Here is a 132170-nt window from a genome sequence, read left to right on the forward strand (position 1 = left end):
CACGGGATCAAGTTACCAAATCAGCGGTTTTTTGCAAAGGTCAGGTGTGGGAGAAAGTGCGGGCGGGCGGGGTGGCTGAGGGGGGGCTGGTTAGGACAGAGTATGGAATGAGACCCTGGATGAGGGACCATGGGAGGTGGAAGGAGGTGGCAGCAGGGAGTAATAGGATGGTCCAGACTCCATCAGGCCCTGGAAAGTGGGATGCCATCACTCCCTCATGGCTGTCCCCAGGTCCCACCAGGGTATGTGGAGGACTGTGGGCCTGGGTTCTACACCCATGCAGGGGCGGGGGGGGGGGGGCGCTTCTGGAGACATAATGAGGGCTAAGGTTATGGGACACCCTGCCCAGCAGACAGACCAGGGCAAGTGGACTCGATTTTTGGCGACTGATACCGGGAGCGTGGAGGCCAGTGTCCACTTCTTTAAATCATGTCCCCACCCCTTCTCCTTCCCAATCTATCCCTTCCCATGTATTCGAGGCACAAAATTCCTGAAAGCTCCTCATTCCCACCTCTGTCATCCTCAGCGCCCCATCCGAACTCTCACTCCCCCATTCCCCAAGGCCCTAGAACTGGGGACCTTTCCCTTCCTGACTTCTAGGATCTTCTTCCTCCGCACCACTCCTGTCAGTTCCAAATTCAGGAAAGAGTGTCTCGCGGACACTAAAGCTCAAAATGTGGGAATTCTGCTCACTATCTCGGTCCCCCGAGGCTCTCCAAACACCTTGGCCCCCAAAGATCGTTAGTGAGGGGGGAAGCTCTCCACTGTAATCTTTGAGTCCCCATCTCCTGAGTCCCCCGCCCCCACAACTGGGATTTAGGCTGTCTTTCCGCTGCGGTCCCCTGACACTTCTACCCCTACCCTGTACTCACCCCTAGTCGAAGCGGGGCGGGGATGGGGAAAATCCCGGGCTGGCGAAGGGGGGAGGGGTGGCCCAGCTCTGGGCAGCAAAAGGCTGCGGAAGGGGGAGTGACATCATCGCCGGAGGAGGGGCAGCACCGCTCCCCCCAACCCGGGGGCTTCAAGCCCCGCCTTTATGACGGACCCAAGTGTCCCGGACCCGAGAAGAGAATGGAGGGACAGGAGATGAGGTCTGCGGGGATGATATCACCTCCCGTTAGAACGAGAATTGGAAAACCCTTTACGATTTCAGCCAACCGCCACTGCCACCTGTCGCTGCTGTCGCGACCTGTCGCCTCCCACCTTGGGTCTGTGCCCGCCACCAGCCTGCCGTGAACACGACGTGGACTACAATGTCCGTGATGCTCCGCGGGCCGGGTGCCTTTGACGAGAGGCAGTGCGGAGTAGGGCTTCATGGGATTCGTAGTATAGGACACCCACACCAGTGTGAGCCCTGAAGGAGAGATACCATTATCCTTTTCCTTAACTACAGAGATCCGGACACTAGTTTTTCTCTCCAAAAACAACCCATGTAAAAAGAAAAGAGAATCTACTCAGGTAGGTTCAATGGAAATCGCGAATTTTTACTGAGTAGCGGGGCCTCGACTATCATCCGGTGCGCATGCGTCTAACCACGGCTTCAAACGGAGAACTGCGTCTGCGCGGATCCACCCGTCGCTGTCCGACAGCAGGAGGACGAGCGCGCGCCAGACCCACTCGGGCACCTTCTTTCAGGTTCCCGCGGTCGAAGACCGCCACATAGTTCCGCAGGAAGACATCGCCGAGGATCCAGAAGGGCCCTTCAGGCGGAGGTATATCCAGACCCTCGAAGCCAGACAAGCAGAAGCGGACGCCACCCAGAGTCATCTGCAAGGTGACAAGCCGGGCCACTGGGTGTCACGCCCACGAAGTTCGCTTCTTCCCTGGAGCCAAAGCTTCGCCCAGCCCACAACCCCGGGCACAAAAATTGTTTCTGTGGCCTCTGCTCGGTCCTTGTGAGTCTGAGTTCTCACTCCCAGCCCCACTTACCGCGCCACTCTGACGTCTTTATGAGAGCTGCTTACCTGGACGACGTAGTCCTGGGCCGTGAGGTTAAACCACACCCCCCCAAGGTTAAAGAAGATGGGAGGGAGCGTTGAGATTTTCGAGCACGGGATCCAGTGCTGAGGGAGAAGAGAAAGGAGTGGACGTGAGGGACTCCCGCTCTGCTCCAATTCTTTGTGCGGCTCCCCAGTGCCATACCTCACCGGGTAGCTAGTGGTCAGAGCCTTGTGTGTCTGGCCCTGCTGCCCTCTCTAGCCCTCACATCTCGCCTTTCACCCTGTATAATTGTCGCCACTTCCCTTTGGCTCCCATTTGATCAGACCATTTCCTCTAATTGTAGATCAAAAACTGGTGGCTCGTTTTGGGGAGTATAATTTGTCTCACACTGAGTCTAAAGTTTTTAAAATTCATTACCAGCTATGTGCCATGGTGGTATAGGTTGTATCCTGTGGCGTCTGCTGCTGTGCAGCCTTATACGAGTTACTTAACCTCTCTCTGCCTCAGTTTCCTGTCTGAAAAAGTAGATGATAATACTTCATAGGGATGTTGTGTGAGAAAGAAATGTGTTAGCGTGGGGAAAGGGCTGACACATAGTAGGTGCTGTTATTATTTACAGACAAATGGCTTTCAAATAATCTTTTCAGTTTCATCCAACACACCAGAAGATCTGCCTGTCTGCACAAGAAGCTATAGTTGCCTGGAGCTGAGTAGCTGAAAGCTGCCTTTTAAGACTGATGGGGTGTGTGCTCTCCAGGTTACCTCAATCCCCACCACTCCCAAGGTCCTAGCGATACAGTGGAAGGCCGCTATTAATAACCCAGGAAGTTTATCTTCCTGAAAACCAATAGTCATGACCTTGTTGGGAAGGCAAGGAGTGGTGAGAACAGGGTTGCGTTAGAGAGTGTACAACACTCTGGACAGGGAAGGTGGTAACGGCATCAAAGCATCGTTGAAGCACCTTAAATGGATAATGGCTGCAACCCTCACAACCCACCTAAGAGGCGAGTATTAGTAACCCTGTTTTAGAGATTAGGAAACTGAGGCCAAGGAATGTTAAGTGCCTTGTCCGACATAGCCAGCCAGTAAATGGCAGAGCTGGATTCCAACCTGGCAACCCACGGCCATAACCACTGATCTGCCTGGTTCCTGTGGCTCATTACAGGCCTACTTACATACGTCTTGGGCATTTGACTTAGAAGCCCAGGAACGGAGTTTACTCCACTTTCTGAGGGGCGCTAAAGAGCACAGCAATGGAGTCACAGAAATTCAGACCCGGAAGGACCCTGCGTCGTCATCTCCTCCCATCCACTGTGTCACTCAGTGTAGACACTTGGGGGGTGTCCTTGCTTCCTCCCACTTCCCCGAGCTGCTCACAAGGTCCAGTGCCTTCTGCCCTAGAATACCTCCTGGCCACCCAGTTCCCACCCTCGGACCCCAGCATCCTGCCCAGGTTCTGCCATTAAATCCCCATCAGCCTCCGCAGCGTATCCCCACCAGACACGGTCCTCACCTCCCCTGCCAATAAGGGAAATCCCCCGACGGCTTTATGCAGGGCCCGGATCTCCTCGGTGGGTCCCGTGATGAGAGATGTGCCTGTGTCCAGAATGGCAGCACAGCCCTGGGCACAGAGAGTCAGTCCTGTGCCCACCTTCACACTGATTTAGAAGGGAGCAGTCGTTAGAAGCAGTGTCCTAGGAGTCCAGGTCCCCAGCCCCTCCTCCCTGAGACCCAGGAGCTTAGGCCCCCAGTGCCCTTCCGGCCAGGACACTGGACATAAGTCTCCGGCCCACTCCTGCCGACCTAGGCGTCCAGGTCCCTCACCGCTCCATGTGGATCTGCCAATAGGCAGGGACCGTGACTGGCACGTAGGTGAGGGGCGGGATGTAGTGTGCTGGGTCCGAGCCACCCAGGACGAGCTCTCCTCCATCAACCACGGCAGGGTCCCTGCAGAGATAGAATGCTGTCAGTGTCACCAGAGTTTGTCCTCTCAGCTCTGGGAGTGGCCAAGGAAGAGGCTTCCTACCCATGGGTCGGTTTCTCGATGGGGCAGTGAGATGCAGGCAGGGCCTAGGTGTTGGGACTGGAAGCGAGGCAAGAAGCGCAAAGAAATGCAGCTTTTCTTGGTGGAGATTAGGGTTTTATGGTTTGGGGGGCTTGTGGGAGTGGGACTTCCTCGTTTGGCTGTGGAAGGTAGGACTTTGGTGGGTAAATTTTTAAAGAGTTCACTTGAGCCAAAACTGATGAGTAGGCCAGAGAGCAAGATCTCAGATGTTCCTTCTGGGGAGAAGTTTAGGTGGAGCACTGGGGTTTCTGACTTGGCTCTGGAAGGTGTGATTGTGTAGGAGTGGGGGCGGCCTCCCAGTGGATGGGGAGACTTTTTGAAGTGCATGTCTTGCAGTTCAGAGGCCACAGGCTTCGTGGCTTCGCTGAGAGTGGTGGGAATAGGGGGGATCTACTATGAGGTGGGTGGGGCTTCCTGAGTAGGCTGGACACCAGAAGAACTGAATGGGCACTGACTTCCTGCCTGTGGGGCATGGGCCTCAGGAGGGGTGGCGGTGGGACTTGCCGAACCTAAAGCTGAGCTTCCTAAAAGGTGAGTGGATCTTGGATTAAAATGGGCAACTCCCGACTTCTGGTGTTTTCTCAAGTGGAACTTGGGCTTTCTTTATAGCAAAGAGGGATTCTTGATGAGCATTTGATGGGGTACAGCATGGAATTCCCTGATCTGAGTTGGAAACAGAATTTTTAAACTGATGGTGGTGAGCTTCTTTAGTATACCCGAAGGTGTTGTTTAGTGAGAGGGACTTATAATAGGGTTCAGGTGTTTCTTATATTGGGTAGGTGAACTTCCTGTGTTGGGTGGGTGATTTCCTAAATAGAGAGGCGCTTGATGACTTCCTGAATGGAGGGTGGGACTTCCTGAAGGCTGGCAGAGCTTCCTCCTTGGGGCTAGGAGTCAGGGGAAGGCAGACCATCCCCCACTACCTGTTGAGGTAGAAGGAGAAGACAGGCTTATCCAGTAGACCTTGGTCCACCAGAGCATCCAGTGGGGGCCGAACTCCATCCACCGCCAGAATGGGGAAGCCGAGGCCCAGTATCCCATCAGGGACGGCAAACGTGAAGACCAGGCTGGGCTCCCACAAAGCCTCCCCAAAAATCACTGATGCGCCCTTGATTCCTCCAATCTATGGGAAGATTCAAACGGGGTCAGTTACTTCTGGTAGGACAGTTCCTACATGTCATTGAGAGGTCCCCAACCAAGGCCTGAATCCCAGGACTGGAGACATCTGGAAACAGCTCCCACTGCCTAGGAAGCGTCCCCTCTCCATTAGGGATGCCAGCCCCCTTCCCCAGGAAACCCGCCTCCACGCATGGGAAGCTCTGCCCATTGGCCCAGGGCGCTCAGCCTCCTCAAGCCCCTTCCTAAGCCAGATCATTTGAGACATTGGGGTTCTCCCAGGGGTTAGCCTTCCTGGGTCAGAGGTCACCCACAGTCAGCTTGTCCTCGCTCAGGATGCCGCTGAGCCGCCCAGTTCCATATTGAATGGCAAACCTCGTCCCATTGGGCTTGAAGGTGCTGGAGGCTTTGGAGTCGAAGCGATGGTGGAACCCTAGGTCAGAAGGTCAGGGAGCTGTCACTGGGGGAGCAGAGTCTCCCTTGGGCACCTCAGAGTCGCTTGGGAAGCTAAGGTCTAGCCACCCTCCCCCTTCAGCCCCTCACGGCCTTACTGTCCCCATGAAAGCTCACAGCAGGGCGGACTGAAGAAGAGGCATCTCTTGGACGGGACCCAGAGATTGGAGGAGCCAGTGTCAAAGACGACAGAGAAGTTTTGAGGGGGTGTCCCCAGCCCAATTGTCCCATAATACTGGGCCTGATATCAAAAAAAGGAGAGAGTGAATGAAGAGCTTAATTTAAGGGCCAGAGGACGGGGGCTTTGTGGGGCTGTCACTCACGTTCATGAAGTTGGAGATAGGCACAAAGGTGGAATTGCCCCCAGGGGATGGGGTCCCCAACCTGAGCGGCTCTTTTGGGTTCCCCCATCTCCTCAGTGGGTTCAGGGTCCTGCTTCCCGTGTAGACCTCTCGGCGAAGCGGGATCCTGTGGAGAAGAGAATACTGACAGCTCAGGGCCACCTTCCTCTGGACCCTCTATCACAGTCTTTCCCAAAGAGAACATCATGACAAAGCAAACATCCTCGTGGCCCTACATGCAGGACCAGTCGTTACGAGAAGCCTTAAATGACGGCCTTCCAGGAAGCCCCACAAACACCTACCAGACCATGGTGACAAATTTCCCCAAGACTCTACAGGAGCAAACCAACTGAGACAGACCTTCCCCGAAAGCTTTCAGGAAGAGACCTTCCAAATAGCCCAGGGAACGGGTACTTGCAGTTTTCCAAAGACCCTCACATAAAGGTAGCCTTTGCAAAAAGCTTTAGTTCGTGAAGTTGGAGACTATATTCCCCATCATGGGGATGAAATAGAATCACCAAGTCCTAATTTCATACACTAAAATACAGTCCAGATATATCAGAGACTAATGGGAAATGTAAAATTGTCAGAGCACTGGAAGGACGGAAGATGTTGAACTAACCCTGGGAAGAGGACGGCTTTCCTAAGCGCGATACCGAGGTCAGAAACGTTGGGAATATTGATGAGTGTAACTCAGATTGTAAACCTCTGTGCTCCTTCCCCCCAACACAGAACACTGTCAATAAGGGTAAAGGACAAAAAAAAAAAAAAATCTAGGGGAAATAATAACAAGCTATATGTCAAAGAGTTAATATCTTATATGAGAAGAGCTGCTACAAAGCAATAAGACAATCCGGTGTTGGGAGGCAGTCTCCCATTTTTGCAGAGGCAAGGACTGCCTTTGCGCAGACTGGCTTGTCTCGGTTTTTGTTCAGTGAAGAGGCTTGAAGGAGAGAGTCCTCCCCACCCCTCAGCACCCTGTCCAAAGGGGAGGTAGGTTTATGATCCATTATAAAAAATTCATTACCCTGGCTGGTGTGGCTCAGTGGGTTGCATGCCAGACTGCAAACCAAAAGGTCGCTTGTTCGATTCCTAGTCAGGGCCCATGTCTGCATTGTGGACCATGTCCCCAGTTGGAGGTGTGCAAGAGACAACCAATCAATGTTTCTCGCCCTGTCTTTCTCCATCCCTACCCCTCTGTCTAGAAATGAATAAATAAAATTTAAAAAGAAAAGCTCCCTAATCCTAGGGTTCCTCTCCTGTAATGCATATGCAGCTATCACTTGGCTCTCTTCACTTCACCCTGTGGATACTGGGGCTCAAAAATCTGGCACAAACACTGATGTTCTGGGTACTGCTGCTATTGGGAGTAACGAACTGTCTTTTGTCTATGACTTGGGAGTCTTCTGTCTTCTACAGGCAGCCATGAAGCTATAACAAGCTCCCTTCACAGTTCTTGACATTCAGTAGGGAAACAGGCAAAGGCCATAAGCAGGTAATTTGCAAAAGAAGTATAAACAGCTTGTAATACACAGAAAGCTGTTCAACCCCAATAGTCATTAACCCCCCCCCTCCAAAAAAAGGACAAGCATGAGAAACCCCTTCTCTCTATGCAGATCGGCAAAGAACTACAAATATTCACTGTTGGCTAAGGGGTGTAGATGGATACAAACTTTCTGGAGTGTGGCTTGGTAACACATCATGGTCCTTAAAGTTAACACACCTTGTATTCCAACTCAATTTCAGTTCTAGAGATTTCATCTACACGAGATCATGGGACAAGTATGCAAAGACGTCCTATGAGGATGTGTCTAATTTTGAGAACTGGAAACCACCACTGAGTACAGCTCTGCCCTGCTAGGGAGCATGTATAAAATGGAAGCCAAGCAAACGCTAAAAAGGAGAAAGCTCTACGTCAGTGGTTCTGAAACGGGGGCGTAAAGTGGAATCACTCAGAGCAGGGGTTGGGGGATGGCAGGCTGATTTCTAAAGGCTTCCCAGGCCGGCTGCCTCTGTTGCTGCCCCTCAATCCTGTCAGCAGAGCATGAAAGCAGCCCTAGAAAACATGTCCAAGAATTGCAAAAACAGGTGCCAGGCTGGCCCTGGCCAGGTAGGTCAGTGCGTTAGAGCGTCCTGCCAATACACCAAGGTTGTGGGTTCAATCCCTAGTCAGGGCACATAGCAGAATCAACTAATGAATGCATAAATAAGTAGAATAACAAATCGCTCTCATTTCCTCTCTGAAAATCAATAAATTTTAAAAATTAGATAAGAAGAAAAACAGGTGGCAGGCTGGATTTAGCTTAGTTTCTGATGGATAGATCTGAGGCCTGAGAATTTGCCTTTCTTTTTGTTTTTAAGATTTTACTTTTAGAAAGAGGGGAGGAAGGGAGAAAGAGAGGGAGAGAAACATTGACTACCTCTTGCCCGCAACCCAGCCATGTGCTCTGACAGGAAATGGAACCAGTGACCTTTAGGTTTGTAGGCTGCCACTCAATCCACTGAGCCACACCAGCCAGGGCAAATTTGCACTTCGAAGGAGTTCCTGGGGCCCTGCATTGCTGTAACTCCTGAGGGGCTTTTTGCAGACCTGGGAAATAACCGCCACGGTATTTTAGGTTACGCACGCAGGTCAGCAAACCTCATGTGCAGCGATAGTTTTTAACCTGTCTGCAGTCACTCTTTGGAGCCCTGACTCCCACTCTCAGCTCTGCCCCCTCCCCTCCACCACTCGTCTTTGAGAGGCTCAGGAATGTGAAGTGGGGACGACCATTCCTGGAAGACTGTGCCCCCTTCCCCCATCTTCAGAGTTCCAGCCCATCCAGAGAGGAGAGGACAGGAAGGCAGAGGTTGGGGGAGGCACGGGCCAGGTGAGGGGAGCGGCCCTGGGGTGCGTCCCCAAAGCTGGGCTGACTGAGACCTAAACAGTTTGGAAGATGCGCATCTGGGGGAGCCTCAGTTTATATGTCACAGACCTGAGTCTCCAAGATCTGTTGGAATGTCCCATGTCTGGAGACCCCAGTACCAGATCATCAGAGCTCAGGCGGGGGCCCCCTGGGTCCTCCCAATCATATAGGGAGAGGAGGGGGAGTGGTCCCCAATCAAGGGTTTGGGGGCTGGAGGATCTTCGACTAAAAGGGCTGCGGTCTAGAAGTTAGCAGGGTGACCTCAGGGCTGAGGACCCAGTTTGGAGTCCCCAAAGCGAAGAGATAGCAGCCATGGGTCCTGGGGCGCCAGGGTGGACAGTCAATGAGCTGGGAGCCCCGGACTGGAAGGGCAAGAAGGGGAGAGTGGGTCCCAGACTAGGGGGGTGGGGGTCCCCAGTACCGGATCAGCGTGGCCCCGGCGGTCTGCACGGTCAACAGCAGCGGCGGCGGCAGCAGCAGCAGCAGCAGCAGAGGTGGCGGAGACATCTCTAGGCACCCGGGTGAGGACCCAGGCGTCCTGCAGCTCCGTTTTCTATCCGCCCCCCGCCCCCACCCCTGCCCGCCCCCCGAGGCGCCGCCCTGTTCACCGCCTACCTCCGTGTCTCTAAGGGGACCGCGACCTGAACTCTTTTGGTGTGTGACACTGGCGGAAGCGAGTGGTATTTTTGAGCGGATGCGCGGAGTATTTTAGAGCGTTGCAGAAGTATTACCCCGTGTCACTGTCGCGCTCCACTCCCAACCTCAGCGCTGGCGATGGCGGGGGTCTCCTGCGCCCCAAGCCCCCATGTTTCAGCCTGTGTCGCTTTTACTTATAACTTCCACTTCCTTTTTTCTCGGACTCATTAACCACAAGAGTTTCTTGAGTGAAGGGATGGGCGGGTTGGTGCAAGGGCTGCGGGGAGGGAGAGCGCGCCAGGCTACACGCCCTCCTTCCGGTATTAAGTGGCACCTGGAGAATGTCAGGGCCCCCACTCCGTGTTTTTTTTTTTTTTTTGGGAAAACACTGAACCGCAAATAAAAATCGCCCATAGCCCCACCACCACGGAAATAGCACAGCTCTGGGTGGGGAGCTCAGTTGGCTAGATAATCGGCTCCATGAGCCAAGGTTGCAGGTTTGATCCCCTGTCAGGGCACATACAAAAATCAACCGATGATGCATAAATAAGTGGAACAACAAATCCATCTCTCTCCCCTCCCCTTCCTGTAAAATTGATAAATAAAAATTTAAAATAAAGAAAAAGCATAAAAATAATCCTCCGTGATTCTGTTGCCAAGCCTGCTCCCTTTATTCCCCGAGGAAGCTTCTCAAAAATTAACGGGCATCAGAAAACCTGGTTAAAATGCAGATTCCTGGGCACGACTCTCAGAGATTCTGATTCCAAAGGCCTGAGATCAAGCCCAAGAATCTGCATTCTTCAACAAACCCGCTGATCCAGGGTCCACAAGCATTTGTGAGAAAATTTGTTCAATCCTTTTGGTTTTCTGGCTTAGATTTTCATATCAATATCAGCAGGCACTTTTATTTAAGACAAGACATTGATCAGCAGCTTTTTTTTTTTTTCATTTAACCATATACCTTGGGCTTCTAAAAAAAATAACACATAACTTCCATGTAGTAAAATGTGTAAGTCTTAAGTGCACAACAGTGTGGTTTCATACTTTTCTCAAGCGTATAACAAAGTTGGAAGAATTCTACCCTGAACCCCATTACTCACCACCTAGACTCTGCAATTAACACATTGTGCTGGATTTTCTTCATTACACATCTGTTCGGTTGTCTGTCCCTCCATCCATCAAGCAACCCATCTGTTTTCATTACATATATTTCAAGTAAGTTGCTAACATCACATTCTTCACTCGTTAACACCTGAGCATTCATATGATCAGCTTAATGGATTTGTATGTGTATACATTAGTAACCACCGTCCAGAATAGATATAAAACATTTCCAGCTCCCCAGAAGGTTCTCTGTCACTGTCTCCCAGTGTCCCCCAAAGGTGACTAACACTCTGATGTCTATGGCCACAGGTTAGTTTTGCTTGTTCTTGAATGTCACATAAAATGAATCACATGAATTCTTTGGTGTCCAGTTTATTGTATGTCATAAGTCTAAGATGTTTTGTGGGGTTTTTTGTTTTGTTTTGTTTTATGGTATTTTGTTATAGCAGCCCAAACAGAGTAAAACACTGTCTGATTCCATTCATTGTAAGTTCAAGAGCAAACAAAACGGATCTATAGTTGTAGAATCTGGAACAGTAGTGGTCCTTCAGGAAGGGTATCGACTAGGAAGGGGCACAAGGGAGTCTTCAGAGTCACTCTGAGTCATGGTTCCATGGGTGCATACATTGTAAAAATTCATCGAGCTGTACATTTAAGATTTCACATTTTACTTTATGTAAGCCTTACTTCAGGAAAAGATTTTAAAATAACCATAGAGATGACTGCCAGAAAAACAATCAAGTGCTTACGTTATTTCAGCTCTGTAAATGCTACTCCCATTTACAAGAATTGGAAAGGCCTAGAGAAAAGTAGACTTGGGAGGATGTACTAGTCAGCTAATGCTGAGTAACAAATCACCCCAAAACCAAGGCGTGTAAGACAGGAATAATCATTTATTATCTTTTGTGAGCTCTGAGTTAGAAATTTGGAAACACCTTGGCCACAGGGTTGCAGACAGATATCATGAGGTTGTCATCATCGGAGGGTGTCGCTAAGGCTGGAGGGTCTGCTTCCAAGATGGTTGGGGCCCCAACTCTTGAACTTGGGTTTTTGTTCAGGATGATGTAGCAGGTAAGTCTCTTAGGTGGGCCCTGGAGGAAAGGGATCTTCAAGGATGGAGTTCCAAGGGCAGGGGGAGTCCCAGGCAGAAGGGTAGGTCTAAGATCCCCAAGTTTTAGGAGGTTTCCTCAGCAGTACCACGGGGAAGGGTGGATATTCGGGGAAGTCCTAAAGGAACAGAGGCCCAAGGGTTGCACAAACAATGGTGCAAGAGAGGGAGGAAATATTGCACGATGGGAAGTTTTGAGTAGGGAGAGGAGAAGGGAGTCCACGCCTGACTGGAGGGGTTGGCCTCTGATGGCTTGTCCAGGCATGGCCTTGGGAGGGGCAGCAGTGCCTGGGTCCCTCTGCAGATGGGCCGGAGTGTCCCTGGGGTAAGCACAGACGAGCTTCCTTCTGATAGTTTCTGTTTCTTTCAGCAAAAGAAGAAGTGAGAGTGAAAAGGGGAAGGCATGCTAGAGGTTCAGAGAGAGAAAGTGAAAAAACAACTGTTTAAAAATTTATTTTATTTTAGTCTTTATTTTTTCAGTGTTTTTTTAAGTTCAATCTTCATTGTATTTTTTCCACGGCCATTTAGTGCCCTCACACACCGTCTCCAGCAGTCACCTCACTGTTGTCCGTGTCCCTGGGTCCTTTTCCGCTTGTGCTAAATCCCTCCGCCCCCTGGCCCGCCCCCAGCTGTCATCTGCTCTCCATCTATGAGTCTGTCTCTGTTTTGCTTGTTTTGAGTTTGTTCATTAGATTCCACATATAAAAAATGATTCTTAGAGCCCTAATCAGTGTGTCTCAGTGGTTTGGGAGTTGTCCCAGAACCGAAAGATCACCAGTTCCCTTCCCAGTCAGGGCACATGCCTGGGTTGCGGGTTCAGTCCCGGGGGCACGTTCGAGAGGCAGCCGATTGATGTATCTCTTGCACTTCGATGTCTCTCTCCCTCTTTTTCTCCCTCCCTTACCCTCTCTCTGAAAATAAATAAATAAATACAATTTATTTAAAAAATGATTTCTGAGAGACTGGAGAAGAAAACTGTGGATTGGTTCCGAGTGTCCACTTGATTTTCGCAGTCCCACATCGGAAGTGCTTCCCCTCACAAGCTCTGCTGGGTGAGAACAGGCACAGCGAAGGCAGAGGTTCATTTTCACCAGCGACCGAGGGAGAAAGAGCAAGGGAGTTAACGTTATGTGCAGAAGGACAGGGTTACGGTGGTCGACCACAGAATCTATGCTTCTGAAGAAGGAAGAGAGGCCCTGGCTCGTGTGGCTCAGTGAATTGAGTGCCGGCCTGCGAACCAAAGGGTCACCTGCCTCTTCAGATTCCCAGTCGGGGCACAGGCCTGGGTTGCAGGCCAGGTCCCTAGGAGTGGGTGTGTGAGAGGCAACCACACAGTGATGTTTCTCTCCCTCTCTCTCTCCCCTCCCTTCCCCTCTCTGAAAATAAGAAAATAAAATCTTTATAAAAAAAGAAAGAAAAAGAAGAAGTAAGAGAGGACATGAGAGAAGGTGAAGAAAAGAGAAAAAATGAATTGGATCAAAAGATAAGAGGTGCCAATGGCATTACAGAATTGAAAGGCCTGCCCTGGCCGGCGTAGCTCAGTTGGTTAGAGCATGGTCCCCAAATGCCAAGGCTATGGGTTCCTTCCCCAGTCAGGGCACATACAAGGATCATCCAATGAATACATAAATAAGTGGAACAACAAATCTTTCTCCCTCTCTCCCTCCCTCTCCCTCCCTCCCTCTCCCTCTCAACATCTCTCTCTCTCAATCCCTTCTTCCCTCTCAAATCACTAAGTAAATAAAAACTTAATTTAAAAAAAGAACTGAAAGCCCTCACGTGATTTGGTCCCACGCCCTCTCTGTTGTCACCTCTTCCCTCTCGGCCTGGCTCACTCCGATTTAGCCACGTCGGACTCGTTGCTAGTCCTCAGCCGCCCAGACAGGCCCCTGCCTCGGACCTTCGCACAGGTTGTCCTGCTTAAGTGCTTTCCCTCCTGAATATTTCCGCTCTCCTTTACTCTGGTCTACTTTTTAAAGGATTTATTTATTTATTTATTTATTTCGGTACTAATAGGGAGAGGGGAAAGGGAGGGAGAAAGAGTAGGAGAAGCATCGTTGGTTGCTTCTTGCAGGCCCCCAGCTGGGGACCTGGCTTGCAACCCAGGCATGTGTCCTGTCCTGAATTGAACCGAAGACCTTTCTTTCGGGTTGCAGGACGACATCCAACCCACTGAGCCACACCAGTCAGGGTTACCCTGGTCTATTTTTCTTGTTGTTGTTGTTGTTTAAAGCTATTTTTTCATAGACTCAAGGCTTTCTAACGTTTTATTGACTCTACGTTGTCGTCGATTGTAAGCCATGGGCATGTTAGAGTCCGTGGTAGCGCCTACACTGGTACTTTACTTACTACCTTTGCTGCCTGTTCCCCATTAGAATCTAATCCCCACCGGGGCAGAGATCTTGGTCGGCTCCACGTGCCCGTGTTCCCAGCGCCTAGGACGGTGCCTGGCGTCTAATAAGTGCTGGACAAATACTTGTAACAACCCACTCTGAGCACCAGCGGGGGCCTTCCCTGACCCAGCCGGCACCGAGCCGGTTTCCCTGGCGGGCCTTTCACCACATCTTCCCCTCCTCTGTCTCAACATTTGTAATACTCCCATCTTTTTTTTAACTTACTGATTTGAGAAACATTGATTTATGTTTATTTACGCGTTCCACTTATTTACGTATTCATTGGCCGCTTCTTGTACGTGTTCTAATTAGAGACCGAACGCGCAACCTTGGCTCTCAGGCCAGCGCTCTAATCAACTGAAGTACCGCACCTGGGCGAAGCACTCACCTGGATCTTTCAGAATCCACCCGCCCAGCCTGCAGGTTCCCAAATGGCCACATGGTGGTGCTGTGGGCCTATTTTCCAGCCAAGATTAGTTCTTAGGGAGCAGATCCCTCCACCCTTGTCTTTGTTCTTTTTTTTTCTTTTGAGTCCTAGTTTATGACTTATTCAAACTTTATTGAACCATATTCCTTACAGCTAGAAATGTGAAGATTTGTGATTATTCTCTATTGAGTACAGGGAAAATATTTTCCAATAGCTTATTTTACATGAATTCTGATAATACAGTTACATTAGCTTTTCACGTAAATTTCAACAAAAATTTTCTTAAAATCTTTTAAAAATCAGTATAGTCGCTATAAAACTGCTTGACTCTACACTTAAAATTTTTATATTTGCAATAATGTTTGACAAGCTTTCTTATAACAAAGAACCAGTCTCTTAATTCAACATAATTTCCTGCCATTCAACAAGTGTTTTTCTTTCTTTCTTTGAAATATTTTATTTATTCATTTCTAGAGACGGGGGGAAAAAGGGAGAAAGAGGTGGAGAGAAACATTGATCAGCTGCCTCTCGTACACACCTGGATGAGGGACCAAACCCATGCCCTATGGCATGTGGCCTGACCAAAAATCTTGTGGGTGCCCTGACCAAGAATATTCATGTGGCTCAATCCACTGAGCCACACCAACCAGGGCACTAGATTTTTTTCAATCCACTATTTTATTTAAGAGAGGGATTATTGTTCATATTTTATGGGGAAAGAACTATCATGCAGTGGCGTGGGGTGAGGTGCGACAGCCCTCTTAAACTTGGTGGGGATTTGAGTTCAGGTCTTGAGCTCCAGACAAATCGGAGGAGTCTGCCCAGATGCCTTGCTTTCCCTGAAGCAGCCTATTACTCTTGTTCCCAATTCCATTGGCCAGAACTCCATCACGTGGTCTCACTTAGCTACAAGGGAGTCTGGGAAGTGTAGTCCACTTGCAGTCACCAAGGACAAGGGGTGGTTTTTTTGTGAATGCTCAGCCAGTGTTGGATATGTCTGGCCCAGAGGGCCTCCTGACACAATCTCCATCCCTCTAGGATCTTATTGCCTACCCTTCTCTCCACCTCACTCAGCTGTAGGCACCCTGGCCTCCTTGTTGCTTTTTAAACATGCCAAAATTATTCATATCTAGTGTCATTGATAACCTGACTAAAACTTGGCCACAGTTTTGGAAAAATCAGAGCACCTACAGCGCTGCCTGAGGCATGTTTGTTGATGATACAACACTTCTGTGTCAGACTGCACTGTGCTTTCAAAGTCACAGTAATTCTAGATTTTAAAGTAAGATCTGACTGCCATATTGTATCTCTTGTGTACCTATGTTGAAGTGCCTATCATTTTCTTACACATTTCATTTATTTCTCCTTTGTATTGCAGTTGGTAAAGTAAAATGATATTTTGTTGTCGGGGACATAGTTAAGCTCTATTATCCCTGGATTTCACTTCAGAATAGTAAAAGTAGTATTATGCATTACAAATTATTTGTGATAGAAAAGAGGTAGAATTGGCTATCAGGGATGTGCATATTATAACCACAATGAGCCCTGGCTGGTATGGCTCAGCTGATAGAGTGCTGGCTTGTGAACCAAAAGGTTGCCAGTTCGATTCCCAGTCAGGACTCATGCCTGGGTTAGGGGCCAGGTCTCCAGTTGGGGGCGTTAGAGAGGCAACCACGCATTGATGTTTCTCCCCCTCTCTTTCTCTGTCCCTTTCTCTAAAAATAAATTTTTTAAAAGAAAAGAACCCCCCACCCAAATCACACACAATGAGGTATCATTTCACACCCACCAGCATGGCTATAATAAAAAAGACAGATAATAACAAGGTTGGTAAGGGCTTAGAGAGGTTGAAATCCTCATATATTGCTGGTAGGAATATAAAATCATGTATGCAGTCTGGCAATCCTCAAAGTTAAAAATGGAGCCACCATATAAATGACCCAGCAGTTCCACTCCTAGGTATATGCCCAAGAGAAATGGAAACACATATCTGCACAGAAACTTGTCTTCGTTCATAGCAGTACTGTATGCAGAAATAGAAACAACTCAAATGTCCATTAACTGATGAATGGATAAATACAATGTGGCCTATCCAGACAGTGGAGTTAGTATTCAGACCCAACAAAAATGAAGGACTAACATATGTACAATATAAACGAACCTTGAAAACACAATGCTACGTGAAAGAAGGCAGATACTGAAGGACATATAGTATAGTCTAAGATTCCATTTGTAGGAAGTGGAATTTGCCAGGATAAAAAATCCTTAGAGGCGGAAAGTAGATTAATGGTCACCTAGAGCTCAGGATGGGGTAACTGAGGGTGACAGTGGGTATGGGGTTTCTTTTTGGGTGGCGACCAAAATGTTATAAATTATGGTGGTGATTGCAACAATTCCATCAAATTAGGTTCGGATAACGAAACTGACTGGATGCTTAGATACGCCAGGCACTGCCCTTCCTGGATCTCCACTCCCTTCCTCACACCAGGAAGGGCCAGGGCCCGCCTGGAGCGTGTGGGCTGCTGGCTTTGTGCAGGGAAGACCTCGTGACACGAGCCCAGGCGATTTTGGGGGTGCACTTATTAAAGCTGGGAACGGCGAAACAAGCAAGGGGCCTAGGAGAGAAGGCGCGGCAGGAGAGAAGCATTATGGGAAAGTGAGCCAAGGTGGGGCTGCTGTCAGCTCACTGGAGAGTCAGAGAAAAAGGGGCCCTGGGGCCAGGTCCAGGGCTTAGCCTGGGACGAGCTGCCGCTGCCCATTGCTTCCCTGGTTGCAGTCTCATGGGGGGTCCCTTGGATTTTAGGAAATATACACCTGTGGGGGGAAGAATGATGGGGAAGGGAAAGGTGAGGGCACACTCCCAGGAGGCAGAGAGGGAGCTGGGTCCTCCATCTTGAAGGTTTTAAATGCTGGGAGTTCAGGGGAGGTCTTAGGAAAGGATCTCAATAGAATGTTCAGCAGGTTCTCCAGGTGTATCCTTTCAGGGTCCTGGTCTTCACTGATTGGTCGACATCAGGGCGGAGGTTCATTAGCCATGGCAGTAGGTCTCTGTGTTGCCTACTGGGTTTTGCTGCTTTTCTGGGCCCAGAGCTGAAAGACAACTGAGGCCCAGGGAGGGTCTTTCCTCTAGGGAGGAAAGATCGAGGCAGGGAGGTCTAAACGGCCTGACCAGAGATGTGCCAGGGAGGAAAGGCCCCCGGTGGCTGAGGTCGGCCTCTAGCTTTGCCTGTTGCTAGGCACCCAGGGCTTTCAGCTCTGGCGACCGTCTCCATCTGGCGGGAAATTGTTTTCCCAGTTTGTTCATCCCTCTGTCTCAGGTTCCCCACTCCACTTGCCAAGGAATTTTCCTAGCTTCCTACTATCCTGCCTCAATAAGGATTACAAATAATTTCCCCCATTTTACCAATAAATCATCTGAGACTGAGAGTGAGGCAACTTGCCCCAAAACTGCTGCGGGTTGCCTTCAGTCTATTTCAGCCCTTGGTAGTGAACAGTGAAAAACAACTTTAACATCTGCAAGAATACACATAGCTCCCACATACGGGGCTCCGTATTTGAGCCTGGCCCCGTTCATACTTTTTACTTCGTTTGATCATAATGACAGTGCCACACACTCTCGTTCCCAATTTATAGATGAAAAAAACTGAGGCACAAGGAGGGCAAATAACTTGGCTTAACATTGCACATCGCGAAAGTGGCGAACACCAGTTCGGCCACCCCCCAATGTCCACCTTAACCCCTCGTTTTAATGGTAACATCCTCAGATGAAAAATTCCATACCTTCAAGACCATGTTCCATACCTTCCATACCTTCAAGCTACAAAACTCATGGGTCATTCCCATGATTTTCCATACAAAATTCCATACCTTCAAGCTACAAAAATCATGGGTCATCATTCCCATTTTTGAAGAATGAACATATGATCAATATATTCATTTAGCCAAAAGTGTTTATTTTTTTCTATAAAAGACACATTTTTTCATTTTCCCCAATAACTTTAATATTGATTTGGGTATTTTGGGTATGTTGGCAAACCCCCCCTCCGTGGTATAACGTTGATTGTTCTCAATTAATGTCTCGATTTGATCTCTATCAAATTCAACTGGTCTACCCAACCATGGAGCCTCTTCCAGTGAGAAATCTTCAGCACGAAACTTCACAAACTGCTTTTGATGCATTTGGTCAGTCACAGCACCTTCTTCACGCACAGCACAAATCTTTTTTTTTTTTTTTTTGCATTTCTGTCGCGTTTTTACCTTTCTTGAAATAATGAAGTATACTATGCCAAAAAATTTTGCGTATTTTTCATCAATATTAAAATAACTACACAAAAATTCACCAATTTTGATAACTTTTTTAAGTGCACGCTGACATGACAGTTGTCACAATTCAAACAAAATTGTTTTGAATGAAGTTAAACACAAAGTGCTACTACAGCTCTATTACGGGGGGAAAACCAAGGGAACTTTTTGCCAGCCCAACAGATCTGATCATCAACTTCCGTCTTTTTCCCATTCAAATATTGTGAGTTTCCCTTAAAAGCTATTAGTTGTATCTTTTTGGTAGGGGAAGGCTACACTCTTTTCTTTAATTCTTCCTATCACCAAGTTACTTTTTAAATGTTTTTATTCTGGGTCTAGGTTTGTAATTAACTTATTTAAAACCAATAAGCAGCGCATCTACGAAACCAGAAAACAACCAAGAAGGGACAAACGTGCTTTAAGTCCGCCCTGTGCGAGAAGGAGCTATAGCTGGGAAGACTTATGCCAAGCAAATCTTTTGCCGGGAGCCCAGAGAAGCACGAGCGCCAGGAGGGAAGGTTTGGCACTGGCCACGTTGGACTGGACAGGTCCGGAACTCTTTTTGCTTGCCTCCGGCTAAGCTAACTGGGAGGGTCTACGACTTCCCGGCGGGGCAACCCATTCGGCTGGTCCTACGCGGACCGGAAGTCCGTCACCCCTGACTCCCCTCCCCTTTCTGGAAGTGACGCGCAGTGGGGTTGCCGGAAGAAGTGGCGAAGTTACTTTTGAGAGGACCGGAGCGGCATCGGCGTCCCAGGGTACCCAGAGGAGGAGAACGAGAAGCAGAGTAAGGGGACGGACGCCAGGTGCATCCGAGTGTGGGGAGACGCGGGAGGAGCCCCAAGCCCGGGGCTTCACGGAGTTCCCCGCGCACTTCTGCTCAGCCCCGTCTCTCCTCCCTCTTTTCCGCAGCTCGCGTCGCCCCCGGCTGTTTCCAGGGCAACGGGAGTAGGGGACCCCGCGAGAGACCGCCCACGAGACCCTCGCGCGCAGCCATGAGCCCCGCCCCCCACCGGAGTTCGGAGAGGGGCGGGACCTGGAGCGAGGTGTGGGGGCGGAGCATGATGGGAGGAGATGGGGCGGGATCTGGGGGGAAGGGTATAGATGGAGCGGGGCAAAGTGGTCGGAAGGCGCGTTAAGGGAGGAGTGAGGGGTGAGGGTGGAACCTGGATGGGACTGGGAGGGACGTAGGTGGAAAAATAGGGGCGGAGCATAATAGGAGGAGGCGGGGACAGCATCAGAGATGGGTTTGCTTCTTGAGTAGCGAGGGGATGGAGGGGGAGTAGGCGGGGTGAAACTTTGTGGGAAGGAGAAAGTGAGTGGGGAGCTGGATTGAAGTAGCAAGGGTAGCACCTGGAAAGAGGTGGGCGGAGCCTACGGAGTAGGGAATCGAGAGGAGAGTTTGGCTTGAAGCCTAGAGAAGGCTGTTGTGGAGTGAGGGTGCGAGTCCTTTTAAAATTGGAGCGGAGGCTTTGAATAGACTGGCAAGGGCTGGGGTTGGGTCTGTATGCTGGTGGGAGGAGTCTGGGAGCGATAGAAGAAAGGTGTTCCCCTCAAGACCTGTGGCTGACTCAACCTGAATCTCTGGCCTCACAAGCCTCTCAGTCCCCCTGTATTTTGCAGGCTGCTCCGTGACCCCACCATGTCCACCCCTTCCTCTAGTTCCCAGAATACCCCCTTGCCTGGTGAGTGACCCCCTCCCTTCCCAGCTCAGCCCAGCCCACTGCCCCATCACACACGTGTCAGGAGAAACTCACTGTATCTCCCTCTCCCAGGAAATGACCCCCCTCAGCCCAGCGCCCCCTCTTCCAAACCCCTTGTAAAGGAGGAGCGTCCTGAGCCGTGGCCTGGGGGTCCGGACCCCGATGTCCCAGGCACTGATGGGGCCGGCTCAGCCAGCAGCGTGGGTGAGATGGGGCCCAGAGACAGGGGCTGGGAGTTGGTATGGGAGGCTGAGGGAGGGATCTAAGAAGGGAGAAAGGTGAGAAATGAGCATAGGAGACTCTGATTTGTCGTTGATTTTTTTTCTTCTGTTCCTCAATACTAATTTTGATTCATTCTTTGGAGCTCGCTGATATACACATCTTCCCCTCTGAATCGCGATCTCCCCGGGTCACCCTCTGTATTCCGGCTCTTTGCCTGCGATTTCTCACGGGCATGTCTCGGGCTCGTTTCTCCCTCTGGCTCTCTCACGGCTTCTCTCCACCTACCCCAGTCATCCCAGACCCAGCAGAGGAGCCAGAGCGCAAGCGAAAGAAGGGCCCGGCTCCGAAAATGCTGGGCCACGAGCTGTGCCGTGTGTGCGGGGACAAGGCCTCTGGCTTCCACTACAATGTACTCAGCTGTGAAGGCTGCAAGGGCTTCTTCCGGCGCAGCGTGGTCCGAGGCGGGGCCGGGCGCTATGCCTGCCGGGGCGGTGGAACCTGCCAGATGGATGCCTTCATGCGACGCAAGTGCCAGCAATGCCGGCTACGCAAGTGCAAGGAGGCCGGGATGAGGGAGCAGTGTGAGTGCCGGGGAGGGCGCATTCCAGCCTGGCCACTGCCCAGCCCTGGGGCCTCTGCTGAGGCCTGCGTCTCCCCAACAGGCGTCCTCTCAGAAGAACAGATCCGGAAAAAGAAGATTCGGAAGCAGCAGCAGCAGCAGCAGCAGCAGCAGTCGCCCGTAGGGCCAGGAGTCAGCAGCAGCTCAGCCTCTGGGCCTGGGGCCTCCCCTGGAGGGTCCGACGGGGGTGGCCAGGCCTCTGGGGAAGGCGAGGGTGTCCAGTTAACAGCTGCTCAGGAACTAATGATCCAGCAGTTGGTGGCGGCCCAGCTGCAGTGCAACAAACGCTCCTTCTCTGACCAGCCCAAAGTCACGGTACTGTCCCTTTTGCAGCCTTGAGGGGGCAGAGGGCCTGGCATGGAAAGGGAGCGGCTCCAGAGGGCAGGGGCTCGGAGCGGGGGGGCCTCCCAGGGTGCAGGCTTTGCCTCCGGGTGCCCCCGTGGCCTTGGGTTCTTGGGAGGAGTCCTAAGAATAGCTGCTGCCCCCCCCCCCCCGCCCTGTGTCCCAGCCCTGGCCTCTGGGCGCAGACCCGCAGTCCCGCGATGCCCGCCAGCAGCGTTTTGCCCACTTCACGGAGCTGGCCATCATCTCAGTCCAGGAGATTGTGGACTTTGCCAAGCAGGTGCCCGGCTTCCTGCAGCTGGGCCGCGAGGACCAGATCGCCCTCCTGAAAGCGTCTACCATTGAGGTAACAACCAGCCTGCCTGTCTTCAGCACGACCCTTCCCCCGCCTTCCAGGAACCCAAGAGAGAAGCCCTAAGACGGATGCTAAGAGACGCAGTGGCAGTGACGAGCGAGACCCCTTGGCCCTCACCTTTGTGGGAATGATACTCTATGGGAGAATGTCAAAGTACTCAACAAATAATCAGAAGTTCCCATGGGCCAAAGAGAGAAAGAAAACTGGCCGAGGCTGAGAATAATTGAGGATTGGGCTGCAGGGACACACTTGTAGAGAATGTGCCGAAAAGGCTATTCAGAGGTTGACTCTTGAACCAAAACGATGGTAACAAATAAGGACCAAGTCCCTAGTGTGCGCTAGGCTCCATTCCAAGTGCGGGGCGTATGACAATGAACAAAACAGATGGAAATCCCTTCCCCTGTGCCTCCAAACAACCCGGGGAGAGTGTTCTGAGTGGAAGGCGCTGTGCGTGCTGAAACTGGAGGAGGGGGAAGAGAGCGCAGAGTGTCCAGCGTGCAGACCGCAGGCTGCTGTAGCTGAGGGAACTAGGGAGTGAGGGGAGCAGAGGGAACACGAGTGATCCGGTGAGATCAGTCCCCCATTCAGGCCAGGAGAGGAGGGACCCCTCACACCCCTGCCCACCCCTCTCCCCACTGCCCTCAGATCATGCTGCTGGAGACGGCCAGACGCTACAATCATGAGACAGAGTGCATCACGTTCCTGAAGGACTTCACCTACAGCAAGGACGACTTCCACCGCGCAGGTACAGCCGGGAGCGGGCGGAGGGCGGGGCGGGGGGCGGGGCCCTACTCCCTGGGAGACGGTGGGCTGCTTCAAGGGTGCCCGAGTCTCCATTCACCTCTAACGTGGGGCGAGGGTTGAGCCGCCCTTGCAGTAAGCTCAGAGCATATTTATTGGGTGCTGACTCTGCACAGTAGGGCGCCATGCGACATGGGACAGAGGGGTCTCGGTGGGAATTAAGAAACTCCGTTCTCCCACACCTGGTCTCCCCTGAGGGAAGCTAGATCTCAATCCATTGCGAAGTGCGCGACCTACCCAGCTGTGCAGGGCCACCCTAACCCCTGCCCCGCAGGAGCACTTCACTGGGGGTGTGACGCAGGTGGGGGCTGCCGAAGGAAGTGCAGGTGAGCCGAGGCCCGAGGTGCTCGGGGCTCAGGGCAGCGCCTAGGCAAAGGGAGGTGGGGAGTAGCGCGGCCCCCCCAGGCCTGCGTGCTCAGCCCTCGCTTGGCCTCTGCTGTCTCAGTGCGTCCTGCTCTCTCCCTCGGGCACCTTTCTGCACTCCCCGATGCCTCCTTCCAGCTCCCTCTTCCCTTCCTCCAACCCCTGGCCCTCCCCAACACCCAGGACTGTCCCCATAACCCTTTCAGTGCAAGCTCATCAGGGGAGCACAGGGGCGGGGGAGAGTGTTCCTGGGCCGGGGGGTGGGGGGGCGTGCGGTGTGTGCAGAGGCCCGAGATGGAGAAGAGCTGGACGGTTTTAAGGAACTACAAGGAAGCCCAGGCGGCAGGCGCGCAGAGATAAGGCTGGAGAAAAGGCTGGGGTCCCATTACATGCCCCCCCGTCCTCTGCCACTGCCACGGGCCAGGCCCCAGTTGTCTCCCCAGAACACTGCAGGGGGCCCTCACCGATCTCCCACCTCCCCCCTGCGCGGTGTGTCTGCTCACATAGCAGGATCCTGTGAACACCCCAGTCGGCTCACCTCCCCGTGCTCAGAGCCCTCCGTGGCTCCCAGCTCCCCGGGAGAAGAGTACCAGGGACCCTCGCTCACCCTGCTCCAGCCACACCGGGCCCCTCCCTCTTATCTGAGACCACCGAATGTGCTCCGGCCTCAAAGTTTTTGTACTTGCTGGTCCCTTCACCTGAACTAGGGTGACCGGCTCATCCTGGCTTGCCTGGTTCCTTCCCTGTTTTGTTTTTTTAAGATCTTATTTGTTTTTAGAGAAAGGAAAGGAGGGAGAAAGAGAGGGAGAAAAACCTCAGTATGTGGTTGCCTTTCACACCCCCGCCCACTGGGGACGTGGCCAGCAACCCAGGCCTGTGCCCTGACTGGGAATTGAACCGGTGACCCTTTGGTTCGCAGGCCGGTGCTCAATCCCCTGAGCCACACCAGCCAGGGCGTCCTTCCCAGTTTTAACATGGACTGTCTCGTGGCCCGGAAGGCTACCCAGGCCTGGGCAGAACAGATAGTAGTACCCTACCTGGGACACGGACATCCTCATGCCTCACTCCCTCCCCTCCTTCAGTCCTTGCTCAGAGGTCACCCTACAGCGAGGCCTTCCTACAGTGTCACCCTCCAGTGACCACCTCATCTAAGGTGCTGACGTGGTTCTCAGCAGTCCCTATTTCTCTTCCCCGTGTTCCCTTCATCTACAAACCTCACCATTATCTCACAAGCTGCACAGGTTATGTATTTTTTCTATTACCTGTTCCCTCACCCCCAAATGTAAGTTCCACAGAGCACAGACTTTGTCTTGTAAGTGGTTCAACCTGAGGCCTGGCACGTGGTGGTACCCAGTGAAGTTTGATGAATGAAGGAATGAGTCACTGCTAAGAATGAGTTTGGGTTCTATCCTGAGAGCAATGGAAGCAGCCACAGGGGGTGACACAATGTGACTTAGGTGTAAAAATCTTTCCTTTTCCTGAGCAGAGGTACCGAGAAGCCAGGAAGAAGCGAAGGTGGTGATAGGGTAGAAAATACTGAATAAATGGTCGCTATCATTACTCATTCCCTCGCTCAGGCAAGATTTATGGCGCACCCACCCCGTGCCAGGCACTTGTATCAAAGGCAGTGGGGACACAGAGGGGAGCAGAAGTGACCGGAACACTACAACGGCGGCTGTTTTCCCCACCCCACTGGGCAGTATCAGGGTCCGGGCGTGGGGGCCCGTTTCGGGTGGGCGTGTTTATGAGGTGGGCCCCCGACCCTGCAGGCCTGCAGGTGGAGTTCATCAACCCCATCTTCGAGTTCTCACGGGCCATGCGGCGGCTGGGCCTGGACGACGCCGAGTACGCCCTGCTCATCGCCATCAACATCTTCTCTGCCGATCGGCCCAACGTGCAGGAGCCGAGCCGCGTGGAGGCCCTGCAGCAGCCCTACGTGGAGGCGCTGCTCTCCTACACACGCATCAAGAGGCCGCAGGTACCAGAGCGTGGCCCCCGCTGGCAGAACAGACACATCCCTGCCGTCCTGGGGTGGGGGGGACAGAAAGTCCAGGCCCACGTGGCGTCAGCCTGGGGCTGGGGTTGTGCATCCTTGTCCAACCCTGGCTTGTCTGACCCCCGGCCCCCCTGGTGGCACTCTGAGCTCTGGCCGGTGTCCTCTTCACGGAGCCTGTCCTCGGGGTCACGTGCCCTCACCACGGAGCTGTCGCTAGCCTCTGCCCACACTGACTCCCCTGGCTCATCCTGGGGAGGGGGGCCCCCAGTAGTCCTGGCGGGCTGCCCAGAGCCTCACAGAGCAGGGCCTGGCCAGCGCCCACCTCTCCCCCCCGCCGCCCCCCGCAGGACCAGCTGCGGTTCCCTCGCATGCTGATGAAGCTTGTGAGCCTGCGCACACTGAGCTCCGTGCACTCGGAGCAGGTCTTCGCCCTGCGGCTCCAGGACAAGAAGCTTCCGCCTCTGCTGTCTGAGATCTGGGATGTCCACGAGTGAAGGGCCTGGCCACCCTGCCCCACAGCCCTGCACTCTCCAGCAAATGGACATGGTCACCCCTTCCTCCTCCTGGGGTGGGAAGGAGCGGGGCCTGGGGTCCCACCTTCCGGCTTGGCGCACAGGCCCGGGCCCTGCCAGCCCTTCGCCCTCAGGAGAAGCCCTGGTCAGGGTCCAGGAAGCTTCGTCCCTGCCCACTGAGTCTTCCTGGGAGGTGTGGATGGGTCACAGGTCCTGACCTCTGACCTCTCCAAGCACTCCCAGCTGCCCTCCCCGCCCAGCTTACACCTCAAGCCCACTGCGCAATGCACCTTGTACAGAAGGAGAGGAGGGCCCATGGCTCTCTTCCCACAGCCTGAAGAGACCACAGGCCCCCCCCCCCTCTGCTCCTTTTATTTAATAAAAACTAAAAAAAACCACACACACAAAAACAGGAAAATAAAATATGAATAGAAACCTGCCCTAAGCCAGAGTGAATCCGAGTTGGACAGGAAATGGACCGCCAGGGTGTCCGTCTACACTGGCCCCCGGAGCAGGTGCTAGGCGAGTGGGGGGTGGGGGTGGGGGGATTCACAGTGACCAGGCACCGGAGTTTGGGGTCCCAGAGAGGCCCCTGATGGTCTCAGGGTCACCTCCCTGTACAAGGCAACTTGGAGTCAGCTCATAAAAGACAAGGAGAATTTAAGTGATCAAGAGACTGGAGCCTTCACTCAGTCAACAAATACTTGCTGAAGCCACTTGTGGCTGTTCTAGGAACCCACATGTCATATGACAAGTATGTGTGGAGCACTTACTATATGTTAAATACAATTTTAGGCACTGGAAACGTCAGTGAATAAGACAAAGTCCCTCCTCAGAGGTGGTTGTAAGTCAGGGCTGACAGTCTGGGGGACATACGGGGACAGCTAGAATGTAAGGGCATAGGGGCTTTAATGGGAGCAGCAAGTAGAAGGGTGGGCGCTGGAGGGGAGGTCAGGCAAGGCTTCAGAAAGATCATGTCCTAGCTGAGACCTAAACTGTGAGAAGAGGAACCTGCGCCTCCAAGTTAAAGGGCACGTGAGGGATGTGGAAGGCGAGAGGCCCCGGTTAGCTCAAATGAGGAGGACCATGGAGTTCTCTTAATTCCTCCTTCCGGTTTGCCAGGCCCCCAGGGGACAGGGAAGTGAGGAGGATGGACGTCCTGGCCGCAGGTGAAGGGGGTTTTGCTTGGAGAGATGGGCTGGGTACTGAAAGGTGTGTTTTTATAGAACGGAGAAGGGGAGGGCAGAAATTACAGTAGTTACAAAGAGCAGGGCGCCGCACAGGTGTGCCCACCCCGCTCTAAGTCTAGTTTACAGATGGGGAAACTGAGGCCGTGAGACGAGAGAACAGACCAGGCTGGGACTTGCGCGCGTATAGCCCAGCCTTTGCACGAAGGGCAGACGTCAGGCTGCCGGTGGTAGGATGGACACGATGTTCAAGTGGCCCTCTGGCAGTGGCCTCAGGCAGCAGGCGGCTGCCGGGGGCGGGGTGGGGGGGCGGTACGGAGAATGCGCGCGCAGCGCCGGAGGGCTGCGGGGTGGGGAGTGTGTCCCAGGGCGGCTGCGCGAGCGGCCTACGCGAAGCTTAGCGGCGACCGCAAGTAGGGGCGTAACTTTGGGTGGTATTAAGTCAACAGGGGCCGGGTTTGCCCACGAGGGGACGCGGCCACATCCCAAATTGGAAAGAGGGGCGTGGTCTGCCCCCTATTTAGAAGGATGGGGTGTGGCTCAGGGCCGTGTTGGGCGTGGCTTCGCCCTACTTGGGCCGGAGGGGCGTGGCCCAGCTTGGCGCGCCGCGGCTCTGGGCCTGCGCGCGCGGGAGTCAGGGGTCACGGCGGCGTAGTCTGTGGCGGGAAGCGCTGTTTGAAGCGGGTAAGTAAAGGAAGAAGGGGAATTGCAAGGGACTCCACCTGGCAGGGAAGCAGGATTTGAGGAGCCGAGAGCGTAGGCCTGAGAGAGGGTTGTGAGGGGTCGTTTGGGCGTGGCGGCGGGAGGGACCGCTCTAGGCTCAGAGGTGCGCGGAAGTGAGGCTGGGGCCAGGGCGGGGGACCGAGGGGATGTGACCGGGGGCGGGAATCCCGTGGCCTGTTGCTGGAAGCCCATCGCTGGCCGCCTGGCTCCGGGGCGAGGTGAGGGACGCATTCTAGAGGGTCTTTGGGGCCACCGAATCCCGGTGGCATTAGGGGACTGAATTATATACGTGGGGGCATGGTGTCATACTTTATTTACCAAATACTGAGTACTCTGTGCCAGGCACTGCTATAGAAGTAAGGGCTACAGCACGAACTAGTCACAGAAGGTTCCTGCCTCAGGCCAAAACAGGCAGTGGACAAGTAATAAGTAATTATGATAAAGCAGCGCTTGATGCGTTATCCGAAGTGAAGTACAGCAGGGTGTCCTGCTTCTTTGGCTGGAGTGGTCAGGAATCGCCTCTCTGAGGGGGTGACGTTGGAGAGAGGTCAGCCGTGTAAAGAAAAACCCGGGCCGAGGGACCACAAAGCGCAAAGGCTCTGAGTTAGGAAGGAGCTTCGTGTGTTTGTAAACGGAACGGAGAGCAGGTGACGATGGAAATGAGATGGGCAACCAGATCCTGTAGGGCCTTGTAAACCTTGCTGTGGGCTTTGGCTTTTATTCTGGGTTAAGCAGGGAGCCGTGGGAGTTTTTGAGCATTGGGCCAACATGACCTGCCCTGCGTTTTGAGAAACTCACCTGCTGAGTGAAGATGGAAGGGTAACAAGGGGCAAGAGTGGGAAGGAGGGAGACACACCAGTTAGGAGGCAAGTAGGCGGCTCCTCCTGCAATGCAGGTGGAAAGAATCTGTCAGGTTGCCTTTGGGGTTTGAGCTGGCGGGACAGGTAGGGAAGAGGAGCCCAGGGTGACAGGGGTTTGTGGTTTGAGCGACAGGCTGGATGGAGAAGGCTGAGGGAGAGCAGGTTTGGCAGTGCCGCTTTGTGGGTGGAGCTTAGTTGGAGTGAGTGGGCGGGGTTTAAGGGGGCGATGTCAGAGTCCTAACTTTGTAGTCCACCTGTGCCAGGAACCTGTTGTTGCCTTGTCTCTCCCCTTCCTTCCCATATCTCCCCACCCAGGCCTCTCCTGCTCCTTAGAGAGGTTCCTGACCCACTCAGGGCCTTTGCCACGCCCTTCCCTCCTGGGCGCTCTTCCGGCGTTGGTGACGCTGGAGAGCAGTCTGAACAGACACAACTTGAAGTGGCCAGCGTGCCAGCTCTGCTGGGGACCTCAACTTCAGTGAGCCCCTGACCCTGTTTCGGGGGCGCTCACAGCCTGAAGCCGTCCCGGCTGGGGGTGCCCACGCGCAGCTGTGGAAGCAGGACGAGGCGCTGTGGGAGCCGCGGGGGCGGGCAGCGGATCGGCTGGGAGGCGTGGCGCCAGAGCTGAGTCTCTGAGGATGCAGAGGAGTTAGGTGCCCGAGAAAACGGAGGATTTCGTTCGGCAGACACTTCGCCAGGCCGTGTCCTGTGCTGGGTGATCTCGGGACTCAGAGAAGTGCCAGGCCCTGCCCTGCGCTCGAGGGGTCCCTGTTTGGTGAGGGAGTCAGACAGACTCCAGATTGTCCTCAGCTGTGACAAGGGCAGCAGGAACGCTGGAGGCCCAATGGGTCGGCCCCGCTGGGCAGAGGGCAGTTCGCCTGTGTCCCTCCCCTGCCCACCCCGAGACCAGGTCCTGGGGTGCTGGTCGACAGTAGGCTCTACTGTCCAGCCTGCCTGGGACTGAACCCCGGCTTCGCCCCGTGATCTGCCTGTGCCCCCTTGGGCAGGTAGCTTCGCCTCGCTGGGCCTCGGTTCTAGCGACTGTGTGTATTGGAAGGTCATTAGCAGCACCTACCTCAGAAGTCTGCAACAATTCCATGAGTTCCCTTCTTCATTTTTTCAGAAAATGTTTATTGAGCACGTTCTCTCTCTCAGGCACTCTTCTGGGCACATGAGACATAGCAGGAAACAAAAGACAAAAATCCCTGCTCTCTCAGCACCCATTCTCCCTGTAGGGACAGAGAACACACAAGGTAATGGGCTGTGGCTTGCAGACCTGAGTGCAGGGTGCTGGGTGCCCCCCCAGCCCAAGCGCCGGATTCCCTGGGTCTGGGCAGGGCCTGACAACTGACATCCAACAAGCTCCCACCCAGAACTGAAGCTGCGGACCCGGGGACCACACTTTGAGAGCTCCGAGGGCTGACACAGGGCCCCAGACAGCGATCCGTGTCATCAAGAAAAACGAAGCAGGGAACGGTGTTAGAGAGCGGCAGGAGGGGGCAGCAGGGCTGCACTTTTAAAGATTTTATTTGTTTTTAGAGAGGGAAAGGAAGAGAGAAAGAGAGGGAAATAAACAGTGTGTGGTTGCCTCTCACACGCCCCAGCTGGGGACCTGGCCCGCAGCCCAGGCCTGTGCCCTGACTGGGAATCCAACTGGTGCCACTTCAGTCCGCAGGAAGGTGCTCAATCCACTGAGCCACACCAGCCAGGGCTGGGGTCGCACTTCTAAACAGTCCTTCCGGAAAAGATGACGTTTGAAGAAAGGCCTGCAGGAGGGGCCGGAGGAAACCGTAGGGCCACCTGGGGAAGAACATTTGGCAGGATAGAGGGAATAGCGTGTGCAAAGGTCCTGAGGTAGGACCACGCCTGGGGTGCTGAAGGAACAAGAGAGGAGGCGGGTAGCTGGAGCCTAGTGGACAATGGGGAGAGTGGGGACATGGTGTCCAAACGGGGGCGATCGTGCAGGGCCTTGAGGGTCACGATGAGGTCTTGACTTTAGCTCAGGCTGAGACGGGCCCCAGGGACTGGCTCTGAGCAGAGCAGGGATGGGCTGGCCTGCCGCGTGTGTGCTGGACCCTTCCGACTGCCGTGTGGAGAGCACCCCGAGGGGCGGGGTGGGATGAGGGAGGCCCGGGAGAGGCTCTTCCTTCCTTCGGCAGGTGTTCCCCGAGCACCCTCCCCGTCTCAGTCATTGCTGTAGACTCTGATCCTCCCTCAGTAAACGAAACCGAGGGTCCTGGCCCTCACCAAGCTCGCCTTCCAGCAGGGGGAGTCAGACAGACAGCAGTGCTCAAAATTCAGCCGCGAAGGCCTTAGAGAGCTGAGGGACCAGGCAGGGGGCCGGGCCGGGCCGGGGCTTCTCAGGCCGTGGCAGAGCTAATGGGATTTGCAGATGGAGCAAGGGTGCAGTCTGAGGGGAAGAGCGGGGAGGAGGGAGCTGGGGTGACTCCATTGTTGGCCTGAGGAGAGCTCCTGTTTGTTGAACTGGGGGAGACCGTGGGGGCGAGGGGCGGGTGTGGGGGAAGGTCAGGAGCTGGCTTTGGAGTCTGAGGAGCCTGAAGAGGCATCCTCACAGTGCGGGCAGCGGGGGCTGCCGTCGGCCTGGAGCCTGGGGAGAGGTCTGGGCTGAGAAATCAGACGCAAAGGCAGGTGTGCTGGGCGCACGATGGTGTTTACAGCCCTGAGATTGGGTGAAACGGTGAGAACGCGGAGGGAGTGCGGGTCCTGGGGAGACCGGCACCCAGGGCGGGGACCCCGCGTGTTACTGGTGCGGTGCTGGTCAGGATCGGCTGCTGAAGGGGTGAGAAGGGAGAGAGCACAGCTTTCGCCAAGCACCTGCAGCCGGAGGGCACCCGGGCCACCTCCCTCTAATGCTGTCTTGCCTGGCGGCGTTAAGGCGGTGCCCGGGATAGGGAACTAGCAAAGGAGCTTGATTTTGCCGCTGGCGACCCCTTCCCTCCCACCGCCCCTGCTGGGCCACAGCCCGCTGACCCAGGGCAGCCTGGCGGCCCCCTCGTGCCCCACCCCTGCCAGGCCAGGCCTGGCCGCTCCTCTGGGTTCCTGTAAGAAGCCCCTCAGCCTCCTGTGCCCTGCATTTTTAAAAAATTTATGTAGTTGTTTTGTTTAGAGGGGAAGGGAGGGAGAAAGAAAGGGAGAGACGTGTCAGTGTGAGAGAGAAACATCAATTGGTTGCCTCGCCTGCGTGTCCGGACGGGGGACCAGACCCAGCCTGGGCACGTGCCTGGACCCGAATCAGACCCGCAGGCTTTTGCTTTTGGGGTGGTGCCCGGTCAGCAGAGCCACACCCATCAGGGCTGCCCCTTGATTTCTAAAACCGTTTTTTTTTTGTTTGTTTGTTTGTTTTGTAATACAAAAGATAACACTCTTGGTCCACTGTACTGCACCTTGCTTTCTCTCCCTAACAATGTGTCTTTCAGAGCCCTCCATATCAGTACACAGAGCACTTCCTCATTCCTTTATCCAGCTGCATAATATTCCATAGGGTGGAATTAATGTGATTTATTCAAACAATGCCCCCGCCAGGGGAGAACATTTAGGTGGTTTCCAGTCTTTTGCGATTGCAAACAGTGCTGCCGGAAATAACCTCATAAATGCAGTTTTTTTATCGTGTGATGGTATATTTGTAGCCTAAACCCCTGGATGTGGAATCGTGGCCTCCCTACTTTTACGTTCTTCACTGAGGCCTAATTTACAGTGACATGTACGGTGTCAGGCATACGGCTGCTGTACAGTGTGTTTCCATCCCCCGAGAAGATTCCCCCTGCCCCCCCTCGGTCTCTCCCACCCCAGAAGCAGCCACTAGTCTGGTTTCTAGCACCAGAGACAGTCGATTCTAAAAGTCTGTACACATCATACAATATATATTCTTTTTAAAGATGAGGTAAAATGAACCATTTTAAAGTGTAAGGTCAGCATTTAGTATGTTCACCATCCCATGCAGCCGCCAGACCCTCTCTAGTTCCAGAGCATTTCCATCAACCCCAAAAGGAGACCCCATAGCCCTTTGCAGTCACTCCCCGTTCCCCCAGCGTGTACTCCTGTGTCCGGCTTCTTCCGCACGTGTTTGAGGCCATCCATCCTCTGTGTGTCTCAGTAGCTGCCTCCTTTTTAATGCTGAGAAATATGCCACTGGGGGCCGACATTTGCTGTGACTCATCCCAGTCAGTTCAGGAGTTTTCCGTGCTGTCAAGGTCTAGGCAAAGCTGCTATAACAGAGGCTCCAAGGCACAGGGATCCAGGCAAGACACAAATCTGTTTCTCCAGGAGCCATCCGACGGTAGGCAGGTGTGCAAAACGGGCAGGCAGCTCTGCTCCAGAAGGTTGAGGGCCCAGATTCCTTCCATCTTGTAGCTCTGCATTCCCTGCAGTGTTGGCCTGGTCCTGGCAGTCAAGGTTGGCTCCCTGCCACCATGTTCATGCTGCCGCCATCCATCGGAAGGGAGAAGAGGCTGGAGGGCGGCCTTCCAGTCAGCCTGGGTCCCTGAGCTAGAACTTAGTCATGTGACCGTTGCCCAGTAGTGCATCCTGGGAAATGTAGTTTCAAACTGGGCTGCCTGTGGCAGCTCCAAGGCGAGGGACCAAAGGGAGACGGACTCGGGGGGGTGGTTAAGGGATCCAGAGGTATTTCCTTGAGCTCGGGCAGCTGACCTGTCCCTAATCCCCTTCTCCCTTCTAGCTGGGTCTCAGCCCGATGCTAAGGCGTGTACTGTTTTAAAACTTTTTCTTTTTTAATAATTTCAAATGTACAGGAAGGTTGAAAGAATAAAAAAGAACAAGTGAACCCAGATTCACCTCTTTTCACAGTTCACCTTTTTTGTTATGATTTGCACTGCGCACTTAAAGAATATTTTCAGAGTAGCTTGCACACATGGCCACTTGCCTCTGAATGCTTGCGTGTGTTTTCTTAGTTTTCTCTTTCACCAAACCGCAGCGAAGCTACCAGCTCGGAGAGGCTTAACCTGAGTACAGTCTTTGGTCTAACCTACCAGAGGATTAGACCTTTATCAATACATCTTGCACCTTTGTATCAATACATCTTGCCAAAATAGACCCCAGAACAATTCCTCACAGGGTACAAGTAAGAAAACATAAATGTGTGTAACTAATGGTCTGATGCGGGCCTCTCACCTGTGCCGGCAGAGACGGCACGGGCAGAGGTGGCAGCACATCGGCTCTTGGGGAGTCCAGGGGACGGGAGAGTTCAGAGTAAAGGGGGCCCTTGTTTTTGCATGTGAATGGGGCGGGAAGCCTCAGAGAGTGTTTGGCCGGGAAGGGACCTGATCAGACGAGTGCCCCAGGCCCTCCCTGGCAGCCAGCACAGCGCTGGCCGGGAGGAGGCACGCACCTCCCAGTGGCGTGTTGCGCGAAGGCCTGGGCTGACGGCGTGACAGGTGGGCGAGGGCATCGAGAACAGGGGTTTATGGGAAAGGGAGGGGTGTCAGGACCAAGGCTGTGACTGAGGTGGGGACAGGGTGTGCGCGGCCCATGACAAGGGGTCTGCAAGGGGCAAGTAAACGGATGTGCAGGGCTCCGACCTGGGAGGCCAGGGTTAGACTGCGGCGGAGAGCGCGCGGTTGGGTAATGATTACGGAGCATCTGGAACGTGCCTGCGAGCCGCGGGCCCGCAGGCTCGCAGGCCCTTTGAGGCCCCCGGGGCACACCAGGGCTCGCCGTCACGGTGGGCGCAGGGGAGGCCCTGGAGGAGACAGCCTCACCCAGCCCCGACTTGCCCAGCAGGATGCATGAGAAGAGGCGGCCGGGCCCTGGGCCCGGGGTGCCCCCGAAGCGGGCCCGCGGGGGCCTCTGGGACGAAGATGAGGAGCCCCGGCCATCCCAGTTTGAGGAGGAGCTGGCGCTGATGGAGGAGATGGAAGCAGAGCGCCGGCTGCAGGAACAGGAGGAGGAGGAGCTGCAGCCGGCCCTGGAGGGGGCCGCAGACCGTGAGACCCGGAGTGGGGACTCCCTGCACCCCCACCCACCCCGCCCCCAAACTGAGAGTCAGCTGCAGGGCTCACCTGTAACCTCTGGCCTCTGACCTACTTTGGGAGCCACAAAGGGTTGACCTTTGATCCCGTGCTAGTGTGCCGCCTCTGTTGCCTGCCGCTTCTGGTCTGACCTTGACCCTTGATCTGGCAGTCTCTCCTCTTTCCTGCCTGAGCCAGACCACCACGTCCACTTGGCTTTCCTTTCCCGGGCTGGGCTGGGAGGGCAGTAACTTACGCCTGAGGGAGGACCACAGCTCCACGTAGCCCCGCGCTCCCCCCGCAGGGCAGTTCCCTACGGCGGCGGTAGATGCCCGCTGGCTTCGGCCCACCCCGCCCTCCCTGAACCCCGAGACGGACCCCCTCATCTTCCAGCAGTTGGAGATCGACCACTACGTGGGTGAGCTTTGGGGACAGGACCAGTGGGTGGCAGGTGGCGCCTTCCTGGCGTGGGGCCCGGGCCAGGTTAGCCCCTCTGGCTCTGTGTGGGGATTATCCCAGGCAGCCTGACCTGGGTGGGCAGCGAGGGGGTCAGAGCGCAGGTGCGGGGCCCGGGGCGGGGCGGGTGCGACTGCACAGGGGCAGCTCGAGGGAGCTGTTCGGGGTGACAGAACTGTCTTGTACCCCGGCTTTGGTGGTGGGTGCGTGAGCTGTACACGGGTTGAAGTTCATAACACCACACCTACACCAAGGCGATTTTACTTAAAAAAAAATTTTATTTTTTTTGCAAAAGCAGGCTGGGGTTCCTTCTAGCTGGGGGGTGGAGAGTGGACCTATAGGGAACAGGATGGAAATGGAAGGGCTTAGACACGGGGGTGTGGCCGATGCAGGAGGCTGACGCGGGCTGAAGCACCTCAGGCGACAGAAATGGGGGGCCGTGTCCCCAGCACAGGAGTGGGGGCGGCAAGCCTTGGAGGAGCCTGGGGGCAATCCTGCCTTCCCCCGTCACACCCGCAGGCCCAGCGCGTCCCCTGCCTGGGGCGCCTCCCCCGTCCCACAGCTCTGTGCCTGTGCTCCGCGCCTTTGGGGTCACTGATGAGGGTGTCTCCGTCTGCTGCCACATCCATGGCTTTGCGCCCTATTTCTACACCCCCGCGCCCCCTGGTGAGTAGCCCCAGCCCAGAAGACCTGCCTCACCGCTGACCACCTGGTGGCCCCTGCCCTTCTGACCAGCCCTCCCACCCCCAGGCTTCGGGCCCGAGCACCTGGACGACCTGCAGCGGGAGCTGAACGGGGCCATCAGCCGGGACCAGCGTGCAGGGAAGGAGCTCAAGGGGCCGGCCGTGCTGGCCGTGGAGCTGTGCTCCCGGGAGAGTGAGTGCCGCGGGGGCCGGGGGCCGGGGGGGGCGTCGTCGCTCCAGCCGGTGCCAGCTCCTCTGTCCTCCGCAGGCATGTTCGGGTACCATGGACACGGCCCCTCCCCGTTCCTGTGCATCACCCTGGCCCTGCCCCGCCTCATGGCCCCCGCGCGCCGCCTCCTGGAGCAGGGTATCCGTGTGGCAGGCCTGGGCACCCCCAGCTTTGCGCCCTATGAGGCCAACGTTGACTTCGAGATCCGGTACGAGCCCCCACCTCACTTCCCCGCCCTCCGCCCCGCTGCCCTTGGCCAGCCTCTGACCTCATCCCCCTGCAGGTTCATGGTGGACGCCGAAATCGTGGGCTGCAACTGGCTGGAGCTGCCTGCTGGGAAATACGTCCTGAGGCCAGAGGGGAAGGTGCAGGACCCTGCCAGGGGTGGGGGACATGGAGCTGGGTCCCCGCAGCCATTGACACTCCCTACCCCGCAGACCACACTGTGTCAGCTGGAGGCGGACGTGCTGTGGTCGCATGTGGTCAGTCACCCGCCAGAAGGGGAGTGGCAGCGAATCGCACCCCTGCGTGTGCTCAGCTTTGACATCGAGTGCGCTGGCCGCAAAGGTCTGTCCCCAGGGCGGGGTCCGTGGGCAGTGGGGATGGAGAGGAGTGGACAGGCAGGGGGAGAGCGGGCACTGCAGCCACCCTGGTGTGTCGTGAGGGGTGGGGGCAGGCCAGGCCCCGACACCCCCCACCCCTCCCTGCGCAGGCATCTTCCCGGAGCCCGAGCGGGACCCTGTGATCCAGATCTGCTCGCTGGGCCTGCGCTGGGGTGAGCCCGAGCCGTTCCTGCGCCTGGCGCTCACCCTGCGGCCCTGCGCCCCCATCCTGGGTGCCAAGGTGCAGAGCTACGAGCGGGAGGAAGAGCTGCTGCAGGTGACTCATTCCACGCCCCCCTCTTCCTTAGCCGCCCCACCCCAACCTTTATGCCGCGGGCTTAGGGCATCTTCCGAGCCCTCCTGGCTCTGGGCCTCGTGTCCATGAGTTCAGACCCCTTCGCACTGAGGGGTGAGCATTTTCCTTCCGGGTTCTGCATTATTTCCAGAAGCAACTGCATGATCTTTCTATGACAGGAGGGATCCAGGCCTGCTCTTGGGGGCTTCCAGAACATTCCAGGGGAGGGGAGGGTTCGTGGCAGGGGGAGGACCAGGATGACAAGCAGAGTGTGTGCCCACGCCCCCCCGGCAGGCCTGGTCGTCCTTCATCCACACCATGGACCCCGACGTGATCACCGGCTACAACATCCAGAACTTTGACCTTCCTTACCTCATCTCCCGGGCCCAGCACCTCAAGGTAGGGTGGGCAGAGGAGGGGGCTTGACTTCAGCCCTGGCGTCTCGGTGTGGGCAGCCACCCTATACCTCCCCCAACCCTCTCCCTTGTGGTCTGTCCCCGCGGTGGTCCAGCTGGCTCTGCACCTGCAGCTCCAGAGGCATGCCCGAAACCCTCCTCTGTCTTGTCCCCGCCCTGCTCAAAGCCCAAAGGTTACCGTGGCGCTGGCAGATGCGAGGAGGGCGCTTATGGTTAAGTAAGAAAAAGCCTGTGTGTTCAGAGGCGCAGAGAGCAAGCAGGGGGAAAGGCCTCGTCTCCTAGGCGGTAAAGCATGTCGGCAGGGAACAAGGGAATGGGGACGTAGCAAAGCCTGGCTGCCTGTGGAACCGACACAGCACGTGGCGTGTGTGAGGTCCGTGGGGCTGCCATGGCCAAACCTCACAGGCCCGGGCGGCCTCCCTGTCAGGGGGCTGGAAGTCCAAGATCGAGGCGCAGCTCCTCCTGAGGCCTCCCCCAACCTCTGGCGGCCCCAGTGGTGCCAGGCCTCAGACGGCGCCCTCCCGCCGCCCTGGCTGCTCCGGTTGCCCCCTGCTTTGAGGACACGGTGGCATTGGATCAGGGCCCCACCCCCCTGCTCCACCCCGCTGCGGCAGCCCAGCGCAGGCCTCTCCTCTCTGCCTGGTCCCTCCCAGGTCGCTGTCCCCACTGCAGATGCCTCTCCCGACCCCAGAGCCGGCTCCCTATACTGGCCCTGCTGGGGCTCCCCCCAGCCGTTCCTCAGGGCTCCCACCCCGTGCACCCACCGCCTTCCCGCTGCACCCAGCACCATCCCATCTGCTCCCCCTGCTCCTCATCTGGGGACAGCCCTCCAGTGGCTCGGCGCCGCCCTTGCACCTCGGCCCTGCAACTGCAGGCCCCTGGCTCTCCTGTCCAGCTTCCCGGCCTCCCCTCCGGCCCATGCCGCCCGCCCGGCCCCTGCTCCCGGCCCCCTGCCCCGCTGCAGAGCGCTGCGTTATAGGGAGTCATGGGGGATCTAGGCTCTGTTCCTCTGGCGTGGGCCTGGGGGTCCCAAGTCAGGGGTCCCACCCCCTCTGCAGCTGCCCGCCTGCTGTGCCCCCAGGTGCATGGGTTCCCCTTCCTGGGCCGCGTGGCCGGCCTCCGCTCCACCATCCGGGACTCCTCCTTCCAGTCGAAGCAGACAGGCCGGCGGGACAGCAAGGTGGTCAGCATGGTGGGCCGCGTGCAGATGGACATGCTGCAGGTGCGGCCGGGCAGGCGAGCGGGCGGGGGCGTCCTCGTGGGGCCGCCGCCCGGGGCCTGTGCCCACCCTGCGCCTCTGCCTCAGGTGCTGCTGCGAGAGTACAAGCTCCGCTCCTACACGCTCAACGCCGTGAGCTTCCACTTCCTGGGGGAGCAGAAGGAGGATGTGCAGCACAGCATCATCACTGACCTGCAGGTGCCCCCCGCAGCCGAGACCTCTGACCCCGCCCCCTGCCCCCGATCCCTGATCCCAGATCCCATCTTTCATCTACTCCTCCGACCTCGGCCTTCCAGGGCCTTCCTGGCCTTGGACCCCAACCTCCTGCCCCTGACCTCGCCCTGCACTCCCTCGCCTGACCTCCAGCACCGCGGCCTCGATTTCGCCGTCAGGCACACCAGCCCTTCACAGCGCTCCCTCCTCCCTCCGACCCCTGACCCCCGTCAACTCCCTGACTTCTGCCTGCTCGCTGCCCCCCTGACGCCGCCCCCCTGACGCCTTCGGTCCTGTCCCCAGAACGGGAATGACCAGACGCGCCGCCGCCTGGCAGTGTACTGCCTCAAGGACGCCTTCCTGCCGCTGCGGCTGCTGGAGCGGCTCATGGTGCTGGTGAACGCCATGGAGATGGCGCGCGTCACCGGCGTGCCCCTCGGCTACCTGCTCACCCGCGGCCAGCAGGTCAAGGTGGTGTCCCAGCTGCTGCGGCAGGTCAGTGGGCAGAGCCCGGGGCGGGCCTCGTCCCTTGTGGCGGCCCCTCCTCCGTGCCCGCGCTCACCTCCATTTCCTGTCCCCTCCGCTCCCAGGCCAAGCAGGAGGGGCTGCTGATGCCCGTGGTGAAGACAGAGGGCGGCGAGGACTACACAGGCGCCACGGTCATCGAGCCCCTTAAAGGGTGGGGCCCCTTGGCTGAGGGGGGCTGGCATGGGGGCAGCGGTGGGGGGCCCAGCCCTGACTCCTGCACTAACAGGTACTACGATGTCCCCATCGCCACCCTGGACTTTTCCTCACTGTACCCGTCCATCATGATGGCCCACAACCTGTGCTACACCACGCTGCTGCGGCCCGGCGCCGCCCAGAAGCTAGGGTACGGCGCCCTCCCGCTGTGCGAGGACCGCCCCCCCAGCCGCAGGCCTGCAGGGGGCGCTCAGGCGCGTGGGGCGAGGGGCAGAGCCCGTGGGCAGGGGCCGGGGAGGAGACCCGAGCGTGGCGGGGTGTAAATGGGAGGCCTTGTGTCGCTCCCCCACCCTCTGACCCAGCCTGACGGAGGACCAGTTCATCAAGACACCTACTGGGGACGAATTTGTGAAGACGTCCGTGCGCAAGGGGCTGCTGCCCCAGATCCTGGAGAACCTGCTCAGCGCCCGGAAGAGGTGGGCTCTGGGGCTCTGCCCGCCCCGCCGCCTCTGTGCAAAGCTCAGTGACTTGCCTCCCGGCGATCCCTGTGTCTCGCGGGTCCCCCCAGGGCTGCCAGGCCACACTTAATGCGGCTGCGGGTGAATTAGCACAGGGGGTCCCTCCAGGCAGCCTCCTTCGCCCCAGCACTGGCCCCTCTGCAACCCACGGTGCAAACCTGCCCCGGGGACCCCCGTGCCCAGACCCGGGCCTCTCATCCCCACAAGACCTGGGACACCGTCCAAGTGGCCCATGCTTCCCCCTCCCCCAGGGCCAAGGCCGAGCTGGCCAAGGAGACGGACCCCCTGCGGCGGCAGGTCTTGGACGGGCGGCAGCTGGCGCTCAAAGTGAGCGCCAACTCCGTGTACGGCTTCACTGGCGCCCAGGTGGGCAAGCTGCCATGCCTGGAGATCTCACAGGTGAGCGCCCAGTCCCCACAGGGGGTGGCCGAGGGGCAGACAACGCCCTCCTGGGGGAACCAGGGCTCCGTGTGGGGGCTGCGGTCGGAGGTCCGGGCCCAGGCCGCCCGGCTGGCCAGCCCTTGGGAGCGGGTGCCTGCGTACGTGCCCTTTTAGTTCAGCAAGTGCCGCCTGACCTCTCCGTGGGCTGGGCCTTGCGCCCTGTGGTCCAGCAGGTGACAAAGCGGACGAGAGTTCCTGTCCTCCTGCAGCGCCCAACCTAGTGGGGCGCAGAGGCCGAAGGGTGAATGTGGGTACGCAGGCGGCGGCTGCCAGGGGCTCTGCAGGCAAATGGGGGGGGACCAGGCAGGACTGGGCAGGGCAGGCGGAGGCCGTGGCCCAGGGGAGAGCAGCAGTGCCACCGCTCTCGCCCGCCGCAGTGCCCTCAGCGCGTGTCCCCAGCAGCTACACCCCAGCCCACATCCTCCCCTGTCCCATGAGGGCGCGGGGAGGATTGCCGGCAGGGCCGGGGGCTGGGGCCTGCCCTCACCACCTGCGTCTCTGTGGTGGCCTCAGGCCTCCCTCAGATCCAGTGATTTACTAGAAGGACTCAGAGGCTCAGAGAAGCTGTTACACTCACAGTAATGATCTGACACAGTGAACAGAGAGAGGTTAAAACTGGCCAGAGGAGAAGGCGTGCGGGGCAGGGTTGGGCACAGGCCAGGAGCCAGCTTCCGGCCGTCCCCCCTCCGCAGCCGCGGAGGAGCCAGGTGGGCAGCGCTCATTTCCCCTGTCGGTGGCGTGTGACCGTGTCCATGGGCCATCGCCCCCCAGGGAAGCTCGCCCCAGCCGGTGCTTCCGCTGGAGGTTGGTCACGTAGGCCCGGTGACCCCTGTGTGGCTGGCCTTGGCCTTCAGCCCCTGTAGAGGTCGAGGTGATAGGGTGTGGCCCCAGGTGACAAAGATTATTGTCAGGCAGGACACTCCCAGAGCTCAGAAGTTCACTGCCAGGGGCTAGTCAAAAGCCAAGCCTCTTCTGGGGCAAGGTGAGCCCCTCCCTGCATGCCACCCTGTCATTGGCCCCTCGCAGTCCCTGGGGGCCCCCCAGCCCCCTGGGGTGTTTGGCCATCAGGCTTTTCTAGTCCCCGAGTGAGACCAGGCGAGAGGATGCAGCTTTGCTCCCTCGGGGCGCCCCCGCATCAGGGGCTGCTGCTTCCTGGCCTTGTGTCTGTCTTTCCTCTCAGCCCCTTCCCTCTGTTTCTGCTGTGTCTCTTTTTCTTAGCCCCTTTCCTTATTTCTGTCTCTCAATCTTTTGAGAGCAGGGGGTTGGGATAATTAAATTCTGAATCATTCCAGAAAAGGATAGGAAAGAAGAACGTAGAACGGGTGGAATAAATAAAAGGCAGGTAGTCAAGTGGTGGATTGAAGCCCAGCTCTAAGGGGTAATTACACTAAATGTAAGTGGCCTAAATGCTCTGGTTAAAATTCAAAGATTTCTCTGCCCTGACTGGTGTGGCTCAGCGGGTTGGGCATTGCCCCACAAACCGAAAAGTCGCCGGTTCGCTTCCCGATCAGGGGACAGGCCTGGGTTGTGGGCCAGAGCCCCGCTTGGGGGTGCATGAGAGGCAACATCACACTGATATTTCTTTCTTCCTCCTTTTTCCTCTCTTTAAAAAGATACGTACAATCTATTTTTAAAAATTCAAAGATTTTCTGGCCAGACCCAAACAGATAAGAACAGATAAGTCACACCCTTGTCCTGTTGTGACCGCCTTGTACTCCCCGCTCCCCGGCCTCAGTTTCCTTATTTGTAACATGAGACTGTTGGACAGGAAAGGTGGTTCCGTGGGGCAGGGGCAGCGCCCTCCCTGGGCGCCCTTGACACTGTGTAGTGTCATTTCCGGTTGCCCAAGGGTGAGGGTGGGCACTGCGGGCTTTCAGGGAAGGGACTGTGGATGTCAGTGGTCTGGCACCGTGAGGAGCTGCCAGGGGTGTCACCAGATGTCATGTCGCCTCTGTGGGGAGAGACGGAGCTGGCGGCGTCTTCTGGCTCCGGCGTTTACGACACGCCCGGATGCAGTCGCCCCCCTCTGCCGGGAGCCCGCTCTCCAGCAGCCGTTCAGGAGCAGCTCAGTCACCCCATTTCGCAGATTTGGCAACTGGTGCCCGAAGGGGCGGAATGGCCTGCCCAAGCCCACGCCCCCAGGAAGCAGCGGAGGTGGGACCCCGACCCCGTGCCCACCGCCGACGGCCCCAGGCCCTCTCTCACCCCACAATTCTCTCTCCAACAGAGTGTCACTGGGTTTGGGCGCCAGATGATCGAGCAAACGAAACAGCTGGTGGAGTCCAAGTACACGGTGGAGAACGGCTACAGCGCCACGGCCAAGGTCAGGCGCCGGCCGCCTGCTGCCCAGGACGCACCTGGGGACGGACGTGCCTGAGGCGGGGTGGGGGGGCGGGGGCCTCTCCATCACATGCCCCCTATCCCCGCAGGTGGTGTATGGTGACACTGACTCTGTCATGTGCCGGTTTGGCGTCTCCTCCGTGGCTGAAGCGATGGCTCTGGGGCGGGAGGCTGCGGACTGGGTGTCTGGCCACTTCCCTCACCCCATCCGGCTCGAGTTTGAGAAGGTAAATGCCCCCACTCCTCCTGCGCTTGGAGCAGGCAGTTTGGGGGAACCTGTTTCTCGGGGCACATGCAAAGCTTACAGGTGCCTCCATGCGGGCTTCCTCTGCTTTGTCGGCATCTGGGGAACCCGTGTTTTCAGGGTCTCCATTTTGGGGGTGCCCTGATCAGGGTGCTCTGGGTGTCCTACCCTTTGGGTTTGTGAGCCCCAGCTTTCAGGTATTTTGCTGAGTGGATTCCTCTGAATCGGGGCCTTGGTTTCCAAAAGCTCCAAAGCCTGGGCTTTACACGCCACGCGGTGTCTGCTTTCATAGCCTTGTCAGTCTTGGAGTGTCTCTGGTGTGGCGGTGCCTGTCAGGCGCAGGGTCTGGCTTGGGTGGCGGGGACTCTGATAGCCAAGTCCTGGGTCAGGGGGCCGTTGTCTGGGGCTCCCCGCTCCTGGCGTGTGGCAGACTTGGGTCAGGAAATCTCACGCCAGACTTGATCCCCAGGGTCCAAAGCAGGGTCAGGCCCAGGGTGTGACCGCTCTGGGGTTCCGAGCCTCCCAGTGCACAGAGGTCTGTGCCTCCGGCTTACCCAGGCCTTCACCTCCTCTCTTCGGGGGGTGTGCCCATCTGCCTCAGGTTCTGCCCCAGGTTGGGGGCTTTCCGGGTTCACCCCAGTGTCTGGGTCTCATGTTAAGGTCTGTTTCTGGGCTTGCCCCAGTCTCTGTTTCAGACTTGTGGGTCCTGCTCTGGGGGTCCCTGGCGTGCTGAGGCTGTTCCCAGGCTCGGGGGTTGGGGCCTTAGGGTCCGGTCGCCCAAGCACCCCAATCCCAGGTCACGGGAAACATACCTGTCTGTCAAGTTTTGGGAGGGCGTCTCGGGGTCGGACGCCAGCGCCTGCAGTCTTGGGTCTCAGCCATGGGTACCCGCAGGTCTACTTCCCCTACCTGCTCATCAGCAAGAAGCGCTATGCGGGCCTGCTCTTCTCCTCCCGACCGGACGCCCACGACCGCATGGACTGCAAGGGCCTGGAGGCCGTGCGCAGGGACAACTGCCCCCTGGTGGCCAACCTCGTCACCGCCTCGCTCCGCCGCTTGCTCATTGACCGGTGTGTGGGCCCTGGACCCAGACCTGGAGGCCAGGCCCCAGCCCCCCGCCCCGCGGGCCCAGGCGCCCCAGCCCTCCTCCCCTGGGGCGCAGGTGTTGGGCCAGCTCCTCGTTGGCGGAGGCGCAGCGGGAAGAGTGTGGGGTTGGACAGCTGCGGGGCGCAGCCTGTGGCCGGGCCGGGCTCCTCCCCGCCCGGGCCCTCACAGCCACTCGTGATGTCCCATCTGGCCCTCAGAGACCCCCAGGGCGCTGTGGCCCACGCCCAGGACGTCATCTCAGACCTGCTGTGCAACCGCATCGACATCTCGCAGCTGGTCATCACCAAGGAGCTGACCCGCGCGGCTGCCGACTACGCCGGCAAGCAGGCCCATGTGGAGCTGGCCGAGAGGTCCGTGGGGGGAGGCGGGGTCCCGACCGTCCAGAAATCGCCCTACCTGCCAGCTGAGCCTGCCCTGCTGCCCCACCCGCCCTCACCTGCCCTTACCCACTGGCCTCCCCGCAGGATGAGGAAGCGGGACCCCGGGAGCGCGCCCAGCCTGGGAGACCGGGTTCCCTACGTGATCATCAGTGCCGCCAAGGGCGTGGCCGCCTACATGAAGTCGGAGGTCGGGCCCACCTGGGCTGCCCACGCCCGCCCAGCCCCCGCTCTCACTTCTGCTTTCCGAGCTGGCCGGAGGGTGTTTCCCTCTGTACGCCCCGTGGGGCTGACAGCCGCCCCCTGCGCACCCTGGAGTCAGCTCTGCTGCTCTGCTCCCAGACCTCCCAGTGCCTTGTGGAGGGTCCCCCTGCCCCCCATCCCTCTGACCTGCCCCTCACTCCCCCTGCAAAGGGGCCCAGCCTCGCTGCACAGGGCTTCCCTCCCTCTCTCTGTCTCCCTGGCCCTCATTCTCCAACCTCTGATTCCCTTACCTCCATACGCTCCCCATCCCGCCCAGATGCCCTGTGACCTCTGACCCTCACGCTCCTTGCGCAGTCCCTGGTTCTCATCCAGCCTCTGACTCCAGTCGCCCCCTTCATCCTTCATTGCTGTGGACTCTGCCCCTTCCATGGTGACCTGAGGGTTACCCACCTGTGGACCACAGCATGGGTCACAGCGCCTGTGGCCGGGGACCGCCCAGTGACCCATGACCCCACCCCAGACCCCCTTCTGCCCCTCGATGCCACCCCCTACAGGACAGCACCGCACCCGGTGACCCGTTCCACACCATGGTCCCCAGTCATGACTGGAGGGCCCATCAGTGGTCTCCATGTCCTTCATCCGGGCGTTCTGCTGCCACAGCGCCCCCCCCCGCCCCCCCCCCAGCCCTGCACCGCTCTGGCCTAGTGTGGTGCGACCCCGCCGGCCACTCTGCCCGCAGGACCCCCTGTTCGTGCTGGAGCACAGCCTGCCCATCGACACACAGTACTACCTGGAGCAGCAGCTGGCCAAGCCGCTCCTGCGCATCTTCGAGCCCATCTTGGGCGAGGGCCGCGCCGAGGCTGTGCTGCTGCGTAAGGGGGCGCCTGGGATGAGCGGGGGTGCCTGGGGCTGTGGGAAGGGAGAGGGCACTGGCCAACACCTGCTCACACCTGCGCTGCAGGGGGGGACCACACACGGTGCAAGACCGTGCTCACCAGCAAGGTGGGCGGCCTCCTGGCCTTCACCAAGCGTCAGAGCTGCTGCATCGGCTGCCGCACCGTCCTCAGCCACCAAGGTGAGCCCAGGCCCCGGCCCACACCCACCCTGGCCCGTGGTCCCCAGCCCGCAGGCCGGCACTGCTGATAGGGTCCTGCCCTGGGGTGGGGGTCTCCTCTCTGCAGTCACCCCAGGAGGGTCCTGGGCCCCCCACCGCGGGGATTCCCCAGGGAGTTTTCCCCACACACTCGTTCCCTTGTTCTCTGTCTCCGGGGACTTTCAGGAGTCGGGATGGGCAGCGGGCGGGGAAGGGGCAGGGATGGAGTGGCCGGGCCTGGCTGGGCCCCAGCCCAGTCCCAGCGCGCCTGTGCCGCCCACTCCCACCCCCAGGAGCCGTGTGCAAGTTCTGCAAGGCCCGGGAGTCGGAGCTGTATCAGAAGGAGGTGAGGGGTCCCGAGGGGTCTGGCAGGGGCGCTGGGGGAGGCGCGAGGCCAGGGCCACTGCTCAGACCCACTGCCCCCAGGTGTCCCACCTGAACGCCCTGGAGGAGCGCTTCTCGCGCCTCTGGACCCAGTGCCAGCGCTGCCAGGGCAGCCTGCACGAGGACGTCATCTGCACCAGGTGCGCACGCCCATCGGCCCCGGCCCTGGCCGCCCACCCGGACCCCGTGTGCTCCCGCGGCTTCTGGGGCCAGGTCCCAACTCCAGGGTCTCAAGCAGCAGCGCCCCCACCCCACACCCCCTCCTGGCTTCAGGGTCTCACTGACCCTCCGTGTCCTGGGCCGCAGAATGGGCCAGTGTTCCCCCCAGCCCTCCCAGGGGGTGGGGGCGGGGCTGCCGAGTGGGGCAGGGGCAGGCACCCAGTGTCTGCCTAGGAAATGGCTGTGCTGGCCCCCTCCCCCAGGGTGGGGCTGGGCTTTCCCCAGGGAACAGGTGGGCGGGGCGGGTTCCCACACCGGGTGACAGGTGAGACGGCTGGTGGCCCTGGGCCTCAGCGGCACCCGCTGTTAACGCGCGCCCCCCCCCCCCAACCGTGCCCGTTGAGCAAACAGCTTTCCCGGGAAGGCGGGTGGGTGGGCAGCAGGCCCGGGCCAAAGTCCTGGGAACCATCCGTGCTCCGTCCCGGGGCTGGGCGTCAGGACTCGCGTGCGCAGCCCCGGGCAGCCAGCCCTGGCTCTGACCCTGTCCCTGCCCACAGCCGGGACTGCCCCATCTTCTACATGCGCAAGAAGGTGCGGAAGGACCTGGAGGACCAGGAGCAGCTTCTGAGACGCTTTGGGCCCCCTGGCCCCGAGGTCTGGTGACCTCTGACCTCTGCTGGCTTCCTGTGAGGGCCTGCGGGGGTGGGATTGGCGGGGAATTAATAAAGTTTGGGTCTTTTGTTACCTGGTGCTTTGTGGTTGGTGTCTGGGGGTACAAGGTCCACTGCCAGGCCTTGGCCTGGGTGGGGCATCTCCCCTCGTCAGGGTCCCCTGACCCTCAGGATGCCCCCACCAGACCTCCTCCCCTCTGTGCAAGACCCCTGGGCTCCCGCCCCCGCGGGCAGCCCACGCCGCCTCAGTGCCCCCAGTGAGCGCCCCGCATGGCGCCTCCACACTGCCCGCCCTCCTGGGCACCAGCTGGCCCTCCAGGTGCTGGCCCGTTTCCTCCCGATCTGGGGCAGCCCCGGGCACCGAGGCTCCCACTCCCCACAGGACCCAGGGGACCCCCCTTCTGTGTCACACACCCACAATGTTTCCACCTTAGGGTCCTCATCCGCTTGGGCCTGGCTTTTCCTCAGGGACACGCCCGTCCATGACCCCCGTGTGGCTGATCGGGGACCCCTTGGCCCCTCCTTTTCAGGATCCTCCAAGTTCAGCTCCTCTCCCATCCCCGCCCCTCAGGATCACCCTCCCTGCTTCCAACCATGGGGATCCCCAAATCCAGAGGGCTCCTGGGCCCGCCCTCCCTACCACATGACGAGGGGTTGTGCAATCCAGCCCCTTCCCCTGATCCCTCCCTGAGGGGATTTTCGAGGAGGGCCGAGCTCCCAGCACCCTGCCGGCCAGGGGGCTGGGCCAAGGTATAAATAGGGGTGGTGGCTGGCGGAGCCACAGCCCAGCCCAGCGCCACCATGCTCGCCCTGGAGGCTGCACAGTGAGTGAGGCTCTCGCCCCGTGGGGCCCCCGCCGCCCCTGCCCCTGCCCCTCCGCCAGGCCTCCCGGAGGTGGTCTCAGCTGCCAGCCCCACTGGTGGGGGGTCCTCGCTCACTCCTGCTCTGGGTCTCTTTTTCCCCCTTCCCACCTCTGATTCTTCCCTCCATCCCCTCCCTGTCTCCCCTGAACCCCACGGACCTTCCCGTGCCGTGCAAGGCTTGTCTCTCCCCTGCCCCCCGCCCCCCGCGATGTCTCCCAGGGGGCCCCATCTCTGTCCTGCTGGGTCCCGCTCACGGTGTCTGCTCTGTTCTCTGCCTCACCTTTCTGCCTCTCTCCTTCACCTATTGCTCCCTCGGTTGGTCTGTCTCAGCCTCTTTCCAGCCCCCTGTCCACCTGTCTCTGTCCTGCCCCCCGTCGGCCCCCCCACCCCGTCTCTGTCTCTGGGGCTCACTCCGTAAACACTTCTGCATCCGCGCGTGAATGTCCCCTCACCGTCCCCGCTTCCCTGCTCTCTCCGTCTGCCCTCGGCCCAGGCCCCTCTTCAGCTCTCTCCCCCTCCGAGGGGCACCCGTTAGACGGACTGGCCAGCGGAGGCCCCTCCCCGCCCCCACTCGCCCGCTGGCACCCACGTCTCTCTGGGGACTTTCTCTCCCTCACTTTCCCTACCCCCACCAGCCTCTGTCTATGCAAATCCCAGGGGAGGGGGGACATTTGCCTGGCTCCTGCCCCCCACTTCCTGTCCCAGTGGGGTAGTGGGGGCGAGTGGTAAGGCCGGTCTCACACACGACCACGGAGCAGACACGGGCTGCGTGGTCACAGCTGCAGCCGCCGCTCCCCCACCGGCCCCCAACCACTTCGAGACTCAGGTGGCTGCCGGCGCCCTGACATGCCCTTGTGCCTCTCCCCCTCCAGGCTGGACGGGCAGCACTTCAGCTGTCTGGTGAGTTGGGGCCCCGGGGCCAGAGGCCAGGAAGGGTTGGGGGGCACAGATGGCCCACTGTGACCTCCCTGCCTCGGTTTCCCTCTCCATTCCTTCCTGTCACTCTGTCTTTCTGACTCCCCCTCAGCGTCTCCCACCACCGCCTCCCCCCACTCCCGCCCCCGCCGTCACAGATGTTTTTCTGATGTCTCTTTCCTTGTCTCAGGCTCTGGGTCCACTTCCTTGGGGTGAGGTTGGGGGGATAGTTCTTTGTATCTTTGCCTTTCTGTCTCTTTCTCTGTCTGTCCCGCATTCAGCAAATCTATTCCTTCCTCTTTCCCTCTCTTTTTCGCTTCATATTTGCAAAAGTTTGCTCGGTAATATATCAGACACACAGCACTGCAGCTGAAACCCACAGTCCGGTCTGAGATAAAGTCTCACTCGTGGTCTTGAAAGACACCCCCTTTGGGTGCCCTGCCCTCATCACAGGGCAAGTTTTGCTTTTTTGAGAAATCTGAGGCCCAACTTATTTTAAGTCGGTAAAATGACACATCTTGTGTTCAGCGCAGTGAGGTTTGGCCTCAGGCACACACCTGTGCAACCACTAACCAGACCAAGATACAAACGTTCCGTCACTCAAGAATATCCTGTTACATGTCCTGTCTGTCCCGCCGCTGAATTTTTTTCCACTGTGAATGAGCTTTGCCCAGTTTTGAACTTTCCATTACATGAATCATGCAGAGTGTCCGCTTTTGGGTCTGGGTTCCTTTGCTCAACACTCAGTGTGTGTCAGGCTTGGCGCTTTTTCCTTGCTGTATAGTACTCCACCGCCAGCTCTCGCCCCTGGGGCTGCTTCCCCTTTGGCACTTTTAATAAAACTGCTCTGGTTATTTTTTTCTTTTTTTAAAAGATTTTATTTACTTTTAGAGAGAGGGGAAGGGAGAGAGAAAGAGAGGGAGAGAAACACCGATGTGTGGTTGCCTCTTGCATGCCCCCAACTAGGGACCCTGCCCACGACCCAGGCACGTGCCCTGACAGGGACTCGAACCGGTGACCCTTTGGTTCGTGGGCCGACACCCAGTCCACTAAGCCACATCAGCCAGGGCGTGCCCTGGTTATTCTTGAGCAAGGCTACGTTGTGGACCTCCATTTTCAGTTCTCTTGGGTTCACACTTAGGAGTGAGATTGTTGGGTCATCGGAATGGTCCATCTCCAGCTTCAGCCTTGACGAGACTTTAATTGCTAAAGCCAGACTATCCTTGGGATGAATGGAAGCCACCCGGAGGCAAATCAAGGCAGCGATGACGCTTTGCCCCCGAAGGGGAGCTTCCACCCTCTCACCCCCATCCCCGCCCCAGGGCAGGCAAGGCTGGGGGAATTCTTGTGGCAGGGTGACCGAGCTCGGGCGAGGGGCTGCGGTCCCTGGGAACCCACCGTTTAGCAGGAACTGGCTGCTGTCTCTCGCTTTTTGTGTGTGCCTCCCTCTGGGTTTCCCGTGTTGAGACTGTCTCCTGTCTCTGTGTCTCTCTGTACGCCTCTTTGCCCCATCTCTGGTGCCTAGCGTCTGTCTCTCCGCGCCTCTCTCGCTCGGGCTGGCTCCGGCTCCGGCTCCGGCTCTGAGTGCCCGTGCTCCCTCTCTCCCTCTCCCAGCCTCTCACCTCTTCTCTCCCATCCCTGTCGGAGGCTCCCACCCGCTCCGGGTGGGGCGGGGGCTCCTCACAGTCCCGATGACCCCCTCTCCCCACCCATCAGTACCCAGATGGAGTCTTCTACGACTTGGACAGCGGCAAGCACCCCAGCTACCCCGACTCCGAGGGGGCCCCCGGTGAGTGGCCCTGGCCCAGACCCCTCCCCACAGGCCCCTGGGGCCCATTTCACAGGTGGGGAGCCGAGGCCCCGGGGCGGGGGCGGGTGCTGCCCCATCGCAGAGCACGGCAAGGCTGGCGCCGGCCTCAGCCTCCTCCCTGTCCTCTCCCCCCACCCCCCGCTCACCCATGCAAATCCTGGGGTCAGAGATTTGCACAGCCCACAATGACCCCTCTGTGCTAGGGGCTTCCGGGGGGGGGCAAGGCCAGACCTCCTGGCTCCTGACTCAGGGCCCTTCTCCCAGACTCCCTGTGGGGCTGGACTGAGGCCCCAGCTGTCCCTGCCACCTCCTATGAAGTCTTCGACCCAGCAGTAGTCACCTTCAGCCACCCCCAGGATGTGCAGCTCTGTTACGGACCCTCCTCGACATACAACCCTGTGGGGAGCCTCGACCCTGCCACCAGCCTGGAGGCCCCGGGGCCCGGCTTCCCAGCGTACCCCACGGAGGACTTCCCTGGCCAGGTGCGGGGCAGGGAGGTCACTGGAATCGCCACCGTTTGCTTGGCGTTTGGGGGGCGCCGGGCGCTGCGTGGGAGCCTGTGTGCGCAGGAGCCCCTTCCTCCCTCCGACGACCCTCCGAGGCTGTGTGGTGTTGTTGCTGCCTTGCACGCACCAGCCAACAGAGGCACGGGCTGTCACCTGTGTGGCGCGGGCTTTCGTGGAGGTGGTCCGGGTGTCCCCTGGCCAAGCCATGACGTCGGAGCCGAGCCGGGTGCAGGCTATGAACAGAGTGGGGAAGCTGAGGGAGGGAGAGAAGGGGACCCCCAACTACAAGTGCCCCTGACCTTCCGCAGACCCCGGGGCCCCCGGCTTATGCCCCGTACCCCAGCCCCGTGCTGTCGGAAGAGGAGGATCTCCTGCTGGACAGCCCCGCCCTGGAGGTCTCGGACAGCGAGTCGGATGAGGCCCTCATGGCTGGCCCCGAGGGGCGGGCATCCGAGGCAGGTATGTGGGAGCAAGTGCAGTGGGGGCACTCCCACTGGGGATGGGAGGGGGGCTAAAGGGCCATGGCTTCCCAACTACCTTATGCTCCAGCGCTGCACTCGCTGCACTCGCTGGGAACGGCAGTTCCCAGGTTGCTGTGTGACTTCGGGGAAGGGCCTCTGCCCCTCTGTGCCTTGCTTTCCCGTCTGTGCAGTGGGAATGGCTATTGCTGGTGGTTGGGGAGACGGAGTGGGAGAATGCTGGAAATGAGAGAGCAAGCGCCCCAAAAGTCTTCGCCGTTATTATCGACACAACAGCAGCGGAAGTAATCCCAGTATCAGCTCTCACCTGGTCAGCCCGTGCTTCCGCCTACGTGCCGGCATCTGCCCTGCGCAACCTCTGGGAGGTCGGGCTCGGTAGCAGCTGGCTGGCTCCTCCTGGGCCTCAGCTTCCAATCTGTAAATGAGTCGTCACTGCCACCCCCCTCTCACGGGGTTATGATGATAGAGCTGAAATGAGCTCCTAATTGTAAAGCATCTGGCATGAAGTTTGTAAAGGTAAAATACGCGCACACATGCGCGCCTCATTTACAGTGAAGGAGATGCAGTTCAGAGAGGTTAAGCCCCGCCCCCCCAAGGTTGCACAGCTGGGGAATGGCCGAGGTGGGGCTCTTGCATCCAGTGCCCTGCTGTGACCCCCTGCCCCAGCTCTGTGGGGCCCTCGCTGCTTGCAGGAGCCCAGCAGTCCGAACCCTGGGCCCCTCCCAGGACCCCAGTGCCTCTGGGGCAAAAGGCTGGGAGCTGTGGGGGCTGGAGAACGGCCAGGCGGACTCACACCAGCCCGGGGGGCGCTTCCCCGCCAGCCTGCCCAGGCCCTTGAGGAGCGCTGTCAGCCCATTTCACAGAAGCTGTCATCCTGGGCTCAACAAATGTGTTTTCTTACGCACCAGCCAGGAAGCAGAGCACAGGATAGGAGCAAATCCTGAAAAAGAAAGCAGGGAGGGGCTCTGGGGCCTGGGGGTAACAGCTTCAGAGAAGGGGATCGACTTGCCCCGGATTTGGGGGGCACAGACAGGACCAGGCAGGTGTATCTAACAGCCACATCCCACACCCCCCAGTTCTCCTGAAGACACACAGCCTGGGCCGGGGGGGGGGCGGGGCGGGGCGGGGGCGGGGCTCGCAGAGCACCTTCCCTAACGTGCCCAATCCCTCACCGTCCCAGGGGCCCGCAAGAAGCTGCGCCTGTACCAGTTCCTGCTGGGGCTGCTGACTCGCGGGGACATGCGCGAGTGCGTATGGTGGGTGGAGCCAGGTGCCGGGGTCTTCCAGTTCTCCTCCAAGCACAAGGAGCTCCTGGCGCGCCGCTGGGGCCAGCAGAAGGGCAACCGCAAGCGCATGACCTACCAGAAGCTGGCCCGCGCCCTGCGCAACTACGCCAAGACCGGCGAGATCCGCAAGGTCAAGCGCAAGCTCACCTACCAGTTTGACATTGCGCTGCTGCCGGCGGCCCGCCGCGCCTGAGCCCGGCGGGGCTCTCGGGGGCTCTCGGGCTCCAGGCCGGTGTCACGTTGGTGTCCCCTCACCCTGGGTCACAGGACCCGTGGATCGCCCGCTCTGTGGGGGTGGGGGGCTGCCATAACCCCTAAGCCCTGCCCAGGGCCCCTCTGGGATTCCCTTGTCATGTCCAGGGTCCCCAGGATCTTCATGGCTTGGGTCACAGGACTCACAGACGACTATACTAAGCGTCTGTGCGGAGTGGGGCGGGGCAGTGCTTCCAGAACCCCAAGAGCTTCTCTGGGATCCCCTTGTGATGTCTGAGGTCCCCCCACCAGGCTGGGGACCCCTCTGAGACCTCTCGTGTGTCTGTGATGCCCCAGTTCCACCTGAGAGAGGGTGAGGCCACGGACTTTCACACCAGGAGGGGGCGCTGCCAGCAACCCCCAGCCCTGCCCAAGGTTTCCGGGATTCCTGCTCATGTGCGTGTCCCTCCTGCCACATCTGAGACCTTCTGGTTATGACTGGGACCCCTTGATCGTGTCTCAGATCTCTGTGCCCAGCTGTGACTCCTGTCCTATCTGTCCCCCCAAATCCCTTGGTCATCTGTGAGATCCCCTAATTCTCTGGAACTGCCCTGCTACTTTTTTTTTATTTTTTATCTTTGGGTGTGTGTTTGGAATTCTCCAATCACATGTAGGGGGGCTGTGTGTTCCTTTGGTCATGTCTGAAAGCACTTGTCAGGTTGGGGGAGGCACCTCATTGACCTTTGTCCTTTCTGGGCCGCCTCTGGTACCCCCTTGTCTGTCTGAGATTCTCCAGTCACATCTGTGCCCTCATCCCAGAATTTCCACCTGATACACCCTTTTGGGGGCCCCACCAGCAGCCCTGACTTGTCATGGGAACCCCCTCTCCTGGGGTGTCCACGGTAGGCCCATTCTGGCCACTCAGCTGATTTCTGGGTGATCTTGGCAACCACCCGCCCCCCCACACTGTCATTTCTAACCAGAGATCTCACACTGGTGACTCCCCACCCCGCTCCTTACCTCTCATGTGGCGAATTAGGTCCCTCCCCGCGGTGGGGTTTCTTTAGTTCACCTTAGCATTTTTGTTTGTTTTTGTTTCCCTGGGATGGGGGATCCAAATTAGCTAACATTGCAATAGAGGGAGGTTTCCCAGAAATCCTTTACTTAAAACTTTGCACAACCCAGCGGCCCGGCCTTGCCGTGCGGGGAGAGGCTGGACCCAGGCGGTGCGCCCTGCCGATGGGCCTCCGTTCTCCGCTGCAAGGCTCTGGGCTGCCATGAGGCGCTAGGGGCTCCTCTCTGCTGCCTAAGCCTGTAACCCTTCGCATTTTGACCCGCGGCGTGAACCCGGCTGGAGGTGAAGCCTGGCTGGGCTCTCGGAGTTCTGACTGGACCCTCCTGGGGTGCCCGAGGCTGTGGCTGAGCCCAGAGGCCAGGTCCTTGAGCCTGGGTGGCTGGGGGACCTGGGGTCAGACTTGCTGCTTCTGGGCCTCCTGTGTCCCTTCTGTGAAAGGGAAGAGGAAAGGGAGGGAGACCGCAAAAGTCCGTCGCAGCCCTGTGGGTCGGCCTTTGATGCATCTGAAATCCACTCCCCTCCCACTGCTGGCCACGAGGGCGAGGAAGGAGTAACACAGGCCGGCGAGGGACAAGGTCCTCGCAGGGGCGCAGGGGCTGGTGGCAGAGCGCCGGCTGGGACCTGCCCTCAAGAGGGCGGCCCCCCTACCTTCGGGAGGGGGCCAGCGTGGGTGGGAGGGATATGAGGGGGACAAAATGTCCTCCCCAGGGCCTCCTCTTGCAAATGAGCCGCCTTTTGCAAAAACTATCATCACCCCCACGCTGGAATGGAATGAAATGAAATAAAATAATAAAATAACAAATCAAGGTAGACAGACCTTCTAGGACCCTTTGTTGGGGGCTGCTATGCTGCTGGTCCACCGGGGGCCTGCTGGCCCTCAGGGACACTGGGACAGGGAGGCGGTTAGAGCCCGACCGGCTGAGCCTTGAGGGACCGGTAAAGGCCTCTTCCTGGCCATTGAGGTTCTTCCCCGCTTACCTTTCCTGCTTCCCTTTCTGTCTGGGTCTCCGCCCCTCACTCCCAGCCCCTTTCTGGACTCTGCCCTTCCCTGGATTTCTGCACTCCCTCTTCTGAGCCTCTGTCCCCCTGTCTCTGGATACAGCCCTGGGGCCGACGGCGCAGGGCGTCCTCCTGGCTCCAGCGGCTCCACCAAGCGCGCCGGGCCCGCGGGAGCGCTCTGGTAGTCTGCCTGGCAACTCTTACGTCACAGGAAGGTTGCCGCCGGGTTGGCTGGGAACTCCCGGGAGGCGGGGAAGTTTCCGGCTCAGCGGGGGTTTTGGAAAGCGGGAGGGGGCAGATGGGCAAGAAGAAAACCTGGAAGGAGTTGTCTCGCCTCACACCGGGTCCCTCACCCTACGACACCACCTTCCCACCACCCCGTCCTTCACCTTAAGCCCCAGCCCTCCACACCCTTCCTGTCCCTCTCTTCCCCCACCTTGCCCTGCTCCCTTAACACCTGGGGTCCCCGAGAACCTCTCCCCCGAATCCCCTCCCCCACCTGGCGTCCAGCCACCACCACCCCCATTCAAAAAGCCACAGGTTCCCCTGCCGGGAAGGGCGCCAGCGTCCGGGCACCCCTCCAGGGCCTTCCCGGCCTCCCCAGCCGCCCCCGCTGGCGGCACGCGCATCGGTGCCCGCCGCGCCCGCTCCGGGAATCGTCCCGGGGAGCCGGCAGGACGCGGTCCCAGGAGGCGCAGGGGCCAGTCCGGGGTCCCAGGTGGCCGGGTCCCCAAGCCTGGGTTTGTGCCCGCGTCCGGGGGCGGACTTCGGAGTCCCCGAGCCTCAGTGCCCTCCCGGCAGGCGCAGAGACCTCCTCCCCGCCCCGGCAGCCGTCCTGCCTCCTCTGGGAAACCAGACCCTCCCCCCTGGCTCTGGTTTCCCGAAAACTACTGACTTGCAGATACTAAGAATGGCTTTCTAGACCCTGTCTTCTCCCCACCCCCACCCAGGAGCTCAGGCCCTCATCTTTCTCCTTTTCCTTCCCAGGCCCCTCTTCCCCGCACCTAAGAATCTAGACCCTGGGTCCCCTCTGCCCTCAGACCCAAGAGTCCAGGCCACCAGGCCCCCTCCCTCGGACCCTGGAGCCCGGCCCCCAGTCCCTCCTCCCTGGGACCCCGAGTCCGGCCCCCAGGCCGCCCCTCCCTCGGACCCCGGAGCCCAGGCCTGCGGCCCCTCCTCCCTCAGATCCAGGTGTCCGAAGACATCCCCCACCTCCCCGGGGACCTGGCGGTCAGCCATTTCTCCTTGTTGGGCTGTCCTGTCGTTTGCCCTGTAGAACAGGCGGACACGGGGTGGCAGGGGAGGGTGGGCAGGCCACGGATGCCTCCCGGAGCCTCCTGGGAGTCACTGCACTTTTTAAAGACTTCCCCTTGGAGGCCCACCTGTCCTCCCCAAGGCCCAGAGGGACACAGCTGCGGTCAGCGGAGCCGGAGGAGGTTTGCAGTCATGCCTGAGGCAAAACCAGGTGGCTCTCAGCGCTCCCTTTCTGAGTGGAGATGGGCCCTCCTTTCGGAATGGGGATTAGGGGCTCCTCTTTTTGCGATGTAGGGAGAATGGGGAGCCTCCTCTGTGTGGGCAGAGGTTCCTGCCCTTGGGTGGGATGGGGGTGTCCAAGCTGTGTTGGGGGGAGGGTCCCCTTCCCTGTGCGGTGAGGCGATTTCTTTGTAGGGAGGTAGGAGGCCCATCCCTCAGTGCAGATGGAGAGTCTCTGATTGTGACCTTGAGGCCTTCTTCCGGGTGAGGATGGGACGCCTGGGTGTGCGCGCGTGTGTGGACGGGGCAATGTGCCTGGCGATTGGGGTCTCAGTCGGGCCGCTTGTCTGAGTGAGGGCTGGGGTCTTTCTCTGCAGGGGAACGGCGTCCTTTGTGTGTGTAGAGATTAAGGATTCCCGCCTGTGTGCTGAGGAGAGCTCTGTACAAGGATGAGGGACGCCCTTTCTACGGGAGTCAGGGTTTCCCACGTAGGACGTAGGGGACCTTCTCCACAGAGGGGCCGAGAGCCTTTCTTTGTGTGCAGATTGGGGGCCCTTCTTCAAATGAGCCTGGGCGGCAGCACTTCTTGTTATGGGCATGGGGCTTGCTCTCTGCGGGGAAATGAACAGAAGAGGCAAACTCCAGGGAGGGTCCCTCTTCCCCGGGTGTCCAGGCCACTGGCACCAGGTCAACGGGGCTGTGGAGTGGGGGGTCCAGCCCCTCACTGCGGCTGGGGCTCCAGTGGGCCAGGAGCCAGCAGGCAGGGCGCGGCAGGGCAGAGACGCTGTGGTCAGCACGAGGTGTCCAGTTTCCAGCCCCAGGAAGAGCTAATTTTACCCCCAGGACCCAAAAGGTTAGGGCCCCGTGGCCTGGATGGTGGGGCAGAGCCTGCCCAGGGTAAGGGGAAACCTGATCGCACACACTCGGGATTAGAGATAAATTTATGGTAATCTCTCTGGCCCGGCTGGCCTCCCGGTGCCAGGGAGGAGGGAGGGATTCCTGGGCTCTGGAAGGGGCGGGGCGAGCGTGCGCTCCATTGTGAACGCCCCTCTCACAGCAGCCAAAAAGGCCCCCAAAGGCAAAGATGCGGCCAAACCGGCTCCCAAGGAAGCTGCTCCCAAGGAAGCTGCTCCCGAGCAGGCTGCTCCTGAACAGGCTTCTCCCAAGGAAGGCCCCACAGACGAGGCTGCCCCCGAGTCCCCCAAAGGTGAGATAGCGCCCGGTGGGCTCAGCAGAACCTGGACCTCCTCCCGCAGGCGCCCCGCCTCCGGCCCCCTCCCTGTCCTCTGCATGGCCCAGAGCTGACCCCTCTCCCCAGCCTCCCGTGGCTCCCCAGGGCCCCCAGGACGGAGCCCAGCCCCTCAGCCTGGCCTTCAAGACCCCACCCAACTCCTCGCTGAGTCCTACCAGCTTGGAGGCCCCATCTGTCTTTACACCTCTGCTCCCACGCAGTCCCGGTCAACACCGTCCCGTCCACCGCCCTCCAGCTCACAAGTGGCGACGCTGAGGCCCAAAGGGGTGGGCGGGCCTGGCCAAGGTCGCGCAGCTTCCTGGGCGACAGGCGGTCATTCCCAGGGCAGGGAAAGCCACTTCGCGCCATGGCCTTTGGCTTTGGAGCAGAGGGTCCCTCACTGGCTCTATGTCCTGTCCCCAAAGTAGCCCATTGCCCCCCCCAGCTGCCTCAGACCCTAATCCTGTCTCTCGGCAGAAGTTCCATCTGAGGAACAGTCCCCAGTTGCCGAAGAGCCCACTGGCATTTTCCTGAAGAGGCCAGACTCGGTGTCAGTGGAGAAAGGTGAGGGGGCCTGGGGGGGAGGGGCCGGCGGCTCCCGGCCCAGGGTCCTCTCTGCAGAGCGCCCGGTTCCTGCCTGACCACTCCCTCCCATGCCCCGCCTCCTTCATCCCCCGCACCCAGGAAAGGACGTGGTGATAGTGGCCAAGGTGAACGGGAAGGAGCTCCCGGGCAAACCGACCATCAAGTGGTTCAAGGGGAAATGGATGGAGCTGGGCAGCAAGAGCGGGGCCCGCTTCTCCTTCAAGGAGACCCACGACTCTGCCAACAACGTGAGGCCCCGGGGGACGCCGGGGTGTGGGACGCGGCCGCCGGGGGGTGTGCAGGCCCTGCTCTTCAGAGAGCCCACACGCCTGCATCTGCCCGGACGGGCCGGCACCTCCGGGGGCGGAGGCCCAGCCGGGCTGCTTGCGGGAGGTTGTGCGGGCAGAAGGGGAGACCGACTGGGTTAGTCAGGCTGCCCGTGGGCACAGGGCGTACAGTCCCAGAAAAGTCTCTCGGGTGGTCAAGGGCCTGGGCCCCCAGGGCGGAGAGTTCCGGGCATGGGAAGAGACAGCGGCCCCGTGGGGGGCGGGGGAAGACTTGGAGGGAAGGTTGCGGATGGGCTTGGGTCGGTCCCGAGCGCCCACACTCCCGCCCCGACCCCCAGGTGTACAGCGTGGAGCTGCACATTGGGAAGGTGGTGCAGGAGGACCGCGGGGACTACCGCCTCGAGGTCAAAGCCAAGGACACCTGCGACAGCTGTGGCTTCAACATCGATGTGGAGGGTGCGCTGCTGGGGGTGGGGGCCAAGGGCTGTGGGTCTGGGGGCAGGGGCAGGAGAGCGCACAGGCGTCGGGGGGAGGCGGGCACAGGGGTTTGGAGGAGGGAGTACAGGTTCAGGGGCCCGGGTGTTCCACACGGGGTGGGGGGGAGGCAGCCCGCACGCCGGGAGCGCGAGGGGCTGGAGGGCTCGGGCTTTTCGGGGCGTCTGCCAAGGCTCAGGAGAGGAGCGACGTCACCTCCGGGGTCACGGCAGACAGGCTCGAGCAAGCAGCTGCCAGGGCGTGGGAAGGGAGGGTGTCCAGGGTTAGAGAGGAAGGACGCGTGGGTTTGGGAGGAGAGTCTGGAGGGTGTGTATGGAGCTCGGAGGGCGTGCAGGCGCTGGGGGCCTGTAGCCCAGGATGCGTGAGGCTGAGCCCTGGAGGGCGCAGGGACTGAGCTTGCGCGGGCCTGGGGAGAAGGGCACGCTGGCCCAGGTGGGAGCGGTGTGGGCCGCAGAGAGAGGGAGGTGCGTGGCAGCTGGGATGTGCGTCTAGAAGCAGAGGACGCGGGTCCAGGAGGTGGGCAAAGGGGCGGCGCGGGCCTGGGGGGCGCCTGGTGCTCCATCAGGACCGGCCCCCTGCTCACCGCCCCGTCCCCCCCGCCTCTCCCCAGTGCCCCGACAGGACTCCTCCGGGCAGAGCCTGGAAGACTTCAAGCGTTCGTAAGTGACGCTGGACCCGGGGAAAGGGGGGTGGGTTTCCCTAAGGAGAAGGGAGGATCCGGGGAGGCAAGAAGTGGGGACCCAGCCTGAGTCCGGGGGAGCCTCAGTGGAGTTCACACCCTCTCTCAACGGCCGCAGGGGGGAAGGGAAGTCCGAAGAGGCCGGCGAGCTGGATTTCAGCAGCCTGTTGAAGAAGAGGTGAGCCCAGCTCTCTGGCATAGGGAGGGGAGCTGGAGGCTCAGGGGCAGAGGCTGGAGGATGGGGCCCCAGCGCCCCTGCTGCGTCCCTGCCACCGCCCTGTTTGGGCTCCCCCCCCCCCAGTCTGCCCCACCCACCCACTGCCTGCCCACAGGCGCCCACCCGGCGGGCGCCAGTTCCCTACCTGCCCTCGCGCAACGCTTCCTTCTGACGCCCACTTTCCCCTCCGCTCAGGCTCCGGGTCACCTCCTCCTCCACTTGTTCACCCAACCAGACATCTGCCCAGCCCTTTGTCCACCCACCAATCGCATCCATCCATCCAACCAGCTACTAGTTTACCCCCGGGCTGACCCATCTCTCCTACCTGCCTGTTCGCCCTCCCCTCTACCCACACACCCACTCGTCCACCCACCACCTTTCCCCGCGTCCTTCTGTCCGTCTGCCGCAATGCTCAGCCCCCGGCCCTGAACAGGGGAGAAGTGGCTTCTGACGTGGGGGGTCAGAAACACCCCTCTGGGGCAACGTGGGGGACACACCGGAGGGGGAGAGACAGGAGGGAGGCCAGGGGGCCGGGGAGGAGGCCGGGGCGCTGGTCCCGGAGGGAGAGAGCAAGGCTGACCAGCCCGGGGACAGAAAGGGACTCGGGCAAGTCACACCGCAAGCGGGCAGGGCAGGCAGCGGGAGACAGCATGGTGGCCGCGGCTCTCCCCGCCCGCAGGGAGGTGGTCGAGCAGGAGAAGGAGAAGGAGAAGAAGAAGAAGAAGGATGATGACGACCTGGGCATCCCGCCTGAGATCTGGGAGCTCCTGAAGGGGGCGAAGAAGAGCGAGTACGAGAAGATCGCCTTCCAGTACGGCATCACCGACCTCCGCGGCATGCTGAAGCGGCTCAAGAAGGCCAAGGTCGAGGTCAAGAAGAGCGAAGGTGGGTGCGGGTCTGAGGGGCAGGGGCCCTGCCCGTAGGAATCCCAGCAGCGTGGGTGTCTGATGTTTGGACCTGGGACCCATCTTTGGGAGGCCGCCCGGTCATAGAGTCCTGTTCTCAGGGACCTCCCCATTCACAGGGGGCTTCTTGGCTTTGGCCTTGGAGAGCCCGGGGGTCTGGGGAGGGGGACTCGGCAGCTCTGGCGGTGACCGGGGCAGTGAGGACCTCTGAGCTGCGTCCGCCCTGCGTCCTTCCATCTCCAGCCTTCACGAAGAAGCTGGATCCAGCCTACCAAGTGGACAGGGGCAACAAGATCAAGTTGGTGGTGGAGATCAGCGACCCGGACCTGCCCCTCAAGTGGTTCAAGAACGGCCAGGAGATCAAGCCAAGTAGCAAGTATGCATGGGGGCCAGTTGCTGGGTGGGGGACACCTGGGGCCCTGGGAGAGCACCCGGAAACAAGGCTGGCCGCTCTTCACCCTCAAAGGGCGCTGCCCCTGCCATGTAAAAAGTGCAAATGCCTTAGTAGAAAAATAGGCAAAGACGCTGAAGACCAGGGGTTCAGCAGAGAAGAAACCCCAATGGCCAGGATGCTGCGAAGTGCACATTCAGCCTCGCAAAGAGTAATAACGACAATAACAATAACAATGCAAATGAAAATAACAGTTTTTCTGCTCCCCAAATGGGCAAAGGTTTTACCGAATGATAAAGCCCGGTGCTGGAGAAGACCACGTGGGAGTGGCTCCCCAAATGCCGCTGGTGGGCATGTAGGTTGCTAAGTCCCCAAAACGGCAGTGCGTTAGAAAGCCTTTCGGTGGTGCTGTTTTCAGTATTTGTCTGAGAGAGCGATCGTGATGGTGTGCATTTAGCTGCAAGGCTGCTCGCCGAAGCATTTGCCATTGTAGCAAAACATGGAAAACGACCAAAATGTACAATTCCATTCTCAGGGGCCATGTGGCCGCCAAAAAAGGGATTCTGAAATATATACCAACGGGGAGAGCTGTTCAAGCTTATTATGTGCAGAGGCACATGTTCCCATTTCTGCTTCACAAAATGTTATCCACCTGTGTATAGAGAAAAAATTTGGAGAGATAGAGGCCACGGCGTTTGCGTTTGGTGGGACAGTTATGGGTGGGTTCTTTTTTGTGATTCTTTTTTCCTTAGCTGGGTTTTCTCAAGGTTGTCCACGTGAGCATTTGGGATGCGATACAAATTTGCATTCGCTAGGGGGCAGGCTAAGTTGCTGCAACAGCGTCCCTAGCATACGTCACTTTCAGTGAGAGAGGGTTCTAGCCGATGGAGGCAGGTGGGTTGGCTCTTCTCTTAGAGATTTCTCTGACACCCAGTGTCCGTATTTTTAAGATTTTATTTATTTATTTTTAGAGAGAGGGGAAGGGAGGGAGAGAGGGCAAAAAACATCAACGTGTGGTTGACTCTTGCACACGCCGCACCGGGAACCCAGACATGCGTCCTGACTGGGAATCGAACCGGCGACCTCCTGGTTCGCAGGCCGGCATTCAGGCCACTGAGCCACACCAGCCAGGGCCCCATGCCCATATGTTTGGCGACACCATCGGCATGATAGAAGCTGGGTCATAGGCACATCTGCATCTGGTGGACAGGAAAGGGAGAAGGAGAGAAGTCCAGAGCAAGCACGCACAGTTGGGAGAGGACCCAAGCAGTTACTCACATCCTACGCAACTGTGGTCCATTGGCCCAAGCGCGTGGTGCAGCCCTCCCAGCTGCAAAGGAGGCTGGGAAGTGTAGTTCTCTAGGCGGGTGGCTGTGTGCCACTGCTAAGCGGAAGAAGAGGCTGGGTAGGGGTGAGCAGTTAGCACCTCATCTGTGGGTATTTAAATACTAGAGGTGGGACCGCCTGTGCCCTCCCTCACAATTTGTCTCTGAGCGGGAGCAGCCGGCCTGAGGGCGGCTGGACGGACCTACCCCGGGGCTGGCATCTGCTCCATGCCCCGGGTTGAGGTGAGATTTTTGCACCAGGTATGTGTTTGAGAATGTTGGTAAGAAGCGAATTCTCACCATCAACAAGTGCACGATGGCAGATGATGCCGCGTATGAAGTCGCCGTCGCTGATGAGAAGTGTTTCACCGAGCTCTTTGTCAAAGGTGAGGCCGGGATTTGGGCCTGAGCTTGCGGATTGGGGTCCTGGAGGGGGCCCTGGAACTACCTGACCTCCTGTCACCCCTGTGCCCACAGAGCCTCCGGTCCTGATTGTGACACCCCTCGAGGACCAGCAGGTGTTTGTGGGCGACAGGGTGGAAATGGTAGTGGAGGTGTCGGAAGAAGGTGCCCAGGTCAAGTGGTAAGCGACTGTCCATCCCTGACCTCCACCCAGGTGCCCACAGCTTCTGTGCGTCTGCCCCGACCTTCGCAGCCTCTCTTGGAGACTGGACCTTTATTTACCCGGTAGTCTCCGGGAGACCTCAGCCTTTCTCTGTAAATCCTGCCCTTCACCCTCTAGAAATTCTAGAAGAATATCAACCTGTGCCATCCCTTTTCCCCGATCCCTGCTATTTCAGATTTATTCATTCATTTGACCCATCGTTCATCCTTTGGTGTATCTATCCATCCCCCCATCCCCCCATCCACTCATCCATCCATTCATTTATCCATCCATTTCATTGATTCATCCACCCCCCTATCTACCAATGTATGTATCCAATGTATGGGTATCCATACATCATCCATCCATCTATCCATCTGTCCATCCATCTAGCCACCCATTCACCCACCCGTCTGCCAATCCATTCGTGTATTCCCACATCTGTTCGCCCATCTGACAAGTATGTACTGAGCACCTCTGGTGTGGTGGCACTCTTCTGTATGTTGAAGATACAGTAGAAAGAAAATATGTCAGGAGGTACTTGCCCCTGTGGAGTTTGTAATCTGACCAGTATAATCTGGAGTGTGTGGGTGTGGGAGACGGAGACGGGTATTAGTCAGGTCATCACATGAATAAATATAAAAGTTCTGTTTTGACAAGTGTTTCAGAGGAACTGCAGCTGACCCTGTGACCCCTTTTTAATAGGAAGAAAAGGGACTCAGGAAGTCAGGGAAGCCTTCCTGGAGGAGGTGATGATTGAGCCGGGAGTTGAGCGATGAGGAGGTAGAAGGGAAGTAGGAAGGAAGAAGTGTCCCAGGCAGAAGCACCGTTTACAGAGGTCACAATATTTGGCATTTCTCTGTGACCTCAGGATGTCCCCCATGTTCTGTTCTCTCCTCATGACCTCTTTTTGTGTCCCCTGATCTCCACCCACGACCTTGAGGCATCTCCTGGTGGCTTGTGACCTCCTCCTCCTCCTCTTTTTCTCCCTGTGACTCATTCATTCAAGATGCCTCTGCCAACCTTAATCTCTCCTCGCTCCTGCGACCTCCCTTTGGACCCCTGTGCCCTACTGAGGACTCTCTCATCCCTGACTCACCCTCTGACCACCAGACCCAGGGCCCCTCACCTCCCCCTTCACGTCCCCTCTGCCCAGGATAAAAGACGGCGTGGAGATGACAAAGGAGGAGTCCTACAAGGCGCGGTACCGCTTCAAGAAAGACGGGAAGCGTCACTTGCTCATCTTCTCAGAAGTGACCCTGGAGGACGCGGGCCGCTTCCAGGTCATGACCAACGGCGGGCAGTGCGAGGCCGATCTCATCGTGGAAGGTACAGGGCCTCCGGGTGGGGCAGGGCCACCGGGCGCGGGCTTCTCCCCGTTGCTCCAAGTTGCTCAGGCCCCAGATTTCGGAACTGTCCCTGACCCCTCTCTTCGCTTCACATCCTCCACGCAGTTCACCAGCAAGTCCTCAAAGGAGGTCGTGCCCCTGACTCCCCCACCCCCGCGGCCCTGCCCTGGCCCCGTCTCCGTCCCCTCGGGCTCGGGCCATTGCAGCCGTCTCCTCGCTGGCTGCTGTTCCCGCGCCGGCCCCACATCCACACTCACGGCGCCCAGCCAGAGCGATCCTGTAAAATGCATGTCAGCCCTGGCCAGGGGGCTCGGTTGGAGCGTCATCCTGTAAAAACAAAAGGCCAGGAGTTCGATTCCTGGTCAGGGCACATACCTAGGTTGTGGGCTCAGTGCCTGGTCCGGGCTGCAAATGGGAGGAAACCGATTGATGTTTCTCCCTCTCTCTCTCTCTTCTTCTCTCTCTAAAAAAAAATCAATAAACATATCCTTGGGTGAGGAGTTAAAAACTGTACGTCAGGGGGTGAACACCGAACACATCCTGCAGTATAGGGGACAGTACTGTACCCACGTGTGCTTCCCGGTTATCTGAATGGCCGCCGTCGGGGGAAGCTGGGTGAAGGGTCTCTGGGACTCGCTGCACTATTTTCGCAGACGCCTGTGAGTCTGGAGTTCTTTAAATATGCAAGCAACTCAAGTCATTTATGGGCGAATAAATTATGCCATAACCATATGTAGCCATAAAAAGGGGAAGTTTTAAATTTACTGATGTGGAAGTATTTCCAAGATAAGCAAGTCCCTACATCATGTCATCGATCGGTCTCTAAAACTGTGGTGAAATGATATATAACAAAACCACTTCTACTGTCAGCTAAGTGACATTGACAAGAGTTAAGTTCCTACGACATCTGATCAGTGTTATAACGAAACAATGGTGAAAGGAATGACGTTATTCAAGGACTTGCTACATATTATTAGGCGAGAAAACAAATATGCTATTATTTGTATATGGGAGAAAGGGGGAGGAGGAGGGAAGGAAGGAGGGAAGGAAGGAAGGGAAATGTGTTTACACGTCTGCTCTAGACTGGATGGATGGTGCCTTCAGAGAAGGGACCTAGATCCTTGGAGGTGGGTGCGTCTATCTTCCCCTCTATATCTAAATCTTCCTCTTATTTTATTTTTTAACCATGTAAATGCATTCTTTTATTTATATTTTTATATATATTTTTAAAAAGATTATATTCATTTTTAGACAGAGGGGAAGGGAGGGAGGAAGGGGCGGAGGGAAACAGCAATGTGGGGTTGCCTCTCATGCGCCCCCTACTGGAGGCTTGACCAGGAATCGAACGGGCAACCTTTCAGTTTGCAGGAATATGCCCAAGCCACTGAGCCATACCAGTCAAGGCAGCATTGTTTTATTTAAAAAATAAAAAATTTTAAAAATGTAAGTCAGATCCCAGTTGTCCTCCACCACCCTGCGTGGCTCTCTCCTTGTTCAGATTCAACACGAAGTCCTCTCCCCAGCCCACATGCCCTGGGTTCTGGTGCTATCTGCCCCGCCCTGCCGAGGCTGCCTCTCTCGTCTGTCCACACTGGATTGCTTGCTGTTTCCGCACCAGCAAGCCTGCTCTGCTCCACAGGGCCTTTGCACATGCCGTTTGCTCTACCTGGGGGACTCCTGCATCCTCCCGTGGACTCAGGCTTTGTCTCTCCCTCTTGCTATATGTTTATGTGTCCCCGCGTCCACTGTCTGTCTCCCAGCTAGAGCATGAGCTCCATGAGACCAGTGATTGTTTCTGGGTTGTTCATGAGTGTTTTCTCAGGGCCTGGAACAGTCCTTGGCGCATAGTGGGTCCTCGCAAATCTTTGTGGACTGACTGGAGTTGTGACGACCCCATCTCCTTCTCCCCTCATCCAGAGAAACAGCTGGAGGTCCTGCAGGACATAGCGGATCTGACAGTGAAGGCCTCAGATCAGGCCGTGTTCAAATGTGAGGTGTCTGACGACAAGGTGACGGGCAAGTGGTACAAGAATGGGATCGAGGTGCGGCCCAGCAAGAGGATCACCATCTCCCACGTAGGCAGGTGCGGAGCAGACTGTGGAGGTGGCTGGGGATGGGCTGTGTGTATCAGCTAGCTCTAGCTGCATAACAACCATCCCTGGACTTAGTGGTTTCAAAGAACAAGGACTTATTTAATCGAGTTTGTGGGCTGGTGGGAGGCTGGCTGATCTCGGATGGCCTGTCTCCTGCCTCTGTGGTCAGCTGAGTATTATCTCTGCTCGGCTTCCTGGGTTCTGATGGGACCTTGGCTGGGAGAAGGGACTGCCTCTGCGCTGATCCCTGAGATGCCTCATCTCCTAGAAGGGCTAGTCCTGGCATCGTCACATGGTAGAAATGTGTTCTGAAGAGTGCAAGGGAACAAGACTCTGTGGCCTGGCCTGGGAACTGTCCCTGTGCTGCTTCCACCATATTCTCTTGAGCAAAGGAAGCAAAGGCTGCAGGGTCTCCTGGTAAGGGGCATGGATAGAAAGAGGGGAAAACTTGTGGCAATATTTACAGTCTACTATGGTGGGAGAGGGGGCGGGTCTAACTAAGAAAAGAAGGGGCTGGGCCCTGACTGGTGTAGTTCAGTGGTCTGGGCATCATCCCATAAACCAAAAGGTTGCTGGTCCGATTCCCAGTCAGGGCATATGCCTGTGTTGTGGGCTGGATCCTGGGCTGGGGACGCGCAAGAGGCATCTTGCGCTTGGATGTTTCTCCCCCTCTTCCTCCCTTCTCCTCGCTCTAAAAATAAATAAAATCTTTAAGGAAAAAAAAAGGAAACGGGCTGGAATGCAACAGGCCGCACACGGACACCTGAGATAAGCACCCGGCTCCCTGCGGGAAACAGAGAGCCGCGTGATGCCCGTAGTGTGCTGCGCCCTGTGGGTTTCCCAATGGTGGTTCTTGGCTTTCTCTGGGTTCTGTGTGGAAACCTTGCCTGCTGGTGGTTTCGACAGCAACAAGAACAAGCCCTAACGCTTGTAGGGTGTTCACAGAGTGCCAGGGAGCTTTCTAAATGCTTTACAACCCTGGGGTGGACTGTTATCATCACTTGCATTTTACAGATGAAAACCGAGGCACAGAGAGGTTAAGTAATTGGCCCAAGGTCACACAGCTAGTAACGGGCAAAGCTGAGATGTGAACCCACTATTCCAAAGGCCAGAATGGAAAGGGTGGAGGCGAGCACATACATGACACCGAGGAGGCTGTTTCTCCGTGGTGGCCCCCAGAGCGGCCCGGCCTGACACCTCCTCTGTGCCTCCAACCCCTTAGGATTCACAAGCTGGTGATCGATGAAGTCCGCCCCGAGGATGAGGGGGACTACACGTTCGTGCCCGATGGCTATGCCCTGTCCCTCTCGGCCAAGCTCAACTTCCTGGGTGAGGGCCCCTTTCCCCAGGGCCTGAGTGCCCCGCTCAGGGCTGAGTGCCCCTGACGGCTCACCGGGGCGGGTGGAGACGGCAGGCGTCTGCCAGTCACGGGGACAGTCAGATCGAAGATGGGAGAGAGCACTGCGTACGCCGCAGCGTGACCATGTCGGGGCATGTGGGACAGGCACAGCCCTGAGCCTGCCCCAGCATCCCAGGTGCCAGGGTGACACAAGACCCTCCTCTCTGCCTCGGGTGTGAAGGGGGGATAAAGGGCCGCGGGATTCAGGCCTAACCGCCCAGTCTTCTGTGTTCTGCAGAGATCAAGGTGGAGTACGTCCCCAAGCAAGGTAAGGCCCGGGGCCACTTTGGTAACTGAGGCCTGGGCTCCGGGGTCTGAGGGAGGAGGGGGCAGGGGCCTGGACCCCCTGGGCCTGAGGGAGGAGGGGCCGAGGGCCTGGACTCCCCGGGTCTGAGGGAGGAGGGGCTGGGGGACTGGACTCCCGGGTCTGAAGGAGGAGGGGCCGAGGGCCTAGACTCCCGGGTCTGAGGGAGGAGGGGCCGGGGGCCTGGACTCCCGGGTCTGAGGGAGGAGGGGCCGGGGGACTGGACTCCCCGGGTCTGAGGGAGGAGGGGCTCCTGGGTCTTTGTAGCTGTTGGAAACCAGCTCCTCCAGAGGGGATTGGGACAACCCAACCGTCCACTTCCAAGTCCCCCACAATTTTGTCGCTGCCACCAGAGCCACCAAAGATCCACCTGGACTGCTCGGGGAAGACCTCAGACAATTCCATTGTGGTCGTGGCCGGCAACAAGCTGAGGCTGGACGTCGCCATCACAGGGGAGCCCCCTCCGGTGGCCACCTGGCTGAAGGGCGATGAGGTAGGGCGGGGCTTCCCGGGCCCTGTCTGCCCCTCTCGCTCTGCTGGGCGGCTGGAAGCAAGTCACTTTCCCTCTGAGTTTCTGATTCGTTGTAAAATGAGGATTATGATTCCTTCTTCAGGGGGTTGTTTGGAAGACTGGAGATTATGTTTGCCTGTCACATGGCACTGTCCTAGCACATGGTGGGTCCTCTGTCCATTTGTCTGTCCACCCATCATCCACTCATCCATCCATCTTCAATTCATCAATTGAAGATGAATTGATCTGCTAATGAATTGATTGAATCATCCATCCATCTACCCATCCAGGATTTAATCAATTTGTCCATCTATCATTCATCCGCCAACCCAGCTTTCCATCCATCTCTCCATCCATCCATCCACCCACTCATCCATCCATCCAACAGATATTTTTACCTTATATGTTCCAGGCCCTGGGACAGTTCAGTTTTTCTTCTCTCCTCCGGGCTCCAGTTTCCTCTTCCGTTAAAGGGACAGGCTCAGTGCTCATTCATTCCTTTACTCAGCGAACACCCCCTGAGCCTGCCTCTGTGGGGGGCCCGGTTCACAGGCACTGAGCTCATAGGCCTTCGTCAGACGCAGCCCCTGCCTCCCGAAGCCCTTGCTCTGGGAGGGAGGCAGACAGGTGCGCAGACAGTCACCATGCAGGGCGATCGGTGTGAGATAAAGGGAGGTACCAGAGGCTATGAGGATTCAGAGGACGGGGCCACCACTGCCTATTGAGAGCATCCAGGAGTGCTCCCTGGAAGAGGTGACTTTTGGGCAGGTCCTACAGGATGAATAATAGGAGCGCAGATAGAGAACCGGGTCAGGATGCTGCGTGGGATGAGCCAGGGTGGTGTTTGGAGGGCGAGGGGGAAGCAGGGGGCGATGTGGCCGTGCAGGTCCAGCGGGTCCCCTCGTGGGGGTCCGTGGCCAGGGGCAGCCACGGGGGGCCGGGGGTGGGGGTGTTGTGCACAGGGAGGGGCAGAGGTCCCGGTCTGGGGAGGTGAGGAGAGGCAAAGCGTGGCCACTTGGTGGCTGTGTCTAGGTGTTCTCGGCCACCGAGGGCAGGATCCGCGTGGAGCAGCGTTCGGACTGCAGCAGCTTCGTGATTGAGAGCGCCGAGCGGGCAGACGAGGGCCGCTACACCATCAAGGTCACCAACCCCGCTGGCGAGGACGTGGCCTCCATCTTTGTGCGAGTTGTAGGTGAGCAGGGGGAGCCGAAGGGGCTGAGCTTGGGGGCGGTCCCCAAGGCCGTGAGGCGCCCCTGACTCTCCTGCCTCCCACCCAGACGTCCCAGACCCCCCGGAGGCTGTGCGTGTCACCTCGGTTGGAGAGGATTGGGCCATCCTTGTCTGGGAGCCCCCCAAGTATGACGGGGGGCAGCCGGTCACCGGTGAGTGCCTGAGTACCAGAGTTCCCATGACCTCCGACCTCCTGTGCCCCCTGATTTCTCTCTGACCTCCGAGAGTCCTTAGCATCCTCAGCGACGCCCCTCTGAGACCTGGTTTCCACCTTTGACATCTCGCAGTCCCTTTGGTCGTTGCGTTGTTCTTTACTCTCTGACGATCTAGGAATCCTCACTTGGGTCAATAGCCTGGGGTTTTCTGTGACCCTTGACCCACAATTCATAACCTGTGACCCTGTTTGATCCCCGACCCCGTGACCGGTGACCTCTGACTGCTGATGACTGTGAGATCAACCCCAGGTTCGTGGCCTCAGGCCTCTGTGGGCCGCGTGGCCTTTCGATGTGACCCTCACTCCCCGCGACTGACCTGTGACCCCCTCCACGGGCTCTTCACGACCGCCCACTCCTCTCTGCCTGGGGGGCGTCCAGGGTACCTCCTGGAGCGGAAGAAGAAGGGCTCTCACCGCTGGATGAAGCTGAACTTCGAGGTCTTCACGGAGACGACCTACGAGTCCACCAAGATGATCGAGGGCGTCCTATACGAGATGCGGGTCTTTGCCGTCAATGCCATCGGGGTGTCCCAGCCCAGCCTCAACACCAAGCCCTTCATGCCTATTGGTGACGCCCCGCTACCCCCTCACTGAGCCCCTGTCCACCTCAGACCCGTGCCCTGTCCGGCATTGATCTCTGACCCTGCACCCTGGCCTTTGACCCCACGGAATCTGCGGACTTCCGTTGCCTCTCATCCGACAACCCAGCATATGGACCCCTTAGCCTCACCCGCCCTCCTGGCCCCTTCCTAACCCAGTGCATCACTGCTGACCTCCACGGCCTTAGACCCCGTGCTGTGGCCTGAGTATCTCATTGGCCTCTCTGATACCTATCTCTGTCCTCGGAGACCTCGCTGTCCCTTGATATCTTGTTTTAATGACCCTTGATGACATGTCCTTGCGCAGGGACCTCCGGCCCACCATATTGGTCTCTCTCTGACCAGCGACTCTAACTCTGACCCCTGACTCCCCATGATGACCCTGGCCCCTCATTTACCCCCATCTCCCCTTTCCCTGGCTCCTCACAGCGCCCACGAGTGAACCCCGGCACCTGACAGTGGAGGACGTGACAGACACAACCACCACCCTCAAGTGGAGGCCCCCAGACAGGATCGGGGCAGGCGGCATCGATGGCTACATCGTGGAGTACTGTCTGGAGGACTGTGAGTGACCCCCTCCGGCCTGGGGGGGGGGCAGTGGCTCACACGGACCCAAGTGGGTGTCTGGTCCCGGGGACCGAAAACAGGACAGTGCAGGGACTGATCTACGGGGCGCTGAGCTGCCTGTGCGGTAACTGGATTTACCTGAATCCCTGGGAGGGGCGTGCGCCAAGCCAGGCCCCCGCTGACCAGCCTGTCCTCTTCCCCCCGCTTCCCTCCTCTCCCCGCCCTTTCCCTCCTCTGCCCCCTCCTCCCTTTTCCCTTCCCTGCGCCCAGACAGCAGTGCCTTTTCATCCATCCATCCACCCTTTCACCCAAGTATTTATCTACTAGTTACAGTCCTTCTTCGCCTTTTCTGTTCATTTATTCATCATCCATCTCTCCACCCACCAATCCATCTCTCCTTCCTTTTTCCCTTCCTTTTTTTTAACTTTTATTTCTCCCCCTCTCCCTTCCTCTTCTCTCTCCTTCCTCCTTTTCTTCCACTTGCCCACCTAGCCATCCATCCAGACCATCTCTCTGTCTGTCCAAAAATTCTCTGGGTCATCCATCCACCCATGTCTCTCTTTACCACCATCTTTCTTCCCTTCCGTTTCTTCCTTCTTTCCACCGATCCGTTTACCTGTATGACTATCCATCTAACTATCTATTGTCCACCCATCCATCCGCCCATTCGCACCCATCTCCATACACCCAGCTCTCCGCCCTCCACTAAGCAGCCGTGTGTGGCTGCTGCTATGAGGACACCTCCGACATGGTCATCTCACCGGGAATGACAGATGAGGTCATCTTTTTTGTTGTTGTTCATTGTACATTGAATTTATTGGAGTGACCTTGGTTCATAAAATTTTATAGGTGCGGCCTCGGCCGGGTAGCTCAGTTGCTTAAGCATCGTCCCAATACGCCAAGGTTGTGGGTTCGATCCCCTGTCAGGGCACACACACAAGAATCAACCAATGAGTGCATGCATATGTGGAGCAGCAAATGGATGGTCTGTCTGCCTGTCTCCCTCCCTGCCTCTCTCTCTAAAATCAATCAGTACGTTAAAATTTGTTTAAATTGTATAGGCTCAGGTGCACAATTCTACAATACATCATTTGCCTAGTGCACTGTGTGTTCACCACCTCAAGTCAAGTCTCCTTCCTTCACCAGACGAGCTCATCCTGCACCGTGTCCCAGGCCTTAAAGTCAGGCAGGTGTGGGTTCCCATCCTGCCCCTACACTTCCTAGCTGTGTGCCCTGGGGCCAGTTCCCGAGCCTCAGTTTCTTCATCTAAAGATGGCGGGCAGTTCCCATCTTGACAGGGCACAGTGACGACTGCATCTGGTGACACACGTATGGGGGGTGGCGGGACCCCGGCCAGCTCCTTCCCCTCTCTCCCCAGTGCTCCTCACTCCTCTTCTGCCCTTGCTGATCTCTCCCCGATTATCACCACCCGATGTTTCGGAACCTCCTTTTATTAGCCTTCACCCTGTTTAGCGGTGGTCTGACCTACATTGGTTCACCAACGCGTACCAACAGCCCAGGATGGAAGGGCTCCCGTCACAGAGGCAGGAAATCAAAGAGTGTCCCAGTTCCTCACCCTCTCGGAGGCTCGATTTCCTCGTCTCTGCAGTGGGAATAACGTAGGGGGAACTAATGAGCTAACACACGTCCCAGCTTTCAAACCTGGTCATAAGGGCTTTAATAAGTGTCAGCTGCTGCCAGCTCAAGGCGCGGGAAGGGCCGGTGAGCGGAGGGGCTGGCGGGGAAGTTTTGAAGAAAGCCCCCCAGCATCGCCCCTCTCTCGTAGCCGAGGACTGGATCCCTGCTAACACGGAGCCCATTGACCGCTGTGGCTTCACCGTCAAGAATCTTCCCACAGGAGCGAGAATCATCTTCCGGGTCGTTGGGGTCAACATCGCGGGGCGCAGCCTGCCGGCCACTCTTGCTCAGCCAGTCACCATCAGGGAGATCGTCGGTGAGCGAGCCCTGCCCCCCGCCCCCGCTCTCCTGGAGACAAAGGCGTTGTCGTCTGGCCAGCCCTTGCCCTGCCATCACGAGGGCCTACGCCAGCAGCCTCATCTCCATGGCCTCCTTGTCCCTCCCGAGTGTCCCCCAGCCCAGTGCTGAGCCCTCCTTGTGTCTGTGTCCTCAGAGCAACCCAAGATCCGACTCCCCCGCCACCTCCGCCAGACGTACATCCGCAAAGTGGGGGAGCCCATCAACCTCCTCATCCCCTTCCAGGTGCGCGGGCTGGGGTCAGGCTCGAGGCTCGAGGCTCGGGGCTGGGGGCTCAGTTCCCCGCGGGGAGCCCCCAGCTGACCTCTGCTGCCTGCGGCCCACGCAGGGAAAGCCCCGGCCCCAGGTGGTGTGGACGAAGGGCGGGGCGCCGGTAGACTCCTCCCGTGTGAACGTGCGCACCAGCGACATCGACACGGTGTTCTTCGTGCGCCAGGCGGCGCGCTCGGACTCGGGCGAGTACGAGCTGAACGTGCAGATCGAGAACATGAAGGACACGGCCACCATCCGCATCCGGGTCGTGGGTGCGTGGCCGAGGAGGGGCAGGGGACCGCGGGCGGGGGGGAGACAGGCCAGGGGGCAGTGGGGGAGCCGGGGTGGGAGGCGGGGCGAGATGCGACGGCCCGGGAGCCGGGAGGGGAGAGATTGAACAGTGGGGGGAGGGTGTGAAGGGGGAAAAGGTGAGGCAGCGGGAGTGGGGAGAAAGGCCCAACGGGCGTCCGAGTCCAGAGAGGAGGAGAGGGGTGGACGTTCAGGGACGCTTGGACTGGCGTGGAGCATCCACCACGCCTTCCAGAAAAGGCAGGGCCACCGGTGGACGTGACGGTGAAGGAGGTGTGGGGCAGCAACGCGCTGGTGGAGTGGCAGCCCCCCAAAGATGATGGCAACAGCGAGGTCACGGGCTATTTCATCCAGAAGGCCGACAAGAAAACCATGGTGAGCCACCAGCGGGGCCTGGGGCCGGGTGGGCCGAGCGTCGCGGCAGGCGCGGCTGCTTTCCTGTCCAGCTGGGGAAACCGAGGCGCCGGGAGACTGGGCGAAGGGGCCGGGCCGGGAGGGCAGGTTTTGGCTGAGGCTCAGTGCATGATAGGCTTGCTTTGTCTTCTTCATAGCGGTAAAATTCTCAAAACAAAATTAAGCATTAACTTTAAAGTGGCATCTCGTATGTTCCCAGTGTTGTGCAACCACCGCCCCTGTCCCGTCCCAAGACATTTTCATCACCTGAAAGGAAACCCCGTGTCCATTGAGCCGCCGCCCCCTCCATTCCCTCCCACCGGCCCCTGGCAGGCAGCCCCCAGTCTGCCTCTGGTCTCTGGGGGTTTGCCTATTCTGGACACGTCCTATGAACGGGACCACACAATAGGTGGCCTTTTGTGTCTGGCTTCTTTCACACAGCCTCAGGGTTTCCAGGTATGGGTGGTACATTGTAGGAGGTGTCAGCGTTTCGTTCCTTTTCATGACTGAGTAATAGTCCTCGGCTTGGATGCTACCACATGTTGCTTCTCTGTTCATCTGTTGATGGGCATTTGGGTGATTCCCATTTTCCGGCCGCTGGGAACGGCGCTGCGGGGAAGGGCGGGCTTCCTTAGCTCCGCGCACGCTGGGGTGTGCTTGCCTCACTCACCCTGGCTCCTCTTGTGTCTGTGTCCCTGACTGTCCCGGCCCTGCCCCATCCCTGCACTAGGAGTGGTTCAACGTCTATGAACACAACCGCCAAACCCACTGTACCGTGGCTGACCTCATCATGGGCAACGAATACTATTTCCGAGTTTATAGTGAGAACATCTGTGGGCTCAGTGATACCCCCGGCCTCTCCAAGAACACGGCGCGGATCCCCAAGGCAGGTATGGCCGTCCCCCTCTGCAGGGGCCAGTCCCCAGTCACTGCTCCCTCCGCCTCCCGGCCAGGGTCTGCCCCGACTCCTCTGCAACCCCCCTCCCGGACTCAAAGCTGATGGCACCTGGTGACAGGTGTTTGGGGGACAGTCAGGATCAGTCACCTTACAGGTTCATCTCCCTTCCCCCAGGTCTCACCTACAAACCTCTTGAGTACAAGGAACATGACTTCCGCACGCCTCCCAAGTTCCTGACGCCGCTGCCGGACCGAGTGGTTGTGGCTGGTTACGCTGCTGCGCTCAACTGTGCCGTCAGAGGCCACCCGCAGGTGCGTGCGTGCGCGCGTGTGCGCGCGCACCCCTGCAGGGAGAGCTTCTGCAAGCTGAAGCCCCTGCTCCTTCCCATCGCACCCCCTCTTCTCCTCTGACTTACCTCTTCTCCGTTCATGAAATTTGCTCACTTTTAACGGGCAGGTCAGATGTACCTGCCACCGGTTTCGCTAACTTTTTTATTGGAACGTGGCCACACACACTTGCACCTCAGAGCCCTCAGAGCCTCCAATATCAGCTCCCTGGGCCTTTGCATACCAAGCTTGCCACGTTCTGGTCTGGCTTCAAAGTTTCAGCTTTGGCCCTTCAGGCACATCACGGGTTCACCTGCTCACCTCCATCTACCTGCTTCATTCACCAGCTCTGCTCATGTATTCGCCTCCCAGTCCACTCACTTACCCAGTTCATTCACTGCATTCACTTATTTACATCGTTCATTCACCATTTATGTATGTATTTTTTAATCGTCACCCAAGGACACGTTTATAGATTTTAGAGAGAGGGGGAGGAGAGACAGAGAAACATTAATTGGTTGCCTCCCACACATGCCCTGACCGGGGCTCGAACCTGCAGCCTAGATATGTGCCCTGAGCAGGAATCAAACCTGCAACCTTTTTGGTGTATGTGACGATGCTCCCGCCTACTGGAGACAGCATTCACCCAACATCACACACGGGACTACAGAATTATCGAGGGCAGTGAGGTGCCAGAGCAGTAAGGCAGCCCTGAGCATGTGACATGGACTTGAGGCCCCCGCTGGGGGCTGGGGAGCCACGCGCGAGCTGAGGCCTGAGATGGCAGGTGCCGACTGGTGAGGGCAGGAGAAGAACAGCAGCCTTGGAAGCGGGAGCAGCCGGTGCCAAGGCCCTGAGGCAGGGGCCTGTCCGGTCTGTTTGAGGGACAACAGGGTCGCCGGTGTGGCCAGAGCAGACGGAAGCGAGGCTGGAGCAGCTGGGCCCTGCGGGGCACACGAGGAGCGAGCTCGTCCTCCCACAGCAGAGGAGACGGAGGGTCGGAAAAGCCCCAAGGCCCAGCTCATCCAGCCAAAGTCAGGAGGTGACACAGGCAGAGTGAGAATTCGGACCTGCCTCCCAAGGCCCATGCTGCCATGGCGCAGGGGACCCTCTCTCAGCGGGCCCCCTCTCTTGCTCCCCGCAACAGCCGAAGGTGGTCTGGATGAAGAACAAGATGGAAATCCGAGAAGATCCCAAGTTCCTGATGACCAATTTCCAGGGGATCCTGACGCTGAACATCCGCCGGCCGACGCCCTTCGACACCGGGACTTACTCCTGCCGGGCTGTCAACGAGCTGGGGGAGGCCCTGGCCGAGTGCAAGCTGGAGGTCCGAGGTGAGCGGCGGCCCCTCCGCCCGGCTGGCCCGCACGCGTGCCCTTCCCAGAGCTAAGGGGAGTCAGCCGATGGGAGGGCGGCGGACGCAGGGTGACAGGCTGCAGGGGGCGCTGCAGGGGAGGCTGCAGGGAAGGCGGCACTGGGGTCCGGGGGCGGGGGCGGGGGCGGAGGGAATGCCTGGCCCTCCGGGCAGGAGTGCGAGGATTTCCGAAGGAGTTGAAGGACAAAGAAGTCACTGAGGGGAGCTTGGGAAATGATTGCGAGGGCCTCCGGCAGGGAGGCGTGCGGACATAGCACATAGCGTGTAGACAAACACGGCTGATGGCAGAGGACCCCGGGGCTGTGGGAGCTCAGGAAAATGCCTCCCCTGCACAGCTTGTCCCCGTGCACTGCCCCATCTCATCCATCCTCTTCCTCCAGAGTTCCCGTCCCGCCAGCCTCCCCGTCTCCCTCTCTCTGTCCACCCCACATGGGGCCCTAGAGGATTCTCTTCTCCAGGGCTGACCTGCCCCCCACGGGCCTCCCAGCAGCCCTGGAGCCCCTCAGCCTGATGTCACCGTCCTGCGCCTGGCCCCCTGCCCCTCCTCTCTCCAGCCTCATGTACCCCCATTTCCCCCCACGCTGTGCCGGCCACACCAAGCAGCTGGCGTTGGTCAAACTGGCCGCGCTTCCTCCAGGCCACTCTACATGGAACACTCCTCTTCGCTTCCCCCACGTTGGCCTCCCGCCCGCCCAATATCCTCCAGTCAAGGAGGTACAGGGTGGCTGCTAACCAAGTCTGTTAGGGGTGGCTTCCAGAGCCCCGCCCTGACTGTGACTTCCCCTGGCCCTGAGGACAGCCCGCCAGTCAGCAGTGGCCTCCGACCCTTACCAAGGGCTCAGAGACCTCCAAGCCTTCGCGTCTATCATTCCTCCAAGCTGACCCAGTTTCTCATGCTCTGTCCCCTTTATCCACTACTGAATCAGCTCCGAAATATCCCCACTTCAGGATTCCAGTGACAGCTTGTTGCCAGCTCAGAAATCGCTGATCAGAATGTCCCAGTTTGGGGTTCAAAGCTACAGCAATCAATCGCGAGGCACCACCAGCGGCGTTGGGTGGCGAGCAGGGTGCTGAAGGGGAAACTTGCTCCCCCTGCTGGCCAACTGAGTCCAACCCCAACTGAGGCAAAGGGGCCTGGCGGGGGCACCTGCGGGGTGCGGGTCGCGGGGCAAAAGCCAGGTCCCTGCAGCCTCTCTTAGCCACCTTTTCCTCGTTTCACCCGCAGTGCCCCAGTGAAACTCTCTCCGACCCGCCCATGTAATTGGCTGCTGAGTCCTGACCCGACCTCCCTGAACAGTGTTTCCCTTTGAGAAGGTATCACTGAGAAGATAAAGAGTCTTTTCTGGAAACGCACGTTGTCTGTCCTTCTTGAATCTTAGCTCTGCCTGCCTCCTCCTGTAGGGGCTAAGCACCGGGGGGGTGGGTAATGGGGACAACTAGGTTGGAGTGGCCACCACCGACTGGCAACAGACCACGTGGAGGCCGCCATTTTGGAACAGCTACTTTAGTGAAGCCATCGCGTTGCCATGGCAACTCCCCAGCGTCTGAGGCCGCGCTGTAGACTAGCTCTGAGGAGAGGGAGCGAGGCAGGCCCGCTGCTGAGGCAACTACAACGAGTCAGAGGAACCGGAGGCCAGGCTGGGAAGGTTGCTCCGGTGAGGTAGCCGTGAGCGCATGGCGGCACTGGGCCTCAGCGGTGCCCCCCAGCGGCCAAACGGGACGCCCCGAAGACCCCGCGGGGGCATCGCGGAAAGGCCGCTTCCACCAGGCGGCCATGTTGAATTGGTGACGACGGCAAAACTGCTCACGACCTGGTTCTCGGTTCCTAAGCGGACGAGCTTTTTGAACTTTAATAATTCATCTGTCCGGCCCCGAAGAAGGGTCCTTAGCTCTCTGGCTCTTTGGAGACTTCACAGGGTGTCGGAGGATTCAGCGTCCCCACAGTTAAGAGGCCTGGGAGTGCAGTCTGGCTTCCACGGCTCGAGGCTGCGTACAAGAGGGTTTGTCTCAGAGGCTTTGGCTGGAGATGTGGCTGTAGTTTGGGGTGGGTGGGGGGACCCTGTACTTCCCCGGAAGGCAGGGGGGCGCTGTTTCCAGAGGAAGAGACCCCGCGCGTTCCAGGGGCCCCACCTTCAAGCACAGGCGCCCCTCCCCTCCCAGGCCTGACCCTGACCAGCAGCTGGCCGCGCCCCTGCTGGCCTGGCAGTTCCCCCCAAAACCCTACTGCATGTGGGTGGGAAGAGGCTGGAAGGGGGCAGGGGACCATCTTAGTTCGTACAGCGAGGCCAGCTTTCGTTTCCTGCTGTCCTTGACGCACAGGCTTCAGGCCCTTTCAGGAATCAGGAGTCCAGGCCCTTGGTCACTTCCACCCTCAGACACAAGCCTTCAGGCCCCCAGCCACCTCCTCCCTCAGACCCAGGAGTCTGACCCGACCTCCCTCCTCTGCGCAGCCCCGCCCCCTCACCTCCTCCCCCTAAGTTAGATCCTCTACGTTGTCATCCTCGTCGTCCTCGTCCTCGTCGTCGTCCTCGTCCTCGTCGTCCTCGGCCCCGGTGTCAGCCCTCGAGAACTCCTGCGTGAAGGGTTCGGCTCCCTGGGCCGAGTGGAAGCGCAGGCGGTACAGCAGCCGCACCCACTGGCCGAACTTGCGGTCGCGGGTCTTGAGCGAACCCCGAAGCCGCAGGTAGAAGGCACGGCCGTTTTGAAACTTGACCTTGAGCTGACAGTGCCTTTCGTCGTGGACGAAGAGCTGAACGAACTGCAAGGGGAACAGACTGGGCGGGCGGAAGGGGCGCTCTCAGGTCCCGACCCTCCCAGACTCTGTAGCCCGGGCGCCCTGGGAGTCGGGCGCGCCCACATCGCCACCCCTTTCGCTGCCCGGAAGGAGTCCTTTTTCACTTTCTCTGTCTCTTGAATCTTACCCATCCCCAACTTCCACCACAAAGCACACTTGCGTCTCCTACTGGCCCTCGATCCTAAACCCCAGACTGGAATAGACAGCCGTCTACTTGAAATCAAGTTCCATTTGGATGCTGGATTGACATGGGACACAAAAGGTCCCACATCCGAATTCCTGACCTTTTCCCCACCCCAAACCCGCTCCTCTCGCTCCTCCCAATTTTGATTACGTTCTCCCACCTGCTCCATCAGAAACGTGGAGTTCCTCCTGATCTCTCACACCCTCACCCAGCCCTGCCACGGAATCCTGACGGCTCTACTGTTAAAACGTATTCACAATCCGACCGTTCCTAACTCCAACCTCCAACCGGGTCCAGCCACCGAAATTTCCCGCCTCGGCCCGCAGCTCGTCTGTTCCCCACGAGGCCGCCAGAGGGCGCCGGTCAACACCTGAGTTGGCGCGGGTCACTCCTTCGGCTCAGAGTGAAAGCGAAGTCCTCACCTTGCGCAGGAGGCCTTGCGGGATCTGTCCCCTTTGTTCCCTCTCTGCCCTCACTTTCCGCCTATTTCCTTGGCTCACTCAACTGCAGCCACTCTGGCCTCCTCGCTGTTACGTAAATCTGCCAGGCTTGGTCCTACCTCAGGGCCTTCCTGCGAGCTGTTCCCTCTGCCTGAAATCTTCCTCCAGCCATCCCCGTGGCTTGGCCCCTTCAGCTCTCCCAGGGAAGTCCGTGTACAACTCTTGGCCCATTTGCAACCATATCCACGCTTGCAGACCACCCCATGGTCCCCTGCCTGATGTCTCCACAGACACCTTACCCCATTGGACCAACTGCCATTTATTCTGTCTGCCTGCCCAGTAGAAAAAGGTGAGCTTGAGGCCAGAGATTTTTATCATCCTCACATCTGTGCACATGGAGGTCCCCTGCCTGCCACACTGGCTGTGATCCCAAAGACACCAGACACAACCTCCGTGGGGGACTCTATTCGTGATGTCTCCAAATGGAAGGCCAATGGCTGGCATTGACCAAGAGCTTACTCTGTGCCAGGCGCTGTTCCAAGCTCTTTTACTCAGTTCATTCCCCAGCTGCCTTGGAGGTGGGATCTCCCCTTATCCCCATGTTCCAGGTGAGGAAACTGAGGCCCAGATAGGGAACTTGGCCAAAGCCAGTGAAAAGGTGAGGCCAGGATTTGAACCCAGGTCATACGGGGTGGCCTTTGTTCAAGGATGTTTCCTACCATAATAGCAAGAGTGGTGTCCATGGGACAGTTTATTCAATCATGTATGTCCACAAGAGGACCTGGTGGCTGTAGTCAACATGAAATGAATATTGATATGCTGAGGGAGGGGGCAGCGGGGAAGGTAGTATATAGCATGTGCTTGCAACTGTTAAAAGAGCCAACACACACTAGATGCCCATCAGAAGTGGTTCAGAGTAACTCCGGGCTCTAAGCCGGTTAGCAGCCAGGGGCCAGGGTGAGCCTTGCGGCTGAGTTTGCAGAGCAAGCTCAACGTTTTTACATCGACGGTATATTTATTTGGGAGCTGGTGATGGGAGGGTGCTGCAGATTATGAGGGTCAAAGCCCTCCCTCAGCACCATCCTTAATGTCCTTCCAACTGCAGGTCATGCGTGACTCAGCAGTGAGATCAGTTGGTGGGATAGAATAGGCACTGAAAAGGAAAGGAATATTGTAGAAGAGGAAATGTCCAGTGTAGTGTAAGATGTCTGAATACTGCTTTGGGAAATGTTTTAAACTCACAGAGGAGGATTAAGTAAAGGCTCTAAGTAGCCTTTAGTTAGTTCAGGTCAGAATCAGATTCTGCCACCAAGTGAATTACAAAAACATCAAAAGCCACAAAACACAGAAATGTTTTGGTATTTGCTACTGGAGTTAATGCAGGAGCCTAGGATGGCAGAAAAGTGTATTTTGTGCTATGTCTGTTTTATACCTTGGAGTGGATCTGCGTTACTTTTTAGAAAATATTTTATTTTTAGAGAAGAGGGAAGGAAGAGAGGGAGAGAAACATCTATTTGTTGCCTTTCACATGCCCCCAACCAGCAACCTGGCCCACAACCCAGGCATGTGCCCCCAGCTGGAATCGAACAGGTGACCTCTGGGTGTGCAGGGCGCCACCCAACCCACCGGGCCATACTTGTCAGGGCGGATCTGCATTACTTTTTCCATGAAAAAAACTAAGACCTGAAGGGGCACTGTGTAGTGTGACACAGGAGTTTGAGCACCATGAGGTCAGAAGTCATGAGAAGCCTGAGGTTCCTTTTCAGCCAGTCCTCGACCCCCTGTGAGATCCTGGGCAAGTGGTTCTCCTCTCTGGGCCCCAGTTTATCTCTTTGGAGGATGGGGCTAAGGGGCCCTGCCTCACAAGATAATGATGTCAGAGAAGAGGTGACGTGAGGGGCCAGGGGTGCTTAGCACGTAGTAGGTGTTGCAGGTCGTTCTCTTGGCCCCTGCCAGGCTGTGGCTGAGGACTGTTCCCCTCATGTCTGTCTCTCCCTGATTTGGGGCCCCTGTGGACTGCCCTGTCCTCGTTCTCCTGGGTGGCCGGCAGCCCAGAGAGAGCTGGTAGCCACCCAAGGCTCCTGGCCCTGGGGGTCATCGGGGTGAGAGGGGGTGCTTGCCAGGAGCCTCGCGTGCCCTGAGCTGGGGAGGCAGGCGGTATGGGTGGCGGTGGGGCAGTCACCCAGAGAGCTGCAGGCGTCCGTTCTCCTTGGCAGGGCGCGCCAGCAGCAACAGGTCTGGGAGTTCCAGGGCTCGGCTGGAGGCTGCCACCCCCATGGTTACCTTGTTGGCAACTTCTCCTAACCGGGTCACCTGGGGTGGGGGGACAAGGGTTAGAAGCTGGATAGATGCGGGGAGCAGAATTACAGAGGGATCAGAGTCACGAATCTTGGCAGGATTAAGGGTCATGAACCCAGTGAATTAAATACCAAGCCGGGAGTCGGATACTCTGAGTTCAAAGGTCTTGACGGTTAAGTCAGGGAAACTAAGGGGGAATCGGAGGCCCAGGTTTCATAGAAAAGTTAAGATCTGGAGGTATGGGGAAAGGAGTCGGTCAGGAATTCCAGGAAAGGAACATTATGGGGGAAGTCTTCAGAAGGAGGGAGAGCTGGGGTTGCCAAAGTCAGGAGGCCGGGACTCAGGCTGCCGCTCAGGGGGTCCTGGGGCTCCACACCTGCACGAAGTTGCTCTCAAAGATGGGTAAGTCTCGCAGCTGGTCGAACTCGCCGCGCAGAAGGTGGCGTTGGAGACGTCCAGGCCGGCCCGCCGGACAGGCTGGAACCGGGACGCGTTCTAGGGGGTTAAGTTCGGGGGACTATTCCAGGAGGCTGGGTCAGGCACGCCCGGCTGGCAGGGCTTCGGACAGCCCGGCGCTGAGAGCAGGGGTTTCTGGGCTATCGGTCTCCAGTTCGCCGACCCCATCCCTCACTTAGTCCAACCCCTCCAGGACTGGCTCCGCTTTCCCACCTGGTTCCCCGACACCTGCTTCACTGAGGGCCGGCCTAGGCTCGTGCCCCGGCTTCATCACAATGCCCCGCCCCTTTGGGCATCGGAGGGAGGAGCCGAGGGAGAAAACCGACGGGCGGGGCCGCGTATTCTGTAACCTCCAAATGCGGCGCACCGGGACTTGCCCAGGATTGTGCCGTCACCAGAGACGCGGTGGTCGCTCTGCTGACAGCAGGCCCCCGAGAGCGAGCAGGTGCTAGTGCGCAAACGCAAGGAGCCGGCGCAGGCGCACGGGCGGTGGGTTGCGGTCCGTTTTTCCCGGAGTGCTCTGCGGCACTCGGCTCACTCTCGCCCGTTGGCTGGTGGGAAAGGGCCAAAATGGCCGCGGCCGGCGCCGTAGCCAGTCGGCTGTTCCTGCTCTTGCTGGTGGCGGCCGCAGCCCCCAGTCGCGCCCGGGGCAGTGGTTGCCGATCCGGGGCCGCTGTGCGAGGGGTGAGTACTGATTGACTCTGCACAGGTGCGAAGCCGACGACAGTCGTGAATCTCGGACTTGGAGGTCGGTTAAGGTGGAAACGGGGCTGCGCAGGGCCGAGAGAGGAGAGAGGTGAAAGAACCGTGGAAGGCGAGTCTGCAGTCTTGCACATGCAGAGGCCGCACAACTGGGAGAAGCAATGGGAAAGCGTGATGGGGCAGGGCTCGGATGGGATTTTGGAATCTGGACGTTCGTTGCGGGAAAAACAAGTGCCCAAGGAGAAGGTTGGGGCCAGACTCCTCTTGACGTCCTAACCCTGGGGAGCTGCTGTCATGAATACGCATGAGGGGGTGTGGCTCGGATGGAATCCTGGCGAATCAGACGTCGGGCAGTTAAAATGAAAAGAGCCGGGGAGGGGGGCTGTCGAGAGATTGGAGAGGAGTTCTGGCTGTTTGAATATGCATGAGGAGGGCGAGATCTTGAGTTGTAGGATTAAAATCTTGAAAAGAGGTCGCGTAGGTGCGAGGGCCTAGAGTGGAGGATGAAGCCCAGGTAGAAGAAATGTGGCGATTTGGAGAAAAGAAGGGCATGGATTCTTGTATGTGTTTGATGGGAGGAGGAATTCGAGTGGCATCGTGGCTATTGGAGCAGTTAAGGTCAAAACGAGGCTACTTGGACATTGTTAGCTTGGAAAGGAAGCTAGGGTGCCCTTTAACTCAGGAATATTGATGGTAATAGGCCTGAAAATGACCCAGAGATAGTCGCCTTGGAAACGAGCTTACTGCTGTTTTCAGGCTCTGGATTCCTGGGGACTGTCCAGATCCTGAATTTTCATGAAATGGGCCGTTCTGGGTGGAGTTGTGGGCAAGCATCAGTGTTTGGATATAAGTATGAAAATAAGGCTCCTCTCCCAGCCTGCCAATCTGTCCGTCCTGGGGTCAGGGGGTCCTGCCCTGCTGAGGGCTCTGTTTGTCCTCACTTGGGGTCCTTTCTGTCATCTGCAGGCCGGAGCAGAAGGTCGAGAGAGCGAGGGCTGTGGCACCGTTGGGCTGCTGCTGGAGCACTCATTCGAGATCGGTGAGTTCAGTGATATCCTCGCCTGAACACTTACCCAGCACCCTGTGATGTGAGGAACAGCCTGGGTGCTGTGCAGTGTGAGGCGCCACCCTTTTACTAACAGCCTTGCCCCTGAAAGGGTGTGTGCATTACACTGGGGTGGTGCGGGCGGGGAGGGTACTAGAGAATAGGAACTCTGCCTTTATCTCTTCCATACCTGTGAAGCAATAATGACCTCAGAGCAGCCCTGGCTGGTGTGGCTCAGTGGATTGAGCGCTGGCCTGTGAACCAAAGGGTCACCGGTTTGATTCCTGATCAGGGCACATGCCTGGGTTGCCGGCCAGGTCCCCAGTTTGGGACATATGAAAGACAACCGATTAATGTTTCTCTCCCTCTCTTTCTCCCTCCCTTCCCCTCTTTCTGAAAATAAATAAAATCTTTAAAACAAAACAAAACCTCAGAGCCAACTTTTCTGACCAGTCGCTCATGCTCTATACCACTGGTTAGATGCTCTGCCTGGATTATGAACTCAAACATTCTCACAACAGTCACACAAAGTAGCGGGTGTTAGGGACAGCCCTGTTTTCCAGAAGAAGAAACTGAAGCTCAGACGGGCACCACACAAGAGCCTCCTGTAAGCAGGTGGCAGGGCTGGGCCCCACTCCCAAGTCCAGCCTAAGCTGCCAGAGCACAGATATCAGCGAGACCCAAGTGTTAATGACCCGGTCTGGGGCCCCAGAGTCTGGGGACGCTTGTTGTAAACACTGAAGCTGGGGCCGTCTGCAAGACCTCCTGGGTCAGACCCTGGCACCTGCCTGAGAAGGCCATGCTGATTGCAACACTGCCCAGCGGTGGGGGGCTCTTGGGCTCTGTAGCCCCTGTATTTTGCAGCTGGGAAAGCGGAGGCTCAGAGAGGTTAAATGAGTGTCCCTGGGTCATCTGGCCAGGCAGAAGCAGGGCTTAGGCGCTTTGCGGTGCAGGCGTCTGCCCTGGTCTGCTCTGTGAGGACGTGGTGGGGTGTCCGTAATTCGCAGGTGGGAAATGGGGGCTTGGGTTGGGGAAGCGAGCTGATCACTGCAAGGGCTGAGGGGCGCAGTGGTGGCATGCTTGCTGAGCCCGGGCTCCCCGCAGATGACAGCGCCCACTTCCGGAAGCGGGGCTCCATACTCTGGAACCAGCAGGACAACACCTTGTCCCTGTCACAGCGGCAGCTCAATGAGGAGGAACGGGGCCGACTCCGGGTGAGGAGGGGACCCGGGGCTTGGCAAGCAGGGGGACACGCATGCCTCAGGGCCTTTGCTCTTGCTGCCCCTCTGCCCAGCACACCCTCTCCTCCGTTGGTTGTCACATGACCAGCTCCTCTTGCCCTTCCAGGTTCAGCCAGGACGATTTACAGTTGGTTAGGCTGAGATTTGCTTTTGAGGAGAGAGATCCCCACAATAGCAAAGGTCAAACAAGAGAACGTTGCTTCTCCCATAGCCCTCCTTCCCGGCCTCCCCGAGGGCCCCAGGACCCTCGCTGGCCTGCTCGGCCCTCTCTAGGGGTGGCTGGGGCTCCGGTGGGGCTCCAGGCAGCAGGGTGGGTGAGGGGAAGAGGAGGGGCCCAGGGAACAGCCGTATTCTAGAGAAATCTGGCAAAGGCTGCCATAGTCCATGTCCACTCTATCCCTTGGGCCAGATGTAGCTGCAGGGGTCCTGGCCCCCCTACCACCAGGACCACCCCCGTGGGAAGAGTCCTGGGCATCCTCAGCTTAGTCGGGCTGGGCAAGACTGGAGCAGGGCCTTCTGGGCCGCGGGCCCCGTGCGGGTCTGGCCTTGGCAGGGGCCAGGCATCATCCCTCTTACCGCCGCCGCCTCCGCCCGCCCTGCAGGATGTGGCAGCCATGAACGGCCTGTACCGTGTCCGGGTCCCGCGGCGGCCTGGGGTCCCTGATGGCCCAGAAGCTGGCGGCTACGTCTCCTCCTTTGTCCCCGCGGTGAGTCAGTGACGAAGACCGGCTCCAGTCCTCCCTCCTCCCCCGCCGACCCCAACCCAGCCTGGCATCCACCATTCGTGACCCGGTATCCCAGTATTTATGGACGGGCGGCGGGAAACTTGGACATGGCCTTGTCCTTGAAGGTCTCCGCAGCTGCGGCCGCGTGGTGTGCTCTTTGAGGGGCGCTCAGGCCACCACGGGCCTGGGGAAGGCTGCCGCCCCCGGGCTTGTGCCTTCGGCGGGCAGGCAGCCATCGAGGCTTTGAAAGATGCTGCTGGGGCCGTGGGAGGGGCAGGAGGCTCCAGGACCCCAGTGCGGGCAAGGCCTGGGCACCAGCCCCCGCTCCCCTCTTCTGACCCTCCCCCCCAGTGCTCCCTGGTGGAGTCGCACCTCTCGGATCAGCTGACACTGCACGTGGATGTGGCTGGCAACGTGGTGGGCGTGTCGGTGGTGACGCACCCGGGGGGCTGCCGGGGCCACGAGGTGGAGGACGTGGACCTGGAGCTGTTCAACACCTCTGTGCAGCTGCAGCCGCCGGTCACGGCCCCAGGGTGAGGGCGCAGGACGGGGCCCAGACGGCCGTGGCAGCTTGGCTGCCCCCCCTCCCCACCTTTGCTGGTGCTCTCGGTGGCCGCCTCCAGTCCCTCACCCTGTCTCCTCCCACCGCCCCCAGCCCCGAGACGGCAGCCTTCATTGAGCGCTTGGAGATGGAGCAGGCCCAGAAGGCCAAGAACCCCCAGGAGCAGAAGTCCTTTTTTGCCAAATATGTGAGTGGGGTCCTGCCTGCCCCCCCTTCCTGACGAGCCCGCTCCCGTTCTGAGTGACCCGTGCCCTGCGCACCCTCCCGGCCTCCTGCTGCGCTCCTCTGGGGCCGTCCTGCCTGTCCCCGCGGCATCCGGGCTGAGCCCAGGCCGGGACGGAGCCACCGAGGGCCGCAGCCTATGTCGACTCACAGCACTTCTCGGTGGACGGCCGGCCCAGAGCCGGCAGTGCCGGGGACCCGTGCACCCGGGCTGGGGGCAGACGCGGCCTAGGCAGCGTCAGTCTAGAGCAGAGGCTGGGGAGGAAGTGCCCCAAGGGGCGGGCAAGGGGCAGCTGCAGGAGGGGGTTTTGGAACCAGTGTCCGGCAGCGAGGATGAGGATAAAGCCTGCGCAGGGCCCGAGCCAGGGCTATGGGGCTGGAGACGGGGGCTGGTAGAGATTTCAAAGGAACGGTGTGGTTTGCAAAGGAAGGGGGCTGGTGGGGTCCCCCAGCCAGGCCCAGCAGGTGGGCGGCGCTGGGCAGGGCGTGTCGGGGGCAGCGCTCTGGGCGCAGGTGCCCAGGAGGCCAGTCGGGAGCAGAGGTGGGCACAGGCCTGCACAACCCAAGAAGCTCTGAGGCCCAGGGTCCTGGGGCTGGAGGAGGCTGGTCCTGCCTGGGGCAGGGCCGGGCGCGTAGAGGCCGGAGGGGCCGGGCGGCCGCAGGTGGGGAGGTGCTGAGCCCTGCCGTGCAGGGCGCCCTGCCCATGGGGCCTCTCGCCTCAGGATAGCCCAATGGCTAAGTCGTGAGGAAACTGAGGCCCAGAGAGGCCTAGAGCTCGCCCACCTGGCCGTGCCCTCCCCGTGGCTGCAGGACCCCACGGCCGCCACTGGCCCTGACCCGCGCCCCCTCCCTCCTCAGTGGCACCTCATCCTGGGGGGGGCCGTGTTGCTCACAGCCCTGCGTCCTGCTGCCCCGGGGCCCGCGTCGTCAACGCAGGAGGCCTGAGTGAGGACCGAGCCCCCTCCCGCCTCTGCCCTCCCGCACCCCGCCGGCCCTCCCCGACCTGTAGTGACGTAGGGGACCCGGGCCCCCTCCTCACGCGGCCTCCCCTCACGCCAGCCCCGCCTTCCCCGCCCTGGGGGAAATGCTGCCCATACTCACCTGCCTTCTCTCTGTTTCTCTGTGTCCATCTGCCCGGCGCCCTGTCCTCCTGTCCGGCCTGCAGTGGATGTACATCATTCCCGTTGTCCTGTTCCTCATGATGTCCGGAGCACCGGATGCCGGGGGCCAGGGGGGCGGCGGCAGCGGAGGGGGCGGCGGGGGCAGTGGCCGGTGAGGGGCCCGGGGCCGGCCAGCGCCCACCCGGCCTCTTTCACCCAGGGGCCTTCTCTCCTGCACAGGGGCCTGTGTCCTTGGTCACCCCAAGAAGGAGTCACTGGCCCTCCCCAGGAGCCCCTTCCCTGTGGGTCTCGTGTTCCCGTGGGGGGGGGGACAGCTGGATTCCTGGCCCCGTGGCGCCCGCCCACCCTCGTGGCCCCACCGTAGCCCCGGAGGCCTCCCTTTGCCCGCAGGCGGGGGCCCCAGCTCCTGGGCCTCTCTGACCTCGACCCCTCCGCTCCCAGCCCTGCAGTCTGGGAACAGGCCGGCGCTCTCCAGCCTCCGTGCCTTTGTTCTTGCCCTGCCCGCCGGCCAGGCTTAAGGGCCCCCACTCATCTGCCGCACTCCCCGAGCAGGCCTGGGCTGGCCAGGTGGCTCCGTGGCCCCTGTGGCCCCACCCAGCCCTGCTCCGCCCTTTTTCTGCCCAGGATGCCAGACCTTCCATGGGCTCCTGGGCTTGAGGAAATGATGTTTAAAATTAGGACAAAAGAAACTAACCACAGGTAGTGTAGGGCAGGGCCCGGGGCTGTCGATGGAGTCCCGCCCCCCCGGGGCCGTCCTCCCTGGGACGCTGGCACTGGGTGAGGGCGGCCGGGCCTTTGCTACTCATTCCCCACACTTGTCTATTTAAAAACATTGGCAAGAATATATTGAAATACTTAGTGCCGAAGAGTTACGCTTTCCAGCAGCCACATGCACCCGCCGACTTGGCTCACAGCGGCCCGACGCGTATGGGTGCACGGGCGTCGCTGAGTTTCGATGCACATGATGAATTGCTCAGAAACCCCAAAACACGGCCTCTGTCGTTGTCGTGGCTGTGTGACGCTCTTGTGTCATGTGGCAGCTTATTAAACTGCTCCCCAAATGCTCAACACTTAGCTCGTTCCCGTTTTATGTGGTTATAAATAGGGCGGTGAGGCCAGCCTATTTGGTGTGAGTTTGAATTGCTTCCTGGGGACACGTGACTGAAAGTGAGATCACTGGGCCGGCTCAGAAGCATTTTTAGGAGCAGGCGATGCATGAGGCCATGAGGCGTGTGGTGGAAAGTTGTGCCCCTTGTCACTTTTACGCCTTTATTTTCTGCCCAGAGAGTGCACGGAGCACAAGCCGACAGAGCCACTGTGAATCTCCCTGCTCTGTACCCAGAAGTGGGGGTCCTGCGAGCTGTGGCAGCTGGCCTCGCTGCTGCACAGCTTTCCTTGCCGCAGGCCAGAGTGGCCTCGTCCTCTGTGCCCCTAGGAAGGGCCTGGAGCCCAGCCAGCCAGGTGTGGCTGAGCTCAAACCCGGAACTGGAGTGGCCCGGGGCGGAGGGCCTGAGCCAGCAGGTTCCGCGTTGCTGAACTGCCTCCACAGGGCAAGCTCCAGTCCCCGTTTCCCGACGGTCTCGCTCATGGCAGGGCTTCTCTCTCAGTGGGGAGAGGGGGCCCTGGCAGGTGTGGCTGCAGTGGCTTGAGCCAACGGGAGGGGCAGCAGTCAGGGCACACCCCTGGGTTGTGGGCGGGGTCCCGGATTGGGGGTGTGCAAGAGGCAGTGGGTTGATGTTTCTCTCCCTTTATTTCTCCCTCCTCCCCTCCCCTTCTCTCTAAAAAATAAATTAAAAAAAAAAAACAAAAACGAGGCAGAGCCTACCTGCACCATCCTGAACACCCGTTCGTAGCCTTTGCTCAATGGAGGTGTTTATGTTTTTGAAATCCTCTTGTGAGTCCTCCGACCTCGCCAAGACCTCAACAGGCCCCCTGTTTTCTGATGCCCTTGGACTTGGTCAGCTGCGGCCCTTCCCTTGGCCCCATCTCTTCCTGCAGGCAGCCCTGCAGAGGGGCCCACAGATTTATGTTTCTTCTGCGTGCATTGTGCTACACGCCGGTCAGCGCTGCGGTTATGTCAGCAGATTTTTGGAGCTTTGTACATAAAATGGCAGTGTCAGGGCTCTAACTTGCATTTCTTTCATGTGACCCCTACCCGGGACCTGGCCTGCAACCCAGGCATATGCCCTGACTGGGACTCGAACCTGCGACCCTTTGGTTCACAGGCCAGTGCTCAATGCACTGAGCCACACCAGCCAGGGCTTTAACTTGCATTTCTTTCTCCACCTGCTGGAGACCAAGCGTGAGCACGTTTTTTCCTGTCTGCTCCACATGAATTCTGTTGCTTTTTCCTAGATGATCCACGCCCCCAACCAGCCAAGCTTTCTTGGACAGAGTTTCTGACTCGGAGTTTTTAACCCTTTGTGTGACTTGTGGTGCAATTTCCCCACCGCCTGCAGTCATTCTCCGACCATTTTGTTAGTTTTTAATGGGTTGCAATGTAAGATCTTGATCTGATGACATCCTTTTCCGCTAAGACTTTTTTGATCCCTCTCATGCTGGCACAGTTATTTTGTAGTACATTGTAGTCATCGTGGGAGCTGGTTCCGGCTCCCCCGGGCTCTGTCCTTATTAAACTTCTCTTCCAGTGCTTGCCTGTCCCTGGAGAGCTCATCGGTGGCTTCATTTTATGGGCCGGGGTGTCTGGGGTACAGCCTGAACATCAAAAGGTACGGAAGTCTCCAAAGCAAAGAGCCCTCTGTTCGCCTGGCCCACACTGTCTCCCCTCACTGAGGGGCCACCCAAGTTTCAGTCTTGGGGGCCTTTGTTCTGGAAATAATCTCTCTATAGGCCATTGTGTAGTCCAGTAGGATAGGCAAATGTCAGTGGTTTTGCAAATTGTGCTGCTGCTGCCCTGCGCTAGTTTACGTCGGTGACGTAAGGTGCGTCCTCCTTTGTGGAATGGCTGGCTCCAAGCTGATGTCGCATGCCCACCAGTGGACCTTCGGGTTTCCTGCAGGGGTCACCAGGCGCCTGCGTCATCGTGCCCACATGCGTGTGTGCATATTCGCAGGCCACGCTGCCAGATGGGGACTTGCTGGGGGACGTTGTTCTCTGCCCGTCCACGTCCACAGTGGAGGTTCCAAACCCACCTCCAGCTCAGCCCCGCCGCTGCTCCCCAGGCCCCTACGGACGCCCCGGGAGGTGCCTCCGGAACCAGGAGGAAGTCAGTGCGCCGTCCGCCCCAGTCAGAGCTCCTGCTGGGGTCTCTTACTGCAGGGAGTGGTGCGGCCACCCACCCAACCTCGCAGCCCTGCCCTGCGTCCTCCCTGTGTCCTCCCTTCCCCTCTGTCCCTGTGACCACAGCCCTGCTCCCATCCTCTCCAGCCGGACCGTTGGCCCAGCCGCCTCCTGGCCTCCGCCATTCCCTCTCCAGTCCCGCCCTCTCACGGGGCGCTTTCTGACACCCGAGCCGACCCCACTCCTCTCCTGCTCCCTGCCCTCCTGTGGCTTCCCAGTGCCCTCAGGACAAAGTCCCATTCCCTCAGACTGGCCTTTGAGGCCTGTGAGTTTCTGATGTATTTCTTGCAAATTACCTCTCCCCCGTCCCCAGCCTTGGTTAACGAGTCAGTCAGAGCCACCGGCAGGACTGCAGGCCGTTCTCACCTGCCCATGCCCCACAGCCCCGCCCTTCTCTCTGCCCCCCTGAGCTCAGACTGGCGCCCCCCCGCCCCCGCGCCCCAGCCTCCTGACCCGGGGTCTCAGACAGGAAAGCACCTAAAAAGTAAAATGCTCAGTGACTGCCCCACTTCCTAGTTACTGCCTCACGCCTTGGAGGCCCTTCTTTGCCCTACAAAATGTCACCTGCTCCCTTGGCATTGGCGACACCCCCTTCCCGGCCTAGGGCTTCATAATGGCATTTAAGTGGCTTAGCACAGAATTGCAGGACACTCTTTGAAAATACATAAGGCTAATTTTAGTGTTTTTTAAAGCCCCTTTATTACGCTAAATTGTGCATTGTATCATGTGGGTAAGCAATTCTATAGGCTTCCTCATTTAAGCCATCTGAGAGACCCCATGTGAGGCTCAGGAGGAGTGGGTGGGGTCCCTGTAGCTGTCGTTCACCTTTAGACCTGCTTCCATTCAGTCAGGGATAACAGTGTCATTACAAAGAAACACATTCAGTTTGGCCCAATTCCTAGAAATAGGCTCCCAAGCAAACTGTACACCAAATCCCACCTTCCTTTGTTTCCCATACAGTCCCATATGCATTTCCATGGCAACACAGAAGATCTACCCAGAATGACCTGAAAATATGTGAAGTCCAGAGGTTTAAGTTGGCAGGCAAGTAGCTTGCTGAGTATACGTATTTACTAGGAGTCAATTTTATTTGTACAGAATTTGGAAAATTCTCCCTTTCCCCTCTTGACCCACCAGCAGCGCCCCCCCCCCGACCCCGCCCCAATCCTGAATTCTAGTCACAGTCCAGTGTTTGCGGGGACCAGCCGCATGTCTAATACAGCTGGGTTGCAGTTCCACTCTCCGCCGCTAGGTGGAGATGGGTGATTTCACTGACGTGTCTCTCGGGCCTCACGCAGACCACAGTGTCCCCCTTCGTGGAGAGAAGTGCCCTGCAGGGGGCGCAGGTGGTTCTTTGGGAAGGTCGGTTCCCGCGAGTCCTCTGTCCTAGCACATGCTGTTCCTCAGGAGCACTGGGTGCCTATTTTCTCCATCTTCACTGCTCCGTGCTGCCTGGGAAGAGGAGATGGTGGAGGGTTGGGGAGGGGGCTGGAGCAGAAAGGAGGCGGCCCTCTCCTCCCTGAGCTCAGACAGGAGCCCAGGGATCAGCAGAATCGAGGAGGAGGCAGTTCCAGGCAACCCCAGGGAGGCCGCCCAGTCCTGGGTGTGCCACTTACACGCTGTGTGGCTGAAGGCGCCTCGCTCCCTGCCTCCGAGCTTGTCCTTCGGTTCCTCCTCCCTGGGCCCGGGACAGGTCCGATTCCTCCAGGCAGTGTCCAGAGTCCGGGTCAGACAGAAAAGAGAGAAAATGGGTGTCACAAAGGTCCTTCCACCCCAGGGCCTCCGGCCTGGCAGGCCGGCTGCGGGCTGTCCTGCCTCCTGCCCCAAAGCCCACCAGGACCCCTGGATGGACCGCGCCTCCTGCTGCGAACCTGGGGACCTCGGGACATGGAGGGCACCAGAGGCAAAGACTGAGAGGGAAGCCCTGGGGGGGTGCAGGGGGCTGGGGTGGCAGGACACCCAAGGCAGCGAGGTTGGGCGGGGACCCGGGGACACAGGCACAGAGCGGGGGAGGCTGGTGAGGGGAGAACCCTCAGGGGGAGGAGAAAAGAGGTGACAGTTCGTGGGGGAGAAAAAGGAGTGGGATTGAAGGGGGGGGAGAGGAGAGAGAGACTGAGGAGAGAAGAGGGAACGAGCGGGAGAGACGAGAAAAGAGATTCAGAGAGAAGAGAGATCAGAGGAAGAGGGAGAAAGAGAAAAGAGATGGAAGGCAGAATGGAGGGGAAAGAAAGAAAGGGGGGAAGAGAACGTGTAGGAAAAATAGTGAGGGGGGAGGAGGAGGGGGCCACTCTGAGGAAAGGAGGAGAATGAGAGAGAAGACAGGCACACAGAGAGGGGGGCCTGAGGGTGGGGGTTAGAGAGAAACAAAAGTGGGAGAGGAGGAGGGAGCGGTCAGGCCAGAGGAGAGAAGAGGGAGGAGGAAGAGAAAGGGGGAGAGAATGGGGGGAGTGGGGGGCGGCTGTGAGGAAGAGAAGGGGGGAACGAGAAACAGGAACGTGCGGGGAGGGGAGAGCAGGACGGGAAGGCCGACAGGGTGGGGGGTGTTTAAAAGGCAACTGATTTTGAAGGAGGGAGAGAGCAGGAGAAACAGAAAAAGAGAGAGGCCAGGAAACAGGAGAGGAAAAAGAGAGGAGTGTGGAGAGAGAGAGGGGAGAAGGGAGAGGGCCAGGGACTTGGGGGGGGATGGGAGGGAAAGGGAGGGGGACCTGGGGGGGAGGGGAGGAGAGGGTCCTAAGGGAGCCTCAGTGGGGACGGGGAGGGAGGGGACAGGAGAGGCGAGGCAGGGCAGGGAGGGGAGAGGGAAGGGAGCGGGTGCGAGCAGAGGCCACAGGGGGGGAGAGAAGCGTGGGGGGGGCGCAAAAGGGGAAAGACGCGAAGAGCGAGCGCAGGCACAGCGCGAGCAGGTGGGGACGGCGGGCCTGCAGACGGGAGGCGGGTCGGAGGTTCTGGTGACAGGGAGGCGGGGACAGGGCGCTTGGGGAAGGGGAAGCACGCGGGCACCTGCACGCGGGCACCTCCGGGGGCTGGGAAGGCGGAGGTCTAGGCAGAGGACACGGTGGGGGGAGCCGGGGGGGGATGGGAGAGGAGGGGGGGCCGAGGGTAGAACTCGAGAGGCCCGGGGAGAGCGGGCCAGCGAGGCAGGGGTGGGACGCGGCCTGAGGCCAGGGAGCCGCGGGGACGGGGCGGCGGTGGTCTGGGAAGTCACGGCCCAGCCGCCGCCCACGCCTCTCTCATGTCTACGGCCTGGAGGCCGCCCCGCGGGCAGTTTTGTGACCCAAGAAGAGAAAAAAGTGCCAAGTGGGGAGCAGAGGCTGTACAAAGCCAAAGGTGTGAGAGAGGAGCCGGGAGATGAAGTGGGAAGGGAGGGGGCAGCAGAGGGGGAGGCGGGGAGAGACGGAGACAGAGCTGGAGGGGGCGAGGGCGGGGGGCGGGGGGACGGGGCGAGAGACAGACGGAGAGCGAGGGGCTGACGGAGAGAGAGGGGCAGAGGCAGGTGGAGACGGACAGGGAGCGGCGGGGAGGGAGACAGGGACGGGGACGGCGGGAGAGGTCGCGGGAGGCCCAGAACGACCGAGCAGAGGGGAGGGAAGTTGAAGACGCCCTTCCTAGTCAGGGGCCGTGTCCCTTTGTCCCCTGGTCCCAGTGACACAAGCTGCAGACTGAGAAAAGGTGCCGGTGCCGGGCCTGGCAGGACAAGGAATGAGCTTCAGACACCGTCACATCCATCACGGGGCGGCTCGTTCCGAGGCGGGATGGGAGTGTCACCTGCCCGCCCGTGCCTTATCTGGTGTCTGCCAGGAACTCCCGGGGGCTGCGGTGTCGACGGGGACAGGGGACGGGGTGGGCAGGGGTGACCGGGGGTGACCGCCTGGAGGGGCGGGGAGCGGGCAGACACCAGCTGTGGGAGCGAATGAGGGAGCCGCTCCGGGAGCAGGGGACCGGTGGGGGACGCGGAGGGCGACAGCCGCGCCGGCACGGCGCGGGGCACGTGAGGCCCGGGCGGGGTGGCGGGAAGGGCAGCGGCCGCAGGAGGGAGCGGCGAAGGCCGAGGCCGGCGGGGAGGGAGCGGCAGCAACAAGTCAAGGGAAGGAAGGCACGGGGGTGCGGGCCCGCTGGGGGGACACAGGGGACCCCTCGGGGGAGAAGGGGACGAACGGAGGGGTGGCGCGTGAGCGGACGGGACAGAGGCGGAGGGGCAGGACGGGAGCGACCGGCGGCGGGCGGCGCGAGGGGCCGCAGGGGGACACTCGGGGGCAGACGGGGAGGAGGGCGCGCGGGGCCCGTCCCGCCGCGCGGGGAGCGGGGACGGAGCGGGAGCTTCGGGGGTCGGGGCGGGGAGCGGGGGGAAGGGCCGGGACCTGCTCGGAGGGAAGCTGCGGGAGCGTGTGGGCAAGACGACGAGGAGTCAGCAGGGGCCCAGGGCGGGAGGAGCGAGGAAACCTGTCCCCAGGGGGCACAGACAGGGGGGCGGCAGAGAGACGCCGCGAGCGGGACGGGGGCGGCGCGGCGGCTTGAAGGCAGGATGCGGGGACCGCGGCGGCGAGAGCGGGAGCCGAGGGGAGCCCTTAGCGTGAGGGCAGTGGGTGCCCGGGGGGCGGCTGTTGGGGCGGGCGGTGACCGAGGGACAGGGCGGAGACGGGAAGGAAGCGGGTGCAGCGAGGACGAGATTCAGAAAATGGGAGGGAGGAATAATGAGACGCAGAGGGAACCAGAGAGCGGCACAGGGGACAGACGTTGAGAGAGAGAGAGACAGAGAGAGACAGAGACAGAGAGTGAGAGCGCGCGCGCGGGCCGGCGCGCACCGTCGGTCCGGGGAACAGGGAGGGCGGGGCCGCGGCCCAGGGGCGGAGGGGCCGGCAGGCAGGGAGGCAGTGGGCTCTCTTCCGCGCCTGAGCCTCAGTTTCCTCATCTGCTGCCCCAGGTGGGGGGGCTAATCACTCGGTTGCGACCACCGACCGACCAGGGGAGAGTCGGCGCCCGCGGGGGGGGGGGGGTTACCGCTGCCTCCCGGGGTCGGCTCCAGCACTTTCTACCTCATTTCCTCTCACTGTCTCATGCAGTCCGCCATCCCCGGCCCCCCAACTGGGGAGAGACTGTTATTATCCACAACGAAGAAATCAGATCGGATCCCCAATCTGTGTCTCAGGCATGTCACGCATCGGCCCCTTCTACGGCGGTGCCACCTGAGACTCCTGGAGGACCCCTGAACCCTTCGGTCTGGAAACTCAAGAGCCTCCAATGCTGAGAAGGAATAGAAAGGGGAAGAGAGGAAGCCGGTGGAGTGGAAGGGGCAGGGGCAAGCAGGAGGTCGAAGGAGGAGCCTCAGTGTGTCAATTGCCCAGCACACAGCCGGTGCTCAATTAGTGCCCCTCCCCCGGTGGAGGGGAGTGGGTGGGGGCAGAGAAGGCAGCAGCAGGACCGAACCAGCGAAGGAGAGTGTGTGAGGAGGGGAGGCCATGCTTGCAAAGAGCCTGGCACAGTGTAGGTGCTCAATAAATGCCCCACCCCCTTTAGGAGAGAAGGAACACGTGAGAAAGGAGGCGAAGAAAGCACCACAGAGGAAGAAAGGAAGGAAAGGCAGCCTAAGAAGAGAGGGTGGTGGGTGGAAATGGCCGGGCATACAGCAGGTGCCTGTTATGCGTTAGCTCTTTTCCAAGAAGGAGAGAAACAGAAAAGGGTGAGGAAAACTCTGGCAGAGAGAATGACTAGGAGAAGCTGGGAGGGAAGGACGCTATGTAAAGCAGCGGGCACACAGTAGGCCCTTAATAAGGGCCCACTCCCCTCCCTGGCAGCGAGCACGGAGAGGGCAGCCCAGGGGAGGAGGCAGGCAGAGAGGAAGGAAGAAGGGAGAACAGAGCCTGGGGGGCTGGCAGTGAGGGGCAGATAGTATGGAGGGGGTAGGAGCAGCACACAGCAGGTGCTCAATACATGCCTCTCGCCTCCCCTGGGATTGCCTGCAGGGCTCAGAGGCGTGGGAGCAGCTGGCTGAGAAAGAGCCAGGCAGAGGACGGGAACTGAGGCAGAGGGTGTCCAGGGGAGGCGGCGGGCACAGGAGGCGCTCAATAGGTGCACACTGTCTGCCTGGGAGAAGAGGCGACCAGAGGCGAAGGCAGGCCCAGAGACAGGCGGGAGGAAAGGCGGAAAGGAGGGTGCGTGCAGAGGAGGCGACAGGGCTGCCCAGCAGAGGGGACCGGGCGCCCTGAGGAGTCAGGCAAAGGAGAGGCCCCGCAGGGAGGAAGCAGCGCAGGCCGATCCTGGTGGGGACACAGGAGGCGCCCAATAAATGCCTGTGCTCTGCCCCCCAAGAGGACCCAGGGAACACAGCGAGGGAGGACGAGGCAAGAGGAGGTGAGGTGGGGTGTTAATTGCCTGGAATACAGTAAGCGCTCCATAATTGGATTGTTTTCTTCTCCAAGTAAGAGCAGATGGAGCAGAAAGAAGGGGCCGGAGTCTGAGGTGAAGGAAGACGGAGAACTGACGGGGGAGGGGAGTGGAAGAAAATTGGCTGGCACACAGGAGGTGCTCCGTAAAGGCCCATTTCCTTCCCCGGGGGAAGCGGGGGACAGCAGAGGCCACAGGCCAGTGGGGACCACAAGGGAGAGGAGAGGCCAGGAAGCGCAGGCCACGGCTTGGCCAACCGCAGGTGCCCAATTAAAGGGGGTTCCTTGCCCTGGAAGAGCAGAGAGGCCGAGAAGAAAAGGAGGGGACAGAGGAGAGACGGGCAGGGACAGGGCGTGAGGAAAGGGGAGCGCGTGGTCGAACGCCTGGCACACAGTAGGCGCTCAGCCCGCGTCCATTCCCGCCCCCGGGAGGGGCAGAAAGGAAGGAGAGGAAACCGAGAGGGAAGCCGGGTGCGGGCAGGAGAGAGGAGACGGCGCGCGCCCCGCTCGCAGCGGGCGCCGGAAACGCGCGTCTCCTCCCCCGAGGACGCGGGTGGGGAGGAAGGGCGGGGAGCGCGGGGCCGGGGCAACGCGCGGGGACTGCCTGGCGGACGCCGGGGGCTCACTAAACGCCATTTCCCCCCGGTGCGGGGGCAGAGGCACGGGCAGAACCAGCTGAGGGCCCAGGAAGGGACGCGGAGACTCGAGGGCGCGGGCGAGGCCGGGGCACTCCCCGCACACGCAGCAGGTGCTCCCGCGGGCCGCGAGCAAGTGGAGGCCGGGGAGGGAGGAGCGCGAGTCGGAGCGGAGGCCTCCCGGCCGCGGCCCCTCCCCCGGCCCGGCCGCCCTGCGAGGGCCGGACAAGGGCGCCTTGTCCTGTGCCTGGCACGGCCGGGTGGGCGGGAGGGGCCGACCGCCCTGCCCCTGTCGCTGTGCCTGGGGGCGGGGCGGGGCCACCGCCTGGGCTCTGTCTCTGTCTCCGAGTCCCTCCCGGCCCCTCCACGGCCCCCGCACCCTCTGTCTCTGTGCCTCGCAGCCTCCCCCATCGCTGAGTCCCTGGCCCTCTGTCTTGCCCTCTTTCTCACCGTCCCTGTCTGTCTCTGCCTCTGGGTGTCCCTCTGCATCCCTCTGCCTCTGTCCCTGGGGTCTCAGTCTGTCTCTCAGCCTCTGGTTCTCGCTGCCTCTGGGAGGGAGGACCCCCAACCCCAGCCCTGGCCCCAGTTCCTGCCCCCCACCTACCGGGGCTCCGGGGATCAGGGCGGGAGGGTGGGGGCGCTGAGCTCAGAGGCAGAGGAGTGAGGAAGGGAAGAAGGAGGCGGAGGAGCGAGAGAGGTGAGGATAGAAACAGCTTTATTCAGCAGAAACCGCCGCAGAGGGCCCGGGACAGGGCTGCATCGGAGAGCTGGAGAAGGAGGTGGGGTCAGGGGTCAGGAGGGGGAGACAAAGTCGGGGAGAGGCAGAGAGAAGGAGGAGGAGGGGAAGAAGAAGAGAGAAAGAAGGAAGATGGGAGAAAAAGAAAAGACACAGGAAGAAGGAAAGAAAGAAAGAAAAGAAAGAAAGAAAGAAAGAAAGAAAGAAAGAAAGAAAGAAAGAAAGAAAAGAGAAAGAAAGAAAAAGAAAAAGATAAGATAGAAAAGAGCAATTGAGAGACCAAGAGAGACAGACACCCAGGGAGAAGGGAGAGAGGGCTGAGGAAGAGTCAGAGATGGAGAGAGAGACGGGAGACAGGGTCAGAGAAAAGGAGAAAGGGAGAGAAAGGAATGGAGAGAGAAGGAGAGAGACGCAGGGAAAGACAGGCAGGGGGGAGAGAGGCAGAGAAGAGAAGACAGAGGTGAGGCTGACGGAGAGGACGGAGGCAGAGAGATTTAGAAACTGGAGGAGGAGAGACACGGAGAGCGAGAGGGACAGAGATGGGAAGAAACACAGAAAGACAGAGGGGGAGAGGGAGAGGGAGAGCGCGCGAGCCGGAGAGGCTGGAGCCGCTGGCTGGGGAAGTCGAGGAAGGATGCGCCCATCTCACCTGGCCTCGTCGTCTGTGGCCCCCTGTGGGCTGGACCAGGCGATTTAAGGGGTGCCCCAGGGGCGGGGCCGCTCCCCCACTGCCTTATCTGGTCAGCCTCGAGCCCCACCAGCTAAATCGGGCCTCAGCTGTCAGCACCATAGGCCGAAGGACAGCTGTCCCCCCCACCTGCTGCGACACCACAGGGCCCCTGCTCCCCACCCGTCCAGCAACTGGGGTGGGTGCTGAGAGGCCCCTGAGGGTCCGCATGAGGACAGCCGGCGCCCCCAAAGCCCCTGCCAGCTCTGGGGCCGGCCTGGTGGGGCACCCGGGAAACTGGGCGTTTCCTCTCCCTCCCGTGTGAAATGGGGTCCCCGGGGCGGCCTGTGCTCCCCAGGAGCTCACAGTAAACGCCCAGTCAGGGCGCTGGCCCTGTGCCCAGGAGGGTTAGTGAGTGAGGGGGGCCGGGACCTGCCTGGACCCTTCCCCTCCCCGAGCCCCCCCTCCCCGGCTCCCCACTCGGACCATATTAGGGCACAGCTGCAAAGGCACCTGGAGAGGTCACTTGGGGCCCAGAATAGAAACACTTAGGGAGTCTCCGCCAGGCTGTCTGGGACCGGGTGGGACAGGCGACAGGCACAGAGGGAGAAGGGGGCCCAGGGAGACAGGCACAGAGACACAGGGGCCGAGAGGCACAGAGAAACATCCAGAAGGAGAGACCTCTCGGGACACAAAGCAGGAGACAGATGGGGTCAGAGGGCCAGCTGGGGAGGCAGGGGGAGGAAGAGCCTAGAAGGAAGCCGTGGGGCAGGGTTGGCCGCAGGGCCGCCCCGGAGTTGGGGTGTCCGGGACCCCAGCTGTTTTTCCCTCCTGCTGTTTGACTTCTGCCAGTTGCCCTTTGACCTGTGGAAGTCTGGGGAACGAGAGTGCCCCAAAGCCCGGTCCCCACGTGTGCGGCCAGCTTTCACAAGGAGCGCGTGCTGCCGCCGGCGGCCTCTGCTCTCTGCCTGCTTTGGGGGGTCAGGGTTTGGCTCCTTGGATGAATTTACTGTTTGGGCAGAGCACGACCTAAAGCCAAGGTGGGGAGGGGGAGGGGAGACACGCCCTAAGCTGGGGCCCGGAGCCCACAGCCTCCCCGTGGTCCCCGTTTCTGCCCAGCACTAATGGGGAGGGGGCGCCGCTTTGCACAGACCCCTCTCTGCCCACTTCCCTCCCTGGGCTCTCACACCCTCATGCCTCCCAGGACCTGCCCTGGACCCTGGAAGTCACCTCCCTCACCCCTGGCCCTGGCCCCTCCCCATGTCACCCAGCCTGTCACATCCCTTATCGCCCACTGAGCACGTGTCCGCCACACCCACTGCCCCCCCCGCGCTGTCTCAGGGCCAGGCCCCTGGGCACCTTCTCTATTCGCTCTTTCCCTCACCCCAGAGCCTGCCAGGCCCAGACCTGTCCTTTCTGTCACCTCTTCTCTGTCCCCAAGGTCCTGCCTCAGGCCTTACCCTCTGCCAGGTCTTCAGTCTGCCCAGCAAACCAGAGGGGTCTCTCTGCACTCGGGACTGACCTGCCCCCCACCGCCCCCAAACCCCCCCAGCTCACCCTGGGGGCCCGCGGGTTTGGGCCTGGCCAGGATCCACGCTCATCTCTCCTCACGCGGCTGTAACTACAGGGCTCACTGCTTCCCTCTGCGCTCCCAACTCTGGAAAGGCGCCCCCCCTCCCGCCGCCACCGGCCTTCTGGAGAGCCCCTCAGCCTGCCACAGGCAGCCTCCCCGGTCCCCTCACCTTCGTGCGGCCCCCGGAGTGCCCCAAGGGACCCCTGCTATAGCCGCCCCCCCAATGGGACAGGCAGTCCTCCCCCTCCTCCCGAGAGCTGGGGTGGGCGAGCGCCTGGATGCGCAGCACAGACCCAGAGCTGGGGCTCAGGGGGCGGCTGAAAACCAGGCAGAACGAGGGGCAGGGGTGGCAGGAATGAACAGCAGGCTCTGAAGGGACCACACAGGACAGGACGGAGGCCTGATCGGGGGACAATGTGGAGAAGGCACCTTCTGGGAGCCTGTCCTCGCTCTGTTTGAAATTGCTGCCGCCCGGAGCACCCCCTTCCCGCTTTGTCGCCTGTCCCCCCTCCCCTCCTCCCTCCCTGCCAGGCAGGGCCTGCCCCAGGGCCTTTGCCCTGCTGTCCTCTCAGCCTGGAGAGCTTCCCCTCCTGACCTGCCCTGGCTCCTTCCCCTTCTTCTGGCCTTTGCTCAGTGACGCCTTGTCTGTGGGGCCCTCTGCCCTGAGTGAACCCCACCAGCGAAGAAACCGCGGCTTAAAGCAACACCCGTCCTCCTGACGCTTGTGCCGGCCAGCAGTGCCCAGTGAGCCCCATCGGGCCAGCGGCCTTCTGGGGCTGGGGGAAGGCTGCTTCCTTGCCTGTCCTGGCCCTCACTCCCTGGCCGTCAGGCTCCTTCTGTCTGCAACGCGCAGCGTCATCGTCATCGCCTTTCTCAAATCCTGCTTCCCTCTTCGCATCTTTCTCAACCTCTCCCACCTGGCCCCCGCCGCTCAGGGCCCTCATGATTCTCCCGAGAGAGCAGGAGCCTCGCTCCCTGTCTGAAGGCCAGCTCCGAGCACCCTCAGTGCCCTCTTAAGCCTTTGTTCTGTCCCCCGGTGTCCTGTGACCAATACATTCCGTTTCTGGGGTTAGGATGAGGCCATCTTTTGGGGCAGTTACTGCAATCCACGAACAGAATTGAGTCCAGAAGTAAACCCATGCTTCCCCCTGCACTTACCCCAGTGAACCCTCCAGAGGGTGCCTGTTTGTTGGCTCCCAGTCTCCCCCTGTCCCTGGACCAGGACATAGGCCTCACAGGGGCAGGGAGGAAACTGAGGCCCAGGGGAGAGGGACTCACAGGAGGTCACAAACTTGGGGGGCAGTGGGAGCCAGCGTTGGGCAACGACAGGGCCCGCCCGGGTGGCCAGCTTCGCTGATCGCCCGAAGTGACTGAGGGAAAGGGGCCCCCAGTCAGACGCGGCCAGGCCAGGCTGGAGCAAAGGAGCAGCTTTACTGAGGCAGCAGCACGTGGGGTGCAGGGCAGGGTCCGCGAAGCGAGGTCCAGGCCCTTCCTGCACAGGAGCCGGACGTGGACTCGCAGGGACCCGCTGGGCGGGCAGCGTGGATCCTGCCTCCGCGGGGTCAGTCCATCTGCAGCCAGCAGCCCTTTTCCTCCACCTCCTTGGTCACCACCAGCAGCACCTGGCACAGGTCCTGAGCCAGGGCGGCCGCCAGGAAGGCCCTGGGCGGAGAAACGGGGAGGCTGAGGCCCAGGTGGCCCGGGCATGGCCGCCTGGGATAAGGGGCCCAGTCGCTGCCCCTCACCTGACGCCGTCCTCATCCCCCAGCGCCTCGGGCGCGCGCAGCTTGGAGTCCAGGTTGTAGTAGACGCCGTCCACCTGGCGCAGGGCCACCCAGTGCCGCCGACGCAGTGGCAGGGACAGCAGCCCCAGCGACACGGGCGAGGGCAGGTTCAGGATCAGCCCCAGCACCTGGGGCAGGGCCAGCTGGGACAGGGGCCTGTGAGGGTGAGGCAGCGACACCGCGGTCAGGGCTCAGCGTGTGCGGCTGGCGGAGCCGCCCAAGGACTCCCCTCGGTCTGCACGCCCTTCCCTTCCTTCCATTCACCCGTCCCCGCCCCGCACACACGCTCATCCCTCACCCTCCACCGCCTGTCGCCCCGTCACCCGCCCGCTTACCCGTCCATCCGTCACCCGCCTCCCCCGAAACCTCGCGGTCAACCATCCGCCCCCGATCTGCTGTTCATCCCACCACCACCCACCCACCCAAGCCCCCAACCACCATCCGCCCCACTCTCCACCCACTCTTCACACACCCACCGTGGATCCAGCCACGATCCGCCCATTATACACCTCTCCACCCCCATCCAAAGCTCCCGGCCCCCTGACGACCATCCGCCATCCTACCACCCAGCACCCCAAACGTCATTCACCCAGGGACGCAATCAACCACCGTCCAGCCAGCCAGCCCCTCCTCCGCTCTCTACCCACCCGCCTCCCGTCCACGCAACTGCCTGTCAGTTAACTGGCCGCCCTCTGTTCACTCAGCCGCTCACTCACCCAGCCATTCCTACAGCCCATCGCCCAGTCGCCACCCACTCAACACATCCAACCATCCATTCGCCATCCAGTTAGTCACGCAGTTGTCATGAATTTACCTGTCACCCATCCATCAATACCCATTGACAGTCCAGTCATCCCACGCATCCTTCTACCACCTCCGACCCATCAGTCTGCCAGCCTCCTCCCCGCATCCGCCCCCTCCCATCCCCGCTCCCTCCGCGCTGGCCATCACCGCCGCGCCTGCTGTGCCGAGCCCTGGGTCCTACCTCCTTCTGTCCCACCACACGGCGGCCAGGCCCAGCCCCTGCAGCGCGGCCATGATCACGTTGACGTCATAGTTGCCAGTGCCCAGGAGGCTGCGATGGGGGTTCAGCCGGGACTCCGGGGCCAGCCTGGTTGGGAGGCGATCAGAGCCTGAGCTGGAGCCCTTAGAAAGGCCTCGCCCTCCCTGCAAGCATGAGCGTCCTGGGGCCCGGGCGTCGCTCAGCCTTTGTGCTCCCCTCTCCTCGGCCCCCATGGCGCACCAGCCCCAGGCCCTGCCCTCCAGCCACGCCTCCCCGCTCAGGCCTTGTCCTCCTCCGCCTGGACCCTCGCCCCACCTCGTCTCCCCCCCCCACCGTATCCCCTCTCCCACAGGGCCCGGTGGCTCATTCCATGCCTGGGGCTGGCCTTGCCCCTCCCCTGCTCCCAGCCCTCCCGGGTGCCCGTCACCCCAGGGGGGAGTCCCAGACCCTCAGCCTAGCCTCCCAGTCCCACATGGTCAGGTCCCTGTGGCCTCCTAGCCTCAGTGCCCTCGACCCCTTCCCAGCCACCTGTCCCCAACCACATCTCTTGTACTCCTGCCCCAAGCCTTTCCTCTGGCTGTCCACTAGCCCAGGAGGGCCACGCAGCCACCATTTGTCTCTCTGGGAACAACAGTACCTTTGTTCTCTCTCTGGGCCCTTGGTGGGCAGGGCAGGGGAGGGGTCGGAGAGGGAAAGTTTGTATTATTTTTCTGCGGATCTGTTTTCCTGGCCCCCTCAGGGCAGGGCTGCTACGGGACCCTGGGTCTCTGGCAGGGACTTGCTGCGAAAGAGTCGATGGCTCCCTGTTCTGAATGACTGAGGAGATGAGTCAGTTCTCTCACCATCAGTTTAAGGGGCTGGGACTCAGCCTGAGGATGTTGGGAGCCCGAGGAGGGCAAGACACCACAGGGTCACCTGAGGTGTAGGCTCACGTGAGGACCTGACTGGAACGGAGAGCCTGGAGGCCGAGGGGAGGGCCCAGAGGACGATGGGGCCTGAGCTGGGGCCGGGGATGTGTTTGTGTGTATGTGGGGGTGGGGGGGCGGGTTGAGGCAGAGAGGTAATAAAGCGTTTGAAATCTTAAATAGGGAGGAGAAACGTTCCAGGCTGCCAAGAGGAGGAACCGTGCCAGGCAGAAACAAGAGGCCATACAAAGGCCCAGAGGCATCATGGTGGGGCTCCTTCGCCCCTGGAGAGGAACGCAGTTTGGGGGTAGCGGCGAGATATGAAGCTGCAGGGGCGGGTGGGGAGCCTAGCACGCAGGGCCTTGGGTATCAGGCTGCAGGCCTTGGGCCCTCTCCCAGGCGAGCTAGGGAGCCACGGCAGGGCTGCGGTCAGGGGAGGAGCGTAGAAGGGACGGGAGGTGAGAAAGAGGAAGCTGGGAGGCCAGAGGAGGAGTGGGGGCCAGGGCCCAGGGAAGAGAGGGTGAGGTAGGGATGGAGGCCCAGAGGAGAGAAGGCGAGGCCCGAGTCCAGGCGAGGCCCTGGGGATGGACAGGTGCGGCAGGCAGAACGTCCATCTCCGAGTCCCAGGGTCCCACTCAGGTGACGGGCGGCAGAAAGCCCCAGGGCTCCGCCCCTCCCTTGCTGAGACCCAGGTGGGTGGTTCCGCCTCTGTGAGCCCTGCTTCTCCAGGTCCTCGGGTGGGTGACGGTCACCTCTTGCAGATCTCATCAGCAGCCTCCTGGCTAAAGAGCCGCTGCTGCAGGACGTTGTTGAGCGCGTGGATGGCACACAGCTCCAGGCGCTGCCGCTCGTGGTACACAGAGGGTGGGCCTGGCTGTGCTCCTGGGCCCTGGGACATGCCGCCCTCCGTTCCTGCTTGGGGGGCGCGGGAGAAGGTGCTCAGGGGACCGGGATCTGGAGGCCCACACTGTCAGCAGGTTCTGGGGCACTACCGTTGAGGCGGGGGCTCGGTGCAGCCTGAGGGGCCACTGAGCCCCTGACTCTGCTCCCCAGTCGCTCTCCTGGCAACAGGGAACCTCCATCCCCCATTCCTAGGAAAAAGACTTCCTTTTCTGCTCACCTAGCAACAGAGGACCACTCTCACCACATCCCTAAGTGAAAGGGTCCTATGGTGGTCACCTAGCAAGAGAGGAACCACCTCCCCGCTCCGTCCTAGGTAACAGGCTCCGTCTCTGGCTACCTAGCAACAGGGATACCCCCCACCCCACTAGGTAACAAGTCTCTGTTCTGGTTACTTAGCAACAGAGGAATCCTCCTCCTTCTCCGTGTCTAGGTGACAGGGTCTATTCTGGTCGCCTAGCAACAGACGACTCCCCTCCCCTGTCACTAAACAACAGGGTTTTCTCTTCCTGTCACCTGGCAACAGGGCCCCTTCCCCGGACACAAAGTAACAGCCCTATGCCCAACGCACCCCAACCGCGGCGCTTGCCCGTTGCCAAGCAACGCCCCTCACCCCGCCTGCCTCTCTGCTCCCCGGAATCAGGGGCTCCCGCATCCCCCTGGGCGGCGGCTCTGGGCTCCGAGTGCGGGGCGGGAAGCTCGGCGCTGACTGGGCAGGCGGGGCGGACTACAGCTCCCGGCACCCACCGCGTTCTGGACTACGACTCCCGGCGGCCCTCGCGAAGACTCTAGCTTCGCACGGAAAGTCTGGGCAGCCTGGCCCGGAAGTCCGCTATTGCCCCGAAAACGCGGAAGGGCAACTTCCGTCGCTTTCTGCGGAGGATCCCTAGTGTGCCCTGTAGAGGCCTAGGCCTTCGTTCACCGCCACGCCCTCTGCTTCTCAGGGGGTTCTGGGAAATGTAGTGGCTAGGCTATCGCGATAGTTTCCAGGAGCTTTGCTCCGCCCCCCTGATGTGGCGTGATGCACGGGGTGAAGGTGCAGCGTGACGTCACAGAAGAGAACAAGGGATCAGAAACAACAGGCTCTGCAGTGAGAAGAGCCTCCAATCTTTACTGAGACAGGAGGGAGGTCTGGGGAAACCGAGTCCGGGGAAGCAGCAGGACAGTGGTGGTGGTGGGGAGCGGGGCGGTAAATTAGAGGAGGATGTCCTCTGGCGGTGGGTGTTGGGGGCCGGTGGAGACTTCTCAGCAGAGATGGATTCCCGGCCTGGAAGGGAGCTGGCAGCATCCTGCAGGGGAGATACCGGGAGTGAAAGGCTGAGACCAGGAAGCAAGAGACAAACACCTGGAGGAAGGAACAGACCAGGGCGGGGATGGAGGAAGACCTAGAGAGAGGGACTGAGACCCAGGGGGGGACGGAGGCCCAGATAAAGGGGCAGAGACCTGGGGAGTGGCCAGAGATAGGGAGAGGTAAAAAGATTCAGTCATGGCGTAGGTTAGGGAGATTCAGAAATGAAGATGAACCAACAGACAAAAGCAAAACTGCACAACCAGAGCCTGAGACCCAAGCTCTGCAAAGCACAGAGCCCATGGCTTGGTGACCCTGGGGCCATTAACACTGGGGCACTGGGGAGGGACCTGTTCGTACTCAGGAGGCTGCGCCAGAAGGCGGTGACAGTGGCAGAGCCGGTGACGGCGCCTGGCTCCGCGGGGTTCTCTCTGTGGGTGTGCACAGCAAAGCTTCGTCCTGTGGGGCCTGGGGGTCCTCTCAGCTCCACATCCACCACATGCATGTCTGTGAGGCTGGGGCAAGCAGGGTGGTCAGTCTGGCTGGCCTGCCCCCGGCCCAACCCCTTGCTTAGTGTCGCTCACCTGAGATCGGCCACAAGCACCCCGATCACGCGGTCGAAGCCCAGGCTGGGGGCGGCCAGGGCAGCAGCTGCCATGGTGTTGGAGTTACGGGGGGCAAAGGGGCAGAGCCCGCGGACAGGACCTTCATAGAGCACAGTGCGGGGCCCAGTGCTGCGCACGGCAGCCAGGGGTCCCTCGAGCCGGAAGCCATCTGGATGTGTGGCCATAGTGACACGGAGGCTCTGGAAGGGGGAGCCAGGGTCAGGGGCACCGGGGCTCCCTGCAGGGCCCCTCCGGTTCCCAGGAAGCCTAGCAGGCCCTCACCTGGAGGCCCCCAGCTGAGTCCAATCTGCTGATGTCCTCAGTGCCCCAGAGGGCCCCCCGGGCCACGAATACGGCATGGTGCCAGCGGTTCGAGGCCTCCAGGAGCTGCTGCTCTGTGGCCTGGTCAGCCAGGGCTGAAGGGGACCCTACCTGGGGTGGGTGGAGGTGGGAGGGGCAGAGGTCAGGGGACCGATCCCACTTTGGGGAGGGGTGGGGCCAAGGAGGAAGGGGCCGGGCTCACCAGGAGATTGGCATGGCGCAGAATCTGTGCTCCAGATTCGTGGATTATTTTGGGATGGGCGACTTCTACCACCAGGTCAGGGTGCCTGGGAGGGGGAGAGATGGGGAGGACCCGGGAGAGGTATTAGGGTCTCCTCCCCAGATTTCCTCAGTCTGTAGAGGCCTGTGATCCTTCACCCTGGCCTGGGAGGGGAAAGCAATGGATGGGCTTGTCCCATTTCACATTTGGGAGAACCAAGGCCCAGAGAGGGTAAGGGACTTGCCCGAGATCACACAGCCGCTAAGGGAGGCCAGAACAGGAGCTTCATTCAGGGAGCCCTGCTCTCTCCTGCCAAGGCCACTGACCTCTCCCCCAAGGCATCGAGGCTCTGCAGCTGCAGGGACTGGGGCACGGTTTCTGCCATTCGTCCTGCATTGCGATTCCAGACAAAAACAAGTTCTAGGCCCAGCTCCGGTCCCTGAGTCAGCAGGTGGGAGACCAGGGACTGTCCTGGGGAGAGGGAAAGAGACTCAGAGGAGGGGGGACAGAGACCCAGAGAGAGGGGGACAAAAACCCAGAGGGGGACGAAGCCCCGTGGTGGGCAGGGGAAGCTGCTACGGCAGACGGGCAGCCTGGGCGCAGATAGATAGAGACGCAGGTGAAAGGTGTGTTTGTGGAGGACACGGCCTCTGGGGGCTTTGGGAAGGGACTGGGGGAGGAGGCCCAGACAGGGACTCACCGAGACGGCCGTAGCCCACCACCCCCACCCTCCGCGGGACCCCGTCCAGGGCCATGTCCTTGAGCCTGGTGGTCTGCGGTCTGGGTCTGCGCTCCGTCAGCTGCTGGCTGCCCGCCCCCCACAAATGAGGCCTGGGCAGCCGCTGATCTTTGGACATTTGACCCTTGAGCCTCTCCCGAGCCTTCCCCCTTTCCCTCAGCAGCCGAGAGGTGAGGGTGCCAGCTTGCTGGGTGGGGGCGGGGTGAGGTCCTGGGGACATCGGACATGATGTTTTGGGGTTCCAGGGGGCTCTGCGCAGACCTTGCTGCAAGGGCCAATTCCTTCCGCGCGCGTCACCCTCCTCCCTCCCTGCTGATGTGGAAAATTTCCTCTGCAGTCCCCCGCCCCGCTTTCTGGCAGGCCAGGTTGTCATGGTAACTGCATCCTGCTTGGGGTGGGGGTTGAGGGTTGGGAGCAGGGAGAAGAGATGGTGACAGGGACTCTGGGCTCTCGCAGTCTGTCCCCTTGCTCCTGCATTTCCTATCTCCACCCTTTCGGCCACTGCCCCAGGCCCTGGCACAGTGTTCGTGCCCATGTTCCTCCCGTTGGGCCTCCGTGTCTGTCTCATCCTCTCAGGCAGCATCTGTCTCTGCCTCCCTAGACCTCCAGCCTTCCAGCCCCCACCCCTCCCCACCCCCCATCTCTGCGGGCTCGCCGCCATTCTGCCCCTAGCCAGGCCCGGCCCTTGTGTCCTCCTCGCCAGGCAGGGTCCGAAGGAGGCCTCGCCTGGTCATTCCCGGCCTCCCCACAAGGCAGCGGGGGCTGGAGTTCGGCTCCTCCCAGCCCCTTGTCCGGAGCCTCCCTCAGTTCACCTTGGCTTCTCACCTTTCATCTTCCTCTTCCCCAGCCACCATGCCACCAGCATCCCTCCCAACGTCCCTCCCCTCTCTCCACCCCAAGGAGAAGCCCAGGAGGCCTGGAGAGGCCAAGTGCCCCCCAAAATGAGCCCCAGCCAGCGTGCCTCATGGGTGCCTGGCATCGGAAATGGCGGAGGCTGCGGCAGTGCCGGCTCCCTGCCCCCAGCCCCCAGCCGCCACCTGGTACCCGCTGCAGCGTTGCCATGGCAACCAGGATGGCTCTGAAAGAGGATGAGGGAGAAAGCATGAAAGAGGAAGGGAGGGGGAGTCCCAAGCCGACAGGCGGCAGAGCAGACCGATAGGGCCTGAGACCCCAGCCACGGTGGCCGCTGCCTGCGCCGATGAGGGAAGAATCTGCTCTAAGAGCTGCAGGTGGGGGAGAGATGAGATGCTGTCGGTGGGGACATCAGGGCCTCCTGTGGATCCCCACCTCTGTCCTCAACCCCATGGGGCCTGGGTGTTCCCTGCAGCACCCACAGCTGCTGTGTGGGGGGCCAGGGTGGGCCACGGTGAGGGGAGGCATGGGGCTGAGGCCCGGTCTGCTCCCCGGCCCGGGCCCGCGTGTCCATGGTTGAGCTTCATCCTGAGCGGACCGCTGCCTCCACCCACCTTGGCCTGTCTGGGCGTCGGGAACGGTGGCCCTGGCCCTCTAGAGGCCAACTTGCCAGCACCTTGGCCTCCCTCGGCCCCACCAGCAGCGGACCCCTGGGTTTGGTCCCTCTTGCTGGCTCCCGTCCCTCTGGTGGGAGGCTCAGCCTGCAGCCCTTGCCCTGGGCAACAGCATGGCCCCCTCCCTCTCCCTAGGCCTGGACCCCATTTCTCCTGCCTGTAGTTTACAAGACAAAAGGCAGCTCTCCCCACCCCGCCCCGCCCCGCAGGCCCGGCTGCCGCTGGGGCACCTGGCTCCCCGCCCCTCCCCTTGAGTGTGACCTGCCCTCCCCCAGGCAGGGTCTTGAAGGGGTTTGCAGTGGAGACGGACACTCCCCGGGCTGGCTCTGTAAGGGGTTGAACTGTGTCCCCCAACAGGCCATGCTGACGTGCAGACCAGGACCTGTGAGCGCGACCTTATTTGCATACAGTCTTTGCAGAGGATCGAGTAAAAGGATGCTGCAGTCGGAAGGGTTCCCATCCAATGTGACCCACGTCCTGATAAGAAGGGGGACTTGGGACACAGAGACAGGCATGGCCAGAGGGAAGGAAGTGTGGAGACACGGGGAATGCCAGGTGCAGGTTTGGGTAAAGCTGCCACCAGCCAAGGGACGTCTGGGTGACCGGAAGCTGAAAGAGGCAGCAAGGCCCCTCCCCTGCAGGCTCCAGAGGGCGCTAGGCCCTGCCCTCCCCTATCAGGGACCCCGGGTGCTGACCTGCGAGACACCGCATCCTGCGGCTCTGGGCCACGCGGTGTTTACAACTTGGCAACGGGGCCCCAGAGAATGAACACGGGCGCCTCCATTTCTGCTGAGAAGTGGGGGCAGGGAGGGGACCTCAGGACCTGCCTCGGAGGGGGGCCGCAGGGAGACCCAGGGCCTGAGCCAGGGTACCGAGCCCCTCCTGGGGCCCCCCTCCCCCCGAGGTCAAGGGCGAAGGGCCTCGACCCCCAGAGGGGCCAGCTGCCCTCAAGGCCTGTGACAGCCCCTCATTTACTTGCGTTCTCTCTCTTCCATGCTTTCATGACCAAAAAAAATATTTTTTTACTTTTTCCGTGTTTTTTTTTTAAAGTAATTACAGAGCAGGTAGTCGTTGACGCAAACCTCCCTTCAGTATCAAAAGAGTCTGTGGGGCGGGGCGGGCGGGGGCGGCAGGGGGCCGGCGAGGTTGCCCCACCCCCAGCCGAGGGGCCCGGGGACGAGTGGGCTTGGGAGGGGGCAGGGCCAGGGCGTCTGGAGGCGCTGACAACCACGCGTCTGTCTCATCAGTTTCGAGGGTGGATGGGGGGGCGGGGTGGGGGACAGGCGTCAAACTGCAAAAAATGAACTGTAAAAGGAGGGCTGTTGGGAGTGAGGGGAAAGGACGCCCCTCAAAAAAGCTCCTCTCTCCCCTGGAAGGGGGAGGGCCGGGCGGTTGGTCCGGGGAAGGGCCAGGAGGGAAAAGCCGGGGGCGGGGGCGGGGTTCTGGCCACGTCTAAATCCTGCCTCCCCTCCGGGCACCGGGGGTGGGGGCGCGGCTGGACCCAGGGGACATCACGCCCGGGGCCCCACCCTGCCATCGCCAGGCCCGCTGCCCTGGGGTCCAGGCAGGCTCCAAGCCCACCTCCCCCGACCTTCCCCAGGCCATCCGTGGGGCCTGCGGTCGCGGGGAGGGTCCCAGTGCGCCCGAGCCCAGTCCCCCGCTTGGCGGCTGCGGCGGCGGCGTCAGATCTGCGTCTCTTGCACGTTCTCCTTGGAGCCGCTCTTGAAGAGCAGAGGTTCGTGGATGGAGTTGAGGCCCGGCGGGCCCTTGCCCCCGCAGCCCCCGCCGCTGGGGTTGCTGCTGTAGTGCGCCTTGAAGGCGGCCGCCACGTAGTGGTGGTGGTTGAGGTGGTCGCGCTCCAGGGCCGGCAGGGCCAGGTGGCTGTCCCCGCCCACGCCGCCCCCGCCGGCCACCGCGGCGGCGGCGGCCACAGACACAGCCGAGGCGGCGGGCAGCTCGTCTTCCACGTTGATGATCTCCACGGTGCGCGTGGGCCCGTGGTGTTTGTGGAGCTGGTGCTGCTTGCGCAGCTTGTAGAAGGCCACGAGCATCACCGCGGCCATGAACGTGATGGCCACGAAGCAGCCGATGATGATCTTGGTGGTCTTCATGACGTCGTCCAGGTCCTTGAGGGCGTTCTCCGTCACGTCCGTGATGGGCACCGTGAACGCCTTCTCCGTGGGCCGCGAGGAGCGCGGGGCGGGCGCTGTGGTGGACGACGAGGCCGGGCCGGCGCCATCCCCGGGCCGGCCCCCGGCCCAGACGCCATCCGTCGTGGGCCCCGGGGGCTCTTTCTCCGTCCCCCGCGTCTGCAGGACCTCCTCTCCGGGCTGCGTCTCCAGGGTCTCCACGGTCACCGTGGTGAAGTAGGTGTAGCCGCCACTGCCCCCTCCGCCGCCGCCGCCACCCCCAGGGCCGCCCCCAGGGCCGCCCCCGCCGCCAGCAGCCCCGCCGGCCGCCACGGGGTCCACGGCTGAGACGTTGAGCGTGGCCGAGGCTGTGGTGTTGCCGGCCGAGTTCGTCACCATGCATGTGTACTGGCCCGTGTCCTGCACGGTGACGTTGGTGAAGTTGAGCGTGCCGTCGTGCAGGACGGAGATGCGCACGCGGTAGGAACCGTGGGTCATGAGGGTGCCGTTGGGCGTCAGCCAGTTGACCGAGGTCATGGAGGTGCCCGTGCGGCACTTGAGCTCGGCGGCCATGCCCTCGGTGACATTGAGGTCCGTGGGCGGCTCCACGATGACCGGCGCGTAGCAGGTGAAATGTGACTGGTCCAGCTCGCCGATGTAGCGGCCCTTGAGGCCGGCGGGGGCGTGGCAGCGGGCGCAGCACGTCGTGTTGCTGGGCACCGTCTCCTTGAGCCACCAGCTGAGCCAGAGCACGTCACAGTTGCAGTGCCAGGGGTTGTGGTTGAGGTGCACACGCTCGAGGCGGTGCAGGGGTGTGAAGAGGTCGTGGGGCAGCGACATCAGGTTGTTGTGGGACAGGTTGAGCTCCTCCAGCGACTTGAGGTCGTCGAAGGCGTTGCGCTCGATGGTGGCCACCTGGGCGTGCATGAGCCACAGCTTGCGCAGGCTGGTGAGGCCCTGGAAGGAGCCCGGGCGGATCAGGTCCAGCCGGTTGCCTGACAGCTCCAGCTCCTCCAGGCGCACCAGGGCCGTCAGGTTGGGGATGTCCTTGAGGTTGCACATGCCCAGGTTGAGGTAGCGCAGGTTGACCAGGCCCTCAAAGGCCGCCTCCGAGATGTACTCCAGCCGCTTGAGCTCGCCCAGGTCCAGGCGCCGCAGTGAGGGCACGCGGTTGAAGGCGTATGAGGGGATGCTCTCGATGGGGTTGTTGCGCAGCCAGAGCTCCCGCAGCTTGGACAGGTACTCGAAGGCCTGGGTGGGCACCGTCGTCAGCCGGTTGTCGAACAGCTCCAGCGTGTTCAGGCTGGGCAGCCCATTGAAGGCGCCCACCTCGATCTTGCGCACCAGGTTCTTGCTCAGCTGCAGGATCTCCAGATGCCGCAGGTGCTTGAAGGTGTCTGTCCGGATCACCTGGGACGGCGGAAGGGAGACACCCATCAGTGAGTCACACTCATGACAACGATAATGAGCACCAAGACGCCACGTGACGGCGGGCGCGGGGCGGAGTGGCGCGCTCCGCATCTCTGCTGGGGGGTGGGGGGTAAGACCATTTTGGAAAAACAGTTTGGCTTCTTTCTTTCTTTTTTAAAAATTGATTTTCAGAGAGAAAGAGAAAAGGGGAGAGACGGGGCAGGGGGGAGGGAACATTGTTGTTCCAATTACTGATGCATTCATTGGTTGATTCTTGTTGGTGCCCTGAGCACGGGTCGAACCCCCAACTTTGGCCTATCGGGAGGGTGCTCTAACCAACTGCGCTACTCCGCTGGGCCTGATTGTCTCAAAGTTAAACATAGAGCTACTCAGCGACCCAGCCTTTTACACTTTGGAGATTTTTCCCCAGAGAAATGAGAGCAGAGGCCCAGGCAGCTGCTTGGGGTGGGTGCTCACAGCCTCTGCGTTGACTGCCGCCTAAACCGGAAGACGCCTGACTGTCCCTGACGCGGGAAGGACAGGCGCTCTGCGTCCCTACAGTGGAACACTCCGCTGCAGTCCGGTCAAGGAACAAACCGTCAACAGGCCCGACGCGGCGGATGAATATCACGGGCATCGCGCGGTGCACGAGAAGGCATTCGCGCAGGCGCGAGCGGTGGCAGGGCGGGGGGGTGGCGGTCCCATTCATTCCGCTCCGTGGAGGTGCCCGGCGGTGTCTCTGAGCGTGTGTGGGGGCGACAGGCTGGGAAGGGGCACGAGGGAGCCTCCTGGGGTGATAGAAATGTTCCAAATGGGGGCAGTTCCTCCACGCGTGAATGCAACTGCCAAAACTCCCCAAGCTGTACACATAAAACGGGGGCATTTTATATGTTAATCACACCGCAATAAAAAAGATTAATCAGCAGCTAACATGCGCTGAGCACATCTTCAGTGCCAGACCTTGTTCTAAAGGCTTTATGGGCAACGATCGATTTCGTCGGCCAAACCGCCCTGTGTGATAGGTATATTTATCCAACACCTGCAACTCAGCTCCATGAGCCCAGAAAACCAGGAGATGTTTCATAATACCTTTGGCACCAAATCCCATTTGGTGGCGAAACCTGACCAGAACTCATGTAGGCTATTTAAGCCTTTTATCGATCCCACTCATGTGACTATTCAAAGCTTCCACCCTAGAAATGTTCCCCCCTCGGGTGAGGGCTATAATAAGACCTGCTGGGGCGCTATAAAAATACACATCTGGCCCCGAGGTTTTCACATGAGCAATTATGAATTACCCCATTTAAGTGGGAGGGTGCAGAGGCACAGAGAAGGGCAGCGATTTGCCCAAGGTCACACAGGAGGGGACGGCCGACCTGGGGTTGGACGAGGCTGCCAGGCTCCAGCGTCGGCCCCTCGCCCCTGAACGTGGTCTCCACGTCTCGGGGGGAGGCTGGGGTAGTCCTGAGAGGCGGAGTCTCACCAGATTCTCCTCACTGATCACCGTGCTGGGTACACGGAGGCACAGAAGTCCAGGCAGCTCAGTCGGTTAGAGCGTCCCCCCTGCTACACCAAGGCTGCGGGTCCCCACCGGGCTTAGGGCCCATACAACAATCAACCAATGAATGTGTACGTGGAACAACAAATCAATGTCTCTCTCTCTCTCTCTCAAATCAATAAAATAAAAAATAAGGCAAGAAAAGACACTGTAATTTCTTTAAAAGGTGGAAATGGAGAGTGCCGCAGGGGATACTGTGTGGTGGCGGCTTCCTGAAGCCTAACTAGGGGGCTGAGGCGTCGGCATCTGCGCATGTGCACCGGGAAGGCTGCGCGGAGGTGGTCTGCGCGCGACTCGGGGTAAACTCCCGCTGCTGGGGGTGAAGGGTCATTTGTAGCCTTCATTTTTTTCTTCAATGGACAAAAAGCACTTTTTAAGCAGAAAAACACTTTTTAAAAAAGCTTTGAAAAGCAAGACCATACCTGAGAGTCACCCCGCACTAAGGAATGATAGTGTCGCTGGGACCGTCACAGCCGCAGAACAGTGCCGGGGCCTATTTACGCCAGTGCGGCCCAACAGGAACGTCACACGAGTTGCTCATTTAATTGTTTAAACATTTATTCTTATTTTTAAATTTTTTAATGCTATCACAGTTGCTCCTGCTTTCTTCCCACCTCCACCCAGCCCTGCCCCCCCGCCCCCCACCCCCCGCCAGCCAATCCCTCCATCCTTGTCTGTGACCTGGGTCACACTTACATGTTCCCTGGTTCATCCCTTCACCATCTTTCATCCGGTCCCCCCTCCCCTCCAGCAGCTGTCGGTCTGCTCCACGTCTCTATGCTTCGGTTTCTGTTTTGTTCGTTCGTTTATTGTGTTCCTTAGAGTCCACATATAAGCGAGATCATGTGGTATTTGTCTTTCATCGACTGGCTTATTTCACTCAGCATATTAGTCTCCAGGTCTATCTGTGCTGTTGCAAAAGGTAAAAATTCCTTCTTTTTTACTGCTGCATAGTATTCCATTGCGTAAATGTACCACGGCTTTTTTATCCACTCATCTACTGATGGGCACTGGGGCTGTTTGCAAATCTTGGCTATAAAAAATAGCGCTGCAATGAACATAGGGGTGCATATATTCTTTCTGATTAATGTTTCGGGATTCTTAGGATATATTCCCAGGTGTAGGACTGCTGGGTCAAGTGGCAGTTCCAGTTTAACTTTTTAAAAAAGATTTTATTTTTATATTTTTAGAGCGAAGGGAAAGAAGAAAGAGAGAGAGAGAGAAAGAAACGTTGATGTGTGAGAGAAGCATCCATCAGTTGCCTCTTGTACACCCCCAACTCGGGGCCGGGCCCAAAACCTCTGCACGCGCCCTGACCGGAAATCGATCCAGAAACCTTTTGGTTTTGATGAAACGCTGTACTGTTCCCCACAGTGGCTGCACCAGCCTGCACTCCCACCCACAGTGCACAAGGGTTCCCCTTTCTCCACATCCTCGCCAGCGCTTGCTGTTTGTTGATTGATCGATGATGGCCATTCTGACAGGTGTGAGGTGATACATCACTGCGGGTTTAATGTGCATCTCTCTGATGGCTAGTGATGCTGAGCATCTTTTCTTATGCCTATCGGCCCTCTGTATGTCTTCTTCGAAGAAGTGTCTATTCAGGTCCTTTGCCCATTTTTTAATGAGATTGTTTGTCTTCCTGGAGTTGAGTTGTATTCGTTCTTTGTATATTTTGGAGATTAAACCTTTATCAGATGTATCATTGGCAAGTACGTTCTCCCATACGAAGGTTTCCTTTCCATCGCGCTGATGTGTTCTTGAGCTGTGCACAATTCATTTCATTTTAAACTTCCTAAAAAGCCACATTAAAGGAAAACCCCAAACAGGTGAAATCAAGTTTAATCATCTATTTATTTAGCCCACCAGGTCCCAAATATTATGACTGCAACATGTCATCAAGATGAAAACTGACGACGGTGTTTGACGCTCCTTTGCACACACGTGTCTCCAACCCCCACCTGTGTTTCCCGGCCCGCGTGCCCGACGTGGGAGGCCGTGCAGGTCACCGGCTGTTTCCTCGGCTCCACGATGCTTTAGGGGCACCGTCGCCTTTTGTCCCCCAGCGGCCTGTGCAACAGGACGATTAGGGCCCCGTTTGGGGAAGGAGGGAACGGCGGCCCTCGGAGGAGGTGGAGGTGTTCGGGACCATTTGACAGAGGCAGCATCCGAGGCCGCGGACAGGCCGTGAAGACCTGAGACGGATCCCTGCCCCGGCTGCAGGGCCTGCCCCGGAGCGATCGGGCGCCCGGCCACGGCGGCCCTGAAGGGAGACCGCTGCCCCGCTTCTGGGACGGCCGGGAAGGCGGAGGGCGCAGAGCTGGCTCCGGCAGGTGCGCGGGCGCTCTCCTCACATCGCTGCTATTCTCGTCACCCACCTGGGGAGGGTGGCTCCCAGGGCTGTCAGCCTGATGCCGGCTGTCCCCGAGCCGGCCCTCTGTCCTCTGACTCCCTGTGCTGTCCCTTCCTCTCCAGTCCGTGGCCCCAGCCTCCCCTTCCCCCACCCGGACGCCGGGCTTGGAAGGTCAGTTTGGTCCCTGCCAGAGTCTCCATCATCCCCGGAGCCAAAGTCTTCTGCTCTCCACACTGTCGCAGGCCAAGGCAACCCGACCGCGACGGTCCATCCCATAATAAGACAGCCTCTGCCCTTGAAAGCTCATCAGCCAGGTGTGACCTCCCCCCTCCTCTTCCCCCATCCTTCCCCCCACTCTGTCCTATTCTGGCAATTCCCTGAACACAGCAAACTCACCCTTGCCTCTTGGCCTCTGTACTCGCTGTTCCCTCTGCCAGCAACACTGTTCCTACTTTCTTTTCTGGCTACTTCCCATCTGCCTTCAGCACTCAGCTCAGGGGCCACCTGCTCCAGAGGCTGTCCTGGCCCGGTCACCCCCGCCCCGGGCCCCTGCCCCATGCTCAGCTGCACCCGGCTGCCTGGCTGCCTCTCTCCCAAGACAGGACCCCGGGGGGGTCCAGAGGACTGGGTCTCAGCCTCTAGAGCCCAGGGGTGCACACTCAGGTTTTGGGTTTTGTAACCAGGTGCATTTGAAAGTGGCCCCTCTGGGTGTCTCCCACCTTGGGGAGTCCTCTTTGACCAGAGTTGGGGTCCTTTTCTGCGTGGGAGCCAGGTTCCTGGGAACTGGGAAAACGGCCGGGTACTTTGCCGGAGGGAAGGTCCTTGGGGCCTCAGGGGGCAAGAGACAGATGAAGGGATACCTTTAGGCTCCAAAACATTTGGAGTCTGCCCTGGCTGGGTAGCTCAGTTGGTTAAAGTGTTGTCCCAATAACACCAAGGTTGTGGGTTCGATCCCCGGTCAGGGCACATGCAAGAATCAACCAATGAACGCATAGGCAAGTGGAACAATAAATTGATGTTTCTCTCTCTCTCCGCCCCCCAATTTAGTTATGAAAAAAAGTTATAAAAAAGAAATAGAAGAGCTTTCTTGGTCAAACATGTCTGGAGTCGGCGTGCCCGCTCCCCCGGCCCCCCGGCCCCCGGAGGCGCCTGCGCGCAGTGGCACAGCCCGAAGTCCCAGGAAGTCCTTGCGGACAGGACGATTTCTCTTTGTGCTGCTCTGTGTTTTCCAAACATCGCGACCACAGCGCCCTTCCCTCGGGCTGCCTTTCTCAGGGCCCTGCAGAACGCTGGCAGAGAGACCACAGAGCAGGCCCTCACTGCTGTTTCTATTAACAACAGCAGCAGCAGCAACAATTATAATAACAGGGAGGAGGTTCCCATCGTCAGTGGTCCCCGGAGAGAGAACGAGGTAAGCTCCGAAAGCCTGGGCTTGAATTTGGGCTGAGAAGCTGAGAACGGAGGATCGCTGGCCCAGGTGCCGGAAAGAACTCTGGGAAAGTCGCCTCCTCATCCTGTCTTAGTGGCACTCGGTTGGGGAGGAGGGGCGCCCCCAGCTCCCAGCAAGCCCATCTGCAGGCTCAGCAGGGATGGGCGGCCTGCCCCATCTGCTCCTCCCCCCTTCCAGGCCCTGTTCTCAGTGGGGCCCCTCCGGTCCAGCTCCCCGGTCGGTCGAAAGCGGGTCTGCAGCCTTGGACCCGCACCCACCATGCACGGCCTTGCCTGTGGCGCCGGCAGGCAAACCTGGCAGCTCTGCCCCTTTTCAACGTCTCACGGCCGTCTCCTCTCTGCCCCATGGCCCAGCGCAGACCTCAGCCTGCCCAGCCTGCAGCCCGTCTCCCGGGTCTCGCTGCACCCCAGGCTGACCCTGCCTCTCTCCTCCTCCGGAGCCCTCCACGGCTCTCCAGGGCCCTCAGAGGACGGCCGGCCCCTGTCGGAGGCCCTGCCTGGCCTGGCGTCTGCCTGCCCCTCCTTGCCGCCCCGGACGACCCTCTCACTTGCAGCCTCCCTCCAACTACCTGTCAGCCAGTCTCAACTCCTAACTCTCTCACTAGGTCCTCCAACTTCGCATATGCTGTTCCCTTTGCTCAGGATGCCCTTCCCTTTTCGTCCCCCTGGACCACCCCGCGCACCCTCTGGGACCCTGCCCAAATGCCTCTTCTTCACCCATCGCGTGTTTATTTATTGATAACGCCATTCTGAGGGAGCAAAGGGGCGGGCCTCTCTGTGAAAGGGTGTCACGGTGTCACAGAGGTAAATTCATTGTCCTCAGTCTCACAGCTCCACAGCAGCCGAAGCAGGACTCCAAGGCTGCTTCCCCTGACACTACGCACCAGGCCCCCTGCCCGCCTGCCCAGCCCCAACCCAGAGAGCTGGCTCTCTGCGGGTTACAGCGTGTTTTTCGAGCTGTGGGGCCTGCTCCTTATTCAAACGTTACCCTGCGTCGATTTGCTCATTTGACAGGTAGCCTTTGGGCGCCTGCTGTGTGTCAAGCGCCACGCTGGGCTCTGCGGATCCAGCCGTGGGTGAGACGGCCACAGCCCTCTTCCCAGGGTCTGACCTCGGGCGGGGAAGAGAGACGTGACTGTGGTGTGGCAGGAGAGACTGGCCTGTGCTCCTCAAACCCCTCACTGCCCTCGCGGCCACCAGGGCAGAGGGGGCTGGGCAAGGTGGGGAGCCTGGGGCCGCCCAGGTCTCCAGGTCCCCTCACGCCTTCCCCCACGTTTGCTGAGCCCACCCCCACCGGCGCCTGGCTCCGTGCCAGGCGTCAAGGACACAGACAGTCGCCAGGGAAGGGATGGTGCCCCCACTGGGGACGCCTCCCAACCCCTAATGGGGACTCCTGTCCCCTGTTTCGCCCCGCAGCTTTGGTGTGGTAAGTAAATATTACCAGCGCTGATAAAAATCCCTGTGTTCTGTTGGGGTTTTTAAGAAAATAAACTGTCAAGAAATCCTTCATTAAAAATTTAACTGTGGTAGGAAAATGATTAAGTGAATTGTTCATCTTAACGCTGTTAAAATGAACTGTTTTTATATGTTTTGAAGGCAATGAATGAACTGATAGCAAAAACTTAGCAAGCTTACTTTGGCATTAATTTTCTTGACATTCACAATTTTAAAAACAGAGGTATTTTTTTCAACCACTTTTACGATGACTTCTCATATTTCCTCCTTCCCTGAGACAAGGGGACGTGCGCTCCCTTTTCTGCAGCCAGGTCCTCGTGGGAGCCTGGCCCGCAGGGCACGCGCTGAACCGCTCAGGCCCAGGCTGGGCCTCCAGGTCCTCGGCTTCTCTGCAGCGCGGGGGCGGGGCCCGAGGGCGGACTGGGAAGTCCGGGCAGAGCTGGGTGGCCACTCAGAACACAGTGTTTCCTCCCCTACTCAAGTCCATTACCGCCAGCTCGGGCAACATTGCCCCACCGCCCCACCTCCCCACCCGAGGACAAATCCTCAACTTGTCCCTGCTAGGAGCCTCCAGGCTGTGCCAGCAGACTCTACCACGGGCTAAGGTCCCCCAACCTTGCCTACGGCAGTTGGGTGGGTTGGTGGGAATGTGGGGTTAGCTGGGGCTCAGGGCTCTGCCACCTCCCTCCCGGGAAGGCTGCCCCGCCCCCAGCCCCTCTCCTGCCTGCTTGGCTCCCTCTCTGCTCTGGCCTGTACCTAGTGCAACCAGCATCATACAGGCGACCTTCCAATAACACAGGCTTGAGCTGCGTGGGTCCACTTACAATGTGGGTTGTTTCTTTTTTCAGCTAATACCTGTACTGGATTTTTTTAAAAAATAATTTATTTTTAGAGAGAGGGGAAAGGAAGGAGGAGGAGAGGGAGAGAAACACGGGTTGGCTGCCTCTTGCACACACCTAACTGGGGACCTGGCCCGCAACCCAGGCGTGTGCCCTGCCTAGGAATCGAACTGGTGACCTTTATGGTTCACAGGCTGGTGCTCAATCTACTGAGCCACACCAGCCAGGCCTTAATACCTGTGCTGTTTTTGATCTGTGGTTGAGGGTCTGCGGATCCGGAGGGCCAACTCTTAGCATTCATTGTTCTACACCCATTTATACTTGAGCGTCCATGGGTTTGGGTATCCGAGAGGCATCCTGGAATCAGCGCCCACATGGATACCAAGGGGCAACTAAGTTTTGCAGGAGACAAAAGTTACATGCGCATTTCCGACTTGACGGGGTTGGCACCCTCAACCCCTCCGTTGTTCAGAGGTCGGCCGTACTGTGTGCCTCTGCCTGTCTCTTCACCCAGCTTCGCGGGGGCAGGGATCTGTCCCTGTCCTGCTCCCCATGCTTAGTGAAAGGCCTGGCACACAGTAGCTGCTCAATAAACCAATCGGGGCGGGAACTGGGTGCTGCGGATGCCCTAACAGGGAGGCAGACTCGTGGTCTCAGCAAGCGTTCCCCGCTCAGAGCTTGTTTCCAGGTGGCCATGGGACCACCTGAGGCGGGGGGTATCTAACACACAAGGAGGAGTGGGCGGGGAGCGCGGGCTGGGGCTGCGTCGGGGCCCAGCAGAGGGCGCCCTTGAGTGCAGTGTGGCTGGGCGCGGTCTTCCTTGCGAGGGGGACACGGGCCGTGTTAAGGCTCAGGGAGGATGTGGTGGCTGGGGGTGGGAGACAGAAGGAGGCCAGGGGGTCTGGTGGGCAAGGACGAGGCCAGAGCCCGGGTGGGCTGTGCGGACGGACGCAGTCAGGACTGGGTTACCGTTCTGTCTTCAAGTCACCAGGGCGCGGAGCCCAGAGAGATATGAACTAAGCGCGTTAAGAAAGGGAGTTCTGCCCTGGCGGGCAGCTCAGCTGACTGGAGCTTCGGCTGTGTCAGCTGAAGTTGCGGTTTGATCCCAGTCGGGAGCACGTGCAGGAGTCAACCAATGAACGCACGGATGGGCAGGACAACTGGCCTGGGTTTCTCTCTCCCCTCTTTCCTCTCTCTCTAAAATTAATAAGTTAAAATTTTTTTTTAAAGATTTTATTTATTTTTAGAGAGGGGAAGGGAGGGAGAAAGAGTGGGAAACACCAATGTGTGGTTGCCTCTCATGCACCCTCTACTGGGGACCTGGCCTGCAACCCAGGCCTGTGCCCTGACTGGGAATCGAACCTGCGACCCCTTGTTTTGCAGTCTGGCACTCAATCCACTGAGCCACAGGAGCCAGAGCAAAAAGAAAAAAAAAAAATTTTTTTTTTGAAGAAAGAAATCATGTTCTGCAGCCAGCCCGCTGGGTGACGTTCCAGTGCCGCTCACCAAGGACAGCCTCCCACAGAGTCTCGCTCTCGGGGCCTCAGTGTCTTTGTCTGTAAAATGGGGATAAGAATGGGGCCACTTGCCGGGTGGTCAGAAGGCTGAAGGTCGCCCACCGTGGAACTAGGACTTGGAGCCATGCTGGGGGGGGGGGGCAGGCGAGGTGCTCAGAGAAGGGACGTAATTAATGGAGGGGGACGTGGGTCTTCTGCCATTTGGGGCCTCATGCTGCTCAAGTGGAAAATGGGGACAATACTCCCACTAGCCCTGCTGGGGGCTGTCATGAGGTTCATGGGCTACGTGGCTCTCCAAGAGGGCAGGTGCTTCTCCGGATCCAGCCATTTAAGGGTTCGGCAGGCTCTGTGCTGATGTCTGCAAAGTGCCTGGGGTGGGGGCGGACTGGCGGGGGCGGGGGCGTAGAGGAGACGCCTCTGAGTTTGACGTTTTGCTGAGTCAATCAATAGGACAGTGGACGACAGTGACACCGGTCTCCCTGATGACACTCTGGCATTCTCAGAAGCTGAGCACTCGCCAGGCTACCTCGTGCCTCGGGCAATCTGCTGACGACCTCAGGTCCCCAGGGCCCCAGAGAGAGCCTGGCACGCGGCACGTGGTGGTGCTTAGCACACGCTTGTCCAAGGACAGAGGCACCGAGTTTCTCAGCAGCTCCGTGACGAGGGGGACTGTTGTCATCCCTAGTTCAGTGGCGAAACTGAGGCCTTGGAGGAGCTTAATAATATGCCCGAGGAAAGGCGCAAACCTCAGTCGTCCTCAGCAATTGTAAGCGCTGCTAACACTTCTGGATGGTTCCGTTATTTTTAAAATCAAGTTTGAAAAACAAATGGACAGCCTGCTCGCATCCTTTCAAAACTCAATAATGCATTCTAAGCACTTTCCTGGGTCATTCGATATTCTTCGAAACTCCATTCTTAAGCAGCTGCGTGACCTTCTGTCGTGAAAATGCACAGTGACCCACTTCTCCAACGTCCGGTCCTCAGGAGCGCGGGCTGATTCTACAGCCCTGCGGCTGTTGAGCCTTCCACCTAACTCCACTGCGCTCCCGGGCGTCTCCTTGGGATGCGTCCATTGGTTTCTTTGGACAGAAGACAGAAGAGCACTCCTCGCCAAGAGCCGGCACACGCACTGTGCACATGACCTCAGAGGACCCCGAGGGACTCGGGCGGCCTGCTACAAGCGTCGGTGGATCGGCACTTCGTTAGGTTAAGTGCATGTCCTCTGAGCCACCAATCCCCCTGGTGCACATTCCCAGACCTTATCGCTTAAGCCCCAAAGGGGTCCCCAGGGAGGGGATTTGTGGTGGGGGCAGCTCAGGGGCTCCCGGGGGTGTCTGTTCTGATTGAACGAGCTGGGAGGACAAGACGGGCGCCCATCAAGGAAAATTCTGCAGCAAAGCAACGGAGTAGAGATGTCGCGCAGGCGCGCAGGCGCACACACGGCCACGTGGCCGGCTCTGAACCCAGGCGGAGTGAAAACAGTGAGACAAGCAAGCCATCCATAACACAGCTTCATTTACATACATTAAAAATGCACGCACACAAAGCAACAATAAGCATTTTCCAGAACACACACAAGCAGAAAGATCCACAGTAAACACAGGACGGTGGTTGGCTGCGGGGAGGAGGGGCCCAGAGCGGGTGCGCAGGCAGTGGAGAGGGAAGGAGGCAGGAGCCAGGGGCCTCACTGAGGAGCAGAAGCAGAGCCCAGCGGCTGGTGAGCTTTCTCCTGGCCCCACCAGGACCGAGGGCCCCACCAGGCAGAGGTGGCACCGGCTGTGCCCGGCCGAGGGTGCTTCCCCAGCCAGCGCCCAGACCCCACCCGCGCGTCTCCGTCCCCGGGGCGCTTTGAGCAAGGCGGCCGTGGCTCTGAGGCAGAGGGAAGGCGCCTCCCCGGGACTCTGCCTCACAAGGCCGCTTCCTGGCCCCGGGCTTGCACGCCCCGCCCAATCTCAAACAGAATTAAGGGCCCCATGGAAGACTGCCAATTTTTGTCAAAAAATCATCCTGCCCATTGTGGCATTCAGCCACCTCCACACCTGTAGTCACTGTCATTTTAACTCTCCCCAAAAGTCGATACCAGCGTCCCAGAGAGAGGCCAGTATGGCCACTCAGTGCGCTTGGAGCCTCCCGCACTCCCCGTGTGGCCCTCGGTCCTCACTGCTTCACAGGACAGGGGTGGGAACAGGCAGAGGGGAACCGGGGCGCCCCCACTCTCCACTCTCACGGCACTGCAGGCACTTGCCATCTGTTTGCTGACAGATCGTTTCCTGTCTCTACCAATCCCTTGGGGTAGAAGTTCACGAGCTGGCCCTCCATTCATGGACAAATGTCCGCTGAGCACCTACGGAGCGCCAGGCTCTGCTGTAGGTACCAAGACAGCGGGGAGCAGGCAAAGTCCCTGCCGTCATGGAGGTGACAGTAAGTGCAGGAGCCAGATAACAAGTGAGTGACCATGGACAGGGGAGGCTCTCGAACCTCCAAACCGTCTCTACTGAACTCGTGTGCCAGGCCTCGCGTGTGTGCGCGCGCGCATGCGCGTGGTGCGTGCGTATTTGGTGAGGTCACGGCCGCCACGAGGGAGAACAGCACTGGAGTGAGGACGCACAGCGCTGAGGGGGCAGTGCTTCTCTGGTCTTCCCTCTGACCCCGAAGCTCCACTGCTGGGAATTTATCCCAAGGGCAGGCCCCAGGACGTCAGGAAGAACGGCGCAAGGATGTTCACTGCAGTGTTAAATATATCGGCGACACCCTGGGCACAAGAAGGGACACAGGACGCCCACACACCAGAGTCCTACACCGCCACCGACCTCGACACTGTAGACTTGGATTAGTGTCGGGCTGGAAGATGTTCATCGTTAAGCTCCTAGGTTTAAAAACCAACGGCAAACCAGCATGAAGCGATCCGATCGCATTTTTTTCTTTGAGAAAAAAAGAGAAGCAACCCCGGCCTGGAGTGCCCACGCCGAAGATGTGCGTGGAGGGCGCCACCTGCGGCTGCCGGTGACACTTGGCTTTTGCCCCTGTGCATTCACTTTAGGTATATTTTCTTGTGTTTCTAGATTAATTTGTATTCATTCTGTAATCAATAATTTAAAAATACATTTGCAGCCCCCGCTGGTGTGGCTCAGTGGATTGAGCGCCGGCCTGTGAACTGAAAGGTCCCCGGTTCAATTCTCAGTCAGGGCACGCGCCTGGGTTGCTGGCCGGTTGGGGGCGTGAGAGAGGCGACGGTGGATTCTCTCGCACCAGTGTTTCTCTCCCTCTCTCTCTCTCCCCCCTCTTGCTAAAAATAAATAAAATACTTTAAAAAGTACATTTACAGAAGCACAGGAAAGAGCCAGGAAGGCTTGAAAACAAAATGTAAGCAATAGTTATTTATATCTAGATGGTGGGACTAGGGGTGATTTTGACATTTTTTTTATTTGGATAATTAAAAGGTTCTTATTTTTTAACGTGCCTCTAACGGCTCCCGAGATGGGCCCACTCCTGCCACCTGCAAGGCGCCCACCGAGGAGGCCGGCTGCACTGCTCGTGCGCAGCGCCCACTCCTGTGGCCAGGACACCCCTGACCTCAGGGAACTGCCACCCTGGCCTCCAGAGTGGGGGCGCAGGAGCCCCAGGATGAGAAACGAAAGCGTTGGGATTCTGACCCTTTAACAGAGTTCGTTTCTGCTTTTTCATGTCCACGGTGCGTGAGTGCCGGAGACAGAGCCTGACTAGACCTAAATGGGGCCACGTGTATATTCTGACAAGATGTGGCTCCAAAAGGTTTGGAGGCCATTGGCCTGCAGATGGGGTGACAGACACATGCGCAAACAGGTCCAACCAGAGTGACTGGCTCAGACCTGGGACCTCGCAGTCACCCTCTGTCTTCCTCTGTCCCGCATCCCCTCCGCAGGAAAACCCTGTCACCTCCACCTGCAAAAGGGACCCAGAATCTGTCCACGTGTCACCACCTGGCCCCAGCCAGCCTGTCTGAGCCGCTGCAGCTGTCCTGAGCCCTGCGCCAGCCTGCCCGCTGGCCCGCTGACCCCTGCAGTGCGCCCAGCACCTCCGACACACCCAAGTCAGCGCGCGCCTGTCCCCAGCGCAGAGCCACCCGGAGCTACCAGCTCATTCAGAGAAGGGCCCACGTCCTCACTGCGAGCGCAAGCCCAGCAGGATCTGCTCCCACTGTCCCCTCTCAGACACCTGGCGGCCCCCTGCCTGCAATGCCCTTCCCCAGATGTTTGCCAGTCCCTGCTGACCTTCTCTACATGTGCGCTCAGATGTCACCTTCCCCAAGAAGCCACCCTGACCTCCCTGCCTTCAAAGCTGCACGCCCCCCTTTCCTTTCCCACACCTTTTAGCCACAGGCTGCTGACTCCGCCTGGTTCTCCAGCACAGGCTCAGTGAGGGCAGGGCTGGCTGTCGGTTTTGGTCACCGATGCGTCCTGAGTGCCCAGAACTCTGCTGCCCCCAAAGGGGGCAACCAGGACACATTTAACAGATGTGCTTGGGGCAAGGGCTGGGGTGTCTGGGGTGGGCTGTGGACCCAGTGAGGAAGGCGGTGACGGGGGCTCGCCTGGGGGACCTGGAGCCAAAGAGAGGTGCGTTCTGGCAACTCCCTGCCCAGCGCTGGGAGAGTGGCCGCCGTCAGCTGGAGCAGCTGGTGGCCAGGCCCAGCCACGGGAACTCGGCGGTGGCTGTCAGGGGCCTGGACTTCATTCCTCAGAGGGTTTCCGGCAGGGAGCACCGGGAGGCTTGCGTTTCGGAGCGCCCCTCCGCGGCCACTGGGAGGATGGGCCGGGCACAGAAGGGGTTGGGGGCCCGGGGGCTTGGGGGGGTGGGCTGCATGGCCGCTCTTAGCTACTAGTGTCCTCGGTGGGTCTGTGGGCAGCGCTGAGAGCAGGCCCGGCAGCAGGCGCTCTGCGGAACTGAACTGTTCATAGAGAAAAGGGGCCGCTGCTACGGCCTCGGCTGCAGCAGGGGTGGACGCAGCAGCTGCTTCCTCACAGCCCAGCCTGAGGCGCTCGCTCCAGGCAGCTTCCTCTAACACACTGTCCCCACCTGAACCGCCATCCTGTTTGTTCCTTTGTTGTTTCTTTCCTCCTAGAATGGAGGCCCGGCAGGGGCGGGGAAGGGCTGGGCGGGTCGCGGCCATCACCTGGAACGGGCAGCATCTGCCGACCGTCCTGTACATAGATGGAGGACGGACAGACGGAGGGTGGGGGAGCGGCAGGTGCACGGTGACCATGAAGTATAGAGTGTCACCCTTGAAGGGAGACATGGTCGGGTCAGCTGGAACGGCCGCTGGAGGGACTGGGGTGGGCTCACAGGCACCCTGTTGGAGGAGGTGACCGGTCAAGGGGCCTGGGACCAGAGGACACAGGGAGCCCTGCAGGAGCAGGGGAGGGCCGTGTGACCAGCCCTGATGTTCCTGGACCCAGACTCCGGCTTCGCTGGCCCTGGCCCCGGCCCCGTGGCCACCCAGGAAGGGACAGCCTTCTCGCCTTTGGGAGCCCCTGGGCACTGCTCCCCGGTCCCGGGCTCTGCAGGGCGGTCAGATGGCGGCCACAGGGCCCGCCCCCTGGGCAGGGACAAGCCAGGAAGTGTGGTGGAGGAGGGAAGGGCAGCCCCAGGGGGCCTGGGGCGTCCCTACGGGAGCCCTCTCCCTCCTGGCTGTGCCGGTTGGGCCCGGAGAGGACCCACGGCAGGGGGCTGGCCGACCCCTTCGAAACAGCAGGACCTCAACCTGGGGCGAATCACCGCGCGGAACATCTGGCAGTATCCGGAGCCGGTGTGGGAACGGGGCCGGGGGGTGGGGGTTACTGGCACCTGGTGCCCCGGGATTGCTCAACACCCTACTGTACACTGGCCATGCCCCCGCTCCCGCCACCATGGAGGACCAGCCCCAAACACCAGCCGAGCAGAAGAGAGACCCAGCTTGAAACAGGCACAGCTCTGCCCCCAAAGCCTCAGCCAGGGCCCTTCTGAGTCACACTCACAACTGATCAGGTGGCGGCTGCCCTGGGGCTCCGAGCCTCCTGTTGTCACACCGGCTGGGACGGAAGCGGGGGAGTGAGCCCTGCACAGGCAGCCAAGGAGGGCTCGCCAGGTACGGGGTGACTCTGCCTCCTTGGCCAGTATGGAGCCCATCACCGACCCCTTGGGCAGTTCTTATCCCCTTTTTCAAATGAAAATACAGAGGCGCAGACTCAGGCCTTCGCGGGCCGCGGGCCTCGCAGCAGGTGGGAGGCGCGGGCGCAGAGGCCCCGTGGACGGGAGGCCCTCAGCTGCCCTGCGGCTCCAGGGCCAGCCCCGGCCTGTGGTTTGCCTGCCTGGCTGTGGGAGGCGGGCAGGCGGCTCTGCCCTGGGCCCCACCGCGCTGGCACGGAGACAGGGCGCCTGGTGCCTGAGAAAACCCAGATAGCCTTGGCTCGACTTCCTAGGATAGAGACGGCATCTCGGACATGCCAAGGGGCTGACGTGAAGAGCGGGCGGGGTCGAGGGCCTGCCACTGCATGTGCCCCCCCAGCATCCTGCGCCCACGGCCACCAGCCCGGCGGCTGCCCCCGCGCTCACCTGGATGCCGTTCTCCTGCAGGTTCAGGTACCGCGTGTTGACAGGGATGCTGGCCGGGACCTCGGCCAGCTCTCTCCGCGTGCAGATCACCCGGCTGGCCTGGTTGCTGCAGGAGCAGGCGGCGGGACACGAGGTGGCCGGCGGGGAGCCCCCTCCGGCAGCCAACGTCAAGGCCACGCCGCCCCCGCCGGCCCCCAGGGGTGGGGAGAAGAGCCAGAGGAAGAGCAGGGCCCCATGGGGCCAGGACATCCTACTGGGCGGCAGTGGGGGGCACGGGGAGCCGCGGGCGCACGCCATCCTCAATGCTCATGCTCCGCGCGGGCGCCGGGGGGCTGTCGGGAGAGAGAAGGAGAGGCTCCGTGAGGGACCCGGAGCCTGCGTGGCCCGTCCGCTCCCCAACACCCAGCTCTTGGCTCCTGCGGCCACGGCCGTCCCCGCCCTGCCCTCCTCTCATCTCATCCTCTCCCTGCTGGGGAGATTTTGTGCCCATTTCGCAGACTGAAAACTGAGGCTGGGCGAGAGGATGGGCTTGCCCACGGGCACATGGCCAGGTAGTGGCGGAGTCGGCCAGATTCAAAACTTAGCCCTTTGCGCGATTTCAAAAAGGTGGACAGACAGGGAGAGGCGAAAAGAGAGACAGATGAGACAAAGGGGACAGAGAAAGGGGACAGTCAGGCAGGAAGTCTGGGTGGGGGTCTGGCTCCCATCACAGCACCCACCGTGATCCCTGGTCGCCGGCACCAGTCTCCCGGAGGGGACTCCAGCCTCCTGCCCTGTCCCCTCCCCTCGCTTCTCCCCCCTGGGGAGTCTGCAAGGAGGCCAAGCTCCCCAGCGCCTGCACACCCTCCATCACGCTCAGCCCAGCTACGCCTCAGTTTTCGCTCAGCCGGTTCAGGTGCTGGAGATTGGAGTTAGACACACTGGGAATCTGAAGGAACTGGAGGTGCCAGACAAGGCAACTGCGGAGGTGAGGGGTGTGGCCAGAGAGGCTGGGAGGCCGTGGGGTGGGGGGTGGGGAGGAGGCTGGAGGCAGCTCTGGCAGGTGAGAGGGCCCAGGCTGCCCTGGAGTGGCAGGGTCTCCAGGCCAAGGCCCCGGGCCTCGGAGGGCCTGAGCTGGGGGCCCAGAGCCGGTGCCTGAGTTCCGGGAGCAGGGAGGCAGTGTGGGGTCCGGTCTTCCCACCCCCTTTTCTGCAGGAGGATAAGCTAATAGTGACAATAACAACAACGATGAAGACTTCTCCGGACTTCTGAGCAAGGCTCTCCGGGCACAGAGGCCACGCACGCTGCATCTCCGAAGCCTCGTGGCTCCATAGGAGCAAAGGGTTGGGGGCCCAGTTCGTGGATGAGGACACAGGAGACACCAGGAGAGAAAGCGGCTGTCCCCGGGCGGGTGCGGATCCCCCCAGGGCAGAGGAGGCAGGAGGGAGGTGGCCCCGGGGCCACCCTGCCGCTCCCAGCCCCCGAGCACGCGGTGTCCAGGACACACAGATGCCCCGACACCTGCGAGCCCTGCTCCGCCACACCAACCCGAGAGTCCCCAGGAGCCGCCTGCACACTCACGCCACCAGCAGTGACAGGTCACGCCCTCGCAGGGCGGACTCA

The 132170-nt window shown here is 59.6% G+C and overlaps 10 protein-coding genes across 15 annotated transcripts in view; 5 read left to right on the forward strand and 5 right to left on the reverse strand.

Moving 5' to 3' along the window:
• Positions 1-1166: 1166 nt before the first annotated feature.
• On the reverse strand, positions 1167-9350 carry NAPSA (napsin A aspartic peptidase). Its single transcript, XM_054588778.1, has 9 exons — positions 9244-9350; positions 5899-6043; positions 5693-5816; positions 5437-5555; positions 4930-5129; positions 3766-3888; positions 3455-3599; positions 1965-2063; positions 1167-1767 (listed from the first exon to the last, which is right to left on the reverse strand). The coding sequence occupies exons 1-9, from the start codon at positions 9327-9329 to the stop codon at positions 1510-1512; spliced, it is 1299 nt and encodes a 432-aa protein (XP_054444753.1). The 5' UTR covers positions 9330-9350; the 3' UTR covers positions 1167-1509.
• Positions 9351-19485: 10135 nt separating this feature from the next.
• On the forward strand, positions 19486-26115 carry NR1H2 (nuclear receptor subfamily 1 group H member 2). The gene is made up of 10 exons (XM_054588769.1): positions 19486-19579; positions 19705-19838; positions 20416-20477; positions 20568-20699; positions 21008-21298; positions 21380-21651; positions 21845-22024; positions 22679-22778; positions 24967-25175; positions 25541-26115. Exons 3-10 carry the CDS (start codon positions 20435-20437, stop codon positions 25685-25687), a joined length of 1374 nt encoding a protein of 457 aa, XP_054444744.1. The 5' UTR covers positions 19486-19579; positions 19705-19838; positions 20416-20434; the 3' UTR covers positions 25688-26115.
• A 1387-nt stretch (positions 26116-27502) lies between these two features.
• Positions 27503-46827, forward strand: POLD1 (DNA polymerase delta 1, catalytic subunit). The gene is made up of 27 exons (XM_054588788.1): positions 27503-27576; positions 34230-34432; positions 34761-34874; positions 35432-35578; positions 35663-35788; positions 35864-36032; positions 36108-36189; positions 36262-36391; positions 36537-36703; positions 37016-37120; positions 38219-38359; positions 38444-38554; positions 38873-39064; positions 39160-39248; positions 39324-39440; positions 39613-39726; positions 40020-40167; positions 42437-42532; positions 42639-42776; positions 43688-43863; positions 44098-44250; positions 44365-44467; positions 45221-45353; positions 45443-45556; positions 45868-45920; positions 46001-46098; positions 46675-46827. Exons 2-27 carry the CDS (start codon positions 34231-34233, stop codon positions 46778-46780), a joined length of 3324 nt encoding a protein of 1107 aa, XP_054444763.1. The 5' UTR covers positions 27503-27576; position 34230; the 3' UTR covers positions 46781-46827.
• Positions 46828-47589: 762 nt separating this feature from the next.
• SPIB (Spi-B transcription factor) lies at positions 47590-52840 on the forward strand. Of its 2 annotated transcripts, XM_054588781.1 has the most exons (6): positions 47590-47612; positions 48524-48551; positions 50283-50355; positions 50641-50858; positions 51191-51341; positions 52542-52840. In XM_054588781.1, the coding sequence occupies exons 1-6, from the start codon at positions 47590-47592 to the stop codon at positions 52838-52840; spliced, it is 792 nt and encodes a 263-aa protein (XP_054444756.1). The 2 variants fall into 2 exon arrangements, with proteins under 2 accessions (XP_054444756.1, XP_054444757.1); XM_054588782.1 differs by lacking the exons at positions 47590-47612; positions 48524-48551; positions 50641-50858 and having other exon boundaries at positions 50290-50355.
• A 3360-nt stretch (positions 52841-56200) lies between these two features.
• Positions 56201-78266, forward strand: MYBPC2 (myosin binding protein C2). 2 transcript variants are annotated; one of them, XM_054588754.1, is made up of 28 exons: positions 56201-56378; positions 57444-57593; positions 58095-58181; positions 58302-58450; positions 58828-58945; positions 59595-59643; positions 59782-59841; positions 60560-60765; positions 61029-61161; positions 62763-62887; positions 62979-63084; positions 64262-64434; positions 66372-66537; positions 67770-67876; positions 68185-68214; positions 68604-68743; positions 69794-69953; positions 70039-70143; positions 70585-70773; positions 71234-71368; positions 73158-73325; positions 73503-73591; positions 73695-73890; positions 74163-74302; positions 75051-75210; positions 75393-75529; positions 76692-76878; positions 78145-78266. In XM_054588754.1, exons 1-28 carry the CDS (start codon positions 56234-56236, stop codon positions 78153-78155), a joined length of 3621 nt encoding a protein of 1206 aa, XP_054444729.1. In that variant the 5' UTR covers positions 56201-56233; the 3' UTR covers positions 78156-78266. The 2 variants fall into 2 exon arrangements, with proteins under 2 accessions (XP_054444729.1, XP_054444730.1); XM_054588755.1 differs by having other exon boundaries at positions 57447-57593.
• A 524-nt stretch (positions 78267-78790) lies between these two features.
• GARIN5A (golgi associated RAB2 interactor 5A) lies at positions 78791-83362 on the reverse strand. The gene is made up of 5 exons (XM_054588417.1): positions 83288-83362; positions 83012-83152; positions 82520-82650; positions 79384-79693; positions 78791-78905 (listed from the first exon to the last, which is right to left on the reverse strand). The coding sequence occupies exons 1-4, from the start codon at positions 83360-83362 to the stop codon at positions 79393-79395; spliced, it is 648 nt and encodes a 215-aa protein (XP_054444392.1). The 3' UTR covers positions 78791-78905; positions 79384-79392.
• Positions 83135-91369, forward strand: EMC10 (ER membrane protein complex subunit 10). Of its 3 annotated transcripts, XM_054588776.1 has the most exons (8): positions 83135-83775; positions 84760-84832; positions 85943-86052; positions 86682-86786; positions 87156-87337; positions 87460-87553; positions 88447-88533; positions 88754-88820. In XM_054588776.1, the coding sequence occupies exons 1-7, from the start codon at positions 83662-83664 to the stop codon at positions 88531-88533; spliced, it is 765 nt and encodes a 254-aa protein (XP_054444751.1). In that variant the 5' UTR covers positions 83135-83661; the 3' UTR covers positions 88754-88820. The 3 variants fall into 3 exon arrangements, with proteins under 3 accessions (XP_054444751.1, XP_054444750.1, XP_054444752.1); XM_054588775.1 differs by lacking the exon at positions 88447-88533 and having other exon boundaries at positions 88754-91369; XM_054588777.1 differs by lacking the exons at positions 88447-88533; positions 88754-88820 and adding an exon at positions 88311-88354.
• A 12050-nt stretch (positions 91370-103419) lies between these two features.
• JOSD2 (Josephin domain containing 2) lies at positions 103420-107297 on the reverse strand. Its single transcript, XM_054588783.1, has 5 exons — positions 107206-107297; positions 106445-106604; positions 104770-104895; positions 103746-103940; positions 103420-103662 (listed from the first exon to the last, which is right to left on the reverse strand). Exons 2-5 carry the CDS (start codon positions 106588-106590, stop codon positions 103563-103565), a joined length of 567 nt encoding a protein of 188 aa, XP_054444758.1. The 5' UTR covers positions 106591-106604; positions 107206-107297; the 3' UTR covers positions 103420-103562.
• Positions 107298-107680: 383 nt separating this feature from the next.
• ASPDH (aspartate dehydrogenase domain containing) lies at positions 107681-109834 on the reverse strand. The gene is made up of 7 exons (XM_054588774.1): positions 109727-109834; positions 109353-109497; positions 109009-109093; positions 108768-108917; positions 108465-108685; positions 108241-108395; positions 107681-107881 (listed from the first exon to the last, which is right to left on the reverse strand). The coding sequence occupies exons 1-7, from the start codon at positions 109779-109781 to the stop codon at positions 107838-107840; spliced, it is 855 nt and encodes a 284-aa protein (XP_054444749.1). The 5' UTR covers positions 109782-109834; the 3' UTR covers positions 107681-107837.
• Positions 109835-112550: 2716 nt separating this feature from the next.
• LRRC4B (leucine rich repeat containing 4B) overlaps positions 112551-132170 on the reverse strand; it is a 21750-nt gene continuing 2130 nt past the window's right edge. For both annotated transcript variants that reach the window (XM_054588761.1, XM_054588760.1), the window contains exons 2-3: positions 130569-130900; positions 112551-114830 (exon numbers count right to left, since the gene is read on the reverse strand). In XM_054588761.1, coding sequence (XP_054444736.1) covers positions 112974-114830; positions 130569-130865 — 2154 coding nt within the window. In that variant the 5' untranslated portion in view covers positions 130866-130900 and the 3' untranslated portion in view covers positions 112551-112973. The remainder of the gene's footprint in view (positions 114831-130568; positions 130901-132170) is intronic.

Source organism: Pteronotus mesoamericanus, unplaced genomic scaffold (genome assembly GCF_021234165.1).
Source record: "Pteronotus mesoamericanus isolate MK-2021 breed Mesoamerican mustached bat unplaced genomic scaffold, CSHL_Meso_final scaffold_137, whole genome shotgun sequence".
In the NCBI taxonomy this organism is placed as follows: Eukaryota; Metazoa; Chordata; class Mammalia; order Chiroptera; family Mormoopidae; genus Pteronotus; species Pteronotus mesoamericanus.

What these genes read in the sequence shown, in the direction of transcription:
- NAPSA (XM_054588778.1), bottom strand. Translation starts at nt 9,329, where the DNA reads ATGTCTCCGCCACCTCTGCTGCTGCTGCTGCTGCTGCCGCCGCCGCTG. An exon ending in TTCCCTTATTGGCAGGGGAG is followed by an intron (nt 2,064 to 3,454) that starts GTGAGGACCGTG and finishes CTTCTCCCTCAG; the next exon opens with CACTGGATCCCGTGCTCGAA. An exon ending in CCCAGGACTACGTCGTCCAG is followed by an intron (nt 1,768 to 1,964) that starts GTAAGCAGCTCT and finishes GTCACCTTGCAG; the next exon opens with ATGACTCTGGGTGGCGTCCG.
- NR1H2 (XM_054588769.1), top strand. Translation starts at nt 20,435, where the DNA reads ATGTCCACCCCTTCCTCTAGTTCCCAGAATACCCCCTTGCCTG. An exon ending in GGCCGGGATGAGGGAGCAGT is followed by an intron (nt 21,299 to 21,379) that starts GTGAGTGCCGGG and finishes TCTCCCCAACAG; the next exon opens with GCGTCCTCTCAGAAGAACAG. An exon ending in CTGACCAGCCCAAAGTCACG is followed by an intron (nt 21,652 to 21,844) that starts GTACTGTCCCTT and finishes CCTGTGTCCCAG; the next exon opens with CCCTGGCCTCTGGGCGCAGA.
- POLD1 (XM_054588788.1), top strand. Translation starts at nt 34,231, where the DNA reads ATGCATGAGAAGAGGCGGCCGGGCCCTGGGCCCGGGGTGCCCCCGAAG. An exon ending in CTGCTCAGCGCCCGGAAGAG is followed by an intron (nt 39,727 to 40,019) that starts GTGGGCTCTGGG and finishes CCCCTCCCCCAG; the next exon opens with GGCCAAGGCCGAGCTGGCCA. An exon ending in CGCCGCTTGCTCATTGACCG is followed by an intron (nt 43,864 to 44,097) that starts GTGTGTGGGCCC and finishes TCTGGCCCTCAG; the next exon opens with AGACCCCCAGGGCGCTGTGG.
- SPIB (XM_054588781.1), top strand. Translation starts at nt 47,590, where the DNA reads ATGCTCGCCCTGGAGGCTGCACA. An exon ending in CTCGCCCTGGAGGCTGCACA is followed by an intron (nt 47,613 to 48,523) that starts GTGAGTGAGGCT and finishes CTCCCCCTCCAG; the next exon opens with GCTGGACGGGCAGCACTTCA. An exon ending in CGACTCCGAGGGGGCCCCCG is followed by an intron (nt 50,356 to 50,640) that starts GTGAGTGGCCCT and finishes CCCTTCTCCCAG; the next exon opens with ACTCCCTGTGGGGCTGGACT.
- MYBPC2 (XM_054588754.1), top strand. Translation starts at nt 56,234, where the DNA reads ATGCCTCCCGGAGCCTCCTGGGAGTCACTGCACTTTTTAAAGACTTCC. An exon ending in CTGGAAGACTTCAAGCGTTC is followed by an intron (nt 59,644 to 59,781) that starts GTAAGTGACGCT and finishes CAACGGCCGCAG; the next exon opens with GGGGGAAGGGAAGTCCGAAG. An exon ending in GGAGTACTGTCTGGAGGACT is followed by an intron (nt 71,369 to 73,157) that starts GTGAGTGACCCC and finishes CCTCTCTCGTAG; the next exon opens with CCGAGGACTGGATCCCTGCT.
- GARIN5A (XM_054588417.1), bottom strand. Translation starts at nt 83,362, where the DNA reads ATGAAGCCGGGGCACGAGCCTAGGCCGGCCCTCAGTGAAGCAGGTGTC. An exon ending in TTGAGAGCAACTTCGTGCAG is followed by an intron (nt 82,651 to 83,011) that starts GTGTGGAGCCCC and finishes CCCCCACCCCAG; the next exon opens with GTGACCCGGTTAGGAGAAGT. An exon ending in GGACGCCTGCAGCTCTCTGG is followed by an intron (nt 79,694 to 82,519) that starts GTGACTGCCCCA and finishes CCGCCCGCCCAG; the next exon opens with TCTGTTCCCCTTGCAGTTCG.
- EMC10 (XM_054588775.1), top strand. Translation starts at nt 83,662, where the DNA reads ATGGCCGCGGCCGGCGCCGTAGCCAGTCGGCTGTTCCTGCTCTTGCTG. An exon ending in GGAGCACTCATTCGAGATCG is followed by an intron (nt 84,833 to 85,942) that starts GTGAGTTCAGTG and finishes GGCTCCCCGCAG; the next exon opens with ATGACAGCGCCCACTTCCGG. An exon ending in AGGAACGGGGCCGACTCCGG is followed by an intron (nt 86,053 to 86,681) that starts GTGAGGAGGGGA and finishes CCCGCCCTGCAG; the next exon opens with GATGTGGCAGCCATGAACGG.
- JOSD2 (XM_054588783.1), bottom strand. Translation starts at nt 106,590, where the DNA reads ATGTCCCAGGGCCCAGGAGCACAGCCAGGCCCACCCTCTGTGTACCAC. An exon ending in GCTGATGAGATCTGCAAGAG is followed by an intron (nt 104,896 to 106,444) that starts GTGACCGTCACC and finishes CCTCCCAACCAG; the next exon opens with GCTGGCCCCGGAGTCCCGGC. An exon ending in GTGTGGTGGGACAGAAGGAG is followed by an intron (nt 103,941 to 104,769) that starts GTAGGACCCAGG and finishes TCACCCTCACAG; the next exon opens with GCCCCTGTCCCAGCTGGCCC.
- ASPDH (XM_054588774.1), bottom strand. Translation starts at nt 109,781, where the DNA reads ATGGCCCTGGACGGGGTCCCGCGGAGGGTGGGGGTGGTGGGCTACGGC. An exon ending in GGTGGGCTACGGCCGTCTCG is followed by an intron (nt 109,498 to 109,726) that starts GTGAGTCCCTGT and finishes CCCTCTCCCCAG; the next exon opens with GACAGTCCCTGGTCTCCCAC. An exon ending in CTCGATGCCTTGGGGGAGAG is followed by an intron (nt 109,094 to 109,352) that starts GTCAGTGGCCTT and finishes TCCCCCTCCCAG; the next exon opens with GCACCCTGACCTGGTGGTAG.